Source organism: Trichomycterus rosablanca, chromosome 11, assembly GCF_030014385.1.
Source record: "Trichomycterus rosablanca isolate fTriRos1 chromosome 11, fTriRos1.hap1, whole genome shotgun sequence".
Classification (NCBI taxonomy): Eukaryota; Metazoa; Chordata; class Actinopteri; order Siluriformes; family Trichomycteridae; genus Trichomycterus; species Trichomycterus rosablanca.
Window position 1 is genome coordinate 18,034,907 of NC_085998.1, and position 109,112 is coordinate 18,144,018.

A 109,112-nucleotide genomic window follows, 5' to 3' on the forward strand; every position below is an offset into this window, starting at 1 on the left:
CAAGCCAAAGTTCACTGTGAAGACAGTAAAGCATGGTGGTACAAAATGATGATATGGGATGTTTCTCATACCATGGTGTTATGCCTATTTATCACATACGAGGGATCATGGATCAATTTAAATATATCAGAATACTTGAGGAGATCATGTTGCCCTATGTCGAAGAAGAAATGTCCTTAAAAGGGTGTTTCAACATGACAATGACCTAAAACATCTTGGTTACAGACAAACAAGACTGAGGTAATAGAGTGACCAGCCCAATCCCCTGACTTTAATCCCATAGAGAACTTGTGTTCTGATATCTGAAGCGCGTTTTTTTGAGTTTTTAAAGAAAAATGCTGGCACTGCTATTTTTTTGAACAGCCTAATATTCATTTTTCTTAACTTTCTGTAAAGAATGAACACAAACTGGCAAAATTTTGTTAATGTTTTGATTTAGAATTGAAAGTGTAGTATTTTCAGTGCATTTGCATTTATGGAAATAAAAGTTATTATAATGATTTTGTGCTTTATTCACTTTTTTAAAATCACTGCTATTTTTTTTAACACTACTGTATGTACAGTGAGCATCATGACAATCTGTGCCTAGATCTTGATAACCTTCTAGACGACATTCAGATTGCTTTCTTTGGAAATATAAGAACCTTGGAATCCTTGAAAACCATGGAAACTTTCATCTAGGTGGTGAAATAAACTTCCCCTGACACCAGAGTTGAACAGCTGAGTCTCTTGTTGTCTTTGAAGGGTGACAAAAGACCCACTTTTCATTGAGGAACATATGTTCATGGAGAAAGAACACTTCTGTGTCACCTTGAATAAGAGCCTGTGCTAAATGTAAATGTATGTGCAAAGAGCATTGAAAAGCAATATTTAAATGAATAACGAATTACCGGTATTTCTAATCAGCATTAAAAGTATTTAAATTTAAATCAGTTTAGGGCAGTGAGGGCAGCCTAGTGGTTATGGTACTGGACTAGTAATCAAAAGATCGCTGGTTCAAGCCCCACCACTGCGAGGTTGCCACTGTTGGGCCCTTGAACAAGGCCCTTAACCCTTAATTGCTTAGACAGTAAACTGTCACAGAACTGTAAGTCGCTTTGGATAAAAAAGCATCTGCTTAATGTTGAAAATGTAAATGTAAATCTCAGTGAGTGCAGAGTATTATTTAGCGAAGGGGGGCTCATACTCAGTAATAACACAATAATTCATTTATTCATTGCCACTGCGAACAGGACCAGCTACAAACAAATTCAGTGTTTAATCCTGTGCAGTCCTGCACAAGAAAGTGTGTGTGTGTGGGTGGGGAGCAACTCCATATTAATGATCATGGTTTTAGAATGGGATATTAACATTCTTATGGAGCATTTTATGTTGTGTATTGATGTGTTAAGTGTTTGTGCATTCACATTCTGAACATCAAGAGTCGCACACAGTTTTTAACATTGAAATTTTAATTTCATTTACAAGTTTACTAGAACACACACAGACAAATTAAAAAATTTAGTTTACAGTATAAATGTAAGCAGTTATTTCTAATTAAATGCAGAAAAATGTAGGATTAAAGGAATTTGTGAATTGTGAGACGAACATGAAACTAACTCTGGTCAATATTAAATAGACCAGGTGGAACTCTTCAATAGACTTGCTTACTAGTATCATCTTCAAATGCCCTTCTTTATCTGACTTTTTATCAGTCTCTTAATACACATGCGCAAACTGTTATATACAAAATATATATGTACTCTTTACTGTCCTCCTCCAGCAGCATCGAACATCTTCTTCCTGCCCTCCATACCTGACATAGCCTCCACATTTTTACGCCAGTCACCCACTTCACTGGTCAGCACCTGCACAGCACCAACACAAAGTCACAAACCAGCTGATCAGTCACAGGTATGTAACATGTATCTTCTTAGTATTCAGTGTTAGTGAAACAGTACACCCAAAAGTATGAGTTCAAGTATTTAGTCCCACCCATTTTTTTCTATTTATTTATGCATTTTCTCCCTTTCTTCCCAATTTAGCATAGCCGATTAGTCTTCCACTGCTGGGGATCACTGATTGCGTTCAAGGGGGGTATATTTGCCTGTCCACGCCACCTCTAATGTGTGTAAAGTTCTTGCGCACCCTTTCTTTTTCGCCTTGCACAGCGTTTAAAGATCCCACCCACTTACTTCAATCTTTTTTCACCCAGCAGACACGGTGGCCAATTTTGTCTGCTGCAGGCACTGCCAATTGTGCCTGCTAGATGGCGCCCAGCCGACCAGTAGCAGAGCCGACATTCGAACCAGGGTGTTCAGAGTCCTGGTGCTGGTGTGCTAGCAGATTATCCCGCTGCGCCACCTGGGCACAGTCACACCCATTTCTAATAGATCTATAAAATAAATAATTTAATTAATTTTATTTAAACCACTTTATCCAGTCAGTATGGCAGCAGATGCATTTCCACTGGAAAACACTGGGCGCACTGGGTCCAGGAATACCCTAGACAGGGCACCAACTCCACTCCCCCTTCAGACATAGACAATCATGTCTGTGTAGACGCTTGGCCAGCTGATAGCACAGCTGAGATTCAAATGTCAGTGGTGGTAGGCTAGAGTCATGGAGCGCTGCACCACCCAAGCACACAGCAGTCAACAACCTTTTTTGCACCATGGACCAGTTTCATATAAAATATAATTTCAAGGACCGTTTCATTTCAATAGGTACGTGTCAAACGTGTCAAGAGGAACAGACGAATGTTATTAAACGAGAATCCGGTACTGGTTCGTGGCCCGGTGGTTGGAGACTACTGATATAAAATAAATGATATGCTTGTAATTTATTGGCAACCGTTTAGGGAGAGTCCTGTCCTGCTCCAGTGAGGTCTATAAAGACATTTATAAGGCTGGTTTGCCCAGTTTGGTTTCGAAGGCTTGTACAGAGCCCTGACAACAACCACACTGAACTCCTCATGGATGGATTGGGATGTCTAATGCAAGCAAAGTGTTCTGACTTCAGAAATGCTTGTTTGACAAAATGGGCACAAATTCCCACAGACATGCTAAAATTTTATTTGTAAAAAGCTTTTACAGCTACAAAAAGGGGATCCATATTAATGTTCATGGCTTTGGGTGGAATAAAACATGCTTATGGTCAGGTGTTGGATATATAGCATATGCATATGTACAGTATGAGTGCACAAATACCTTCTCCTGTTTTATATCCTCTTTCTTGACTGATTTCAGGTTAGCTCGGAGATCCATTGAGCCCTTGTGTTTGGAGCCCAGCAGTGCTCTCATCATCTCATCAGCAGATACGCGCACCTTTCTCAAAGCAGGTTTCTTAAATTTCCCCCCGAGATCCTGCACCTTCAGATTTAACTCGTGAATCTGAAACATCAACACTGGTCAGGATTCCACACACTACAATCTACAGAAATCCAAAAGAAACACTGTTCTGCTTTTAACTCACTTCTTTATTGTTCTTGATCACTTTGGCTTCAAAGTCATACCTCTCCTCATCCACAACATCAATTTTGGCATGAAGCTGCCTGCAAAGTTTCTGCAAAAACATTTTTAAACTGCATTTTAATATTTAATTTTAATATAAATAATGTGTCACTTATGGAAATCACAAAGTTACGAACTGCCTTATCTAAGTAAAGGTTGCAGTGGCTGGAAATACTTGGCTTAGGGCATGATCACACCCTAAACAAGGTGCTAATCCTTCACAGGGCAACACCCACACACTTATTTATTTATTTATATACCAAGGAGCAATTTAGCACACCCAATTCACCTTGTTGTGGGGGGTCGTTGTGAAGCAGTTTACCTTTTTGAAACTCAAACAGACATGGGAGAAGCATGCAAAAAAAAAAAAAAAATTCAATAATTTATTTATTTATTTTTATGAACTGCTTTATTCTAATCAGGGTTGAAAATACTGGGAATATACCCGAACCCAGGTGTTCAGTAGCCTATGGCTAAGCAGCACCCACACTAACTACTGCTCCACTATTTAAATATTTCATTGTATAAAACAGATGGAGATAAATCTGACAGCGTATATGAACATGTGACTGTACCTTATCCAGGCTTGGGACCAGCACTGAGAGCACTGACAAGTGCACCTCTCAATGGCTAAGCTGTTTCAGCCACCCCTCCCCCTCAGACATTAGCCAATCATGTCTGTGCAAATGACCAACCAGCCGATAGAACGGCTAAGATTCAAACCCTGGTTTGCCAGATCTCAGTGGTATTAAGCTAGCAAATTCATGTCTGCTTATTTGGGGTAACTTGGTTGTTTAGGTTTCTTTTCTCTCTGCACTTTATTTGCAGGTGTTCATCTGTGCGTATTTACCTGTAACTCGTCCATTGCAAGGCCAGACATTTGTAGGGGTTGTAGCTTCTCCCCTAAATATTTCACCTTTTCCTCATCACGAGTCACTGTCTCCTGCTCCAGATCCTCCATCGCCCTCTGCAGCAGCAGGATCTAAAAAGAAGTGTTACATATATTTTAGTTATGTCAATATTTGCATATTCAAGTTTTGTGGCTACTTTATGTATGTGTTTGATCAGTTGTTATTTATTTATTTTTTGTTGTTGTAGTAATATTAGGTATACAATAAAATATGGTTGCATGAATCCTTGGGCACAATGCAGTAACCCAGCCTATCGTGGGGCCTCGGCCACCTCCCCCAGACATAGCCATGTATATTAAAGCAATAAGCCACGAGAGACCATGCGTTACTGCGATTTTATCAAGGGGAAGGATGTTTAAAACGTCTTTCCCCGTGATAAAATCATAGCAGTAACGCATGGTCTCTCGTGGCTTATTGCTTTTATAAAACGGCGGTCAACATAAAATATAATAAAATACAACAATGTTCAATTTATAAATGTTTTTATTTACAAAAACCCTTACAAAAAGCATTCTTCCGTGAAATCATGTAGTCCGTTAACAGTGTTGCTAGGCAACATGAGGGCGTACATAACATTCACTTTTTCTTTTCAGTGGCGTATTAATCTGGAATGATGTGAGGTGGTCATAGGTGTGCGTATATTGGGGATTTTACAACGACGTCGAACGTGGCTCAGCCAATCAGATTTTAGGACCGGAACTATCCGTTTTATAACTGTATGTAGACACTTGACTGGCAGCACTGCTGGGGATTCGTACCCTGGATTCCAGCAGTAATGGGTTACGGTAATTTACTGCTGCACCCACCAAGTGCCCTACATATTTTTTTGAATTTGTTTTAGCTGTTCTAGCTCCAAAAGTTGTAAAGCTAGTTGCATTTTGAGTTTTAGTTAAGTAATGCATTTGGACACAGATTAATAGATGCTATTTTATGTCTGATCCTTGAATATGAATGCATGTGCATGTGTTAGTTTTCAGTCTTAACAGATATTTTATTTTTACTTTTTTCTTAGTTAACAATAGTAAAGGTTAAAATAAATATTTTCGTTGGATTTTTAGAAAATTAGAAATGTAATTCTGAAAAGTTGTTCATCTACTCTTGGCCATGACCTAGAGAGAAACACATGAATGCTTTAGTTTTGTGTAAATTGATTTGATTTTAGTAAATGTACCAAAAAAGGTTGTTTCACTTCATACTTCTATTTTCTTTTCTTTTAGCTATTGCTGCATTTGATTTTCAAAGAGAGATACATGCCTGCACATAAGAACAACTGGATAACTGATTAGCCATTTCTGTCCATCTGATTTGGTGCTATAGATATACATTCAAACATACAGAAATACCCCCAAAAAAAGCCAAAACAATTAAAAATAAAAAGACTATACCTTTAATGAGAGTTTCCTGGAGGCTGAGATCTTAGACTTGGGCTGCAAAGATAAAATAAATAAATAAACAAACAAACTCATTAATACATAAATACAATTACACAGCTTTAGTTTATATTATAGAGTGTGAAAATACCTTGACATTTGCCCGAGGAGCAAGAGGACTGGGGGCATCCTGTACATTAAAGGTAATGATAATAGTAGTTAGTCTTTCTAAAGTTACTCTATGTCTTAAAATGTAAACAAAGAAAGCATCAATGTGAATAAAGAAATATCATTAACACTTACACTATTGTAGATGTTTTATCAGACAGCAGCCAGAGACAAAAACATGAAAAATGAAAGAAAATTAATTCATATCAATGAAACAAATGAATATAAATAATGTAATAATGTTGATTTAAAAATGACGAGAATATACAGTATGTGTGAATTACGTAAAATTAAACAGATACGATTGGACTAGTAATAGAAATAAATACTCACTCGTCAGCCATTGTGAAATCTGTAAAACAAAGACAGGATCTCAAATGAGCTACTACTCAACTAAGAGGCAATAAAGATTTGTTATCTAGGATTTATTTCTGACATACAATGGGCTGTGCACTCCTGAAGGCTATATACAAAATAGTAAGCCAAAATAACTGATGCAACATTTCATAAATACAATTTAAACAGTATAACATTAAAAAAACTGTTTATTACATGGTTCTGGTACATTTACATTTTTGGCATTTAGCAGACACTTTTATCCAAAGCGACTTACAGTATTGTGACAGTATACAGTCTGAGCAATTGAGGGTTAAGAGCCTTGCTCAAGGGCCCAACAGTGGCAACCTGGCAGTGGTGGGGCTTGAACCGGCAACCTTTCGGTTACTAGTCCAGTACCTTAACCGCTAGGCTACAACTGCCCAGGTAGTTTGGTAATACTTTTTAAAAGCCATAGTAAAATGTTACAAATAGTGCAAACTGCCTTATTATTTAGTCTATGCACAGTTAATAGTGAAGGAAGTAAGGACATAAAGAAGACAACAATACCTGAGATGCTGCTTGCAGGAAAAGACAACAGCTACTGAAACCACAGTGCCCAGAGACAATGGGTTTTATGGGTGACAGATGGCACCCAAATAATTTTAGCACACAGGAATTTGAAATTAACAGGCCAGCTGCTTTCAACGAGGGAAAAGGCAGGTGTGTGTGTGTGTACGTGTGTGTGTGTGTGTGTGGGAGATGGACTTGCCTACATTTGTTCTCTAATGACAAAAGGACAATGTAAAACAAAGCCATCCTGATTCATCTCTGAACTCTGAATACGTTTAACATAACTTTTCTGTTTACACAAACTATTTCTATCTGGTATAACCAATAAAATACAGTCTATACATGCAGTTTCTAGAAGCCAAAGACCCAAAATGGTTTGTTTGGGTTACTTAACACTTATTTAATATAGCTATATTTAAATGCTGCACACAAATCAAAACATATTAATGCCAGACAACCATAAATTATTTGAAAAACCATGACTGTAAACTCCACACCCTGTCAGCTGTAATGGGCTTTATTACAATGACAGATACTGAATATGATCCCATACTGTGATTATGTAGGATGTGATTTTTACAGGTAAATTAGGGTAAACTGAAAATAATGCAAGTGTTTTAGTGTGCAATAATTCTTTTTAATTGATTTTCATTTTCATCAACTGCTTTATCCTTAGGGCAGTGGTAGCTCAACAGTTAGGGTACTGGATTAAGAATCAGAAAGTTACGGTTTAGGTTCCACTACAGACAGGTTGCCATTGCTATGTGCTTAAGCCCCTAACTGGCAATTGCTTGAATTGTATTCAGACATGATGAAGTCGCTTTGGTTAAAAGCATCCAATAAATGCTATAAATGTAAATGGACAGGCTAGAGGCAGGTCAGGATACACCAGGAAACACTGGGAACAATGCAGGAATTTTTAGCTTTACAGTAATTTAACTATGGTATTATGAACATTACGAAATTGTAAGGTACAGATTTTTTGCTGATTTTACACACTATTTAGCAAATACAAATCAGTATGATGAGACAGCACATCCTTTTATTCCCTCATCTGCTGCCGTTTTAATACTTCTCCTTGTTACATTTTTCATGAGCACATAAAATGAGAATTGTTTATTGTTAAAATAGGATTCACAATTATGTGGTGTGCTTAAAAATGTCATGATAAAGGTCAACTGTATGGAACACTGAGGCTGTAAAATATCATTTGAAGTTACATTATAGAGATGCTGGATTGATTTACTTGCCATCCATAATTTAATAATAAAATAAATTTATTTAGCAATAAAAGAAATGTACAGTTGTAACACTGGCCCTCATTAAGCCCCTTTAAACATCTGTGAAGAGACCTGAAGATATCGGGCGGCGCGGTGGCTCAGTGGGTAGCACTGTCGCCTCACAGCAAGACGGTTCTGGGTTCGATCCCCAGGTGGAGCGGTCCGGGTCCTTTCTGTGTGGAGTTTGCATGTTCTCCCCATGTCTGCGTGGGTTTACTCCGGGTGCTCCGGTGTCCTTCCACAGTCCTAAACATGCAAGTGAGGTGAGTTGGAGATACAAAATTGTCCATGGCTGTGTGAACTGATTAGCCTTGTGTAATGAGTAACTACCGTTCCTGTCATGAATGTAACCAAAGTGTAAAACATGACATTAAAATCCTAATAAACAAATAAACCTGAAGATATCAGTTCACATATGCTTGCCATCTTATCTGATACAACTTGAAAGAACATGCTATGAAGAATAGGATAAACTGCCCAAAACCAGGTTTGCAATGCTTGTAACGACATATTCAAGAAGATTAAATCAAGTGTCTGAATATCTTTGTAAAGTTAAGTATTTAATCATTAAAAAACCCTCTAAAAACAGCTTTTGTACTTTGCTTAAGATTGATGGGTGTTTGATTAATGACACTATATACAAAACTGCCTTTGTATCAAATCTGCTTTTTTTATAAAGTGTGCAAAAAGTCAATCAATCAAAAGTTAGAATACTTTTTAAAATCCACTGTATATACACTACGTTTTCAGTTATAAAGTCATGGAGACCACCATTTGTCCGATATTAAAAGCTATGTTTGATGTGTCATTACCAGGTGGGTGTATTGTTTGAAAAGATAGCAACACTGTAATGGAATGGGTGAGGTGGGAGTATACCTCCTTGTCAGTCATTTTCTAAAAATAAATCAAATGACAGCAGAAAATATTTAACCGACTTTTTTTTGTCCAGTGGAACCCATTCAGACTCAATAAATTCTCCAGTGACAGTCTAATTCTGGTCATATGGTTTGCTGTTTCTTTCCAGTAATGCTAAATAAATTACATAAAATCATTGACCTGTCATGCTTGATGATCCTATATCTATTATAAAAATACATATTTGTTTTTTTTTTTTTTTTTCAGAAAACAAGGAAAGATACAGAGGTAGGTAAGTATAGTAGGATAAAATAACAATGTACTGTATAATACTAAGTCATTAAGGTACCTGTAACCATCAGTTTTGATCTGTGAGACTAGTGAGCCATGTTTTAGCTCAGTGGTTAAGGTACTGGGCTCGTAAACAGAAGGTTGCCGGTTCAAGCCCCGCCACCACCAAGTTGCCACTGTTGGGTCCCTGAGCAAGGCCCTCAATTGCTCATTGTGTAAGTCGCTTTGGATAAAAGCGTCTGCTAAATGCTGAAAATGTAAGTAAATGTGTTTCTATATTCAGTAAATTCCTCATTTATACAAAACCACACAGTTGATCATTGCCATAGAAATAATAACTATACACAACACACTTTCAGAAACATGTCATGACATACCAGTGTCATACTGTCACATCACTAAGCCTTAATTATGGATAGAATATTTAAAATAGAAAACACCCTTACATTTTAAACACCAAAACTGTAAATAGATTTTTTATTTAGCAACCTTTCCATGGTCACTGCTGAGGTATTTGTGCTCCTCAGACTATGTGGCATTGCACCACTGTGGCTATTCGTCACACACACACTGACAGACTGCAGGCACACACTGCCAAAACCCAGCTGGGAATGGGAATATCACTCAGGCACCACCAAGTATTTGTGTCAAGATATAAAATTTCCACCAAAGGAAGCTCATGAGCTTTAAATTGCATTTTGGAGCAAATCTTACAAGACATAAACTCTGGACATGGGTACTAGCCCACCACCTCTGAGTGTTTACACCGGCCTGCCAGGTGTCTACACAGACATGACTGCCTATGTCCCTGTCGAGGGATGGGGAGGGGTGTACAAAGCCCTGAGAATAATTGGTGCCCTGTCCAGTGTATTGCTGCCTTGTACTCAGTGTTTCCAGTGTGAGAACGGATCTGCGACCACCTTGTTCAGGATAAAGTGGTTGATGAAAATGACATAACTACAGGACATAACTTTCACACCAGTGGATATTTCAAATAAAACATTATATAACAATTAATCAAAGCATGACTTTATAGACCTTGCTTGTGGTAAGGAGCATAAGAAATAGAAATTTGGGAGGGGTGTCAACATACTTTTGCCCATATAATGTACAGTGTATCACAAAAGTGAGTACACCCCTCACATTTCTGCAAATATTTCATTATATCTTTTCATGGGACAACACTATAGACATGAAACTTGGATATAACTTAGAGTAGTCAGTGTACAACTTGTATAGCAGTGTAGATTTACTGTCTTCTGAAAATAACTCAACACACAGCCATTAATGTCTAAATAGCTGGCAACATAAGTGAGTACACCCCACAGTGAACATGTCCAAATTGTGCCCAAATGTGTCGTTGTCCCTCCCTGGTGTCATGTGTCAAGGTCCCAGGTGTAAATGGGGAGCAGGGCTGTTAAATTTGGTGTTTTGGGTACAATTCTCTCATACTGGCCACTGGATATTCAACATGGCACCTCATGGCAAAGAACTCTCTGAGTATGTGAGAAATAGAATTGTTGCTCTCCACAAAGATGGCCTGGGCTATAAGAAGATTGCTAACACCCTGAAACTGAGCTACAGCATGGTGGCCAAGGTCATACAGCGGTTTTCCAGGACAGGTTCCACTCGGAACAGGCTTCGCCAGGGTCGACCAAAGAAGTTGAGTCCACGTGTTCTGCGTCATATCCAGAGGTTGGCTTTAAAAGATAGACACATGAGTGCTGCCAGCATTGCTGCAGAGGTTGAAGACATGGGAGGTCAGCCTGTCAGTGCTCAGACCATACGCCGCACACTGCATCAACTCGGTCTGCATGGTCGTCATCCCAGAAGAAAGCTGACGCACAAGAAAGCCCGCAAACAGTTTGCTGAAGACAAGCAGTCCAAGAACATGAATTACTGGAATGCCCTGTAGTCTGACGAGACCAAGATAAACTTGTTTGGCTCAGATGGTGTCCAGCATGTGTGGCGGCGCCCTGGTGAGAAGTACCAAGACAACTGTATCTTGCCTACAGTCAAGCATGGTGGTGGTAGCATCATGGTCTTGGGCTGCATGAGTGTTGCTGGCACTGGGGAGCTGCGGTTCATTGAGGGAAACATGAATTCCAACATGTACTGTGACATTCTGAAACAGAGCATGATCCCCTCCCTTCGAAAACTGTTTTCCAACAGGATAACGACCCCAAACACAACCTCCAAGATGACAACTGCCTTGCTGAGGAAGCTGAAGGTAAAGGTGATGGACTAAACCCAATTGAGCACCTGTGGCGCATCCTCAAGTGGAAGGTGGAGGAGTTCAAGGTGTCCAATATCCACCAGCTCCGTGATGTCATCATGGAGGAGTGGAAGAGGATTCCAGTAGCAACCTGTGCAGCTCTGGTGAATTCCATGCCCAGGAGGGTTAAGGCAGTGCTGGATAATAATGGTGGTCACACAAAATATTGACACTTTGGGCACAATTTGGACATGTTCACTGTGGGGTGTACTCACTTATGTTGCCAGCCATTTAGACATTAATGGCTGTGTGTTGAGTTATTTTCAGAAGACAGTAAATCTACACTGCTATACAAGTTGTACACTGACTACTCTAACTTATATCCAAGTTTCATGTCTATAGTGTTGTCCCATGAAAAGATATAATAAAATATTTGCAGAAATGTGAGGGGTGTACTCATTTTGTGATACACTGTATATTCATACTTGCTCAAATCAGTACAAATCAGTATTAGTGACATTATTAATAATTAATTTGTTAAAATAATTGAGATATATATACAGTAGGTGTATGTCCATTTTAATTGCATCACACCAAAGATCAGCTAAATTATGTTAAGCCTAGGTTTTCTAAACATTTTTGGTGATCAGTGAGGTATATTTATATTTGTCTCTGCAAACACAAAAAAGAAAATAGTGTCATGTCAACCAGCCTTATGCAAACAATTAAGTTAGCACAAGTCAAACAAGACAGGTGTGTGTGTGTGTGTGTGTGTGTGTGTGTGTGGCAACTATCTGGGCATCTATAAATAGTGGCATAATACAATAGTAGCACTGCTGATCTTTCAAAATTGGAAAGGATTAGTCTGTAAGCCACTGCCTTTATAGTTGTAATATCTATAAGCTGCTTATTAGTGTGAACTTGTTATAACAAGGTTGTGAACTTTTAAAGAATTTTTAAGTTTAAAGTTTAATTAAACTTTCAGCTTTCAGTTAAGTATCAGAAAATTAGGCACTGGTTTAGTTCAGCTAATGATCTCAGAATAAAGATTACCCTTGTCTGGTAAAGTCTAAGTTGACCAAGATAACTTACAGAATAAACGCACCAGTGGTGGCTCCTGCCAGATCTCTTAGGGGGGCAATTGTTGTGATCATGGCCAAGGTGACTTATTCAATAGGTAATTTAACAGCTAGCAGCATTTTGTTTTTTTCTGGTCACCTCATGTAGCATTACCTCCAGTAACCACTAAACAGCAATATAAATATTTCTTCTTGAGCTATATACTGTACAATAATTGTGGACTGCTATATCCAGGAGTTCATTGTAAATATCTTCTTGAATAAAATTATTTTGGCTTTACAATGACTGAACAATCAGCTCTGGTCATCAACAGAAATCGTCATCTGTCAGTTTGCCCTCACAAATAAGTTTGAACATGGACAGAGACCAGCCTTACTAATAATTAAAAATTATTATAATTAAGTAAAGCCTTCACACATACAATAATTTAATTTAGTCTTTATCAGATAGCATTTTATTTTTGGTGCAGCAGATCCGGAATAAAGATTGGCATTGGCACTGAGGCTGATGTGCAATGAATAAAAGACTTACAATAATGACAACTAAATGGCACTTCTATTAATGACACGATTGAGTTGCTCTAAGTTGACATAGCCATGTTGACCAGATTGCTAGCTGCCCCAATTATCCATACACCAGTTTATGTATGATGCAAGCATGTAAGTGCTAGCCCTCCTGGAACCCATACAGATTGCATTGCAGTGATTAGAGTTGAAGAAAATGCCTAAATATGAGTCTATCAGAGCAATCTGGAACAGAACTTGACACTGATTGGACTATGATATTCATAGGCATAACAAACTGTCCAGAACAGTTACAGCTAGTATATCACAGTGGTAGAAAAATTCTTCCCCTTCGCCCTTTGGTGGTGCGTCAGGAACAAGCTGCCCCTAAATGTTAACATACTCAACGTAGACCTCGCTGTGTGCACTTATTGGAACAGGAAAGGGCCTTCCTCAAACTTTTGCCACAAACAGTCTAATTTATGAGCCTGTGAAGTAACACACACTTTTTTGAGTCATTATTACATTTTTTTTTTTTAAGTTCATGGAAGAGATTTGACACTAGGTGTGAGTATAGCACCTGACCAGTCAGGGTGGGCTGTAAGTGTGCTGCAAATGAATGGAAGGCAGCTGAGAACACATCAGAGGCAGAGAAAACCACAGCTGTTGGCACCCCGGATCTCCTTGAGGGGTGGAGTACAGCCAGACTAACGGTGGAGCAATGCAGCGACACAGTCATCAAGCCAATGGTGGGCTGGTTGAAACAGCAGTAGATAAGTAAATAAATACAGGGCCAGTATCACTGTTACCAATACCGATATTTTTTATGTATAAAAGCAGTTTGTTTACTTTCATGTAGGGGAGAGCAGTGTGTCATGTTTAATGAGTAGGGTATTTATTACTATAATGAACTATGTCTGAGGTTTTTGATCAGAACCAATTATATAATAACACAACATAATTCATCCCTTTCATTGCACTTTTCTGAAATTATCCCCACACAGCACTCCTCTCTCAGCCTATTCTCTCTCTCTCTCTCTCTCAATGCTACATCTGAGTTAGGTCTCTCATACCCCTTTTCCACCGACGCGGCACGGAGCCCGTTCCGGTTCCCAAACTTGATTTTGAACCGGTTCCGCGTGTTTCCACCGGAAAAAAAAGGTTCCAGATAGCGAACTAGCGGGCCAATCTGGCACCACAGAATACTTGGTTTTTCAGCCCGAACCATGACGTCCGTCAGTGGGCGTGTCGTGTTGTACAGCATAGCGCGTTAGCAACAATGCCGTCCGCTGGAGTCTCATATGAAGCTTAATGCTGCATTTTTATCTTTTAAACTTCACCTGATTAAATTTTGAGCCAGTTTGCCGCTTATATTTTCAAAGCGCCTTTAAAAAGATGAACTGTGTGATATTACGAGATAAAAGTGACCCGGACAGAACGAAAAACGCTTAACGTGAAAAATAAAGCGTGAAGCTTTTTCAACTCCCCGAGCTGCATAAACACACATGAAGTGAATCCAGGTAAACACAGATACATGTTTTATTTTAGAGTGGATTTGATGTTTATTTCACACAGATGGATGTTCGTGTTGTGGAACTTTAATGATGAAGTATCGATATTTGGATCGCTCAAGCCGAGCGCTGAGCAAATCGGCTACCGAGGGTCGCGGTGAAAGCGAAGCACAAAACTCCTCTCACGTTAATGAACTAAAGAAAACAACAACTGAGACAAACACGTCACGTCTTCTTATCACCGATAGTTAGATTGATACTTTTTACATAAAAACAAATGCTCGCACATAATCTACACACTCCGCCATGATATTACTGCTCTTAACTCTTAGTAAGTAACGCCCACCGATGATGACGCTGCTTGGTTCTCAAAAACTGGTGGAAACGCGCGTCGGTTCTCTACAGAACACCAAGGTTCAGAGAAACCTGAACAGAACCGGTTCAAGAACCATGGTTTTTTTGGTGGAAAAGGGGTATCAGTGCCCTTAGTCACATGACGGTACGACAACAAAACATGCCAGAGCAGGAGGAGTAAGTGAGCATGTAAGATGTGAGAGGAGCGTCTGTACAAACATGGTTTCTACTTTCTTATGAAATGGGAGAAACGTACCGAATGTTGCGGAGAAAAAGTAAAACTGAAGTATCGATATTTGGATCGATCTGCCCATCCCTAGTAATAAAATTAGAATAGCCGTGTGAATGTGTCAATACCTAGCCTAGCCAACTAGTTCACAGCTGAGATACCGATTAAAACCCAAATAACTCATACATCATAACTATTATTATGAAAGATATACAATAAAGACTTGTGCACCGTGTGTAGCACACTAACTATACAAACATTACAGTTGTGAGTTAATATCCAAGGTAAACAGCACCGGTACTTGTTAGCTTAGTCGCTAGTGTTAGCTCCTAAGCTAATTGCAGTGATTTCTGTTTCTATAAGCACTCTGTATTTATAACTCTTCACCATATTGCTATTGTAATACATACATTTTTGTCAGATTTCTTGTTTCTGGGTGCTTTGCTTTCTCACAACGTTTCTCACACCATTATCGTAGTTGTGTTTGCTGGGTGAATAAATGTGTAAATTTTTTATAGTGACCGAATGTATGTGTTCTTGTTAGTTTAAAATAAAAAATAGATGCTATTCTGTTTACATTTATAAGCACAAAGTCAAAAGAAAAGAGCTCTTATTCATCAAAACTAGGGCTGTCGAAGTTAACGCGATAATAACGCATTAACGCGATTTCAATTTAACGCGATTAAAAATAATAGTGCCGTTAACGCAAATTCTAGTTAATGTTGAGACTTGACTGGTAGAACTACAACGCTCGGTTACATTATGTTAAAACAAACGTTTTAATGTCGGACTTGCCACCGTTTTTCATTTGCGGTTTGTTAACATAATGTAACCGAGCGTTGTAGTGATGCACTTATAAAGAAATAAATACACGCTATATTCACAAGTTGTCGGGAGCAGAACACTTTTATTAACTTATTCTGTTAAGGTACCAAATACCGGAAAGCTGAGTCAAGCACGTTAGTCCATGCACTATGGAAGCCCCAAAGGGTCAAAACACACTCACTTCGTGTAGAAACGGCCATCAAACCATTGTCACAATACAACCACAGAAAAGTCTGTTACAATAACTACGCCTTATCCCACCTAAAGCACCGCTGATCTACAATGTTTGCTGATGGAGAAATTCTAAACTACAATCTGACATTTACTGCCTAGTATGTGAGTGAATAAAACTCCCTTACAGTTTTCTCTTGTCCCAGCAGTTTTTAACATCAGTACATTTAGCATAAAATGTGTTCACCATTTTAATTGTAACATTCACATAAAAATCCTTGTTTTCTATAACATTTACACAGATTTTTTTAAATGCGATTAATCACGATTAACTATATGAAATTCTGAGATTAATCGCGATTAAAAATTTTAATCGTTTGACAGCCGTAATCAAAACACAAACACGGAACGAGAGCCTCACTACGCATGCTCCGATTCACGAAACTGACTTACGTGTCAGGATAGTTTCGTGAATTTGCGTAACCTATGTATAATTTACTCTGTAATTTCCATAAAATTGCCCCTATTTCTGTATGTGCAAAGAAAAGTATTCAAAAAGTTACAATCTTCGGTCAGAAATGAAAGAAGAACGAAAACTATTAATTAGATCCAAGAGAAAGTTTCAGCAGGGAGATTGATACATGCTTTAGCTAGCTTTTAGTGGCATCAAGGACACAAAACAAAATCATGGACCAACATTAAATGTGGTTTGCATTATTTGTTTTTCTAATGATAATTAGGCTACATTTCATAATGCCTTTAAGTATACAAATGGACCATCGTTTCGACTAAAGAACCATTGTTTTTTAAGAGTGTGTGCAAATCAGGACAGTAATAAAGAACAGTTATGTACAATTTCAGATATATGTAATTGATAATTAATTAATACCAGTGTGCTGTTTAGCCATGTGTGTCCAAATCTCATTCTTGAAAACAACTCTTCCTCTTGCTTTCCTCTTCTCCAGCTTTCACTACTTCGAAATAATAAAAAAGTAAATGTGTCACCTCGCTGAACACATAGATCTATCTATCCATCCATCCATCCATCCATCCATCCATCCATCCATCCATCCATCCATCCATCCATCCATCCATCCATCCATCTATCTATCTATCTATCTACTCCATCCATCCATCCATCCATCCATCCATCCATCTACTGTACCTATCCAGCCATCTATCAGCAACTAGTAATGAACTATTGAATCACTAAACGACACATCGTTCATTTTAATGTATATTATAATGTTGCTTATTTACATTTAAATGAAATAATTTATTGCAATTTCATATTTGAAAATAATAATTTGTACTCGTTTTTTATATCAGTTTCGATAATAAACGTAAATGTGACCAAATGAACCGTTTTCAGAATGTTTTCTGATGTTTTGCGCCATCATGTGGATCTTTGCTGAGGTAACTTGTCCAGTTGCTAGCATGGATTAACATAAACATGAAACAATGTGGCTGCACCACAACAGTGTCTGTATAGGAGCTCAAATACTAAAGAAAATAAAGTTCAACACGTTTCCATGTTGTGTTTTGAGCACTGAAGCATATCGAGTGATTCACGAGAGGAAAAAGCAGCGTTTTACTGTCAAACTGAACAGTGAAGGTAAACACAAGAAACCGGATGGTTTTATACGAGCTGAACGTGTATTTTCTTCTAAAAGTTTTTACTTCTAAAATCATGCATTAAACGCAATATGGCTGTTTTCTTCTTTTGATAGAAACAGTTGAGAGTGCAGTGCTAAAATACTCGTACATGAATGATAAACATGTATTTATTTCCGACCGAAGTTCCACTTTTCTGGCTTTTTGTAAAATAAACAAACTACACAAAATTATTAATAACTTAAATTTATTTTCAGTTAGAGGTTTTTCATACAATCTTATACAATAATAACAAAACTACATTTTCACTGCACTTCTGTTTAAATTAAGTAAACAAAAGTATTACTGGAGAACAAATGTTTTAAACTTTGTATTTTTTTTAATTTACTGCAGTAAAGTATCCCCACACAGCTCCTCTCTCTCTCTCTCTGCTACATGTGTTTGTCTTGCGGTGCCCTTAGTCACGTGACGGTACGACAACAAAACACAGCAGATTAGGAGGAGTGAGGTGTGCATGTAAAATGTGAGAAGAGTTGCGTGTATATACAAACATGGTTTCTACTTTCTGATAAAACGGGAAAAACGGGAGTGTAGCAAAGAAAAAGTAAAGTATCGATACTATCGATATTTGGATCGATCCGCCCACCCCTAGTAATAAGGTTAGAATAGCCGTGTGAATGAGTCAATACCTAGCCTAGCCAACTAGTTTAGGGCTGCAACTAACGATTATTTTAGTAGTAGTTTTTTTTTCTTTTTCGATTAGTCGACTAGTCAACGATTATTTATGTCATACCCTCCATCTCTGCCTTAACATAACAAAATTCTGTTATGTTATTTAAGTTCCAATATCAAATTAAAATAATGACCCATGAAACATGAATATGAAACTTAAGCTTGATAGTTTAATGAAATATATTTGAAACATTAATACACAATCACAATAAAAAAATTCAATTAAATAAGAAAGCTTTGGACAGCATTAGAAACTTATGTTTCAGAAGTTATCACTCTGGAAGTCAAAAACATTTATAACGTGGTTGAGAAACATGTGAATGCTGTCTGTGAAGACCTCAGCCATCTGAGGGGTGCATGAACCTCTTCTCTTCTCATCCACACTCCATTGCTTAGTGCTATTAATAGAAAGAGCAAAAGAGAAAGCTGTATTAATTATCACAAACTGAAGGCTATGTGTCATAGTTTATTACAAATAGTGTACTGGCTATGCCAACTAAACCATAACAGGTTAAATATCTTAACTGAATTACCTGCTGAGCTAACTAGCTATCATTAAGTGGAGGAGGCTTATTATTTACAATGAATGCTCTCATTAACGAGAGCAAAAAATATGGAAGACGAGACAGGGTAACGTTAGGCTATAATGTTAAGTTATATAACGTTACTCATATAAATTACTGATTAACTATTGCACTTAATGAGTTAGCTAGCTAACAAACCTGAAAAATAGCGAACTCTTAGGAAGTTTTCCGAAAAGTACTCTAGCATTAACAAACATTAACTATGTTGGTTAAAGCACAAAGCGGTGTAAAAACTTACCTGTCCGGAATAACGCTGGTCATCACGGCTGCAGGGTGCTCGCGTTTCACCGTAGTGCTAGCGTGAAACCACAACTCTGCTTTGTAGTGTCTGCGTTCAGCTCGTTTCTTTGGGTTATTTTGGCTGAAATGCTCCTGAAATACTTTAGAAAGTTTCGGTCTCTTTATCTTTGCCTCTCTGTCTTCATAAACTCCCCGCTGCGCCATGGAAGCGATGCTGCGCCCCCTGCAGTCCCTTTAGTACGTTGCAATAATAACAACGCGTCGACAATGAAATTCCACGTCGACAAATTTTTATAGTCGACGTTATCGATTATGTTGACTAATCGTTGCAGCCCTAAACTAGTTCACCGCTGAGATACCGATTAAAACCCAAATAACTCATACACCATAACTATTATTATTATTATTATGAAAGATAAAGACTTGTGCACAGTGTGCAGTACACTAACTATAAGAAAGACATTACAGCTGTCTACTTATTAGCTTAGTCGCTAGCGTTAGCTGCTAAGCTAATTGAAGTGATTTCTGTTTCTATAAGCACTCTGTACAGTATTTATAACTCTATCATATTATTATTGTAATACATACATTTTTTATAAGTAACTGCTCTCAGTAGGGTTGTAGATAGATTCTTGTTTAAAGCAGTCCGATTTCTTGTTTCTGGGTGCTTTACTTTCTCTCAACGTTACCATCATTGCGTATCACCACCAAGCGGCTAACTCATACCACGTAGTTGTGTTTGCTGGGTGAATAAATTTGTACATTTTTAATAGTGACCGAATACATGTATCCTTGTTAATTAAAATAAAAATAGATGCTATTCTGTTTACATTTGTAAGCATAAAGTCAAAGGAAAAAAGCTCTCATTCACCAAAAAACACACGGAGTAGGAGCCTCACTACGCATGCTCCGATTCATTTGCGTAGGGTGCGGCAAGTGCGTACGATGCGTCCGTACTTTACGTACGTATAATTTACACAATTATTTCCATAAACGGACAATTTGCGATCATAAAAACATAGCGGCGTTTAGCCGAGCGTTTTTTCCTTTTTTTTTTTACAGTCGATCAAGCCCCCACGTTAAAATTCAAACTTTAAAATCCCGACCAGACTGCTAGTAAAAGGGATTTGTTCGACTTTGGCAACCCAAGTTGGTTCCTCCTACCTGTCGTTGTCGGCAGACACTGGCTGGCTGCACGGTGTTTATTTTCAACACGCTTCGTTAATCCATTACTGACATTAACGTTGCATTGTCTGACCTTCAGAAATACATACATGATCAATAGCTTGCTAGTTTTTTAGTCTGATAGAGTAGTAAAACCCTGTTAGTTATTTAAATAGGAAACATTTTTAAATCGTGTTATGGGAGGTAGAGGAGCTCAAGACAGACTGACCGAACATAAAGGCAGTTTAAAATGCTGCGGCACGTTCACAGATTTCACTAAACATTAAACTCAGGTGAGTGGCTGATTTAATTTAATTCCAAGTAAATTATGTTGATATTAAGAGTTCTGTTAGCCATGTTGCTAACTGACTAGGGCCGGATCCTAAAATAATATGTTTTGTATATGTAGTGCACTATATAGTGAGCATAGGTCACGATTTTTTTCACTAAAGCGGTGCGCCTAGGTAGAGACCATGTGACATTCAGGATTTAGCCAGTGGTATGGTATTTGCGGCTGTCAGGGGTGTGTTCCAAACAGTGTTCTGTTGTACTTAATAGGGAGTCACGTCGTATGGTTTATGAGCTAAACAGTCTGTGAAGTTCATTCCGAGGACATTTGGGACGGAGCCATTAAGCAAGGTTGACATTTCTGGAGCGCGTCACAGCTAAATGGCTTAGCCATGTAAAAAAGCTTTAGTCAATTTGCTAACGGTTGTTGTTAATATTATATTTGACGCTTTACTGTCAATAACATTATTACCTTTCATTATGTTTAGCTTGTATTCTTAGTAATGAAAGATAATGTCTAATAAGGTCGATAATAGCTGGAAGTTATCCGGCTAAGCCATTGACTTTGACAGCTAGCCAAACATGATGTGAAAACGTTGGCCTAGTGTAAAGAAATTAATCAGGTAAAATTAAAATAGACTAAAGTTTTGTAATTAAAGACTTAAAGTGTTTAAATTAACATTCATTTTTACATAAATTGAATATATTTGGTATATTCTGAATTTATTCAGTGGCGGCCCAAAGTCTGTAACATTTTAAAAGAGTAAATAAGGGTTAGAATTTCTTAGTATGTGGTATCTTCTCTATTTTGGTGTAATGTAAATACAGCATCATTTAAGCTGGCATGGACTCCACGGGTTTAGTTACATTCTGATGATCCATGTTATCCCAGCATATTTTACAATATTCCAATGATCATCTTGTGACGGTACTAAATGCTTGACTTTCAGTGTCTTCAAGTGGCCCTTTAAATGCTTTATGGGCTTTAGGTCAGGTGACTGTGGAGAAAAGGAGGCAGTCCATGGTGGTCCATGGGTTTGTTTTTTCACATGAAGAGGTCCTTGGCAGCAAAAAGCCTGAGAAACCCTGATCTACTTAACTTCCTATAATCTTAGACCTAGTACCATTTCTGATCAGTCTCAAACCACCCAAGCACCACCTATAAATCTTCATATAGCAGCAGACGTTAGATAAATTGTGTCATACATGTGATCATTTTTCTAATGCTTGCACAAGCAGTGCTTCTTGTGTCAAGATTAACATGAAATATTAAATTGACACCAAGGTTTAACTGGGTTTGCTTTGAAGTTGCTATCTTTATACATTATTGGCTCTATAATGCTGCACTCCGATTCTGAAAGTGCTGCATTTTACTAAAGCTTAGAATTTTAAATGTCTGACTTAAAACTAGGAAAAAATTGCTCCCCGTACTTTAAATTCCCATTAAAAAGTTAGGCTGCACTATGCCAGAAAACACATAATGTGCATTGCTGGTGTGAATAGGGGTGAATGTTATTTTTCTCCCAAAAAATGCCATATTTACTTTCTAAACTACGTACAATGTAATTAAAAAATAGTTATGGTGTTATGATAATTGGGGCAGAGCCATAGATGCTTGTAAGCTACTGGCTTTTCTATATAATGGATCTAAAACCAAGAAAGGCAGTAAAATTACCATGAATATAATATAATATAATTTACAGCAATTAGGAGATTACACCTACAGTGGTGACAAACAGTCCAAACAATTATTACAGGTTAATAATCTGATTACTAGTTAGGTACCAGCCTTAACCACTAAGCTATTATTGGCGCAAAATAGATTTAGGTGCTGGACTGGACAGTTTTTTTTTAATTGACCTCAATGACTAAATTACAGGCGACGTGAGACAGAGGGCATTGGAGAAAGCAATGCAATGACCCGTCTGTGCATGCAACCATTCTTGAAGCTTCATTGTTGTTAATAATTGTTGTTTATTCATTATTTTAATGATAACACCTATATGGCTATGTAGACAAAGCTTTATCCGAATATAGTGTGCGACTGGATTAATCTACCCGCCATGTGATCAGTTTTATTACCAACCTAAAAAATTTTTTATATAATATTAGAATATCTGTATTTCCTAGGTTTTAAAACAAAATCATAGTGTTTAGTGCGACTTGGGAGATTAACTACGTTAAATATAAAATACATTGCTATTTTCTATCCACTCACTCTGTCAGAGCCACCTGCTCTGACCTTATGCTCCTTTTCGCCTGTTGGTTCCAGTACGTGTTCTCATGTCCAGACTTCCACAGCAAACAGTATGTACAGTATTTTTTGACATTTCTGTTTTGTGAATTCAGGTCGTGTCTAAGTTGAAATCATGCCTGGGAAACTAAAGGCAAAGATTGTGGCGGGTCGGCATCTGCCCGTCATGGATCGTGCAAGCGACCTCACTGATGCTTTTGTGGAGGTAAGATCAGACATAATTTGCTTCTCTGCTGTCTAATGTAGGTCCCGTGGTTGTCCTGCATGTTGTATACTGGACGCACTGTTCAGCCAATTAACTAGCAAATGATGTTGGAGCTAGAAGAAGATGAAGAAGAAGATATACTTTATTTGTCATATATACATATACAGTTGTACTTTACAATGAAATTCTTTCTTTGCATATCCCAGCTTGTTTTGGGAGCTGGGGTCAGAGCTGGGGTCAGCCATTGTACGGCGCCCCTGGAGCAGACAGGGTTAAGGGCCTTGCTCAAGGACCCAACAGTGGCTGCATAGCAGAGCCTGGATTTGAACTGCCAATCTTCCGGTTGATAGCCCAAAGCCCTACCCACTAGGCTACCACTGTCCCCTAGAAGTCTATAAAAAAGTTTGTAAAAAAAAAATGGGGCAGAGAGTCTGTGCTGACATGGATTTTGGTATGCATAGTACTGTCCTAACCTACATTTGTGGATGCAGTGACGTACATCTTTATTGAAAACAAGCCCATGAGTTGATATCCTTCACAGAAGCATGCTGGTTTTCTGTGCACTTTTTCGGGTTCTGCAAATATAAAATGATGAAATACCTCAAAATATTGCATGTTTGTTATAAAAGGTTGGTTTTAATTATTTGTTAATTATTTGTTGATGCATTGTTTTTAGCAAAGTGGCAAGCTTTGCTCATAAACATTCTGGATGCTGCTTTTATTCCCAAGCTTGATTCAGTCCCAACTTTTTCGAAATGTCTTTCAGCCATCAATTTCAGATTTAAGAATATATTTACAAAACACAATGACATTAATAAGGTAAAGCATGAAATATCTTTTCTTTGTACTGTTTTGCTGAAGTACAGGTCATAGTGGATTTACACGTCATAGGTTTTTGTATTTATTTGTATTTCACTTACTGTCTTTTTACATTTGTACGAGGGTTCTTCAAAAAGTTTTCACACTTTTTAAAACTTTATTTATTTCAAAGACAAATTACAAAATTTTTTACCTTCTGATGCATTTCTCCCAGCGTTGTACCAACTTTTTAATGCCATCAGCAAAACATATTTTGCCTGAGTGCATAGCCACAGATGCACCGCTGCTTTTAGATCATCATCACATGAAAATCTTCTTCACCTCAAAGCTTCTTTGGGAATCCAAAAGGTGGAAATCAGATCTCTCTCGGTCTCTTAGACATGACCAATTACTACTCCTCCCACCCTCACCGTTTCTAACCAAAATTTAGTGCGGACACTTTTTGAAGATCCCTCATATGAGTGGTGTCAGACAGAATTCAAATATAGCTTATAGCATTTTCATTTTTACATTCAGACATCTGATTTTTACACTAATGTCATTATTTATACAGGTGAAGTTTGGAAATACAACTTTTAAAACCGATGTATGTCACAAGTCACTGAATCCTCAGTGGAATTCAGAGTGGTTTAAGTTTGAGGTAAGATGCTTCCCCCTTATGATTAATTTTGGTCAGAATTCTGTTCTTGTTTTGTAGATGTTTTGACACTGTTTTTAGCGACAAGCTCTACTGTTTTGTTTTGGACTACAAACAAAATGTGCAAAAGATTGTAATATATTTTTTTATCTGAAAAATGTCATTCGATTCTTTTTTTCCATATCATTCATTTCAATTCAAGTAATGTCTGACACAGGATTCCTTCAATCTTTTCATTATTTGCAGGTAGATGATGAGGATTTGCAGGACGAGCCATTACAGATAACTGTTCTGGATCATGACACATACAGTGCTAATGATGCAATAGGAAAGGTGTACATTGACATTGACCCGCTGCTCTGCAGTGAAGCTGCTACTGTCATCTCTGGCTGGTTCCCCATCTACGACACCATACATGGTACATGTTTGCAAACCTGTTGACTGTTGATTTGTAGGTGAATTCTGTGGCTCAGGCTGTTATAGAACTAAGCTTGAAGTCTGAGTTACTGCTTAAATAGATTGAATTAAAACCCAAATGAATAAATAATGAAATAACTAAATACTGCTTTGTATGGATAGTTTGGATAGTTTAATATAAAGATCACAGAAAGGTTTACAAAAGTACACAGTATCTAGAGATGGCTAAACAATTATTCAGTTCATTTTGAAAAAAAGTGGCTTCACTGTGTTACTTTATTATTATTATTATCATTTCTTTTCTTTCTTTTTTTTTTTTTTGCCAACAAGCTGTATTAGCACCCTGTCCAGGGTGTTTTTCTGCCCATGCCAGGTGTTTCTGTGTGTGCTGGAGTCACATCATTCTAAACAGAATAAAGCAGTCAGTAAAAAGGACAAAAATGACCTTTAAAAGTTATTTTAAACTACAAACCTAATTTCCAGAAAAGCTGGGACATATTGTAAAGTGCAATAAATAATTCTGTGTGTCTTAGGTATACGTGGTGAGATCAACGTTCTAGTTAAAGTGGACCTCTTTAATGATCTGAATCGATTCAGGCAGTCTTCTTGTGGAGTCAAGTTCTTCTGTAGTAAGTCTTCAAGCCATTCTCATAGCTGCAGTTACACTCTCTCATTCATCTGCATGTGTTTCTGTAGCTGATTTTAGATGAAATCTGTAGTAATATGTAATTTCTTCTTCTCATTACATCTCCACCTGCCAGCCACATCCATACCACGATGTTACCGTGCAGTGATGGTCCATGGTTTTGTGGAGGAACTGGTGGTCAACGAGGATCCAGAGTATCAATGGATTGACCGCATCCGAACTCCACGAGCGTCCAACGAGGCCCGGCAAAGACTCATCTCACTTATGTCGGGTACAATAACTATATTGTTAGAAAATGCCACAAAATCAAGTTTCTGTCTTGGCCATCTCTGTCCCCTGATCTACACCAAACAGAATTTTTTTTATCCTGGTGAAGAGTGCACAAGTGAGAACGTCTGACCCTGGATGATCCAGAGAGATTTGTTTTGAATGGCATGAGGCTAAATGTGTTAGCTTAGTAAGCGAAAACTGGTGTAATGCTGTAATCGTTGTCTAAGTAGCACGTCCGAATAACCTGCCTTATAAGTCGATGACTTATTAGAATCCTCTATACTTAGGCAGCTGCCTATGTAGGCAGTAGACAGCAAGGTAGCTCACTAGGTTTTCGAACAGACCCAAAGCTCTGTAATATCCAACCTTATTGGATGTTATAGGAAAAGTCTAAGTGCTGTTTTATTGGAAAAAGGAGGTTGTACAAAGTATTACTGCCGTCTGGCCTGGTCTTCAGTCCTCTGCAGCTCGCATCCTCTGCCCAAATTCATTTTAAAACAATGATTCTTACAGCGTTTCAGAAGGTTCGTGTTATTAGTTTGTTGTTTGTTTCTATTAGTAGTAAGGAAATGTTTACTGAGGAAGCAGATCCGTAAGTCTGTCTTGATAAGAGCATCTGCTAAATGCTGTAAATGCAAGCAGTAGTAAGGGGTGTGATTGATCAAGTTTAGAGAATAGATATTTGTTTCTGTCTGCAGGTGAACTCCAGAGGAAGATTGGTCTGAAGGTGCTCGAGATGGGCGGCAATGCGGTGGTTGGCTACCTGCAGTGCTTTGACCTGGAAGGAGAATCTGGCCTTGTTGTCCGTGCCATTGGCACTGCCTGCACACTTGACAAAATCAGCAACACGCACGGACTCACAGCGAACGCTTGCAACTCCTCTCCGTCCAGAGATATAAAAGAGTGAGTAATAATAAACCTGCACACTAAACACACCAGTTTCTTTTGTTCAGTTCTACTCACTCTTATCCGTAATGAACCTCAGTGGCTGCAGGTGTTTTGACCAACAGTACAGGAGCTTTACTTGATCCCAGTATTTCCAGGCAACTGTTTAAGCAGGTGAGATTAGGCTCCGCTTGTGACTGGTTTGTATGGACACCTGCAGTCTTGCCGCTGTTTCGAATAAGAGTAGATCCCTCTGCTTTAGTGCACAGACACATTACAGTGGGGCCAAAAAGTATTTAGTCAGCCACTGATTGTGCAGGTTCTCCTACTTAGAAAGATGAGAGAGGTCTGTAATTTTCATCATAGGTACACTTCAACTATGAGAGACAAAATGAGAAAAAAAAATCCAGGAAATCACATTGTAGGATTTTTAAAGAATTTATTTGTAAATTATGGTGGAAAATAAGTATTTGGTCACCCACAAACAAGCAAGATTTCTGGCTCTCACAGACCTGTAACTTCTTCTTTAAGAAGCTCTTCTGTCCTCCACTCGTTACCTGTATTAATGGCACCTGTTTGACCTCGTTATCTGTATAAAAGACACCTGTCCACAGCCTCAAACAGTCAGACTCCAAACTCAACCATGGCCAAGACCAAAGAGCTGTCGAAGGACACCAGGAAGAAAATTGTAGACCTGCACCAGGCTGGGAAGAGTGAATCTACAATAGGCAAGCAGGTTGGTGTGAATAAATCAACTGTGGGAGCAATTGTAAGAAAATGGAAGACATACAAGACCATTGATAATCTCCCTCGATCTGGGGTCCCACGCAAGATCTCATCCCGTGGGGTCAAAATGATCATGAGAACGGTGAGCAAAAATCCCAGAACTACACGGAGGGACCTGATGAATGACCTGCAGAGAGCTGGGACCAAAGTAACAAAGGCTACCATCAGTAACACACTACACCGAGAGGGACTCAAATCCTGCAGTGCCAGGCGTGTTCCCCTGCTTAAGCCAGTACATGTCCAGGCCCGTCTGAAGTTTGCCAGAGAGCATATGGATGATCCAGAAGAGGATTGGGAGAATATCATGTGGTCAGATGAAACCAAAATGGAACTTTTTGGTAAAAACTCAACTCATCGTGTTTGGAGGAAGAAGAATGCTGAGTTGCATCCCAAGAACACCATACCTACTGTGAAGCATGGGGGTGGAAACATCATGCTTTGGGGCTGTTTTTCTGCAAAGGGGACAGGATGACTGATCCGTGTTGAGGGAAGAATGAACGGGGCCATGTATCGTGAGATTTTAAGCCAAAACCTCCTTCCATCAGTGAGAGCATTAAAGATGGAACGTGGCTGGGTCTTCCAGCATGACAATGATCCCAAACACACCGCTCGGGCAACGAAGGAGTGGCTCCGTAAAAAGCATTTCAAGGTCCTGGAGTGGCCTAGCCAGTCTTCAGACCTCAACCCCATAGAAAATTTGTGGAGGGAGTTGAAAGTTCGTGTTGCCCAGCAACAGCCCCAAAACATCACTGCTCTAGAGGAGATCTGCATGGAGGAATGGGCCAAAATACCAGCTACAGTGTGTGCAAACCTGGTGAAGACTTACAGGAAACGTTTGACCTCTGTCATTGCCAACAAAGGTTATGTTACAAAGTATTGAGTTGAACTTGAACTTGTTATTGACCAAATACTTATTTTCCACCATCATTTACAAATAAATTCTTAAAAAATCCTACAATGTGATTTCCTGGATTCTTTTTCTCATTTTGTCTCTCATAGTTGAAGTGTACCTATGATGAAAATTACAGACCTCTCTCATCTTTCTAAGTAGGAGAACTTGCACAATCAGTGGCTGACTAAATACTTTTTGACCCCACTGTATTTTATCATGATCTACACTCCTGGGCAAAAAAATTATTTTATTTTCATTAACTGCTTCATCCCAGTCAGGGTTGCAGCAAATTCACTGGGCTCAAGGCAGGAATACGTTAGATTCATTGCAGGGCTTTGGCCATCTCCTAAGCTTAGGACAAAAGATATTTTTAAAAATGTAATCATTCAGACATGTTAGGTTGAGTTTTATATCAAAAACATGCGTACAGGCGCTCGAGTGGAGCAGGGGTTTAATGAACTCGTGAATTCGAATCACAGCAGAGCCACCAACCTGGCCTGGCGTCCACACAAACACAATTAGCTGTGTATAAGGGAGGGAAGGCTGGACAAGGGTCTATTTGCATTGCTGCGAAATACAAACTCTGACACTCGTCCGGGTCACATGGACCTTGGTGTGGCTCTCTGTACACGCCACGGCTCAGTGTGTGAACCCAATGGTGTCAGGCGATAGGAAGCGGCTGCAGATTAGACACATGTCAGAGGGAATGTGTGGTGATTCAGTTCTCCTTGATCAGATTGGGGGTTGTTTAAGTACCAAGCAAATGGTGGCACAGGTCTCAGAACTAAATAGTTTCTGCTGTTTTTTTGGCTACTGCTTAGTTGTTAGAACCATGTTAGATATTTTAAGTGTCCATATACTTGTGATGCTGGACTTTTTGACCACTAAACTGAGCGTACCATTTGCAACCTATACACTTCTGTTTCTGCAGATGGGTGGCACGGTGGCTAGCACTGTCAGCTCACAGCAAGAAGGTCATTGGTTTGATTCCCTGGTGGAGCAGTCTGGGTCCTTTCTGTGTGGAGTTTGCATGTTCTCCCTGTGTCTGTGTGGGTTCTTCCGGGAGCTCCAGTTTCCTCCCACAGTCCAAAGACAAAGAAAGCAAGTGAGGTGAATTGGAGATACAAAATTGTCCATGAATCTTGTGTAACAAGTAACTACCTGTCCTGTCATTAATGTAACCAAACCTGACATTAAAATCTTAATTAAATAAATAAATGTTCCTGCAGATAACGCTAACCACAGAGCCGTTATGATCTGGTTCTGTTCCTGTTTTTAACGTCCTGTCTCCCTTCCTCTAACTAAACTCTAAGCCTATTCCAGAGATGTGTGTCTATATAAGCTCTTGTAGTACTCGGAGTGAATGAAGGCATCTCAAACTCTTAACCTTGAGTGTTTTACCCATATGGGATTCAGGAAGTTCTTCCTCACCTGATCTACGTATGTCTATAGAAGGGACATCTGTGTAGTTGACTTTAGGCTGCACCTAACAGACCATTACATGGGACATCTGGTTTGGCCATTTTTTTTTGCCCAGGAGTGTATGACAGAGTAAACACTGTTTCTAGCATTGATTTATTTGAAATACATGACTGCCAATTGATTTCTATACAGCTATTCCTGTTCAAGCAGTATTGTTAATACATTCTTTTTTTTTAACAAATACATTACTGTACTCTCTTTACATAATAAATTGTTCTATCATTTGTTCATACACAGACGAAGGTAAATGCTCAAAATTCGACTTTCATAGCATGCATCCTTTCACGAATGCACTTAGTTAAGCAGGAATACCTCAGAAACATGAGGGAGCATAAATGTCCAGATGTTCTACGTGCTGTAGCTTGTTTTGATCTGTATGTGAGAGGGTTTGTCTATGAGTATGTTCTTAACAATTACATTCTCAGCACACAAACACTCCACACCCCACCTTTTCTTCTTGGCATGTATTTTTTTCTGTTCTTTTCCCCCTCTTTTTACCTCTGCTTCTCTCTCTTTATCCGCCTGCTTTTTTCCCCTGCACTTGCATGGTTGCATTAATGAGTACTGAGGAAGCATTGCCACTCTGGTGTACCGCGTTGCACTTCGTTCTGTTTGCAGTCTGCTTAGTGCAGCATTTGTCTGTGTGTGTGTGTGTATTGTTCTGTTGTTTGCATCATGCTGTCTTGTTTGTGCCCTCAGTTGCGTGCAAGTGGCCACTTTCTTGTAACGGCTTTTGGTTGTATTTATGCTATGTGTCTGTGTGTAGCAAAGTGCGTGTATTAGCTTATGTGTGATACATACCGGTGAGCCAAAATGATAGGACCACCCGCCTAATTTGCTGTCAAAAACAGCTCAGACATGCTAAACATCTAAAGGAGCCCTATGGTATCCAGCAGATCCTTTAACATCTATATATTCAGAGATTCTACTGTGTATTCCACAGTACATCCTGTTGCCATCTCTTCTCCAGGTAAACAATGCGCAAGTGCCCAGCCGTCCGCATGATCTTGGAGAACACAGGATTGTTGGACCACTTGACTTTTTTTCATTGATCTGATGTCCATAACCAAAGCCTGTGTGCCAATTCTAAGTGTGCCTTGGGTAAATTGAAACATTTTCAGCAAAGCCTTATTTGCAAAGGACTTTTATGTGAATCTCAAAAAAATACTTTAGTCAAAGGATCAAATTTGTCACAGGTATATTCTGAAATGTGAACACAAAATGTGTTAACAGGTATTGTAAAAACTGCGTCCTGGTTTTTAGGAGATAAAAAGAAATGAGTACCCAGAGAAATCACCTATGGAAACCCCTACTATGTCATTATTGCCTGTCTATCTGCAGGTACCATTGACCATCCAGCAGAAACTGCAATTGCAGCAGTATAACTATAACTGTGTTGGTGCTTGTCTGACTGATAGCAGAGCGTCAGACCTCTGCACCACACAAGCAGCCTCTCTATTTTGCATTCATAAAAACTTTTCTGTTTACTCTGCCGATTCACTCTTCTAAAATAATAATTAACTGATTTACTGGACGGGCCCTAGTACATTTGACTCCTGTGTCCCTGTGTGAGTGATTGCACATGTGTGTTTTGTTTATTCTTGTGTCTCTCCTGGAAATAAAGGCATGTATGATCATATGTTATGTGTTGTTATGTGGCATGTGTGTGTTGTACATATCTGCCTTGTCCGTCCTTGTATGTGTGTTCTGTATGAAATGTGTGTGTGTGTGTAGCTCTCCGCAGGCTGCTCTTTCCGCTCTTGGATGTCGCTCCACTCACAGCAGTCCGGTTCACAGTGCAAGCAGCCGTCTCTCTCAGGGCTTCTCTGTTTCCGTGCCAACGCTGCTCTTCGCTGGTATGAAGCACAGACACAGGAGCTCAGAGGGCCCAAGAGCCAGGCAGTGTAGGCAGGTGACCCCCCCTCGACCCCATGTCCCCTCTACAAGCTGGCCAAAGTATGCCCGCCACCCGCTCTCCATTGAACCAGATGGCTGTGACATCACCAGTCCCCCTCCATCCCCTTCAGCTTCCAAAGCAAACTATTCTGCACCTAAGGCCCACCCAACCATTCCAATGGGCCAATCAGTGGGCTTCTATTGCCACAGTTTAGCTAGTCGGATGTCTGAGTTTGCAGCAAGGTGTTTGGATTGTGCCTGTGTGGTTTGGTAGTTAGTGAGTACAGAAGATTTTTTCAGCTTGATCTACTGGAAGTTGTGCCTATCCGATTAAGCTAGTCATCTTTCTGGTCACATGATCAGAGGGTTGTGCTTTGGTGAGCTGAGTGTTGTGCTTTGGTTAGCTGAAACAAATGCTTTTTTCTCCATTTCATTGATATGTGTTGTCACGTCATTGCTTTGTATATCCTTGTTTTCTCATTTTTTCTCCCACCCGTCGTCTGTTTGTTCTTTCTGTTTAGCCTGGCTCTCTTTTCACAATGCTGTTTCCGCCCCATGGCCTTTTGCCTGTTTAAACGTGAGCACCAGCCCCTGTCTTTCCTAACACCTATAGCTTTCCCTCTTGGTTATACTCATCTATACCCATTCTTCCTACTCGTTCAAGACACGCAACGCAGACACACATGCAACAGTCCATCCATGTGGACAGGGTGTGTGATCGAGTCTGTTCCTTGCTCTGACAGGACTGGTTTCGGGGAGGAGGCCCCTGGCGTCCCAATGTGTTCAGGACCTCCTACCCCTCTGAGAGCCCAAACCTTCACGTCCTTCTCCCCCTCCAAGTCGTTCAGCCGCCAGTCCTCCTCCTCCGACACAGAGCTGAGCCTCACTCCCAAAACCGGTAAGATCATCCTTACCAAGTTTGAGCCTGATTTCTATAAAAGTGTTCAGCCACTGCTAGAGAAGATTCCTGCACTGTGTCAGTTCTCAGTAGATAATTGGGAAAATGATCTGAAAACGGTTCAGCCAGATAAAAGACTTTTTACTACGTTATAATTATAATAAAAAATTTATAGCAAACATTTACTGCATTTTTTTTTAAATGCTGTGATCACCAAGTCCCCAAATATACAAGAAGACAGGCAAAGCATATTTACCCACAATTGTAAGCATCTGGAGATGTCTAGATACTACAGGAAAGCTGTTTATGCAATAATGTTATAAAATTTAATCTTTACTGTTGTGTACCTGTGACTTTTTTTGGAGTTGTTTCCGTAAGAGGTTGTAGACACTTTATTAGGATACATGGTGTCAAGGACTCATTTAACATAAACAAACATTTATGTTAAAATCAGACTTCCTCTGCCATAAAGCCAGAATTGTTTGGTAGTTGGGTCATTCATCAGGACAGTGATCATGATCAAATTATATCAAGTATCCAAATTCACACAAAAACTGAATATATTTACTGACCCTTTTTCATCCCTCTTTGCCAAGAGTAAAGGGTAATATTTTTGCTGTATAGTTTTTTGTGGTTCGACTGTGAAACATTGCAGGTTGGGTGGGTACGGTCTTTCAAAACTGATCCATGCAGGACTCTACTCAGAGACTGACCAAGATCTACCCCTAGAGATAAATTGCAACCATTTATCATTAGGTAACCAATGCCATGATGCCCAGAGAGCTAAAGGTACCAAACTTTTTCTGTGTTTGTTTCTGTTTGGTTTGGTGTTTTGACTTTGTTTTGTCTTGTTGGTATTATAATTGTATTCTTCTATTATTAAATAATTGTTCGAATTTCTTGATTTATATTAAGCTTGTGTTTGTGTGTGTGTGTGAAAGATACAGAGAGATACAGAGAGAGGTTATTAAAGTGTAACAGGTAAATGCTAGATCATGAAATTGGGAGTGACTGTATGGATTCTAGGTCAGTTGTTTTATTTTAATGTAACACAGTTCATGACACACATTTTAATGTAGCCTCAACCTTTCAGTCATGAATCTTGTTCATAAAACACAAACTTAAATTTACACAATATGGCCAGATGTATGTGGACAGTTAAGGTGTTTCAGTGACACACATTACTAGCAGGTGTATAAGTTAAAATAAAGTCTATGCTTTCAACTTTCTGGCAGCAGTTTGGTACAAGGCCCTGTCCTGTTTCAGCATACTCTTCCATACAATGCCAGGTAACTGATAACAGACAAAAACTTTTAACCGACGATGACTAGCTTGTGCAACATAGCAAGCGTGGCAAGGATGTAGAACATAAACACCATCTGCAAAACCATTGCAGTTATTCATGGTTTAAATAATATAAATGCATTTAAAAACTTTTTCTGCTTGGATTACAATGGCAGCACTTTCTCGGAAAATGTTTGATGACTTAGCTGACCCATGCACACTGAGTGTGTAAGGATGTGTCTCAAATGAACAGTGTGAACTCTTACTGAACTTGAAGTTCAAATCATGAAAAAGGAATTAAAATGTTTTGGGCGGCATGGTGGCTCAGTGGGTAGCACTGTCGCCTCACAGCAAGAAGGTCCTGGGTTTTAGGCCGCTCAGGTGGCGCAGCAGTAAAGTACGCTAGCTCACCAGAGTTAGGGTTTCGAATACATCGTATCGAATCTCAGCTCTGCCTTTCCGACTAGGATGGGTGGCTGCTTAGACATGCAAATAAGATGAATTGGAGATACAAAATTGTCCATGACATGTGTTTGACATTAAAACTTGTGAACTGATTAACCTTGTGCAACCAGTAACTACCTGTTCTGTCATGAATGTAACTGAAGTGTTGACATTAAAATCCTAATAAATACATATTATATATTAGGGTGTAGGGATGAATCTCAAATCAACAGTGTGAACTCTTTCTCTTACTTTGCTGTTCAAATCATGTGAAATAAATTAAAATGACGTTAACCTATTGCATTAATCAAACACATTTTTTTTGTCTGTCTCAATCAATTATTTATTAACATCTTTAATTTGACCAGTTTGGTTTGGAGGAATTTCAGTAGACTGCATTAAGCTGTCCACCCAACCAAACTGAACATTGTAAATTACAAGCCAGGTATCTTAGACAACACTAGTCCCTGACCTCACATATTCCCCTTTGACTGAATGGGCACAAACTTCCACAGACACAGCCTAAAATCTTGCGCAAAGCCTTCCCAGAAGAGTGGATATATTTATGTCCAGTTTTGGAATAAGATGTCCAACAAGCTCAGGGTCAGGTGTCCATATACTTTTGGCCATATAGCATACAGTTTTTTTTCTGAAATATTGGAACACAAACATTTCATCCAATCAACTAACACATTTTTTTTTTTCCATACATTAATGTGGATTTTTTAAATTACATTTTCTGCTGAGTCAAAAAAGCATTCATACTTTAGATATGATAATGATATTATATATATTATCAGATAGATATGATAATGTAGATAATGTTTTTTAAAATCTAAATCTTAGCATGTTTTAGCATTTTCGAAACCAGTACATTAATTGTGTACAAAGTTTAAGAGTTGTAAGGTATTATTTTTTATGCATATTACCACCACATCTACCATGGCTAACAGTAGGTACAGTGTTGTTGGGTTTGAATGCCTCAACTTTTCTCCTCTAAACACTAATCTGGGTAGCCAAACATCTCAAGCTACAAAAATCTTCCCCAAAGGCTTTTTTGTTCATGTAATCAGCAACAAACAATAGTTGAGCTTTAAGTGGGCACTTGTGGAGCACATGCCACATGTCACATTTGCTTTTTTTCATAGCAAAAACAACAATTTTAAGTTTTTTTGTTTTTTTTCGACACAGTCAAGTAGTTCACTGTTCCATGTACTCATTACTTATAGACAGTTGTTTGTACAGATGAACCTGGGACCTGAAGGTGCTTAAGGTGGTACCGTTACCAGCTGTAGTCAGTCATAATCAGTAAAAGAATTAGAAGGCCATGTTAAATACTATTCTAGAACGTTACCTATAGTTGCCCTATATATATTTTTGACCCAGCAGATTTTTTAACAGACATTACGTCTATTGAGAACTGAAATTCTAAGTGTATGTGAACTTTTGACCTCAACGGAACATACCTCCTGATTGGTTCCTCAACATTTCTTTTTCATTTTGCTGTGCCTACTGATTGTTTTTGTCCTTCTCTGCCATTGTGTTGCAGTTTCATATGTTAGTTCTCATTCTCATTATCTTCATTCTTCAATCGTTCTCTTTTCTTCTTTTCCTTCTCTTCTTGCCATTTCTTTCTTTTTTCTCTCTCTCCTCTGTCTCTTTTTCCTGCTTTTGTATTTTTCCTCTCTGCTCCTTCCTACTTCTTCCTCTACTTCCTCCTGTCATTTTCTCTTTCTTTTTTTCTTGCTTCCTTTTCTCTTCTCTTTCCCCTTTCTCTTGTCTTCTCGTTTCTCCCAGTGAGAAGGATTTGTCTGTCTCCCAGTTCTCCCATCCTTCAGTCTAAATCTTCACCCTTTCCCACCATCAAAGCCCTCAGGAGTACAACTCCTCCCCCTCTCCATGTGAGCCTATCAGACACAGCCATGCTGAGAAAGAGTGTATCATTCAGTGAGGACCTGTTACTGGCAGCCTCTGGTAGGACACATTGACCCTAAATCCACAGACCGCATGCGATATGGTCAGACCTTATAAACCCTTTAAAAGGATCACATTTTTTATAGATGGAACTAACAACAATTAGTCAATGGATTTGTTGTGATGAGTGGTTTTGGTTTGTACTTTAAAAGCATTTGTTTTAATTAACGAAAGCTCACTTGCATGTTTTGTCCTCAATCTCCGCAGTTTTAAACCCTTTTAAGAAAAAAGTGGAGCTTTTTAATCGTTTTTAGACACTTTTGAAATGTGGTGCTGCATTTGAAACTGTTTTTTAAATGCATAGATTTGGTCTGTTTATGTGCATGCTTATGGTTTTGTTAAAAACTTGGCAATGCAGACCTGTCACTCCCCTTTTATTAATATTTTCCAATAGCCTCTTTTGGCTCCCATGGAGGAGGATGTGTTGGTGAGTGTGGTGAGTTTTTAGTCAGGATTCACATTCCCTTGCCCACTAACACAATGCAGTTAAGGTACCTAAAGACCTTTGATGGCTGTGGGTTTGAATGCCTAGCGGTGCTATCAGGCAGTCGGGCATCTACATACAGACATGATTGGCTATGTCTAAGGGGGGACAGCCCAGGTCCCTTGATGGATTGGCGCTGGATTGGCGCCCTATTTAGGGTGTCTTACTGCATTGTGGACAGTGATTTCAGGGAAACCAGACCCGTTGTGGCCCTAATTAAGATAAAGCAGTGGTAAAACCTGAAAATTAAATATTGGTATAAAAGTGTGGAGAATAGCAGGTTATGTCAGCCTCAAACAAAATTAACCAACCATAAAAACAATTAACAACCATGTAAAAAAGCAAGTAAGTATATACCCCCTTTAAACTTTTCCACAGTTTGCAGTGTTACCACTCTGATTGGAATTTTTTACCCAATTGCACAATATGTTGAACGATTTAAATATACAAAAACTTTCCCTGAGCAGTTTATTAGGTTCTTACATTGATATTTTGTAAGCTACACTTACCAGAAAGATGTGGAACTTTGTGGGAATACAATAACTGACTGTAGCCCATCTGTAGCACTGTACTGTTTCTCACCCCACACTCCATTTATCAGTTGAAAGGAACCCCTATAGGACCCCCACTGATCAGATGTTATCTGAGTGCTGGGCCATTCTTAGCACGGCAATATCACTAATGTTGTTATGACGTGGTACTGTATGCTGTACTTGTATAAAGGTAGCAGGTGCAACAGTGTTCATTATTTATTAATAATTTTTATAATTTTACAATATAATATAAAAATTTTGCACTTGTTGGACATTCCATACAAAAAACAAGGCCATTACTGTAAGGTTTCCACAAGGTTTTAAACTGTGTAACCAAGCATATCATATATTTTATATAATTAAGTATGTATTGCTTTATATTGGCCATATAATGTAATATCCCAGCTAGTTTCTTGTTGTAACACTACAAAACATACAAAATGTTTAAGAGGGTAAATATTATAGCAAAGTAAAGTAGTGGAAGTACCATCAGATTTTAATGTTTATTTTCAGAGAAGATTAACTACAAAACAAACTGTATCTGCATGTAACTGTGTATAATGACTCGGTTCTGGAACTGGATCTTTGCAGGTATGGGCAGTGGGGGCAGTGCTGGGAAGGAGGTGGGGCCTCTTAAAGCCCTTTTGAGACAGCAGACACAAACAGCATTAGAGCAGAGGGTATGAACATTAAAATTTATTTTCATAAGTAATACATACAGTGCATCATTTTTCGTTATTGCTTTAAGTTAATGACTTTGATTACCATTGTGTATTTTTAATCTGCCATTCATTTCGCTGGACTGTTGGACTTCAGGTTGTGTCATTGTCTTCTGAGACGTTTATTAGGACAGTGGTATGTCTAGAAAGAGCATGTTTGGATGAATGGGCAAATATTTACAGCTACCTAAAAAAAAAAAAAAAAACATACAGTACTGTGCAAGTCTTAGGCCACCACTAGCTTTGTGATTTTAGCTAGTTTTTTAATGACCATCCATATGTATTTTTGATACGAACAGAAAATCTTGCACATCTTGAACTCTTTTGGAGAGACTGTTTTGATGTTTTTTTTAAGTAATCCTCTGGTAAATTATACCAGGCTTCTTTCAGCACTTTAGATTTAGGCTTTCGTCTTTTATTTCTTTCTCTGTCCAGCTGATCCAATGCCTCTATAATATTCAGGTCTAGACTCTGTGGAGGTCAGTTCATGATTGTCAGTGTTTTATCAGCTGTTTGTCTTTTTAAATATGATTTTACTGCATTAGCAGTATGCTTGCGTTCATTATAATGCTGAAAAATATAACCGTTCCCAAACAGGCACTTTCTAGAAGTGATGGCATAACAAATTAAAACCTTTCTGTACTTTTCAGCATTCATTATACCCGTCAATTCTGACAATATCATCATTGTGTAAAAACAGTGTGAAACATTTAAATAACCCAATAAGTAAACGGACAATGTCGCCAACACGCCTGGCAGAAATGCAGCTTCTAACCAGGACAGACTCTCCACCATGTTTCACTGATGTTTGCAAGCACTTATAGACCACTGAAGTCATGTCATCATATTGTAGGCCACGCCATGTTGTTATGCCCATATTTGGTAACCCGGGTCTAAGAGAAATTTTGAATGGGAAAAATGCCTCTCTCGCATCCTGTAGTCATAAAAAATGTTCCAGAGCTGTTACGTTTTGTTTTATGGAGATTCTTCTGTCTATTATCACTGGATCCTCTGAATTACGAAGTCGTTAAAGAGTCAAAATATGAATATTGCTACATGTAAGCTAATGCTACTGCGCACTAAATTGACGTCACTAGACTGGAAGCCTTTTAAATTTTTCTTTTTTTTCTTTTATAAGCCTCTTAAATAACCACACGAAGCAGCGCGATTCACTGGTGTAACAGTGGAGTGATATTCACAAGTTTTAGTTGATATTTTTAGTAGCTAGCTACATTAAAGTAGAAAGCAAGGATGGTTGGGTGTTACGCCTTTGGTTGTACTCAACAAAAGCGGGCTGCTCTTTCAGTCAATTCGATTATTAGTGTTACGATCCTTTAAAAACCTCGTAATTCAGAGTATCCAGTGATGTACAGGAGAAAAATGTATGTAGGACAAAACGTGTAGGGTTCTGAATGTTTATTTAGCACAGGATGCGTTAGAGCCGATTTTTTGAAAACCTCATTCATTTTTCCTATAGGAAATCTGCCTTAGACCCGGGTCTCCAAATATGGGTATAACAAGGACTACAGAATGACGCACGACTTCAGTGGTCTATTCTTTCATCTCTCTTGTTGACGATTGGACCCAAAAAGTTCAAACTTGTATTTGTCATTCCATAGTACTTTTTTCCACTGATCTTCTTTCCAACCTTTGTGAGGTTTAGCATATCTTAGCCTTTTAACGCTGATCCTTTTGTGTAAAAGTGTTTTCCTGGTTGCTAGATGCTGAGCCAAGTCCTTCCTAGACCTCTTCTGGTCTCTCAAAGAAGAAACTTCTCATTGGATTTTGACAGTTTTCTTGGCCTTCCAGTCCTTTTTATTACTGTTCCCGATTCTTCACATTTTTGAATACCACATCTTGTGTATCCAGTTTGTTGCTAATTTCCCTTTGAGAGTGGCAACTGATGCAACATTATGATGTTATGTCTGTCAAAGCAAATTCTGTGATTTGGCATTTTAGATATAACAATGTGAAAAGATGGTCTTATACAAAATAACGAGCCTCCGATAAATGAAACTTATGCAATGTGTGTATAAGTTGCTTAAGTATGTCTTGCACAAACCTGGTGTTAGCAATGACATTAATTAAGGTTTCTTTCCATTCAAGTTCAACAGAGCCAGGTTTCAGCTATTGCTGACATGTAAGGGGAGGTCACACTAAATATTTGCCACTTTAGCCTATAGAAGCTGGATTATCTGGGTTTTTTTAAATGCTGCATACAAATTTCCTGTATTCTCTTTTTGTATTTTGATAAAGAGACAGAAATAATTAAATATGGTTATGCTAAAACAAATCTAATGGAGATCTAAGACTTTAGCACAGTACTGTAATATGAATACATGATGACCTGCATGTCTGTAATGTAACTGGAATGATGTGATGAAGCTATGTTATGGTCGACTTTCAAGAACTGTTTTTATTTCATCAGCTGAGAAACAAAGAACATTAGATGTTAGAGACTGAAATCTCTTCTTCACTAAAGTATTTAGACTCTTTTTTGATACAATTACAACTGCAAGTTGTTTTTTTTCTTTTTTGATATGTCTCTGTAAGCACGGCACAGCTGGATTTTGGCAGTTTGGGAAACCGAGCATCTGTGAACAGCCCTATTCATCTTCCATGATTTGCTGAGCAACTTTGTATAAAACTCATGGTTCACTTATTTGAACGTCAGTGTGGCCACTGTCAAATCTCTGTTTGTGTGTGTGTTACAGGAGTTTCCCTTTTTTACCCTGACCAGTTTCCCACCTGGCTTTTTGCTTCATGTGGGTGGAGTAGTGAGTGCACGGTCTGTCAAGCTACTGGATCGGATACACAATCCCGGTAAGAAACCTTTTAGCACAAACCATCATATCCTGACACTAAGACTAAAGCACTCCTCTAAACGGTCTCTAAACGGCCTGCTCTTTAAAACCCTGCAGGCATACATGTGCACAGAGCACTAATGTCAGTGTATCAGGAATTACTCAGTCTATACCTTTGGTGTCTGTAGTCATCAGTGCTGTGTAGTCAGCCAGTCCTACTGATGGAGGCTTAGCCAGTTTAATTAGGATGTTCTTTCTTTGGCGAGTAGTGCAGTCCATGCTGCCCATACCCCCTCCCTCCAAGTCATTTTTTAAGGGTGAAAATTCTTTTCACATGGTTTGTATTTGCATGTTTCATCTTGTAGAATGTTCTTGTTGAACTTTTTTTTGTACATTACTTCTCCCTATCCACCACATTACAGAAAATGTACAGAAAAAATATGATGCTGCAATCATATTTTGAAAGCTTTTTCACCTTTGCATCATTTCTTTTTTCCCCATTTTTGCTCCCGCTATATATTCGTCTCCAGTTCCCATTCATTACAATCTGACCACTAGCACCACCTCTAGTTGAGGAGGGCTGAGAGTATCACGCGCCCCCTTGGGCACATGCGCAGCTGCCAACCACATCTTTTTACTTGCCATCATTGTATACGAAAAGACACATTATGTTTTTCATATAATCACTAGTGCAAGCACCTGGACCAGACAGCAGAGGGCATAATTGTATACTAGCAAAGAATTCAACCTTTTTTTTTCTCCCAGGCACAGGCCAGGTTGATAGCACCACCTAGAAATCGAACTCCAGCTCGAGATCCCAGCATTACTGTGCAGTACCGCTGCATCACCCAAGCAACTTCTTTGTTATTTTACATTAATTATGGTCTGTAGTCTGGCGTCTTTCTTAACTTGGTGTATGTTCACAATGTTGTATAATGTGTATGGGGCTGTGTAGTCTTACGCACTCAGAGCGCCCATACTAACTTCTGTCCACCGTCAAAAGCACCTACAGTGGACACACAGGCTTTGCATGTGGACATCGGAGCAATTAGAAGAAGATCGACTGGTCTGAAGAATTCTATAGACTATGTGGACGGTCAGATACATTCATGTTTTACCTGCGGAAAAGCTGGCACTAGATGCACTGTAAAACAATCTATTTGGCAAATGACAAATATTAAAGGACATGCTGGTAATGTCATGGTACCAGATACCACAGAAGTATTTCATTTGTCTTGTGAAGTCCATGTTTAGTGTGTCAGAGCTGTTTTGACAACATATTTGTTTTGGTGGCCCTAATGTTTTTGGCAATATCCTTGTTAGCAATAAATGTGGGGAAACAATTGAACGTTATCATTAGCAGGGGTGTCCACATACTTTTGGTGTTAAGATATGGTGGTTTGTTTTTGTCAGCTTTATTAGCTGTGTCCTGATTGGTCAGGAAATAAAAAGGTGCCTGACACCACTCAGTATCCTTAAAAAAACTTTAAAACTTTTGAGAGCTGCTTGGAAAGCTCTGATTGCCCTGTTGCTGCTTTACATAGTATTTACATGTAAAATAGGCACTGGAGGTTGGAAAAATAGTGGCCAGTGTGAACACAGCCTTTATGCATCATGAATCATACATTTGCTGTTCTGTCATTGTTTTCATGTGTGTGTGTGTGTCTGTGTGTCAATTTTTAGGATAAATACAAGTTGATGTTGAGTAGTAGTGGTGTAGGAATGTTGAGAAGACTCCTTCAATTATGGAGTAGAGACGTGCATTGTTCACAACAGCCATGACACCTTAATATCATCATACAAGTGTGCACTCAAAGAAGGGACCATAGGACATGGAGCACTATTGGAAACAGCCCTTTTCCAAGTAAACAAATGAGCATCGGAACCCTTGTTTTCACTACAAGGTGGGACTCTCTTGTGCAGCAATAACTGCAACTAAACATTTACGGTAGATGTTAATTAGTCCTGCACATCAGCTTGGAGAGATTGTAGCTTATTCCTCAATACAAAACAGCTTTAACTCTAGGATGTTGGTGGGTTTCCTCACATGAAGTGCTTGCTTCAGGTCCTTCCTCAACCTATATGATTAAGTTTAAGACTTGCTTGGCTAACTTGGCTATTCGTAAACATTAAACTTTTTCTATTCTTTGTGAAGCGACCCAATGCTTAGGGTCATTGTTTCGCTGCATGAACCACGTTCTCTTGAGATTTAGTTCACATACATTTTATTGTTCTATTTAAAATGGCAAGCCATCTTGGTCCAGATTTGGCAAAACCTGCACCAAAATGTCAAGTAGGCTCTCCCAAAACCTTGGGAATCAATGATATAAAAACTAAGGCTGTTCTAGGAGCAAAGGGGTGGAGGTCATGTCCGGCAGAAGTATATCCTGATGAATGATTGCAATACCTTTTACACTGATCTCTGCTACTAAGTACCTACAAGTTTTTACATTTATATTAACATTTTCGGCATTTAGCAGACGCCTTTATCCAAAGTGACTTACTGTACATTACAGTTACAGTATACAGTCTGAGCAATTGAGGGATAAGGGCCTTGCTCAAGGACCCAACAGCAGCAACCTGGCAGTAGTGGGATTTGAACCAGCAACCTTCTGATTACTTGTCCAGTACCTTAACCACTAGGCTACTGCTTGCCTTTTTTAGATAATAATATTATATTAATCATTAGATTGCATTGATTGGCCCTTAACAAATGCCCTTAAGCCAGGCCCTTAAGCCTCGTAGCTTTGTGGGGGGCGTGGTTGACCCTGCTCTCTAATGCAGCTTTCAAACAAGCTGGGATAAGTTCTTGCTTTGGAGGAACAAGACCCATAGTGGCAGCATTTGATCAAACCACCACTGCTGTGTTTAACTTTTGCCAGACATAATCAGCTCCAGAAAGTTACAGTTTTAATATCTTTGTCCATAGAACATTGTTCCGAACTGTTAAAGGGTAGTCCAGGTGCTTTTTCGTATCCTTTTTGTTTAATGTTTGGTTTCTAGTTTCTTGTATTGTGAAGACATAAACGCTGATCTTAGCGGAAGGCTGGAGATGTCTGCAGCTCTTTCCCAAATCTTTAACACATTTAGTAGTTGTTTCCATTGCCAAGTGAAGCTAATCAAACAAGTCAAGTCTTGAATGTGATTGTTTCAGAAATAGACAACATTTTATTTGGTTCTCTTCAAGATCTCTTAATGCACTGATCTCTTGATGCACTGGTGTTTCCTTGTAGGTGATTCCAACTCACCAATATTCTCTCAGTGCCACCACCAGTTTTACTGATCAACAATAATGTTTTCATTTTGCCTCATTTGCGTGACACAATTTCACACCTAACCAGCATGCTATCCGGTTGATTTTAACTCATACGAATAGTGTGTACAAATAATTTTCTGTCTGCGTTCCAATCAGCATCCTGGGTGCTAAATAGTGTGTAACTACATCATCCATGGCTTGCTAATTCGACATAAGCCCATCTTAACTGCTGCCATTACATTAAGCTCCACCTTCATGAGGTGTCATTGACTTATAAAATCAACTGAGTTTGTTCCCACCCTATATTGAGAAGTCTGGTCCAGCATCTAGATTAGACTATACCCACCCAAGCCAGAATACATCCATAGAGCACATACAATATGGCCAAAAGTATTTGGATGCCTCGTCTTATATTTACATCCATTTATTTCAGCCACACCTATTGTCCCTTTCTGTTCCAGCATTACTGTACGGTTTGATGAGTTTGGTGTGGAGAAGTTCCACTTGCCTGCACAGACCTCAACCTTAGGACTTTTGGGATGAATTGAAATGGTGAATGGCCTTGACAGGGCCTGACCTCACAAGTGCACTTTTGACTGAACTCTCCCTGACAGTGTCTATATTAATGCCTGTAGTTTTGAAATGGGATTTCCCAAAAACCTAAGGTCTGATGTCCATATACTTATGGCCATATAGTGTAATTTTACTTAGCAGACAAATGAGCCATATATCTAAAAGTGTGAGTGGGTGTGTAAGAGAGTGCTAGCTGAATTAAAGGCATGGTTTAAAAAATTGAGCTGCTAATATAACATTTATTGTAGATGTGCTTATTTAGTGACATAGAGACACAGTGCTGCTGCATGCTCTCTCACTCTCTCTCTCTCTCTCTCTCTCTCTCTCTCTCTCTCTCTCTCACTTAATTCACTACTCTCCTCTTTTTACCCCCTTTTCTTCCTGTTTTCCTTCACATTCACACCCCTTATTCTTCATACCCCAGCCTCACATCTCTCCATCTTTTTCTGTCCTGTCTCTCTTTTCTGATGATAACTCTCTTGTCTGTCTTTGCAGTTCCTGTGGAGTAGTGTTGTCCAGTGTTGTGTTCTTGTTTGTAGTTTGTGTTACTGTTTTATTTCTTTTCCTCTTTTCTCTACTCTCTCTTTCTCTCCGCTTCTTTAACTGGTCTACTAATGTGGCGTTTTGACTCAGCCTTGGGTAACACCAGATCATACAAACTGCTAGACTGGAATAGTTTCACCGCAGGTACTACCTTACCCTCAGTCCTGCTTTTACACACACACAGCATTTGGCAGCTCACTTTGAAGCTCATGCATATGCGAACAAAAAATTAGACATAATAACCAAGAGCCCACATCTTAGCTTTGTGCATCTCTTTTTGTAATAAGAAATAATTCAAATATAACATTTTAAAACACACTTATATATAAACTCAAGGGTGGACAATAATTCACGAGTCCAGTCCATTATTTTCGTGTCTTCTATTCCTTTTATTTATACACCATTCCAAAGTGCTTGGGTAGTGAAGTGGTCTATTGTACTAACCCACCATCGCTGAGATGTCTAGTTTGTAAATTCTAATCTCAGCCATTGGGCCACCAGACCTGCGCACAGTTGGCTGTGTCTGAGTGAGATTGCTGCTGCAGTTGTGGCCTGAACTGGCTGGTACACATGCACACTGGATGGTGGACTCACAGACAGTAGCGTATGACTCGTCCTATGCAATACTGCTGTGACTCCCTGTCTATGGATGGTAAAAAGAAGCGGTTGCTGATAACAGTCTGCACTCTTTTTTGATCAGGATGGTGGTCTACATTGCTAGAGGAATTGTAAAAGAGGAAGTTGCAGCTTGGGAAATGGACATGGAGAGGGGAAAATGCAAAATTTTAAAAACCATAGTTATTATTATTATTATGAAGTTGTGCATCCCCCTCCCCAACCTCCACATTTTTAAAGGTTTTTTAAATAGATTTTGTTGTTGTATCACTAGGAGATCTCTAAATGTATGGATGGCAGAGTTTCATGTGAAAGAACTGATTTAGCCCACACAGTCCTGACCCCATTCAACACCTTTAGTACGACTCAGTGGCGAATTCAACCAGCCCTTGTCATTATTACTAATTTGTCCACCCCTGATGTTTTCTAATTTATGCAGATCGGCACCAAAATTCCATAATGGCAATTTTAAAAGCAATGTAATAAAAATTTCGTAGTTACAGAGCCTCGCATCTTGTCGACTTCTAACTAGTGTGTGTTGCATGAGCTGCCACATGTTGTGCTTGGAATGTGTGGTGCAGTGAAGGGAAACAAGTATTCATTCATTTTTTGTTTTTTGTTTGATAGACTTCTGGTTTATATATCCACTTTTAATTTACACACAGTGTCTTTTGACTTTGTACTTTTAAATAAAAAAGTATCAGTTTATGAGCATGAACAAAGTTATAAACAAAAGTTGCATTATTAGTATTGGTGTTGCAAAACTGTTGCTATTAATTACAGCTTGAATGTACAGTATCTTCGATAACAAATAATGAGCTTTTTGCAACATTGTGGTTCAGTTTTGACCTATTAGTTTTGGAAAATTATTTTAAGTTCCCTGATGATATGAGGTTCTCTTTAATAATTGGATTTTCAATTTCAAAATCCTTCAAAAAATTTTAATTGGATTAAAGCCAGAATATTGGCTAGGCCATGGTCTTAAAGCCAAACAGCCCCTTATGACTGGGTTTTCATGTTTAGACTTGTTGTGTTTAAACATCCAGTCGACTTTCTTGGCCAGTGAGACTCAATTCTCCTCTAATATGCCCTAAATTACTCTTCATTAATGTCTCCTGCAATATGTACTGTTTGCAGAGACACAGCTCCATATCATACTGTATGTATGGTGCTATTTTATTCACATAGTGACCTATGTTTCTCAAATATGATTGTGGCACAGTTTGCTGTTTGTTTTGTGCTGTTGTTCTTGCTGCTTTCAGGCTATTCCACAACTCTTCAAGTAACTGCAGGTTTTTCACTTACCTGCGTCATTAGTAGTCCGAGAGCACATTGTAACCCTTGCGTGGTGCTCACCTGCCAGAGGTAGAGCCAGATTGTGTAACTGACGCTTATATTTTGCTGCTTGTACTAGCCCTGCTCTGGCTGAGGAGAGCTGAGGCTGTCACTATCCCCACCCCACCCCCCTTTTTAAATGGTTTTCATTGAAGTGGTTTGTTCACTCCATAAGATCAACTTTTTGCATAAAATCTTACCTAACCAATGTTAAAAACTATGGTTTTCATACTAGGTCTAATTTGCAAGAGAACATTTTCTATTATTTGCAGCATAAACACCAAACAAAATTATTTTTTTAGGTTACATATATACATTTTAAATACAGTGACTAAATACATGTAATATATGTATTTCTGCCTATAAAGTCATACTTACTCATACTACATACAAAAATCTAAAGTACAAAGTCAATAGACAGTGTATGTGTTAATTTGAAGTAAAAGTAATTTTGTCTTGGAAGTGTATTAAGTAACAAAACGAAGGTGTTTGAATACTTGTTTTTTCCCCCTTATGGTCTGTGTGCGTATGTAAGGTGGCTGCAGCATGTTCGAGCTGGCTGTATGTACCTGCTCTTTGCTCTGGCTGGTTGTTTCTGAACCTGCTTTGGCTGTTCTTTCCTGAACCCCGTACCCAGCATTCTTATCTGCTTGATTCCATTATCACATGGCTGAAGATCCAGAATCACAGCAGAAAGGCAGGAATGTGCCTTATATTGCTTTTTATTCTGTAATTTATAATGATGATGATGATGATTAAGAAGCCTTTGGTATGTGTGACCCTGCCTTTCATGGTTATAGTTACTTTTATGTAATGTGTGCACAATATTATCAAGGAGGAATTTAGACTTTTTGTTCTACATGTGCTGATTACAGTAGTTACATTTCATGTTTTGTTTTATTGGGTGGCACAATTAGCATAATTAGTTTTTCCAATCAGTGAAACATTTATTGACAAATATAATAGTAAGCTTCTCTTATCAAATGTAAAATCCTAAGAATTTTAAGTTATTTATCATTATCTATCAATTCTTTTACTGTCTATTTGCAATAATAAATAGGCGTACTTTCTTCATTATTGTACATTTTATTGTGCTTATAATCACCTATAAAAAACTAACAGTAATAAAAAAACAGCAGCAATCAATCTTCACAGCTTTAATCATTTGATTAAATAAGGTTGAATTTTTAGAATAAACTCTCAATTGACATTTAAGCTAGAGCTTTATTTTATTAATTTCTGCAACTGTTCTTTTTCTGTGACTGAATGATATATAAATCTGTTCACACAGTAACTTGGAAAAATTTTGATGCCATTTAATATTGTGACATAACCTGTCCGCAGTCAAACAAGTTTTACACTGTCGTGGGAAAAGTTTTGTAGTCACATAAAACTTCAGTTGTTTTTCTGAGGTGTTTGTAATGTTCTTAATGTGGAAGGTTGTGTTTGGATGTTAGGTGTGACTGGACTTTCCAGAAAGTTCCACTCTCAATTTATAGGCCCACAGATAATTCTCCCAAAATACTTGTGGGTCATCAGGGTGTTTTTTGGTCAATGTGAGATAATCCTTTCAAATACCTTTTTGTTAGCAGTGTTTTCGCCTCACACCTCTCTACATTATATCATTTTGAACCAGTTCTATACTTCTGGTGTATTATCACAGGCCTTACTTGAGGTCAGCGAGGCCTGCAGGTTTCCTACATTTTTGTCTGTTGGGTTGAGTTTCTTAATAACAGTGGTAGCTCAGTGGGTAGAGAGCTCTGTGCTATCAGTTTAAAAAAAATTGGTTTGAATCCCAGCTCTGCTACGCAGCCACTGTTGGACCATTTGAACATGGTTATTAATCCTCACTGCTCCATGGGCGCTGTACAATTTCTGACCCTGCGCTCAGAACCCAGCTTCCAAACAAGCTTGGATTATGTGGTAAAAGAATTTTCGCCTCGGTGTGTATATATGACAAATAATGCCTTCTATTCCGTTCTGTTCTAATAAGTTGTCAGTGTGCTTTTTGAGGGATTGTGGTCGATGTCAGCTACTTTCTGGAAAATGTACCAGATTTCTGTTTTTCTCATTTGGTGAATGAGAATGTGAATTCCAGGAGTTTCTTATGTGGTTTCCTGAAGTTCCAATGTCCTGACTGTAACTGTTCAATGATTTCTAGGCTGATATATTTCAGTCATTTCTGCCTTGATTTTCTAGCGTTCTGCAAAATTTTAAAACATTTTAGCCGACTTTATTCTGCTGAAAAGGTTCTTTAAGGTTCTGTTTAAGTATTTATTTTGTGTTATAATAATAATATATTTATTTTTATTTATAATGATTATTTATTTTTATCTATAGAGAGTTGGTGTTGGACAGTTAGTTTTGGAAAAACTAAAGGGTGTCCTGAAAAAAAAAAAACACTTTTTCATGGCACCATACTATAAAGTTCTTAGATCTTGGGTGCAGCCAAATTCTACTGGACAGTATCCCAAAACATGTCAAAACTGGCTCAAGTTTAGCTTGCGGAATGACTTAAAGTCCTTACCTTAATGTTATTAAGGCACTCACCAGAGTTGTACCTGAAGTTTGTTCATGGCTATCATTTCCTTGAGGTTGAAAGTGCCATAGGACATTTAACCAATTATGAGTTTATTGGTAAAAATTAATTAATATTTTTATATATACATAAATAATTATGTGTTGAAGTCACTAAGTCACAGAAAATAACAGCTGCTGTATTACTAAATGCATGATGGCATGATATACATGCCCCTAATAGACCATGTAACTACATACATTACTGAATTATTTTTTGCAACTAGTCACATGACAAACCAGGACAGTGGTCAGTTAAATAAGCCTTTTTTAAACAAAAGTATAGTAATACTAATTGTCATAAATTAATAATACTGGCTTAAACTAAATTAATACTGATATTGTAACAAATACGGAATAACTTTAAACTATTAAATAACTACTAAACGTATTACATTTTACATCATTTTTCTTGCACTGTATAGAAGTCTGGTAGAACCACTCAGCTTCTCTCACTATTAAAGTGACATGCTCCAGTAGAGGAAGATACAATTTTATTACCCTTTTACCTACATCAACTTTAGCTTTAACTAAAAATCATTTTAAAATTAACTGACCAAGACATTGATTCCAACTTGGGTCTTGGCAGTGCTGGACAGTGGTTGTTAGCTCATTAGTAAACATACTGGTCTAATAATGAGAAGGTCGCCGGTTTAGGCCCTACTATCACTGTTGGCCCCCTGAGTAAGGTCCATAACCTCTTAGTTACTTGCATGTATTGAGTCACAGTTGTTGGTCACTTTCAATAAAAAGCGCCTAAATGCTGTAAAGCACATTGGACTGCTGTGCAACTCAACTACCCATTTTCGTGTAATGAATGAATTTTATCTTTATTGCCAAACCAATAAAATATATCTGTCTGTTAAATGTGTGAACAAAAGCTTCTTCTTGGTGCATTGGGTTTTAGTTCTTAAAAAGAAAAAATGGGGGAGGGGGTCTAACAAACTTCAGTTTCAGAACATAAGTTATAGAACAGTCTTTTACTTCAGCTGTCTAAACAATACTGACAAGATAGAACAAGCAGTAATAACAAACCAAATTCTTTTCATTCCTCTTGCAACTCATGCATGTCTGTTTCAAAGCATTTATACCAACTGTGTGTCCTGCTACTATAGGAATCACCACATAGACATAGCTGTTGCTCAGAGAGAGTGTATATTCTGTAAATAGCTAAAGTTTATAATAAACGTTTACTTTGTAACTATAGCCAGTATGTCCATCTTTTCTTTACATTACATCTCAACATTACAACTGTTTTATTTCAGGTTTTGCTATTTTTTTCATATGTCCTGTTAATTTGCTCCCCTGCTACTGCACCCAGAAAACATGAGGTTAAGAATTTGCAACTGCATGAATGACAAGCTAAATGAATGCTCTGATCTTATGGAAGTTTTTGTTGTTTCATGTGGTTCTGCCCATCCCTTGGTATCAAGAGGATGAGCTATCAGGTGTATGACAAGCTAATAATTACACCTGCACTATCATTATGTTCATCATCATTAGCTATATTGTTCTCCTTCATCTGTTGGATTTTCTGCAGACTTTTCAGAACCACATGATTATTTGATGATGATGAGGTACAAGTGTGTAAGGTTATGCTTGTGTGTGTTCCAGATGAGCCGGAGACGAGAGATGCTTGGTGGGAGGAGATCCGTCAAGAGATTAAATCTCACGCTAAAGCTCTGGGTTGCCATGCAGTTGTGGGCTACAGCGAATCCACCAGCATCTGGTACTACACAACATTTAATTGTCAGGTTCTGTTCAGTACTTACAAATAGATGTCTCACATAGGGTGCTAATCCAATTATTCATATGGTCATGTAACATCATACTTGGGTTTTCTGAATCTGATTAAGGTCATATTTTGATTGTTAGTAAATAAGATACTCGGATTTCTGCATGCTAGTGAGGTTTCTCTGCTTTTGTATAAGTATAATGTGATTACAGGTATCAGTTTTCTCCAAGTGTGTATGTGTGAGGGAACACATGCCAGCATGGCAGCAAGTTCTAGAAAGTTCTTAGTAGGTCGCAAATAAAGGTATAAAAAAAGTACATAGTAATAAAAAGTAAAAAAAGGACGTTACCACACTGATACACCCACACATACATTTTATCTATCTGTCTGTCTGTCTGTCTGTCTGTCTGTCTATCTATCTATCTATCTGTCTGTCTATCTATCTATCTGTCATACTGCACTAAGTTGGGTTGCCTCAGTCAACTATTTTGAAGCAGAAAAATGCAATGCACCTCATAGGTTTCACTATAAAGATAAGAAAAATAAACATTTATAAACAATACACAGACTTACCCACTAAGTCAGGCTTCTGGAAACCCCATTTCCAGAAAAGTTGGGACATTTTGTAAAATGCAATAAAAATAATTCTGTGATTTGTTAATATAAAAAAGACTTAATGTTTTGGCTGACCAACAATTGGTAATAGGTATGAGAATCATGATTGAGTGTGAAAAATGAACCTCAGTCTGATGAGCTCAGTCTTTTCTAGCAAATTTGGGTCGTGACTCACCACTTTGTGCCAAACTTTGCACAATTGTAAATAGTTTGGTTTGCTTCTATTTTAGCAAAAATTGTAAAAAGCTCCAGAAAGTCTTGGTTTCAAGGCTGGAAACCACTGTTGACCTTCAAGTCATTAGACGGTACCGTATGAGAAACTGCTACATGCTACAAATATGGCCGCATGGACTTGGGAGTTCTTCAAAAAACTGTTATTACTTAACACAGTCTACCGCTGCATCAAGAAATGTGGCCTTAAAGTCTTACTATGCAAAAATTCTGTGTAGACATGCTGCCGGGTTCCTCGGGTGTAAGCTCATCTCAGATAAATCAAAAGACAGCAGAAACGTGTGCTGTGGTCGGATGAGTCCATATTTCAGAAAAAAAAACACAGAAATTGACTTTTTCATGCCTAAGGTAAAAAGGCCATCCAGACTGTTATGACTGGCATGGGTGACTGGCATATGTGTGACTGTACCATTGATGTGAAGGTGCATATTGGGATTTTAAAGAGACATATGCTGCAGTTAAGGCAATGTATTTTTTACAGGAATTCCATGGTAATGTCAGCAAGACAATGCCAGACTTTATTCTGCATGCGCTGCAACAGTGTGGCTTCATAGACAAGGAGTATGTCCGCTTGACTGGCCTGGCTGCAGTCAAAATCTGTCTTATATTGAAAATATTGTGGCGCATCAGTGAATTAAGAAAGTTTAGTAATAATATTTAAAATATAGCATTGTTAACAGGTTTTGATGCACATGGCTGTGTGTTTGTGTATTTGCAGTGAGGAAGTGTGTATCCTGTCAGCGTCAGGCACTGCAGCAATCCTCAGCTCCCGCTTCATGCAGGATGGCGCGCTGGACACGGATCACAGGTTGTCACGGCATCACGTTCCTGTCTTTACCGCAGGGCCAGAGAAGGGCGAGGGTGAGATGGGTAGTTCAGCATCATTAGGGTAGGTTAATTACATTCCCCAATGCCTAAGGATTCCTAACCTCACTAAAACATTACTAATCCGACTGGTGTGTGTGAAGGTTTGTGGGGGACGGGATTTACAGTCACTAACACATGTAAGATCTTGAGAATTAATAGTGTATATATGTGTGTGCTTGCAAGTAAATAAAATCTATACTTCATGTTAGCTGTGTAGGTACTAAGCTGTGCTATTTGTGTAATTTTAGTGTAACTATATTCAGTCTTTAAAAGTAGCAACTAAATGTAAAGTTTTGCTTCTGAGAAAGAGCAAGTTCTCCTAGGATACTTTGCATTCTGTCATTTTAAACAGTGGCATATATTTACCGTACATGCCTGTGTGTGTTTTTAGGTTTGAAGACCTGGTTCCTCCTGCATGTGGGTTTTGTCACATCCCATACGACGAGTTAAACATGCCATTTCCCGCTCAGCTCACTTACTGCCACTGCTGTCGCCGCAATAAAGTCCCTGATGTGCTCTTTACCACTATAGATGTGCCATCTGAAGCTCATGTCACGGGCAAGGGCTGCCTCATACAGGCCAGGTACAGCCTACATACTCTTTTTTTATATAGACACACTTGGGTCAAAGGTTTACTGCCAGCCTTGTTATGCACGAAGTGCGGTCCACATTAAACAAGTAAGGTCATAGTTTGACGAGTTTAATATGCAGGATCTTTATTAGCCTGCACAGAGCCTGACCTCAACCATAGTGAAGTCCTTGGGAATGAACTGGAAGGCCTGTTGCAGGGATTTGATAATGGTTAAATTGTTATGGTCAGAGTATCTCCAAAACAGCAAGGGGAGAGACCAACAGAAGGACAGAAGGAAAACTGCAGATCATTTTAACACTTGTGATGAGGTGAATGTGTCACAACACACGGTATCAGATAAAACAGGACTTCACTAGTTGTCTTGCAGAGCCCATGTCTGGGTCAGAGCTGTTTTGACACCGTATTGGCAGGTAGTCCTAATGTTTTGGCTCATCAGTGTGCACACACATACTTTAGGGATGGTGTATGATATTGGCTTTATTGTTCATGTCTCCTCAGGCTGTGTCGGACTAAAAAGAAGGCTCAGGGGGAGGGCAATGCCACAGCCATCAGTAACATGCTGCCCTTTTTAGAGTACGAGCTGCACACCCAGCTGATGAACAAGCTGAAGCTGCGCAGCATGAATGCTCTGTTTGGTCTGCGCATTCAGATCAGTGTGGGGGAGAACATGCTGCTGGGTCTGGCTGTAAGTACTGACACTTTCGATGGCAGAACTTGCAAATTGTTTTATTGGTTTTTTTTTTGGTTTTGTGTTAATTCTGTAACAGATATGATCTCCTGTTTAGACAGATTTAGTTTTTACTGTTGTTTTTCTGGGTGCTTGGGTGGTGCAGTGTTAAATTACGCCTGCCCACTATTTCTGGGATCCAGAGTTTGAATCCCCAGCAGTGCTATCGGCCATTCAGGTGTCACATGAAGCTTATCGTGGATCTCAGTGTGCGATACCACTCTCTGTGGGAACCCAAAACTGGCAGAAAATAAGAAGCAGCCACAGATTGGATGCATCTGTAAGGGGGCGTGTGGTGATCTGGCTCTCTTTAATCAGATAAAGGGTTGTACTAGCTGCAACAAAGTCACAGTTAGGAATTGTAAAATCAAGAAAAAATAAGGATAGTTTGACAGCTCCCGTTACACTTTACATGGAACACTCGTCTCATGCCAGGACTGGAAAGTAAAAACGTCACAGTATACTGAAAAAGGTTAAATGCTTAAATGTAATCCAAAAACAATCAAAAGCAGGTCTTCCACGAATCAGAATCTGCATAAACATGGGTGGCCATGTCTACAGTTAAGTAAGCTTTACATCACCGTGAGTCTAGATGCTGCCTTGCAAAAAATAAGCTTCTTTGACTTGAGCTGCTGTTTCTATAAACACTTCCAAATATTTTTCACCCTCATCCATCACTCGCAATGCCTTAAGGATTTGTAAACTTTGCAATTGTTTCTTGATGCTTCAGAGTTCATGTGTATGTTCTTTGGTTTTGTGTGTGTTGTAGTCAGCAACAGGTGTGTATCTGACAGCTTTACCGAGTCCAGGAGGGATCCATATTGCAGGAAAGACCCCAAGTGACATCTCATACGAACAACACATTCTAAACATGCAGAAGAAAATTAACGACACCATTGCCAAAAACAAAGAACTCTATGAGATAAACCCCCCTGTAAGCACACACACACAAACACTGTTTCACACACACAATAACACTTCAAGTGACTTCAGTTGGGTACAGTTTGAATGTATGTTTTTTGCTTAATAAATAAAGCTGGATATTCATGTGTTAAAGAGATGATGAAGTGTTGTGAAGTTCTAAATAAGTCTAGTTCCACAGGGATGGTTCAGATATTAAACGGCAGTCCGGTTTGGTTTTCTGTTGCCATATCAGACGAGCACTCTTAGCTCTTTCTGGGAACTTATCCAGTGCCACCACATTTTTGGGCATCATGACAGAACAACCTTGGAAGATCTAATTGCTATAGTAGTGGCAGAAAGTATCTGTTTTCAGAGCGGACCCTGCCCATAAGTCCATGTAGTGTGCGGAATGTGCCAGTTGGTGGGGTTGGGGTGCCACACTTGCATTGCTAGCACTGGCTTTGTGTTTCCCTATTTTTTAAGTTTTTGTCCAAGAACTGAGTTGTTGCAGAGGGCCGGAGCAGTTTGTCATATTGTGACAACCAGTTCTGGCCAGACGTTTGACAGACACAGTTGGTCCTGTCTGCCGCAGCATTCTGCTATCCCTATCGCTGGCTAAGGTGTTGGCCATTTGTTACTGCACACAAGTTGGAGGGGGTGTAATACGGTCTGCAGCTAGAGTGGGATTGTGCAAGCGACATAGAAGGGGCTTTGAGGCAGCTGTGGTGAGTACCAACTGACGGCGGTGTTAGGTGGGACAAGCCAAGCCCACCAAATAGTGTTGGGTTTGGTACAGGCCAACAAAAGGGCTGTTGTGGTTCAGTTCAGGTATTTCAGTTCAGTACTAGTGGTCACAGTGCCTTTTCTAACATCCGTCCACTTTTAAACCTCCTACAATGGGCAACACAGGCAACAGCAGGAAATTGAAGAAATTGAAGATGGTCATTTAGTTTGCTGAATCCCACTCCAAACATCATGTAAATGGCCAGGTGCGTGTGTATTCTGGGGAACACATGGCACCAGGATTCACTGTAAGATGATCCCAATCGAAACATAGTTGAAGGACATGCTGGTAACAACCAGGTACCACCAGACTCGCTTTGATGTTTTGACCGTGTGTGGTCCTAATGTTGTGGTTCATCAGCGTCTGCTTATCAACTATTTTGGTGAATAAAAGTTTTGTATTATATCACTCGACCCAGCCTTTTCCAACTGGCCAGTTTTCTCTGTGTTTTGAAAAACATTTATGTAGGAACTGGTTGAGGAGGTCATTGGCTCGCCCATCCCAGAGCCTCGGCAGCGGTCTCGCCTCTTCCGCTCCCACTCGGAAAGCTCAGACGAAGTGTCAGAGTTGGACCTGTCTCATGGGAAGAAGGATGCTTTTGTTCTAGAGGTAAGATGGACAGAAATTTCATTGATTTCTAGATACTTATATGTACTAGGTTTAGGTGTGTGGAATAATTGGTAGCAATTTCTTGCTCTTTAAGATTGACGACACAGATACTTTTGAAGACATTCATTCTCTTCTTACTGATGCACCAACACCTTCAGGTATTCATTTCTTCTTTCAGTTCTTCTTCTCAGTATTTGATGTTTGAATGAATGTTGATATTTGTCTGACTTTTCTTCAGGCTTCTACAGCTGCAATACTGAAATCATGCCAGGGATTCAAAACTGGACTTCAGGTTTACAGGTACTGCTGCACTGCTAAACATATTTTATTGGTTAAGACCTAGATTGCTGATAAAGTAGTTTTTAGAGAACGTTATATGGCCAAAAGAATATGAACACCTTTTCTTTCTTTTTTTTTTTCTATAAATTTTTCCCCCTTTTTTTCCCCCAATTTTCTCCCCTAATCTAGTCGTGTCCAATTACCCTGAATGCGTCCTCTATACTGATTCGATCTTTCACCGCTGACTGAGGACGCCACTCAACTGACATACACCCCCTCCGGCACGTACAGTCAGTACAGACTGCATTTTTTACCTGCACGAGTCGAGTTCATACACCGACGGGCACTGTGTACGGAGGGCCACACCCCCATCAGCATTATTCCTCAGCCCTGTGCAGGCGCCATCAGTCAGCCAGCAGGGGCCGCAGACGCACCAGTTATGAGGACCTATGATTTTTTTTTTTACCCCTAACCCTATGAACAACAGCCAGTCATTGTTCATACTGCCGCCCAGCCTAGTCGGAAAGCTGAGATTCGATACGATGTATTCAAAACCCCAACTCTGGTGTGCTAGCGTACTTTTACCGCTGTGCCACCTGAGCGGCTATGAACACCTTTTCTAATAATTGGGTTCAGATGTTTCAGCCACACTCATTAATAATTAATAACACTTTGCCTAGATTTGCCAATCTAGTCAATCCTCTGCCTCTTTCACAACCCTCGGTCTAATCAAGGAGAGCCGGCTCACTATATAGCCCCTCCGACATATGTCCAATTTGTGGCCACTTCTTATCACTTGTCAGTGTTTCGGTTCCCACACAGAACCGTACGGTGTACAAAGAGCCACAATTTGCTTCATGTAACTTCTGGGCCAGTCCCTGAGATTGCATATCGCAGCAGTGGCAGAAATACGCCCATTCAACCTCCCCTGTGTCAAACATGATGAATTGTGTTTGTGTGGATGCCTGGCCAGTTTGGTGGCTGATATACGAATTTGCAAGGTCAAACAGTCTGGTGTGGTTTACTAGAGCTAGACTGTTGTGTCACCTGAGCACTTGATATGTATTTCTATGTATATCATTAACCTTATGTAAAATAAGTTTTAGCTAAGTGCTTTTATCTCACTTTCAATGATTTTAAAAGTCTTTTTTCCTTTATCCTGCAGATGTTCACCTCTGTGAGGGTCTTTCGCCTCAGCAATATAAATCAAACCAACCAAGGCTTGAATAAGATCTTCAACGAACTCTGTGAGAACCTGCTTAAGGTGAGACCATACAGCCTCATCTCATTTTTGCTCATACCACGATTGCAAAACTAGGGATCATGAGCTTGTTTAGATTGTAGTTTGACCCATTTTATGATGTGTGTTTCATCTGTTTGCATGTCTTCTGTGTAGAGTCTGTATTTTAAACTACGCTCCATGGTACCCTGCTGCCTCTGCCATGTAAACTTCACTGTTGCAGTTCCTGAGGATGAACTCATACAGGTAAGAACACACAGTCAGTCAGCTGAGCTTCACAGTTCCATGAGCTTAGTGGCCGTCATGCAAGAAAGAAACTCTAGATTCTAGAATCACCAGCTTAAAGCTTGAAAAACTAATTTGTTGAGAATTTTGTGGTCAAAGGAAATATGTTTGAAAAGGTGATGCAATTGAACCCAACAACACTGTACCTACTGTCAAGCATGGTGTTGTTCCAGAATTGTTTTGCTGTGTGAGACAGTATCAATATTTGATGGTTAACCTTAGCAGTTCAACAGATTTTATCACAAACATACAGTGTATCACAAAAGTGAGTACACCCCTCACATTTCTGCAAATATTTTATTATATCTTTTCATGGGACAACACTATAGAAATAAAACTTGGATATAACTTAGAGTAGTCAGTGTACAACTTGTATAGCAGTGTAGATTTACTGTCTTCTGAAAATAACTCCACACACAGCCATTAATGTCTAAATGGCTGGCAACATAAGTGAGTACACCCCACAGTGAACATGTCCAAATTGTGCCCAAAGTGTCAATAATTTGTGTGACCACCATTATTATCCAGCACTGCCTTAACCCTCCTGGGCATGGAATTCACCAGAGCTGCACAGGTTGCTACTGGAATCCTCTTCCACTCCTCCATGATGACATCACGGAGCTGGTGGATGTTAGACACCTTGAACTCCTCCACCTTCCACTTGAGGATGCGCCACAGGTGCTCAATTGGGTTTAGTCCATCACCTTTACCTTCAGCTTCCTCAGCAAGGCAGTTGTCATCTTGGAGGTTGTGTTTGGGGTCGTTATCCTGTTGGAAAACTGCCATGAGGCCCAGTTTTCGAAGGGAGGGGATCATGCTCTGTTTCAGAATGTCACAGTACATGCTGGAATTCATGCTTCCCTCAAGGAACTGCAGCTCCCCAGTGCCGGCAACACTCATGCAGCCCAAGACCATGATGCTACCACCACCATGCTTGACTGTAGGCAAGATACAGTTGTCTTGGTACTTCTCACCAGGGCACCGCCACACATGCTGGACACCATCTGAGCCAAACAAGTTTATCTTGGTCTCGTCAGACCACAGGGCATTCCAGTAATCCATGTTCTTGGACTGCTTGTTTTCAGCAAACTGTTTGCTGGCTTTCTTGTGCGTCAGCTTCCTTCTGGGATGACGACCATGCAGACCGAGTTGATGCAGTGTGCGGTGTATGGTCTGAGCACTGACAGGCTGACCTCCCACGTCTTCAACCTCTGCAGCCATGCTGGCAGCACTCATGTGTCTATTTTTTAAAGCCAACCTCTGGATATGACGCCGAACACGTGGACTCAACTTCTTTGGTCGACCCTGGCGAAGCCTGTTCCGAGTGGAACCTGTCCTGGAAAACCGCTGTATGACCTTGGCCACCATGCTGTAGCTCAGTTTCAGGGTGTTAGCAATCTTCTTATAGCCCAGGCCATCTTTGTGGAAAGCAACAATTCTATTTCTCACATACTCAGAGAGTTCTTTGCCATGAGGTGCCATGTTGAATATCCAGTGGCCAGTATGAGAGAATTGTACCCAAAACACCAAATTTAACAGCCCTGCTCCCCATTTACACCTGGAACCTTGACACATGACACCAGGGAGGGACAACGACACATTTGGGCACAATTTGGATATGTTCACTGTGGGGTGTACTCACTTATGTTGCCAGCTATTTAGACATTAATGGCTGTGTGTTGAGTTATTTTCAGAAGACAGTAAATCTACACTGCTATACAAGCTGTACACTGACTACTCTAAGTTATAAGATATAATGAAATATTTGCAGAAATGTGAGGGGTGTACTCACTTTTGTGATACACTGTACACTCATTCCTCGGTTTATGCCTGCAACATTTTCCAAAAAAATTGGGATGGGGCAGTGTAAAACTGAAGGGCTTGTGGATTGGTCAAAAACACCTTCCACAGATAAACAGCTAACAGGTGATTCTGATATAATTGTGTGAAAAGGAGCATTAACAAAAGAATCAGAATCAGACAACAGCGACCATGGACAGTTGAGCAGTTCAAGTCTTGTGTACTGCAAGAATGGGCAAAACTGCAACAATTAAGGTCTTCAATTCCCAAACGATTAAAAAATATAATTATAAGACAACACTAGAAATCTAGAAATGTTTTTTGTCTGTTAAATAAAGGTTTGAGTGAATTAACAAATTGCAAATTTCAGTTTGTCCTAATTTTTTTGGAAATGGGGTTTGTAAACAGTATAGTGTTAATGTGCCTTGACTTGACCATATTTTCCAAGCAAAAAATAAATAAATATGCAAAAGGAGACTTCTGATCTACATTGCATACGATGTATTAATACCATAAACTTATTAAACTTCGTGTTATATCAATGTTTAATACTGCAAGCTGCCTACATGACTAATGTTAGCTTATGCTTTATATAATGTCAAGGAAATCTTAAAATTATTAATTTATTTAATTTATCGTGGTCAAAGTCACTGTTGGTCCGGTTTCCTCTGAATCACTGGGCACAATGTAGTAAAACATCCCAGATGGAACACGAATCCTGCCCCCTTAGACATAGCCAATTGTCTGTATATTGACACCCTACTTTTCAATACATTTGAAATCTGGATCCCAGTGGTAGTGGGCTAGCATGATTTTAAACATTTTAATTATAGCAATACAACCCCTGGCAAAAATTATGGAATCACCACTCTTGGAAGATGTTCTGTCAATTGTTTAATTTTGTAGAAAAAAAATAAATCACAGACATGCCACAAAACTATCATTTTTCAAAATGTCAACCTTCTGGCATTAAGAAACAATAAAAAAAAGAAACAAATATAATAGTTGTGGTCAGTCACAATTGCTTTTTTTAGATCAAGTAGAGGAAAAAAATATGGAATCACTCAAATCTGAGGAAAAAATTATGGAATCACTCTGTAATTTGCAGTTTAAAAACAAAACATCTGCAGCAGATTAGATTTGCTAATTATTCTTCAGTTTAAAAAGAGTGCTCACACCCCGGAGAGCTGTTGCACAAAGCAGATTGTCATGAATCATGGTTCCAACACAAGATATGTCAGTTGAAACAAATGAGAGGATTATAAAACTCCTTCAAGAAGATAAATCATTGTGGAATGTCGCAAAAGATGTTGGTTGTTCCCAGTAAGCTGTGTTTAAAATCTGGACCAAGTACAAACAAAATGGGAAGGTTGTAAAAGGGAAGCATACTGGTAGACCAAGTAAGACATCAAAGCATCAAGATAGAAAACTTAAAGCAATATGTCTTGAAAACAGAAAATGCACAACAAAACAAATGAGAAACAAGTGGCCGGAAAGTGGAGTCAATGTCTGTGACTGAACTGTAAGAAATCACCTAAAAGAAATGGGATTTACATACAGAAAAGCCAAACAAAAGCCATCATTAACACCTAAAAAGAAAAGAACAAGGTTAAAGTAGGCTAAAGAAAAGCAATCGTGGACTGTGGGTGACTGGATAAAAGTGATCTTCAGTGATGAATCGCGAATCTGCATTGGGCAAGGTGATGATGCTGGAACTTTTGTTTGGTGTCTGTCCAATGAAATTTATGAAGATAACTGCCTAAAGAAAACATGTTAATTTCCACAGTTGTTGATGATATGGGCCTGCATGTCGGGTAAAGGCACAGGGGAGATGGTCTTCAATAAATGCCAAAGTCCACATTGAAATTTTGGACGCTTTTCTTATTCCATCAGTTGAAAGGATGTTTGGTGATGATGACTTCATTTTACAAGATGATAATGCATCTTGCCATAGGGCAAAGGACGTGAAAACTTTCCTTCAAGAAAACATATAATGTCAATGGCATGGCCTGCAAATAGTCCGGATCTCAATCCATTTGAAAATCTCTGGTGGAAATTGAAGAAAATGGTCAATGACAAGGTTCCAACCTGCAAAGCTGATCTGGCAACAGCAATAAGAGACAGTTGAAGGCAGATTGATGAAGAATACTGTTTGTCATTAGTTAACTCCATGCCTCAGAGAGTTTAAACCATTATAAAAGCCAGAGGTGGTGCAACAAAGTAATAATGGTGCAGTGTTTTCTAATGATTCCATAATTTTTTCCTCAGATTTGAGTGATTCCATATTTTTTTCCTCTACTTGATCTAAAAAAAAAGCAATTGTGACTGACCACAACTATTATATTTGTTTCTTTTTTTATTGTTTCTTAATGCCAGAGGGTTGACAGTTTGAGAAATGATAGTTTTGTGGCATGTCTGTGATTTATTTTTTTTCTACAAAATTAAACAATTGAAAGAACATCTTCCAAGAGTGGTGATTCCATAATTTTAGCCAGGGGTTGTACTATATTCAGTCAAGACTTTCATCTTTGTTGTAGCTAAAAAGCTGATGAGGTAAATACTTTCATTACTTGGCTCAGAAGAAGAACCTGTTAACTGTCATTTCTGATTCTAGCGAACAATTCTGTGTGTTCTGTTTAATAGGTGGCAGTGACAGCAGTGGCCATGACTTTTGATAATGATCAGGTGCTGGAGAACGGCAAACATAGTGGGGACAAAACACTTACCAAAGGTGTGTTTGTGTGTGTTTCTTTGACAGTTTTGTGATGCTAGTAACATTAACACAGTAAGTTTAACATTAACAGGCTGGTGTGGCGACTCTTAACCTGCGGTCTGCATTTTTGTACTTTGCGCCTGTTATGACTGTAAATTCAGGTACACAGCTTGTGAGACTTGTGAGTTAAAACAGGCACAAAGCTCAAGCCAAAATTCAAATAGGTTTTATGAATGGGTGAGATTAGTATACTTTAATGGCCTTCCTAGTCACAGGATCCAAATCCAACATATCACCAGGAATGTGGTAAAGCATGATATTTGCAACATAAATGTGCAGCTGATAAATGTAATGCAATTAGGTGATGAAAATATGTCAACATCGACATAAATTAAAAAAAAAAAATTAATAAATAAAAATAGGAATCATACCTAGTGTATGGTGTTTCTAATAAAGTGGCTAGTGGTTGTATAGTATACTGTAAAAACATTCATTTTTATTTTATGAAAAGCAACTATAAAAATTTTTGTTTTACCTAACTACACACCTTTATTTTCCCATTTTTAATTACCTACAAAAAGTACAATTAGTCTATTTGGTCAAAAGTATGAAGACACCTGACAATAAGCTTTTTGGACATTTCATTAAGTCATGGCCATTAATAAAAACCTTTCCCTACACTTTAGCAGCTATGACAGGCTGAACTCTTCTGGAAGGCTTTCCACAAGCAGGTGTCTGTGGGAATTTGTGCCTATTCATTTGAAACAGCATTTGTATGGTCAGGTACTGTTGTTAAATGAGAAGGCCTGGCTTGGAATTGACATTCCAAGTCATCCTAAACTAAACACCTGAAACACCTGAATTTATCAGGTCATTTGGTGTAAATATTAAAGTGTTGCAGTTAAGTTTGAATATTACATTATTATGGTGAATTGATTTAATGAATTCAATAATAGCATTAGTATTAAACTTGGTGTTTGCCAGTGCATTAATAATATAGAATCTTTGAATGTTGTAGTTAACCGAGGTCTAATAGTGACAGGTCTGCCCTAAATTCATGTATACCCAAGCTAATCTGACCCCTTGAACCTGCACGTCTTCCCTAGCAGTTACGGAAAATGAAGAGCAGCTTCAGTTCCCTCTAGAGCTTACCGCTGATTCCTCCTCCAACCCTCTCTCCTTTTGCAAAGGTAAACCTTCACCTGTAATCCTTTCCCTTTGGTCCCTTGTTTACACAGGCGAGCCCTGTAGTATGCTCACTAAACTGCTAGTTTTAACTATCAGATTTATCTGGCTGAACATAATGTGTAATAATTTGTTGTCTTAGGTTTGTCTGATGTTTCAGGTCCTCTACCGAGTGCTCGAGGTGAGTCCTTGTTTAGTTAAATGGCTTTTTTTTTCTGGTGGCAGGGTGTTTTTTTTTTTTTTTTTTCTGCTCCTTTTGTGTAAGACAGTTTGCAGTTCGGCAACATGCACTCCAGCATCATCCATTTTACTCTTTTTTCTGTTCTTCTGTTCTTTTTTTCTCTTCTCTCTGTATCCCTCCATTCTGTGTTTTTGTCCGTCTGTGTGTTTTCATGTGCTGGCATGCGCTTGTCCGTGGTTGTGTGTTTCTGTGTGTGTGTGCGTGTGCGATCGTGTGTGTGTGTGCCCAGCTCCCTCAGTTGATTACAGTTCCTTCACAGACAGATGCAGCTCCTGGATAGAGCACATTAGAATGAAAGCTCACACCATTAGACGTGGATCAGTTAAAACAAGTAGGAGAACACCACTCATACACATATGTACATACACACACATACACACACACACACACACACACACACACACACACTGAATTGTGCAAATCAAACCAAAGTGACTGACTGAGTGTTAATGCTGAGGCCTGCGACCTAGCACAAGCAATAATGAGCACCTTTCACATTTATCCTGGGTCTTAACCAGTGATTTACAGGGTTGTGAAAGTTGATTGGTAAATTGCTAAATGAAACTGGCATGTGTGAACGCAACAAAGTGTGGTAATACTGGCAAAGCTAACCCAATTTTAAATGTGAAAGGGGCTTTATTGTGTTAAGTGGGATTTGAGGTAGTGGTGGTGGGTTTGAATGACTTTTAAGCATGACAGCCGTTTTGAGCATGTGCTCTGTCATGAGCCTTGTGTATCATAACCAGTTACTTAAACTGCTGTAAGTCATTTTTAAGAACACTTTTACAGGACTTAAATCATTATAGCTACCAATAAATAATTAAATTTGCTTGTTCTGTTTTTGGAAATCACCAGCTAAAGGTTTTGAATTCATACATAGTAGTAGGAAAAGCATGTTTAAGCATACAAAATACATTCCCAAATCCAAAAAAGAGCATTAGAAAAAATGTAAACCACAGCAGTAGGTGCTGCATGTACCTAATTTAGTAGATGATGTAGAGGGGATTAAGGCACCACCAAAATTTTACTAACTGGAAAATCAGGCTTATATTTTGTGTTTTGCAATGGGTAGAAATCTGAAAACAATATTGCCTACAGCGCTTACAGCAGTTTTAATAAAGCACTAAATGATGTTTTGCTATAGCAACTGTTAATCTGTGACGTTTGTTGATTATGATGCAGTTATGATGTGTGGAGTGGTCCTCTGTATGCTGAAAAGGCATGTGACAATCATCAGATATATTGAACATGCACAATATTAGACACTTAAGATACATTTTAGTACTGCATGTTTTAATACCAGTATTATAACAATATTAGAAATGATAAACATCAATCAGTTATTGAGAGATGACCACGACAGATGGGGGTACTTCCAACCAAAAATATTAAGCCGACAGAGTCCTGTAATCAAACTTGTGCCGGTCCCAAACCATTCATTAAGTAAAAGTACAAGTACAAAGCCTTATTTTATTTGGACTTAATGGTTAACCATTGACTAATGCCAGTCTAATGTGACTAATGCCATACTTAAAAGCTTTTAATTATAATCTCAAAGATTATTTTAAGATTATCCTCTTCCTCTAGAATAGGATTCAAACATGTTAGAGCCACAATCTCCACCTGTAGACATATTTCTCTAATCAGATAGTACCTCACAGAGTCATAACACCTAGCTCTAATCACAGCCATGGACAAAGAAGAAAAACAGATGAAGCTGTGTCCTAGCTGCTACAAGCAACCATGAAATATGTTTGGATCACTGTCAAGTTTTACCTAAAAATAAGAACATTACCAAGACTTGGTAGCAAGACCTGTTTTCACTTGGAACACATTTTTGCACTTACCAGCCTGGGTAGTTACTCCTACCATTATTGGATCATATCTTATTTCAAAGTGCTACAAAATCAGACAAGCAAATACATATGTTTCTGAAGACAAACATGAATTATTCATTATGAAAGACATTATAAAAGACAAAGGATGCCGCTCAGGTGGTGCAGTGGTAAAATATGCTAGCACACCAGAGCTGGGATTTCAAATACATTGTATCGAACTCAGCTCTGCCATCCAGCTGGGCTGGGTGGCTATATGAACAACGTTTGGCTGCTGTTCATCCAGGGAAGGGAGCCGGATAGGGACCTCATAACTGATGCAATTACGACCTCTGCTGGCTGATTGATGCCGTCAGTTGGAGTGTGATGGCGTTTGTCAGTTCGCTCTCCATAATCGGGACGGGGGTCAGCACCAGTAGAGAGGAAGCATAACGCAGTTGGGTAAAAATTGGACGTGCTAAAAATCGGGAGTAAAAGGGAGAAAATGCATAAAAAAAGGATACAGCATATGAATAATTACAATTGACATAGCAACATTTACTATTCCTTGCCAAATTTAGTTTGCATTTTGTAAGTTTTCTGTTCCATTATTATGTTTTTATTATTAATAATTATTATCACCTAGGTCTTATTCTACTGTCATGGCCTTGGCCAGTGGATGCATAACTAATTAAATGGGTGTAAAGAATAAAAACCCCAATTAGGTTTTGTAAACCTCAATGTACACTGAAAGTTTAAATAAGAGTTCTCTGGAAATGTAGGCCATAGGTTACTAATAAAAACACTAAAAATTAAGTAATTGATAGAATTGATTGACACACTTTGCTTTATAAATTGAACTGCACACTCACTTTGCATCAAACATTTTTAATTTTTTTTTAATTTTGTTATTTATTTTTGTTGGAAGTATACCACCAGGTTAATGCTCACTGGCAGTTGTATCAACCAAACATGCATGCTAGAAGAAATGCTTACTTTTTCATATGCTTTTACCATTTGCAATGCAACACATTGCATTACTGTGTGTGCATTTGGTGCATGACAACCATCACTGCATCACTCAGCTTCCTTATCAGAAACACACATACACAAACAGATGCAACTGCACAAACTTACACACATCCACTCCCTTTGCCAGATCTGTCTTGTGTTTGTCCTGTCATATTTGTGCCCTTGTCAGATGTGGCACCTCTGAGAGCCATGTCCGATATCTACAGTACATTCCTTCCCCCTCTCTTCTTCTTTCTCCTCCTCTTCCTTTCTTTATTTTCCCTCCATCCTCAGTGTCATCTATGGAGAAAGCCAGTCCGTTGACAGAAGGACGATCTCGTTTGAGGTCGACCCGTTCCTATCCAGGTGGGTCTGTGCCTGTGGTCAAGATGACCCCACTCTCTTTTATTCCTGGAACAAAAATAATCAAGTACCTCGGCATCATCAACATGTTCTTCATCAGAGAGACCACGTCACTGCGAGAGGTAATGCCGATCTTGCATGTTACGTATTAAAACAGGACTTTTGATTATAAATACATTTAAAAATCGCTGGATCAGTGTTATTATTACACAAAAATGTAACATTTTAGAATTATTAAAATTAAGTCATTCAATTTTTTTTAACATGACACCGCTTAAGTGAATGACTTTGGAACTGATTATGGTGGTGGATTTTAATGGAATCTTTTTATTAATAATAAATCTTAGCTTTTAACAGTATTAAGAATATTTATGACTGTAGATGCATAAAGATGTAGATGCATAAAGGACCTTGAGATGTTTAGGGGTTTGATGGCAAATGAGTTCACATAAGTGTCTGTTTTAGGGATAAGCCAGCTGCATAGGGCCCGTGGAAAAAATTATGCCCTCTAATGCTCATGATGTAACTAATCTATATTATAATTCTATATTTGAAACAATAACAAACGCAAATAGTATGCATGTTTTAGTTTTTTGTGAAGGCATTAGGAGACTTTTGACACCTTAGGGTTTAACATGATTACAATTTGTAATCCTGTAATTACACATTGTATTTAGAAAAGAATTCTTTATTTATTAATGCATTTTTTTTACCTGACAGACTACTAAACAGTGTGTCTAGTACTTCAGTCTAATTATAATGAGATACACCCATCAGCCACAACAATATAACCACTGACAGGTAAAGTGCATAAGAGATTATCTCATCACAATGTCAGCAATCAATAGATATGATATATTACATAGCAAGTAAACAATTCTTGAAGTTAGGGTCTTGGAAGCAGGGAAAATGGATAAACATCAATGGATATAGATGTCTGGGTCATGGGGGGTTCCCAGCATGCAGTGGTTAGTATGTATCAAAATTGGTCCAAGGTAGGACGACCGGTGAAATGGTGACAAGGTCATGGGCGTCTAAGGCTTTAGGAGAGGCATGAATTAGGAAAGGCATGAATTAGGAAAGGCATGAATTAGGAAAGGCATTCCAGAAAGGCATTCCAGTTATCCCTGTTAAATAAAGTGACACTAGCCTATTGTAGCCGTCTATGAGCTCATGTATTAAGCATTGGGCTGAAGCTGCTCTTGTTCAGGCACTTTTAGCTTAAGAATTTACATATTTAATTAAACGACAGTTTTTTTATGTTTAGTGAAACATTGGCAGTAATGGTCATTTTTTGATGAACAAAACTATATTGCATATATCATTTTTGTTAGGAGGGTGGTGTGAGCGGGTTCCTGCATTCATTCATAGCTGAGGTGTTTGCAATGGTACGAGCCCACGTAGCTGCTCTCGGTGGAAATGCTGTCGTCTCCTACAGCATGAAGGAGTGTGTGTTTATGGAGAATCCCAACAAGAATCAGGTTAGTGTGTGTCGTCTTTTATGTGCATGTTCACTCACAGTTAGAGATGCATGGAAACACTTGCATTTTTAAAAGAGAATTCCAAAACCATTGTGAACATACAATTTTTGGTTAATTGTAGCAGTCTTGCAATCCTATTACACCCAATTAGTGTGGGGTTCAATTTAGTGCTTGCTGTTCTATTACCAAACAAAATAACAACTATCACCCAAGTATGCAACCAAACCATAATTAACTGTAAACAGTTTCGATCCAATGGGTATATGTAGTAAGAAAGTATGTCAATTTAATGTCAGAGATGTAGCTCAGTAGTTAAGGTATTGGACTAGTAATCAGACTGTAAATAGCTACATCTTTGGATAACAGCATCTGTTAAATGCCATAACTGTAAATGTAACAGAGTTCAAAACTCAACTCTCTGTCCTGGCTACATGCAAACATTTTCCTTCTGTTGCATTCAGATTTTAAAAACAAATAAAAGCCCTTTAGTTTTGTTAAACAAATAGTATTTAGTTACCAGAAAATAGTCCATAGGGCCTATTGGCTTTTTAACACACATTCTGGTTCAGAATAACACCGCATCACAGACCCCCAGGGTTCCCAGAGGCCCACTTCTCTAAAATACTGACACTGTTTTGTTTGTGTGTGTGTGTGTGTGTGTGTGTGTGTGTGTGTGTGTGTGTGTGTGTGCGTGCGTGCGTGCGTGTGTGTTTCAGGCTCAGTGCCTTATCAACGTAAGCGGAGATGCTGTGATTTTTGTTCGGGAGTCTGAACTCGAAGCAACGCCTCTGTCACAGCCACAATCAGCAAACACACAAACTCCCATCAGCACAGAGGCAACGTGAAGACATGCAAGACTTAGCTAGAAACATAGGCATACACTCCAAGCATAAATGATTTATTTATTGCCGTACTGCAGTACCAAGCCAGCAAGCAGCCTTCCAAAGATGAAAAGTAAGCTTGACCACAGAGCATGCGGTCATTTTTTTAGCTACATTAATTGACAGTGTGTACGCAGCATGCTGTTTAAAAATTGTCACTCCTTTCTGTTGATCAGTGACAGTATGGGTTGAAAGTCTCTCTGAAAGCAAAGTAGCCATATTTAACTGACATTCCAGTCATTCACATAAAGGCTGAGGCAGCTATGAGATCCAATTTTCATGTTTTGTGAGTCTGTCATTATCTGTAATGTCAGTTCTGACCTTTATGTTGATTTTTTTCACCAAAGAATAACAGCGGATACTCACATGCTTGTGCCTGCGTCCATTTCAGTGTGCCGGACACAAAATCCTGCCATCTTGTGTACTAATGTACTACTGATCAAGTTTTATTTCTGTTTTGTTCATGTTTTCTGTAAATAATCTAGTGATTCAGGTTTCATATCCGTGCATGTGTAATGCCAGCTATTTTTTTAGTACTTTGACATCTGGATGGATGGATGCCAAAAGCAAACTGCACAGAAAGACTTGAATGTACAGATTGAGGAAACAGTCGCTGATTTTATTTAACTGACAAGCTACAGTGTATATCTGTCTGCCTGCCTGACTGAGGACAAATCAAATGTTGCACAATAATTAAAGTGTCTGTTTTAACTGGATGTGGTCTGTTTCACTGTGGTTTTTGATTATTATTAAGAATTTTTAAGATTAAAGAATTTCAGCTGGATATTTCACTAGCACACCAGCGCAGAGATTCTGAACACTCAGGTTCGAATCTCGGCTCTGCTGCCGGTCAGCTGGGCGTCATCTAGCGGGCACAGTGCCTGCAGCAGACACAAATTGGCCATCGTGTCTGCTGTGTGGAGAAATGACCGGACTAACTGGGGTCTTCAAACACTGTGAAAGGACCCTGGTTAGCAGACCAAGGCGTCTGTGCAGAAAGTGGATGAGCCTCATGTGCAAATCCACCAAAGCATGGGCGTATAAGAAGGGGTCGGAGGGCACGTGAGCAACAATATACCCTTCTTGAACGCAATCGGGGATCCACAGCAGCGGAAGACAAATTGACTACGCTGAGAAAAAGTGAGAAAATGCAAAAATAAATAGAAAAAAAATTAAAGAATTTAATAATTTTTGGTCCTGTAACAAAAATCTATCACAGGTAAAAGTAGGTTTTGCAAAGTAAATCAATCTTCTTCCACTTTCTCTCACTAAGGAGTAGGAATAATATTTATTAATAAAATGCCTCTAGTGTTTTTTAAACACCAGCTATTAATTGGCACTCGTTTAGATTTTGGATTGACGTTCTGACCACCGAGTGTAAGAACACACAACTTTGTCTAAATCATTTAAATAAACTTTGTTCATAAGGTTATTGTGGGTTTTTGAAGGTATGAATATGATATTAATAGGGCTAGTGTGACTGCACCCATTACACTAAGCATTAAAGTGGATAGTGACTTTTTTGAATATTTTGTCTTTCCCTAGTCCTTTCATTTCCTTTGCCCCACTACAGTGCTTCTGCCACTTGCAGCACCCCTACACTGGCCGTGGAGAATCGCAAAGTAGCAGCCGCCCCTTTAACGTGCAGTTGCCATCTGCTTCTTTACACCAGCCAGCAGTGGATTCTCACAAAAAACCCTAACTCACCTTCTGCTGAGAGGAAATTGGTCCAAGACCAAACAGGTTATTGCAACATTATGCCAGTTGTGTTAATTTACCAAAGATGTCTTTTATCAAAAGCAACTTCCCAAGACATGATCACAAGACATTTGTTATTTAACATTGTACTGCACTTAGGTGGCACAGCAGTCTATTATGCTATCCCACCACTTCTGAGATCCGTAATCAAAATGTTCTATCGGCCAGCTGGGCATCTACACAGATGTGATTAGCTATGTCTGAGGGGGGAACGGCCGAAGTCCTGGTGTATTCCTGCTTTGCACCCAGTGCTTCTCAGGGGAACCGGACCTGCCACAACCCTGACCAGGACAAAGTGGTTGATGGAAATAAAACAAATTGACTTTTTGCACTTATATAGTTTTACAACAAGTAATAGTGTTTTTATTATTAAAAATTTGGGGCAATATTGTGTTTTTTACTAAAGAATTTAAAGCATTACATTGGTCTAGCACCTTCAGTGTTTAAAAATTAATGCTACAGTGACAAATAATTATATACAGTGGTACCTTGTAACTCAACGTCCCTTAAACTCAAAATCTTTTAAACTTGACGTTCACCTTAAACTCTACGTGATCAGCTATAAAAAAAATATATAATTTGTTCAGCGCTTGGCTGGAGCGGTGCAGTATAACGTCATCAAAGTGCGCATATGAGACAAATCTCTGTTTGTGTGGAATAGCTCAAATTCACTCTGAAAGTGTCCACATGTGTGTGTTTAGCTGGATTTTCCTTCTGTTTCACTTTTGTTATAGCTCAGGGTTCTGAGAAATTGTAAGAATCTGCTTTTTTTCAAGAGATTCTAAAATACTTATAAAGCTTAATGTGACTTAATGTATTAAAAAAATGACATAAACACTAAACCTCCCCTTATTATTACTGCTCATAAGTTCTCTCCACTCATGAAATTCCTTGCTTGTTTTAGTACAATGTCACATTAAGCTTTGTTCATCGCCACACTCCATAGAAAACAACAGCACAGTCAGCACAAAAACGGTTTTGCCGCCTTTACTGAACGGAATACGGTGTTCCAAGATCAAGCATCTCTACGATTAAGAAGCATAAGGAAACAATAAAGAAGTAAATGTAAAAATTTATTGTATTTAACTTTTTCAATTGTATTTCAGTGTTTCTTAATATTATTTCTGTCATTTTCAGTGTATTAGTGTGTATTTGTGGCAAAAACAACCTCATTATTTTACATAAGCCTAATATACTGTATATGCAGTTCCACGTGACCATGGAATGCATTAACAAATTTCACAAACAATTGACACTGATTTTCAAGGTTTTGCTGTACCAATGTTTGCAGTAACAGTCATTCTAAGAGAAATTAGGCAATAAAGGCAGATGTCACGTTTTGTCACAGATCATCATTATACCCAATGTTTTTCTTGTGCAGTTTTTAAAATATAACTGAAAAGGATTGTAAAGCTATTTTAAGGTTCTAGGACTCCAGCGAACCAAAGTGAGAGCCATGATCTCAATAGTGAAAAAAACACAGTGAACACTTCCCAGAAGTGTTATGACTACGAAATAATGAATACCAGAGAATGTACTGATGACTTATGCAGACAAAAACATTTAAGAAACTGCAGACCTGGCCTTAGGAGTGTGAGCTTTTATGTTTCCATTATCAAAAACAGACAAGGCAAAAACTCATGCAAGAGTTGACGGGTGATAACCATTTCTAACCAAAAGGAATATAAAGCCTTTTTATGTCTTAACGTAAGTGCAACACTGTGATTATGTGTTTGCTGGGTTCTCAGCACTGCTGGAGTGGACATGGGTGTGTCCACAGTGGTTTCCTTCCTTTTCTTTTTTTACTCTACTCTTTGAAAGGTCTTCTGTCTGCCACTAGATGTCGCACTGTATTTGTACTACGCATGCGCAGTTGCGTTAGCAAATTAAACCGGGGGTGTTTCTTTTCCACCCGTTTTCAGGTAAATCCGGTCTCTTGCACTATGATTGGCCAGTTTGTGGACCTGCATGTAAAATTACTGGACAATCCCAGTGATATTCCTGGGTTTGTCTCAAAACGGGTGGAGGAATTATCCATTCAAGCTACGTGTCGGCAGAAGTGTGTACACACTGACAGAGCAAAGCGGACTGAGCAGCGGTTTATAGTTGTTGCTGCAGCTCACTAATGCTGCTCTGTTTTTTTAATAATTTTTACTTTGTGAAGAACTGCTTACGTTTGCAAAAATGGGAGAAACGAGGTTACCGAGGAACATGTTTCTGTGGTGCCTGGCTGCTATTTACATGTTTGCTTTTGCGTCTTTGTATGTGCAGATTCCAGGTGAGATTTGAAGTTCATACAGCAGCGGTTTTACCTCAGTGTGAGTGGAAATCTAGCTGGATAACAAACGCATGCTGTTAAAATAACTAAATGTTAGTTAGATTATGTTCGGCCTTGTGCTGTTGTTTAATGTAGTTTTTTAAATTAGTATACTGCAGAAAAAGTCCTTCAGCTAGTAAATCCAGGTTAGCGAATTGCTAAAAAATATAATCTCGCGATACTATAACTGTTTTTATAATATACTTTAAGTGTCCCTCAAGTATCGCGATATTTACATTGTCACGTTTGTTTCAAGGGCCATGTATCAACAAACCAGTGCTCGATGGTAAAGTAATGTTTGGACCCCTTTCCAAACATGTAAGGATTTATAACACAAACCTTTTTGCAGAGATAGATTTTACTTTAAATCAGCAACTTATGAAAGAAAATGAATAATGCAGTAATTTAGAGTTAAAATGATCCTATAGTATGCCATGTCATAACTATTTACCCCTACATAATATTGCTGAGTCTGTATCACCTAAAGTTGGGTTAGACACTTCATTTGAAAACTAAGGAGCTGTCACAAAAGCTGAGAGAAAGAAGAGCTATACACTGATCAGCCATAACATTAAAACCACCTCCTTGTTTCTACGCTCACTGTTCATTTGTCATAGAAGCACTTTGTAGTTCTACAATTACTGACTGTAGTCCATCTGTTTCTCTATATACTTTTAGCCTGCTTTCACCCTGTTCTTCAATGGTCTGGACCACAACAGAGCAGGTATTATTTGGGTGGTGAATGATTCTCAGCACTGCCCTGACACTGACATGGTGGTTGTGTGTTAGTGTGTGTTATGCCAGTGGATCAGACACAGCAGTGCTGCTGGAGCTTTTAAATACCGTGTCCACTCACTGTCCACTCTATTAGACACTCCTACCTAGTTGGTCCACCTTGTAATAATAATAATAATAATACATTTTATTTATATAGCGCTTTTCAAGATACTCAAAGACGCTTTACATAAGACAAATAATCAAAACAAATACGTACATACACCATACAAATCATAGTACAAAATCAAAATAGTACATCAACATCAAGAATAATTACGATAAAAACAAAGAGAGCAGCATAAGACAGTTCATTAAAAATTAGCTAAATTATGAGAGAGAACAACAAATATAGAACAATTTCTTAAAATTAGACAGAAACAGGACAGATTTACATGCAATCAGGAAACTGAAAACTTTACAAGTTTTAGGATCTAGGACTTCACATTTCTGTCGTGATCTAAGTATAAAAACTATTAAAAAGAATAGCAAAAATAAAAGCATTTATTTCGTGTTGTTACAAGTTAAATGCCATTTTGAATAGATGAGTTTTGAGAAGTGACTTGAATTTGGACAGGTCAGGACAATCTCGTAGGTGTTTGGGGAGAGCATTCCATAAAGATGGAGCAGCTATGGAAAAGGCCCTGTCACCCCAGGTCCGGTGCTTGGTCCTAGAGGGTATGGACAGTAGGTTAGCCTCAGAAGAGCGAAGGCTACGGGAGGGAATGTGCTGATGGAGCAGGTCGGTGAGGTAGGATGGGGCCTGATTATGGAGAGCTTTGTGAGTGAATAGAAGAATTTTGAATTGAATGCGTTGAGCAACGGGAAGCCAATGAAGTTTTTGTAGAACAGGTGTAATATGATCACGGGAGCGAGTATGAGTAAGGAGGCGAGCAGCTGAATTCTGGATATACTGAAGTTTTTTAAGGATTTTGTTAGATGTACCATAAAGGATGCTATTGCAATAATCAATTCTGGATGTAATAAAAGCATGAATCAAGGTTTCGGCGGCAGAAAAGGAGAGTGATGGACGTAGACGTGCTATGTTTTTTAGATGAAAGAAAGCAGTTTTGGTGATGTGATTTACATGGCGGTCAAAAGAGAGGTTGCTATCAAAAATTACACCAAGATTTCGGATGTTAGAAGACGGAGACAAAGTGTCATTATCAATGGTAATTTGAAAATTTTTTGTGGTTTTTGCCAGGGTTGTAGGACCTACGATGATCATATCTGATTTTTCACAGTTTAATTTGAGGAAATTAGCTTTCATCCACAATTTCATTTCAGTGATGCAATTTGTCAGAGTGGAGTGAAGTTCAGTATTAATGGATTTGGAGGAGATGTAAAGCTGAATATCATCAGCATAGCAGTGGAAATGTAAACCATGCCGACGTATGATGTCACCAAGGGGGAGCATATAAAGAATAAACAAAAGGGGACCTAACACTGAGCCTTGGGGAACGCCTTGGGACAGTGGAGCAATGGCAGAACTACAATTGTTGATATTAACAAACTGTTGTCTGTTTACGAGATATGACCTTAACCACAAAAGGGCAGTACCAGTGATGTTGACAGAGGATTCAAGGCGGGACAGAAGAATGGAGTGATTAATGGTGTCAAAAGCTGCAGTAAGATCAAGGAGGACGAGAATATTAATTTGTCCAGAGTCTGAGGAAAGAAGAAGGTCATTTGTGACTTTGAGGAGGGCTGACTCAGTGCTGTGCTGGGGGCGGAAACCAGACTGAAATGATTCAAATAGATTATTGGAATTTAGGTGATCTTTGAGCTGTGAGGCAACAACACGTTCCAGTATTTTCGACAGAAATGGAAGATTGGAAATGGGCCGAAAGTTACTCATAATGTTAGAGTCAAGTCCAGGTTTTTTAAGTATGGGAGTAACAGCAGCCAATTTGAGTGATTGAGGGACTGAGCCAGAACTAAGAGAGGAATTGATTATCTCTGTGATAAGTGATGAGATAACTGGAAAACAACCCTTAACAAGTTTTGATGGAGCAGGATCCAAAACACAAGTGGAGCTTCGCATCCCTGTTAAGATCTCAGATAGGTCCAAATGAGACACAGGTGAGAACTGAGACAGAGGCTGGGTAATAAATTGAGATGAGATAGGCGGAGAAACAGAGATGACAGGGGAAACTGTCAGAAAATTGTGGATATTCTCAACTTTTGTTTGAAAAAATGAGAGGTAAGAGTTACACTTGTCAACTGTAAAGGAATTGGTAGTATTGTCAACTGGTTTGAGAAGTTTATTTATTGTGGAAAAGAGAGTCTTAGGATTTGTTGATCCAGCATGTATGAGTTCGGAATAGTAAGTGGATCGGGCTGCCGTAAGAGCGTCTTTGTAATGTTGAAGATAATCAGAATAAATCTGATAATGTACTGTTAGACCGGTTTTCTTATAAAGTCTTTCAAGCTGGCGTTTACGGGATTTCATTTGGTGAAGCTCAATTGTGTACCATGGTGCGGAATGACTAAATGAAACAAATTTGGTTCTCAAAGGAGCCAGCTCATCAAGACATGAGGCGAGTATGTCATTATAGTAATCGACAAGGTCAGATGAATTACTAGACAGTACAGGACAGACAGACATCTTTTTAACAAGAGAATCTGAGAAAGCAGAGGGAGAGATATATTGAAGATTCCTGAAGGATATTTTACGTTTAGCTCTAGTGATGGGCCTAGTGACCTCAATGTCCATGATGATTGTCAAATGATCAGAGACAGTAAGGTCATGGCTGGACGGCTGATGAACTAGGACACCAGTAGAGCAGACAAGGTCAAGAGTATGACCTTTTTTATGAGTTGGAAAATGTATATGTTGTGTGAAATTAAAACACTGTAACAATTCCAAAAATTCCCTGGCAAATTTACAGTTGTTGTCATCAATATGGATGTTAAAATCACCCATAAGCAGTACAGAGGATGAGAGGGCACTAAGCTGGGTTAAAAAATCTGAAAAATCAGAGAGAAAGGAAGCGTTTGGCTTTGGCGGACGATAAACTACAGCAGTGACCAGAGGAGTAGGCCCTGACAACTTGAAAGCCAGGTGTTCAAAAGAAAGAGCAGCAGGAAAAGACAAAGTGGTTATTTTAATATCATCCCTATAGACTGCAGCAACACCACCACCTCGCCCTTCCATACGAGGTTCATCAATATACGAGTATCCCATTGGCGTGGTCTGATTTAACGTAAAATAATCCAAGGGTTTATGCCAAGTTTCAGTGAGACAGAAAAAGTCTAGTTCACTGTCAGATATAAATTCACTAAGTACAGTACTTTTTGTGTTGAGTGAACGAACATTAAGCAATGCCATTTTCAAGTGGTATGTTGTGTAGATGTAAAGTCAGAGACGATCGCTCATCTGTTGCTGCTGTTTGAGTTGGTCATCTTCTAGACCTTCATCAGTGGTCACAGGGCACTGTTGGATGGATGTTTTTGGTTGGTGGACTATTCTTAGTACAGCAGTGACAATGAGGTGTTTAAAAACTCCAGCAGCACAGCTGTGTCTTATCATCCCATACCAGCACAACACACACTAACACACCATCACCATGTCAGTGTCACTGCAGTTCTGAGATTGATCCACCACCCAGATAATACCTACTCTGTGGTGGTCCTGGGAGAGTCCTGACCATTGAAGAACTGCATGAAAGGGGGCTAACAAAGCATGCAAAGAAACAGATGGACTACAGTCAGTAATTGCAGAACTACAAAGTTCTCCTATATGGTAAGTGGAGCTGATAAAATGGACAGTGTAGAAACAAGGAGGTGGTTTTAATGTTATGGCTGATCGGTGTATAGCACCAAAAGGGCATTGGGCATAAGATTTCCAAGACCTTGATCTTCCCAAAAGACACCATTTAGGCCTATTATCTGGATGTTTTCCTATGATAGTAAAAACTGCCTGGCTATGGGAGAAGCGAAAATTTCATTCAGTGGTATTAGCAGTCTCACCAGGACAACAAGGGAAAATTCCTGTATTACTGCAAAAGACTTACTGGATGAACTGATGAAAGCTGGGACCAATTTGTGGCAACCCTGAAAAGATCAACTGGAGTACACCAGAAGGAAATGACCATGTGATTGACATGCACAGAAATATCATTTGCAGAAATGGTTTCAAGAAGTTGTCCAACAAGACAATAAACTCGAGCTTACTTATGTCAACCAAAGTTTGGTTAAGTAATCATTTGTGAAAGATAGCAGTTGCAGCATGAAAGCCATCAAACCTCAGTGAATTGGAAGCTTGCACTGGCAGTTTGCAGAAAGTAAATAAAGTGATAAAGTAAAAAATATTAGCCCCAAATTCTTCAGTCTTAATGCACTTGAGGCAATATAACGTTGTGCAAAACTACATATTAGAACTGCTTTTGAATGGTCTTTTTAATGTCCTGACCATAACCCTCTTAAGTATATCTGGGCTGTACTGTCAAGTCAGTGCCAGAAAACTAACAAATTGTGTTTAGCTCTACTTCCAATGAAAGTGATCAGTGGTCCAATCAAAGCTGTTTAAGAAACATGGTCATGGCGGTCACGAGTGATTGACTGAGATGTGAAAAGAGATAAGGGATAAATATTGACTATGCTGTATGTATATTTTTGACTCAGAAAATACTGTCATTTTAATCACATGGTCTCAGTAAACTTGTACCCTTAACTGTATAAATATAAATAAGCTAACATTGGTTAAAACCAGTCTTTATGAAAGATGGTTTGTGGTAGGCTGTTGGAGCATTCTTTAAGTTCTTCTTTTGCTAAGCTGTAATTTAGTCTTTATCTGATGGTAGTGAGGAGCTTGATCAAGCCTGTGGTAAAGTTTTTGATCTTTTTCCATGTTGTTTTTCATCTAACTGAAACACATTGTCTGTTATTTAAAATAATATATTATAAATTGGTTACTGGTTGCATTTTTGGAGCTAAAATTTGCAAGGTCTGATCTTGGCTGATTCTGATTAGTCACTTCTTATACACACAATTTAAACTTTTTTTAAGCATATGATGTTTTCTCCTACAGACCTTGCTTTGTTTCTTCTTGTCCTTCAGGTCTGTATGGCAATGATGGCATCCTCCCGGCACGTTTTACTCTGAGGGTGGCAGGAAAGAGTCTGTTGGAGCAGCTGAGAGACACGCCTACCCTGCTGTGGTTTGGTCCACGTCTCGGCCTTGACACACAGCAGTGCATGGAGCTGCTGAGTCTAAGTGGAACTGTCATTAGCTTGGCAGCCATGGCTCTACCTGTCCTCAGAGACTGCAGAATATATTTGCTACTTTGGGTGCTTTACTTGTCCCTGTACCAGGTAACTTAACCTCCTTTATTCTAATTAGAGCTTGCAGCTGCTGTAGTAGTTCTGGTCAGAGTTGCCTAATCCAGTCCTCAGTAGGTTTCAAGAATTTATGGAAATATTTAACTATATTAAAATATTTTTATTATTATTATTAAGAGGCAGCTGTAGCCGAGCGGTTAAGGTACTGGACTAGAAAACAGAAGGTTGCTGGTTCAAGCCCCACCACTGCCAGGTTGCTGCTGTTGAGCCCTTGAGCAAGGTTCTTAATCCTCAATTGCTTAGACTGTATGCTATCCCAGTACTGTAAGTAGCTTTGGATCAAGGCATCTGGTAAATGCTGTAAATGTAAAAAAAAAAAGCAGGTTGAAACTGGGGCATCTAATCTCTAGTGTCTTACCTGCATCCTAAACAAATAATTTTTTAGTTACCTTTTCAATCAACTAATTGGTAGCGTTAAAAATGACCCCTGGGTGCTTTAATGCAGTAGCCCATCACCGCTGGGATTTGAGTTTGAATCTCAGCTCTCCAGTGACCCATTTGGGCACCTATACAGAAACAATAGGCTGAATAGAGTTTCCTCTATAATAAGAACTTATTGTTTGAGTAAAACTCACTCTGTTTTGTTTTGCAGGTGGGCCAAGTCTTCTTGTATTTCCAGTGGTGAGTACAGAGTTTACAGAACAGTTTGGTGCCAATCTGCATTATCTGTGTTAGTGCTGCTGCTGTTGTTGGGTGTTCTGGCCTTTCCAGTATTTATAGAGCCTTTAAGCAGGTGTCAGTGTTCTGTTTTCTTCTTTCATCATCCTAACCAAATCCAAAGGGTTCAGATGTTTCTGGTGGTTTTATGGGTGTTTTAATATTTTTTTAAAGAAACGATTTTCCATAATTTATTGACCAGCCTAATTGTGTTTTTAAATAGTTTGGACATGTTCACCATGTTATTTCACCTCTTTTATTGATTGTTTTGGAACTGTGGATACTAATTGTTGCAGCGTTGCAAGTGTAATGTTTGTGGATGCAAGACTGAACATAGCTCCTTAGCACAACAATTGTCTCCATCTTGCCCTGTCTTGTCTCCTCTGTCACACCAACCACCTGCATATTCTTCCCGTGCCCATAAACCTCCTCTTCGGCCTTCGGCTCCTCCTCCTGCCTGCCAGCTTCATCTTCAGCATTTTTCTCCTAATATAACTCTTATACTCAAAACACTAGAAAAATACTACTCAAAATATTAAAGACCTTTTTTAAAAAAAATACCAAATAATATTAAAGAAATTACTAGATTTTCTACTCCACATAAAACTTACATGAATAAAGACATTAATGTTAAAATATAGTTATTTTACAAGACAGCAAAGGTGTGATCATGAATAGCTACAGCCATAATGAAAGTCATTGTGAGCTATTTTGATAATCAAGTTTGTCTTTTAGTTGTTGCTGATGTTAAGAAAGTGTAAAGAGTTCCCTGTGCTATGATGTTTGCACTTCTAGACTTACCAGCCTAGACTTTTTCCACTTTCCCACTTGTAAATACTATAAATTATGTCTGTTGTCCTGCTGGGCACCATGGATATTATGGTGCTGCACTAACAACACATTCTAGCCAGAGACTTGTCACCACTGTATGACGATCATTTTCACAGCATCACACCCCAGCACACCGCAATGTGAAATAATTTTAGTACTTGCTACTTGGTCACTATTTTCTCCTCACTGTCTTTCTCATTCTCTTTATGGCAGGGATAATCTGTTGCTGGAGGTGGGCTTCCTGGCCATCCTAATAGCCCCTATGAACATGCCCTGGGGTTTGAGATCGAGCTTTCATGACAATGTGACCTTCTGGCTGGTGCGCTGGCTTCTCTTCCGGCTGATGTTCGCTTCAGGAGTGGTTAAACTAACCAGCCGCTGCCCCACCTGGTGGGGGCTCACAGGTTAGAAACAATTAACCGAACATTTCCCATGTGAGGTACTTAAACATTGGACAAAACTATTGACTGGTCATTTTACAGTGAACTTGAGACTCTGAATTGCACATGTGACCTTTATCTAACATTAGTGGTGTAATGAGGCTGGATTGACTGCTCTGCATTGCCCATGTGTTTATATCAATTTTGTTGTGTTTGATATGTAATGCCCCAGTACAATTTGCAGAAAAGAAGCACCATCTCACTTACAGCATTAAACAGACGCTTTTATCCAAAGCGACTTTCAATTATCAGTGAATACAATTTGAGCAAATGAGGGTTAAGGACCTTGCTCGGGCATGCAACAGAGACAATCTTGCAATGGTGGGGCTAGAACTGGCAACCTTATGATTACTAGCCAAGTACCTTAACCGCTGAGCTACCACTGCTGCTCATGAGCCACAACCCTTTCATTCCAAACATGGCAACCTTAATGCTTGCCAAAGCTCTGAAGAGAATGTTTTCAGTGCATTTGTTATTCCAGCTATCTTTGGGATGATTTAATGTGGATATTTGCATCAAAAAGTGTATAAATACTAAACACAAATGGGGTTGACTCATCTGAATGTGTTGTGTATTGTGAAACTGTATTTAGGTGTAATTTTTGCCTGCCTTTATTTGATTTTATGGTTTTGATTTGTGTGTGTGTGTGTGTTTGAGACAGCAGTGACTTATCACTATGAAACACAGTGCATTCCTACACCACTGGCCTGGTTTGCCCACCAGTTGCCAGTGTGGTTTCAGAAACTCAGCGTAGTTGGAACCTTCATCATAGAAATTGCTGTCTCCTTCCTCTTCTTCAGTCCTATCCGCAGACACAGGCTTACCACTTTTTACTTGCAGGTAAGTGTGTTTTGCCAGTATGTTCTGCTGTGTGTTCATTAACTGTGCAGTTTTCTCAGTTGATTCTCTCTCTCTCTTGATTAAAAAGGTGTTGCTGCAGGTGATGATTATCCTGTCTGGAAATTATAACTTCTTTAATCTGTTGACCATCACACTGTGCCTCTCTCTGCTGGATGACCATCATGTCAACTTCTGGCTCTGCAGACGCACACCACAAAAAGAGAAGAGTATGATTTACTTTTTCTTTCACTTTTTAAAGACACAGCCTATTATTCAGCAATGATAATAGCCATAGCAGCCGACATGGCATTAAGAATGAAACAAACAAACTCTCATCTATCTGTGTGCAGCAGTACGGGGTTGCTCACTGTCATATCTTTTATTAACAAACTCTCTACACATTTTCTATTGGGATGGGTCAGGACTGCAGGCAGGCCAGTCCAGTACTCATACCACCTTGTTTCTCAGCCATACCGATGTAATGTGTGCATCATGATGTTTTGCATTGTCTGTTCCTTGTTGGCTTGAAGGCAGCATATGTTGCTCTAAAATTTATACGTACTTTTTATATTAATGCTGTCATCACAGAAGTGTAAATTATCTTTACCAAGGCAACTGTCCAAATACATATATGAAAAGGCATCATTTTGCCATATCTGCATGTAAGATCTTAAAGGTTTTATTGCAGGTTTTTTAATAAATGCCTGATTGCTTTTGCTAAGATCTATAAGAAATATGTGGCCCACATGTGCAGTTTTACAGATCCATGTTTTTAATTACCATGATTTTTGCAGGAACTCTGCAGGAACTATTGGGGTGGGTGGGTATTGTAGTGGAAATGGTTGGTTATGGTGTACTTGGCTACTGGACTGTCCTCTACTTTGACCTGAAGGTGGATTGGGACAAGAAAAGTGTCTCCTCAAAAACAGGTGAATCATTTAAATGTTTTAAAGAGATTCACTGTGTTGCATGTGTCCCATAAAAACAGTGTCAATGATAAATCTATGTGTGTTTAATTTGCAGCATTTACACATTATGAGTTCAACAGCTTCCTGAAGACAGTGACGGTGCCCAGTATTTGGATAGGAGTTCTCTCTCTTACCTGGGAGATCGTTACTGCCATGTTCAGGTGAGTCAGCCCCTAAACAGGTCTGAAGCAGGTATTTTTAATGATATTCCTAATGAGGGAACTGCCAGTCAGTTCAAAAAGAAAATTTCACCATCTACTGTTCATAACCTTGTGAAAAGATTCAGGGAATCTGGTGAGATCTCAATCCATTTAGTGCAAAGCCAGAAACCACTGTTAAATGTGCATGACCTTCGAGATCTCAGACAGCGTTGCATGAGAAACTATCATGCTGCTGCAATAAATAAATCCACATGGGCTTTAAAGTACTTTAGAAAACCATTGTCACTTAACACAGTGTTTACAGCTTGCATCAAGAAATGTAACCTAAAACTCCATTGCACCTAGGTAAAATCTTACATAAACTCTATGCAGAAATGCCTCAGAGTTCTCAGCCCATGCTTAACTCAAATGGTTCAAATCTCAGTGGTCCTTCACTCAAGCACAACACAATGGCATTGTTGGTTAAAAAAGCCCAACAACACTATTGCACCTGATGTTCAACACACACACTCACATATTACCATGCACAATTGCAGTGATGAGTGATCAACCACCCAAATAATATCTGCACAATACTGGATTAGATGGTGAAAAGGGTCTTAGTGTACAGAGCAACAGATGTGCTACATTCAGTAATTGTTTACCCAAAAAGTGCATCATATGGTAGGTGTACAAGAGTTATAAACCTATAAGGCTCAACATTTTCAGAGAAGATACTGTGTGTGTATTAAATGTGTACTTTATGTGTTTTCAGGAGTGCGTGTGTAAGGGGTGTGTTCCGGCGGCTGTGGAGCACGTTGCAGTGGGGAATCTTTTCTGCAGCTGCTGTTTCTATGTTTGCCATTAGTTTGGTCAGTATCTATATTTCAGTGTGAAATGCTCATCTGTTGTATGTGATCTTTTTTTGTTGTTCCTTGATTGTTATGCCTGTCTGTTCTACACTAGATGGCTGAAAGTATGTAGAAACCCCTTGAAATGATTGATTTCATGCGTTTGTCACATCTATTGCAAAGCTTATAGAAGGTGATCACTAGGGATGTAACGATGCACCGGAAGATCGGTGCGCATGTGCCACGATTTGAATCGGTTATTCATTTAAGATGAATCGATATTCACTTTAAACAGCAGAGGGCGCTGGCGCTATATATATTTTTTTTTACACAAAAAGGGAAATGTGCAGCATTATTATGCATAGTTTGTACCAGTGGCGGCTGGTCAATACGGGGCGCAGGGGCGCCGCCCCCCTTAAAATTATTAAGATGTTAAAACAAGCAAATTATATACTGCAAAATAGTTATGAAATTAATTAGTCTGTTTATCTAATGGTCTAATTAACTGTTTGTCTAATGGTCATGATAGCATTTTTTAAATAAATAAATATTTGTATTTAATTGTTTACATCGTGTACACGTCCCATGCGCGGGGCGCCGGTCTAACGAGTGTCTATGTACGTGTACGAACTTTTGGCAAGCACGTGGTCTGAGGCTGCTCTTTAATTGGTTGTTTTAAATTTTCCAGAGGGGCGCAGCTCTCTGCGCCCCGTATCAACCCACTCTTATTAGAAGTGTGTCACTACTGGCTTATTTTTTTTAAACGCCGTGTGATTGGACAATCCCCGAGTCGACTCATTAACTGATTCATTCAGCTGCGGCTCCTCAGCTCGGTTCACGTTAAACAGTTAGTTGCAGATTGGAGCAGCATTTCTTCCAAAATGAGAGATAATTCAGTCTTGTCTTTACAAAAAAACGCTTTCACAAAGCGTTCACTTGAAGAAAAAAAGGAAAAAATGGCAAAATTCATGTTCAAATAGTGCTACTTTTAAAGGCTTTTTTTTTTTTTTATTGTTTTGTTTTTAATTTGTTGTTTTGTTTGCGCCCCCCTCAAATTTTTTAGCACCAGCCGCCACTGGTTTGTACCTACCCCGGAAATAAAGTGACATCATTATGTAGATAAATTATATATAAGCACAAATCCAGTATTTTATTTTAAATCGAAGTAATAAAAGGAAACTTGTCTTCAATTTCATTTTGTTTAAAAAAAAATCGGAAAAAATCGTATTGTGAACCCAGTATCGTGAATCGTATCGTATCGTGGGTAGAGTGTATCGTTACATCCCTAGTGATCACATACTTTTGGCCAAATAGTGCACTCAACTATTGTGTGTTAATGTGTGTTTATGCATTCATACAGGTGCCCTACACCTACATAGAGTATGATGCCAACAGTAATCTATGGCCAGGTGTGCGGAAAGCATTTGAAGTGACTGATCGTTACCAACTAGTTAATTCATATGGTCTGTTCCGGAGGATGACTGGGGTGGGGGGTAGGCCTGAGGTTATCATCGAGGGCAGTATGGACGGTAGCACATGGAAGGTTAGTATTGAGATCTAAACTTCTATTTACAAAATTGCAGATCATTCAAGGCTAGTTGATGAGTAATTCTAGATTTGTCAGTGCAGTAGCAAAATCTGGTAGTACAGAGTGGAGGTATTTGTAACACAACCATTGGCCCAGTCTCCTAATGAATATGTCAGAGGGCAGCAAATTGTAAGGGACCATGACTTTGATCACTCTTTTTTTTCCTGGGCTGACAACTAATTGACAAAATTGATTAAAGTCGACTATCAAGAATAGCTGGAAGCTAATTTCATTATCGATCCCCAGGTGGGGCGGCCCGGGTCCTTTATGTGTGGAGTTTGCATGTTCTCCCTGTGTCTGCTTGGGTTTCCTTCAGGAGCTCCGGTTTCCTTCCACAGTCCAAAAACCTTTGGTTAGGTTAATTGGAGATACAAAATTGTCCATGACTGTGTTTGACATTGGACTTGTGAACTGATGAATCTTGTGTAATGAGTAACTACCGTTTTTGTTATGAATGTAACCAAAGAGTGTAAAATATGACATTAAAATCCTAATAAATAAATACATTTTGTTAGAATTTAATATATTTTATTTATAATACACTGTGCTAAATACATTTACAAGCATTAAAATGCCTTTTTTACATCTTTTCTATCTTAATTGACAAAAATATCTTAAACTCTTACTGTTTTGCAGGAGATCGAGTTCATGTACAAACCAGGAAACATGAGTGCAGTGCCCCCAGTGGTGACTCCTCACCAGCCGAGACTGGACTGGCAGATGTGGTTTGCTGCACTTGGTTCGCAGGAGCAAAGCCCTTGGTTCAGCAGCCTCGTACACAGACTCTTGCAGGGCAAGAAAAATGGTAAGCAGCTAAAACCGGTACTGCTGGGGATTAAGCAAAGAGTTAATTTAACACTAGCATTGCATTTGTGTGACACTTGTATCTTTATCTGTGTGTGTGTGTGTGTTGTACAGTGGTAAAGTTGATTCAGACTGATGAGTCTAGATACCCCTTTCATAAAGAGCCTCCAGTGTACATCCGTGCTCAGCGCTACAAATATTGGTTCACAGAGCCCAAGGAGGATGGGTAAGCACTTACAAATAATAAATTTACCCTCAAGTTGAGGGTAAACAAATTCTACACACATTTACACACTCCAAGGTCATTTGGACAGCCTTTCAGAAAGGGTAGAGGGGTATAACAGTCACAAAAGCTGCATATTAATGATCATAGTATTGAAATGGAATATCCAATAAGCTCATAGTCAGTTGTCCAGATTAATGTGCAAACAAAATAGAGGTGGGCAGATTGAAGTAGTAAGTCAAAATGTAAACACAGAATAGGATAACAATGTTTCAACTTATATGGAGATCTACAAATTAAAAGTTCATGGTACTCAGTGATCTAATGTGCTAGTCCTCCACGAGATCCAAGTTCGAATCTATGTCTTTGGATTCAGGCCTGGAGGCCTTCAGTGTTTAATTGTAGTATTCACCTTTCTGTGCAAACTGAAACCTCAGTGCCTGCTGCCTTCCAGTCTTCTGCAGGCACTCAAGGGTTTTTGACCACCTGCCTTTTAAGAAATCTAGTGGTATTCGGTTATAGCTTCCTCATTCTGCCACGTCCAGGTAGCGTAGCCCGTGTTACTTTAACTTTGCACTCGATAGCATTTCCACTCCTGACTGAGACCATGACTTACGTGCCCCTTTTGACATGTGCAATAGCCGACTGCTTTTATTCAGATGCACAAGGTGGGTTTATATGAGGATCTGTATCGCGCATGGAGAATAACGCACCGATGTCAGTTATCCCCTGTCTCTGTACAGGTGCTATCAGTTAGCCAGCAGAGGTCATAATTGCAGCAGTTATGAAGAATTCCCTTCAGCATTTTACCCTTAAACAAGCCAAGCATTGTCTGTATAGGTGCCAAATTTGAACTTGCAAGTTTAAGATATCAGCACAGGTGTGCTAGCTACCCGAGCACCATAATATGTTTTTATAAAATGTAGTTTCAAAGAAGAACACAGTGGTCGAGCAGTGGTCTTCGTTTGAAGACATGAAATAATTTAAAAAAAAAAAAGAAAAATGGGTTAATGAAACTTGATTGCTTCAATCAAGGCTGCATAATCTAAAATCCAAACCCGGTCTGTTCATTTCACAGTTCACTAGTCACCATACTGTATTGTTCTCAGAAATGCCATGGTTTTGATTTGAAGTAAAATTAAATAGATTAGAATATTTGTGAAACTGTGAGTTAATTTGTCTCTGCCATGTCTGAGCTTCACTTTTGGCTATATCATATAAACAGTTGGTCTCATTGGTGGTGTTTTTAAAAGGCCACTAGTAAACTGAATCAAAGTTTAGTCTAATTAAACTTTTAGTGTGGAGGCAAGCAGTTAAAATCAAGCATTAAACCGGTAAATGTGTGTGGTGCACAACGCTCTGGGAGGTGCAGTGCTAAGATAAGCAGCACAAACTCACTCACAGCCAGCACAAACGTGGTTATGCTGCGTATCTACATCCAGCGTAAAGTTAATATATTCACTTGTAGATGCTGGGCTCTCAGGATTCTGTGTCCTTTTGTGTTTGTTTAGGACATTGCCCCAGAGGTGGTGGAGGAGGGTCTATGTAGAGGAATTTTACCCCCCTGTTCATATTGGTAACACTTTTTTGGAGCATATGCTTTCTCAGCATGGTCTCAACTTCAAGGTAAGAATTGTGACAGTCTACATGAATTCTATTTTCTCAGGGAAATGCGATGTGCAGTTTTACTAAAACCAAGAGGTGCATCCTTATCAACATCAGATGTTAACACACTGTAGCAGGAAAATGTTTTAGATGTACAGTTAAATATTCAACATTTCACATATTATATACACATTTACACATACGATGTATATAATCAAATAAAATATACAAGATGTCAATATTTATTGATACCTACACGCAGTTTTGATATGTTGACATTTTAAATGAATAATTCGTATAAAATGCCACTCAGGTGGCGCAGCGATAAAACACACGCTGGAACACCAGAGCTGGGATCTCGATTACATCGTTTTGTATCTCAGCTCTGCCTGCCGGCTGGGCTGAGCAGCCACATGAACAACGATTGGCCTGTTGTTCAGATAGGGGTGGGATATTAAAAGCCGGATAGGGTCTCTCTCATAACTAATGCAATTACGACATCTGCTGGCTGATTGATGGCACCTGCACAGAGAAAGGGAAAGGAGTGCTGTCAGGGTGTGTCTCTCCATACACAGTGCTGATCCGCATTGCACTCGTCAAAGTGTTGGTGACAAAATGCATGTGACTGCTGCCCACGCGTCGGAGGGGGCGTGGGTTAGCTTCGTTCTCCTCAATCAGAGCAAAGAACGGCATTGGTGGAGAGGAAGCATGAGCAATCAGGCAATTGGACTCGCTAAAAAGGGAGAAAAATTAAAAATAAATTGTTATAAAATGTCCTTTTCTCAATGTTTTAACTTTTGTGGTAATGAGGTTTGCAAATGCATGTGTCTTCCAGGATCAGCCTCGCTCTAGACAGGGTTCTGGCTCCTGGTTGCGGCGCACATTGAAAAGTGTTGGTGAGCATGTAAGGGACGTTCCTGCTCCACTCCTACTGTGGTCACTCTTCAGTTCAGCAGCTACAGTTTGCCTCATCAACTGTCTGTGCTCACGTACTCGTCCTTGCCTACAAACACACCGACACACGGCCAAAGACGTCTCACTGCAGAAACCAGATGAGGAGGGGGAGAAAGCTGACCTGAAAGAGCAAGAGGAGGAGAAAATGCAAAAACAGGTTGAGGAAGAACAGAATGAGGAGGAGAGTGAAGAAGAGGAAAACGAGGACGAGGTAGATGATGAAGAGGTGCTCTTAAAGAAGAGTGAAGAGTATGACGATGATCAAACATCAGAGGAGACCGAACATTCTAAAAACAGGAAAAGAAAATGAAACACTACTTTCACTAAGGTTTGAACTCATTTCACCAAAGAAGTTTTGACTGCTGTATAATGTGCTTCCCATTAACATCAGCACTATCTCGCCCCTTCAGTTAAAAATGCCCACATTTTCACAAGCTTAGTCTCTGCTCACACCTACACTATATGGCTGAAAGTATGTGGACAACCCTCGTAATTATTGAGTTCAGGTGTTTTAGCAACACCCATTTCTACCAAATCAATCCAATAATTTTTAACAACAGGTTTATAAATTATGTGCTTTAATCTTTGTGGCAAACATTTGGGGTACGTGCTTTAAGATAAATTTGAAGACTGACCTTGTGCCAGGATTTTTCATCCAACATTGATGCCTTCTTTCACTAAAGTTGGCTGTCTACATACTTTTGGCCATGTAATGTAGCTTACTGTATGCCATTTACAATACAGTTTCTTTAAACCAGGCTTTTCTTTATGACCTTGCTCAGTCATGCTGGAACAGGAAAGGGCCTTCCCTTAATTGTTGCTGTAAAGTTGGAAACATATAATTTCCTTAATATAATTGATGTATTACTCCTGTTGTAGCTGTAACAAATAAATTCAATAATTAGAAGAGGTGTTCCAATACTTTTGCCCTTATAGTGTAGTTCTTAACCGGAACGTGAGTGGTGCAGACATGTTTACAGGTTTGCCTTTTCTGTGTCAGAAAGCAGGTGGATTGGCTTTTCTTAAACATCTTTTCTTAAAAGTAAGAAAGTAAATGAGTAAAGATGTCCTTGGACCTGGTTACTTTGGGTGGTGCCAGACCCACTGTGAACCCAACCAGAATGAACTAGCATGTGAAAATGAATGAATGAATGAAAGAATGAGTAACGTGTGACTTTTGCATTGTTCTGTTACTTGTGACTCCTGAGGCTAAATCAAGTCCACAGCAAGCATGGTAACAAATGAGGGTCACGTACCCTTTAAAAGTGCAATTACATGTTTAAATTAAAGTATTTTTTTAAAAAGTTACATGTGTTAAAACTAGATAAAATTAAAACAATGACATGATTGTCTATCAAACACAGGAACAACGTATACACTGTATGGCTATACATCTGGACACCTCTTTCAATCATTGAGTTTGGATTGATGAAATAAATTAATTGCTTCCAACTTTCTGGCAATGATTTGGAAAAGATCTTTTTGTATACAACCTGGCTGGGTATCCAAACCAGGCTCAGTTGGCGGGGTCTAAGGGAGGGAGGTCGACTGTGCTTTATTGTCGCTGTACAGTTGGGACTTCTGCTGTCTGGTCAGGATGCCTCTCCACACGCTGTAAGCCTCTCTGTGAGACTCTTTCACTGGTCTGAGTTTTGAGTTCATGAAGCATACACAATCACACGCCACATCTTCATTTTTTTATTTGTATTATTTATCTACTGTTGAGAATTTGATGAGCTTGTGGTCTTTTTCTTCACTTTTTTAAAAGTGTTGTCTGGCTCCAGAATATCCATTTGGCATTTTTACTTCCTGCTTGATTGTTGTTGATACTGAACCAAATTTCTTAAGGCTTTTTAAAGGATTGACTATCAGCTGCATGACAATCTTTGTTGTCTGGTTTACCTTTGAATTACATTGTATTGTGCTTGTTTTGGTTTGTCTGATTTTGGTATTTTCTAATGATTTTAATGTGTCTCTTTAGTCCCCCTTTTCTTCTTGCACTTTCTTGCCCTGTCTTTATTAAAGTGTTTTCACAGAATCCATTTTGTACTGTTTGTAATAAAAGTAATATTTTAAAAAGAATATAATATGTTTTTTATTACACCTCCTTCTTAGAGTCTTTCACCCAAGCCCATTTCTAACAGGTGCTTACAGTAAAATTTATAATATTATATGAATTATTCTGTTTCCATGAGAGTATGTTTATAAAAAGATCTTTAAAATTAGAATAAAAACTTTAAACAACATTAAATAAGTTCAATTTGAAAGAGAAAAGTGTGCACAGTGTGGGGAGTATGTGCAATAAACAAATGTAAAGTTGAAGTACAAATAATTGCAAATTAAACATTTCAGGAAATCAAACTCACAGTGTGAAGTTCTGAATAGTTATAGTGTTTATTGGACTAAAAGCATAACACATACAATGGTAATTAATAGGTAAATAAAGTAACTGAGTGGTAATGATAGCAGGATAAATGTGCAGGTACAAGATCAATGCGGAGAAATTATATATGATTATCTATATATAGTTTTTATAGAAGTGATGCCCACTATGGTGGAACCAGGAAACTTAGTCTAATTGGAATTTCTGTTACCAATTACTAATGGAATGTACAGAACAGTTAAAATCATCAGAACCAAACTCTTAAGCATTGAAATATTGAGTCTACCTCTTGCATTTGTCTTCACAAGCCAGCAATGTTACTTTGCATTGGAACTTTCAAACTGGTCTCGACAGGAGATGAGGTTTTCAACTTCCATCACAGGTTTGATCCATGATGCTAAACTTTTGCTTTCTTCTCATCACATAGGTTTGTGCACAACCGAATGAAAAATCGTAGACTCAAAAATGTATCATGGCCAATAGTAAAGTCTCAAATGCTGATGATTGGATCCAAATTCCAACGTGTGGTCTAGCTAAATGCAACCAGCGCACTAAGCTTGACCAATTTACTCTAAGCATTGAGAATGGTGCACTTTGAAACTTTCTGAACAAAAAACCTCCAAGTGATATTTGTGTATCTAAAATAGGAGCTCTGGAGTGGTCTGAGGACCTCAAGAAATTATCTTAAGATCAACCAAAGTCTCCAAAAATCTCTGCAAAAGTCTAAAAGGGGATTCCCTCTGAATCACTCCTTCACCCGTTAGGTATTGCTGTAGTTTGGAACTGATTTACAACAGAAGCGAAGCGATTATAAAAGTAATTTGTAATGAAGGCTTACTTACCATAATAAAAACAAAATCTTAATACCAATATATATATATATACAGATTCACCCAGTCTTACATGAATGTTCATTTTTGATTAGCAATACAGGGTTTAAGCATGCAGTACAACCTTCTTAGATTTGTACAAATTCATTATGGATAGAGGATCATAACATAATTACAAAAAATATAGTTTACATACATTAGCTATATATGAAGAAAGTATTAAGTACAGAGATAACAATGAAAGGAATACATAGAATATGACAACAGAACAGTGTGTGAGCGTGCATGTGTGTGGGGTATGTCAGTTATTGCTGTCACGTTTAGCCATATGGCTGGTACATCCTGTTTTTGTGGAATCTGAAGCACTTAAGTCTGTGAATTGTCTCTTGTCTCTGAGGGATCTTTGAAATCTGTGAAAGTCCAGAAGTCCTCCACTTGCGATTACTGAGTAATAAGTGGCTGGATTTATCTGCCATCTTTCATTCTCCCTTTGGCTAATCCATTAAATTGGAATAAAAGGGATGTGAGTGTAGTCAAAAGGCTTGGGGCCCCCTTTTAAAGGGTCATAAAACATTTAAATGAAACAGACTGTGTGGAATCCTTGGGTGCAAATGTCAGTAAAATTAAAGAATAAAAGATTTCTGACAGTGGATCTGTGGTAAGCCATACTTGTTGCCATATAGTGTATGTTATTGTTTCCAAAGACAGTGATGTGTGTGTTCACCAGTGTAGTACTCCTGGGCAGTATTTGTCAATGAGTGACTGGTAATATGGCTTCAGCTGCTCCACATCTGGTAGATCTGTGCTTTTGGTGTACAAATCAAACTTACTGAAAGAGAACCACACATAGTATCAGCACTTTAGTTGCAGATTTGGCTGATCAGTGCAGTTTTATTACAAAGCCAAGCAATGTTTTCTTAAATGTGGGACATACTTAAACTCTTTAACCCAGGGCAGCATCATCAGATCTTTCTCATTGCAAAGATGCATGTAGTCACCGTTAGAGTGCCAGGGGTAGAACGAGTGGAAACGGATCACATACAAACCCTGATAAAGAAGGGTGAGAGATCTTTTACTAAAGTGAACTAAACAAGTCATTATTAGGAATAATAATTATATTAATATGAACACAATTAGTGTACTGTCCCTTAAAAATATTTAGCAAATTTTAAAATTATAATTTGTCTAATAATTGGTGAATTTGTTAATTGAAAGTAAAACTAAAGCATTTCAACAATGTATTAATATTAAAAAGTAAAGCAGATATTCATATCACTTGACTAACTTTAGTCTAATGCAGTTTGTTACCCAAATCCCTCAAATTTGTTTATAGCCAACTCAACTGCTGTTTAAAAAATTACAAGATCAGTTTCATATGTACTTAACAATCTCTTTTTAAGATCTATCAGTACGAGAATGTTTACATACTGAAATAAAATAAAAGTATGCACATTTTAAACAAGTCACAAATGTAATTATACAGAAACACAGAACTGTAGTAGGATAGACGAGCATCTAACAAACACCTTAAATCTCAGTATAAAAGAGTGGAGAAAATATTATGCTATAATCATAATGTCCATGCCTTGCCCCTCTCAACTTGAAAAACTAACTTTAAATAGCATTTTAAAATGGCTTAATGGCTGCTGGCATTAACTGGTCTAATGAGAGGAAAGTGGAACCTTTTGGCTTGAATTCTATGTAATATATGTGTTGTTTATTTGTCTTGGAACATTAACCAGTTAACAGCAGTTAAATATGTCTTTGTAGCACCATGTTTTGTTGATGACTTCCAGCAGGACGACAGTCTATTCAAGATCAATTAAAAAATAAATAGTGCACAATACAAAGTCATATTGTACAGAAAACTGCACGCATTTGCCAGAAAGCTTGATCTAGAATATGAGTCTAGGCATATAGAACCAAAACACACTGCCAAAGCAACACCACTTGGTCTTAAATTAAAAGAATTGACATCATTGAGTGGCCCAGTTAGTACACATCTTAACCCTATTAAATATTTCTGACAAGCCTTTAAATTGTGGCTCAATATTAAATTAATTCAATAAAGTAAGCTGAATGTTAGTAAGCAAACACTGGATTCTGACCTCTTCAGGGATGGAGCACTGGTTAAACTTCATCACTTGGTAAAGATACTCTGCAATAAAGAAACACCCAGAAAAAGTATGGAAAATTGAAGTTACACCATTCTAAAACATTCCTTAATCAGCATGTGAGGGTACCATGATTGGGGATGCAAGGAAAGAGGCATCATGGCTCACCACCACTTCATTATTGGCCGCTCAGGTGGCGCAGCAGTAAAACACGCTAGCACACCAGAGCTGGGATTTCAAACACATCGTTTTGAATCTCAGCTCTGCCATCTGGCTAGGCTGGGTGGCTACATAAACAATTGGCTGTTGTTCAAACAGGGTGGGAAAGCCGGAACAGGGTTTCTCATAACTGATGCTGGCTGATTGATGGCGCCTGCGCAGAGTCAAGGAATAATGTGGACAGGGTGTGGCTCTCCGTGCACAAGGCTGATCCACATATGAACTTGCCTTGTGCAGATGTGAAGATGCAGTCAGTACTGCAAGTGTTGGAGGGGGCGTGTGTCAGTCGTGGCACTTTTTAGTCAGCAGTGGAGGGTAGTATAATTACAGTGGCGCCGTAATGCAATCAGGGTAATTAGATACGACTAGATTAGGGAGAAAATTGGAAGAAAAATTGCAAAAAAAAAAAAAAAAAAAAAAATTTAATTATCAGTAATCAATTAAACTAAAATTTCTCAACACAGGATTGCAAATGAGTCACCACATAGTTAATGTTGTAAAAAGAATCAGGAAATTTCAGTCTCAGTAAAGCAAGCCTGGAAACTACTTTTAAATGGCTTTAAGTGACTTTCAGATGGCACTGCATTAAAAATGTCATGATACTCTAATAAACCCACTTGCAAAACTGCAACAATGAGTATTTGTTTTAAGTTTGCTGCAGGCACTAAAATTAGTACAAAATCACAGATTGTTTTTTTTATAGCATTTTACAAAATGGGTTTGTATATAATGATACACTTTTTGGGATTATTAATTAAATTCTAAAATCTATCTGTCGGATCTCATACTTACCGTCATGCCCCCAGGACATCAGTACATTGTCCAGTCCACAGTGAGGTTTATAGATCCCACACTCTGTGCTACAAAAAATGTTTGTATTTTTACACAGTTCTCTAGTTCAGGTCAATAAAATAGAACTAAAGTTAATTTTAAATGAGCTTTGCCACACAAAGAGACATAGAGAGTTCACATGGATTTTTCTATACGAAGCTTCTACCTAAAATGCCATAAAATTAGCCGTCTGAAAACTAGAAGCATAAAGCATTCTTTTTATTATCTTCAGAAAACTGCTTTATCCTGTTTTGCATTGAAAACAGTTTAAAGCCTTCTGCAGGAACACTAGATGCAAGGTTTACATCATTACACTCATTTATGCACACTTACTCCAAGGAGCAATATAAAGCAGCCAATCCACTGTTATGTATTTGGCGGTTTTAAAACGGAAATGGAAAGATGAGGCCAAACTTAAACCTGGTGTCACCCAAAGTGTTAAACAGGTACTGAAGCGAAACAAATTATGCAAATGTTGGTCAATAAAAACAAGGTGCACAAACTTCAGTGTGATATCGTTGTCATCTGAATTTTCCACAAATGTGGAGTCTCTGAAAACAATGGAGTTCTGAAAGCGGCAGCCCACAGGGTACGTGTCTCCAACCACCGCCCACTTAGACACACACAAACATAGAGCAGTGTAATAATGGATAAAATGTCTTATCAGATAAACTAGTAATGTACAAAACCCATTTCCAGAAAAGTTGGTACATTTTGTAAAGGGCAATAAAAAGAACCTGTGATTTATTAATTTCTTAAATCTGTCCGTCTGGGAATCTGCAGAGGTCTCGGTCAAAAACCACTGCTGAATGTGCATGACCTTTCGAAATCTCAGATGGCACTGCAAACAAAACTGTCAAGTGACTGTAATAAATAAAGCCACATGGGCTCTAGTGTACTTAAGAAAACCATTGTCACTTAACAAAGTCTGTAGCTGCATCAAGAAATGCAACCTGAAACTCACTACACTAAGAGGAAGCACATACATCAACTCTATGCAGAAATGCCTTAGAGTTCTCTGGGCCCAAGCTCATCTCAGATGGCCTGTTCTCAGTTCTTAAACCATTAAAAGTCTCATAATAGAAAAGGTGTTGAAACAAACTCTCCTCTGTTCCAACTCTAGCAGAGTGTGTTGCAGGCATCAATTTCTAAATGTGTTTATACTTACAAAATAAAATAAAGTTTTACTTTTATTATTTAAATAAAGTTTCAAGAGAATTACTGATTCATCTTTTTATTGCATTTTACAAAACATTCCGAGTTTTCTGGAAATGGGGTTTGTACAAGAAACCTGGCTGTCAGCTAGTTGTAAGTTACCTGTGGCTCTCCCCATAGACCCATGATCTTGCCAATGTCATGTATAAGACCAACCAGCTGGAACCAGTCTGAAGAAATAGAGAGTACATAAGGATTCTTTTTCAGCTTTTTGTTATTATTTTGAAATACACAAGATTCTATGCTATGCTATGTCCTCACCTTTATCAGGGTGTTCCCTGCGGATGCCCTCAGCAGTTTGGAAAGCATGGAATGAGTTTGCAAAGTCAACGTCAGGGTCTGATTCATCAACCAGCTGATCCAGACAGTTAATGCTTTCTATTACAGTCATAGCTGAGTGAGTACAGCCGGCCCATTCTGCATGCTGAAGGCAAAGTTCAGAGAGGGCAAATATTTAAAAATTGGCCCTGATCATCCTATTCATATCAATAGACAAGCACATTCTGCTCAAACTAATAACACACAAGATTTGTACTGATCGTATTTTTGTTGAATGTATTGATGACCATTTAGCTAACTGGTAGAACCTCATTTATTAACAATTACATGTAGCTGCTGATCCGTTTTCCAAATACAACAAATCTCTGTTCTTGTGTGACTCTGACTGTGATTCCAAAATAAACTGGCCATACACAAAATGCTTATATTGGGAGGGATATGGGTATTGTCTTGTTACTCCTCCAACTTATATCAATCCTTTGTTGAGGACCCTTTAACCTGTTATTTTCCTGTTAAATATTTTAATAGAAATTTACACATTTTAACCACTATTTAATGCAAAAGTAGTCCTAAACCATGAGTGTACCACAACTATTTTTCATAGTTGGAATGTCCAGTGCATTTTGTTAACACATCTGTCAAGAAGTTTAACTTTGTTTTATCTGTCCACAAACAGTCATCTCTATTGTTGTATATTGTGCTTCAAATAGCTATATACGTTAATAAAGGAAGACAGGTCTGTACTGCAGTACTGGAGACAGTACTGTACTACAAAGATAGAATGTACAAATTGCTTTTAAATATTATTTGATTTGCAGTACTAATATACAGTATGTTATATGTGTATATATTAGTGTTAGTGTACGTGTGTCTATTAGAGTTACTGACCTTGTGTTTGACAAAGTCCAGGGTCTGATTTTTGTGCATCAGTCTGTATGTGTTAAAAACTCTGTCAAAAAGATCTCCACTCTGTCACACACACACATGCACGAACACACACATGCACGAACACACACACACACACACACACACACACACACACACACAAGGCATTGTTAACTTAGGTAAATTTTAGTAGCTCCAATTGGACTGACTGGTTTTCTTCCACAAGTCCAAAGACAAGCAGAGTACCCAGAGAAAACCCACAGGGACACAGGGGGTACATGCAAACTTTACACAGAAAGGAACCTGGCCACCTCGCTGAGATGCGACAGTTGAACAACTTTGGGATGAATTGGTATGTTGATTGTGAGCCAGACTTTCTCATCCAAGATCAATGCCTGATATGGCTAATGTGGCCACAAAAGCAGAAAACTCCATGTTTATGCATGTGGTTTTGGAAGTGAATGATCATCAAGCTCAAGCTCAGATGAGTCCACATACTTTTGGCAATATAGTGTATTATCAGATTGCTGCACCCTTATATAATCCTTTGTATTTGCACACCCACTTCGCCACAGTGACACCTCTTTATCAGTTTATTCATACTGTTCATTATTGTTCATTCATAAACTTTTTACCTCAAAGTTTCTGAAGTCAGATTTGTCTTTGCCCTCCTGTAGCAGGTACTCAGGGCGATACACCAAAGATGGATCTGGACCCTGATGGAGAGCAGAGAAAATAGGCACTAGATGATATATAATGTATCATTAAAAAGCAGTAGCATTTTCACACCCTCTTTTATAATTTTTAGTAAGAGTGTTAGTGTGAAATTGGATAAATGATAAAATGGATATTGTTGGTGACTGGAATTGTTAATACAACATCAGTAGAGAGGAAGCGTAAAGCAGTCGGGTAATTGGATTTGACTAAATTGGGAGGTAAATTGGGGGAAAATGCATATAGAAAAGCAGTGTTTATTTGTTTGTTTATTAGGATTTTAACGTCATGTTTTACACACTTTTGATTACATTCATGACAGGAACGGTAGTTACTCATTACACAAGGTTCATCAGTTCACAAGGTTATTCACCTCACTTGCATGTCTTTGGACTGTGGGAGGAAAACAGAGCACCCGGAGGAAACCCATGCAGACACGGGGAGAACATGCAAACTCCACACAGAAAGGACCCGGACCACCCCACCTGGGGATCAAACCCAGGATCTTCTTGCTGTGAGGCGACAGTGCTACCCACTTAGCCAAAGTGCCGCCCAGTGTTTATGTAATGCTGAAAAGTACACTGATATTTTAAAGCAACATATGCTGCCTTCAAGACGTCATATTTTCCAGTGAAGTCCATTTATTTCTCAACAAGACAATGCAAAACCACATGCTGCATACATTACAAAGGCATGGCTGTAAAAGAAGATGGTACAGGTTTTTTGGAATGTGTTGCAGGCTTTAAATGCAGGCATGGATCTATAATTACATATAAAATAAAGTTGACCAGACAAAACATGTATAGGCAAAAGTTCATGAAAAACTATACCTGCAGCAATGTAGATTATACATTTGTTGGTGCTAAATGTTTTTGTCCATGTGATCAGCTACTTCAAGCATTAAAGTGCTATTGGAGCAGAGGCTTATTTCCTGCATGCCAGTCTCTAAGCCAGTGTTAATGTAAAGTTCTAGTTCAATTCATGGTAGGCCTGTTTTAAAAATTTGACTATTTGGACTATCCTTTAAAGGTTGCAGTCAAACAAGATCTATTTGTGAAATTTCACGACCGCCGAAATAGTCAGTTTCTGACATTCTTACATTTTTGGTTAGGAAAAAACAAATTCTAGTCAATTCATTAAATCATTCAAGAATTTCAGTCAATTCATTTTGTCACACAAAAAAACAGCTGCAAGAATAACTAAATAACCAAAATCCCCAAAACTGCCATGCATACTTGTCCTTTTAACTGTAAGCTTTTGACTGTAACTGTATATGTTAAACAATCACAGTAGTACAAACATAAAGGTAGACAATGTTTAGAAAAGTACTCACCATGTTAACCACTCTCATGTTGAAGCAGTGTTATCGATTGCAGTGTCAGTGCTGGATGTGATGACAGCCGTGGATGACGGTGTTTTAATGTGTCTTATGCATCTACAGTTCTATTTATGAGTGCACAGACACAGGGAGACGAAATATGGACAGGACACAGTTCGAGATGAGTAGTGACACTTTAACCCTACTCTCAAATACTCTGGAAATAAAAGTTTAGCTCACTAAGGGCTTTCAGATAACTGTGATTCACTAATTGACAGAGAAATGCTTTACTAGGCTTTGTGTGTTTGTCCTGGCTAAAGGTGCTTTGGATTTTAAGTGATGAAGAGATAAACTGAGGTCATCTCTTGCCCCTTAATCAGATTATCTTTGCAGTTCTACATTTGACTAAGTTAACTTAATGAATTAATTGCAAAAAATGTAGAAGTGTTAAGTGTTTGCTGCTAAAACCATTTGTCTCATCTGAAGTTTGTAGTTAGATTAAGTTATGCAGATTTACAACCATCCTCCTTATTGTGTGCAAGTACAAAATAAACATGTTATATTCCAGACAAGTTAATTTTTTTAAATGGCTTTTTAAAACCTTTTATGGATTAATTCATTTTAATAATGTATTTATTAAACATAAACACACATGTCTGTGTTTCTGTTAAATACTAAAATGCTGCTTTACCTTAAACTTAATGTTGTACAGTTCTTTAACAAGTAAATACATTTATCATGTAATTATTAGTGTCTGTGCAACACCCCTGGATTTGATTGGCTCTTGGTAAGGGGTGAGACAGAAGTGTCATAGTGTCTATCAGATATCAGTGTATTTAGACTGAGTAAACATTCATAGGTCAGTCTAGGAAAATGTTCATTTCCTGTCAAGCACATGCCATAACACTGAAGCTCAACATGCTGTTATTTATTAACTTTACACACATTAATGCTAGCACACACATTTTCTGCCCCGTTTATGCTTACTGACTTTTAGTTACCTTTCTCACCTGGGCTGTATCCCGAAATTGTTATTATTTTTTTACTGGAAAAAAAAACTTTACATACGCTCCTTGCAGGACTGGATGTGTTGGTACCACAACGCATCATAATCCTGCAGCCTTGACTTTGATCCTTGTCTTTGCTTACAGTCTGTGTGGAGTTTGATGTGTTCTCTCTGTCTGCATGGGTTTAATCTACGTACTAAGATTTCCACCTGCCTCCTAAAATCAACCAGTAAATGAATTGGCTACTCTAAATAGCTACAAGGTGTGAGAGCATAAAAGTATGATCCCCTGCAATGCCCTGTGATATGTTCATTGCTTCCAGAATAGGCTCTGGACCCACTGTGTCACTAGTCTGATGAAGGCAGAGACTAAGGATGTTTCCATGTTCCTGGAATTCTGCACCACACATATAAATGTTCCTCCTGCTCTGGTTTAACCATGTTTTAGGTTTGTTAATTAACTGAGGTTGATAAATTGCATAAGGTGTGTTAGAAGTGAAAATGGAGTACAAAGTACATCGCAGGGTCATTGGAGGACAAGACAGTAACGTGGTCAGCTTGGAGTAACTGATGTCAACGGACTATAGAGGGCAGTACAACCAAACTCAAATGCTGGATTATTTGGTGTTCTCATTTCATTTTCATTAACTGCTTTATTTTGGTCAAGGTCAAGGCAGGTCCTGGAAACACTAGGCGTGAGACAGCAATTTCCTGGATAGGGAGTCAATTCATCACAGGGCTTCGGCCAACACCCTCAGACATAGCCAATCATGTCTGTGTAGATGCCCAGTGTACCGATAGTGTTGATAAGATTCGAATCTGAATCTCAGCAGAGGTGGCAAAGTGTAAGAGAAAGCTGTGCCACCCGAGCACCACATTTAATTTGTATTAAAGCAATTTAACAGCAAGACAGATAGAATATACAGAGGATCTACTGCTTATTCCTTTTATCCCCTAATTCATTATTTATCTTCAAATGCTTTCATACAAGTCCTTAATAGACTGGAACAATTGCAAATTTCTGAGGAAAGGAGGAGCCCTTTACAGTCCAGAATTAACTATAAATCTTTAAGTCTTTATGTTTAAATCTGGAAATGGAAGGGTAGGAGGGCAGTTTACTTGGTCCTGGTGAAATGTAATTGAATATTGGACAAAACTGATTTGCAGACCATTTGCAAACAAAAAGTCCTGAGCCTATGTGTTCATATAAGCTTACATTGCATAATATAAGCATAGCAATGTTTTGGCCTTGCTTTTTAGGTACTGAGATTTCTCCAGATTCTATGGATTTTTTTTGATAATATTAAGCACTGTAGATGGTGAAAAATGTTAAATTATTGGCAATGCTTATTGAGGAAGGTTGTACTATTTTTAGCAAGTAGTAAACCCTGACCCTATCCTTGAATTTTTGTACATGGTCTTTAGGTTTAAACAGAGGTCAATGAGGATACACAACTTACTGCTTTCTGTATTTATTTACATTTTATATATTGTCTAATACTTTTTTTGGAATTACAGTTAGCAACGATGTGCAAGAAAAATAATCTACTGTATATTATTGATCACAGCAAAAAATAACTACATATAACAACTGCAAAGTACACACCATTTCTAAAATATTTACATTTGAACTTAACTTATTAAATAATGTTTTTCATTTACAAAGTCAAAAAGTCATCAAAAAAGGTTTAAAGTGCTTTACCCTTATTAAAGTAAGTTTGACCTATTTGTTTAGTGCACATCTAGTTTAGTGCAAGGACAGAAAACATTACACCATTCCGAGTACATTTTGTGTGGATACATACAAATATATACTTAATTAATGAAAATGATGGCAATCTGGTCCCACTGTGGTTTACAAGGTGTAACGTAAAGCCTCCATAAGGGGGCGTTCGTGTACAAGTCAATTTTTTCATGAGCCTGTTAAAATTCCATGATATAATGATTATTATTTTTAGTTTGAAAAACCCTGTCCTATGTTAGTGCTGAGTGTGTTGATATACAGTTTTTAAAAGTCCACTGTTTACATACACGCGTAAGGGCATTTCATTCATGACATTCAATGATTTCTTTACCTTTTTTTTTTCCACGACTAAATGATTGAAACACCTACTTCTATGTACAAAGAAAGTTTACAAATTTGAGTCCTTATATAAATTAACTGCAATTGTGTGTGTGGTTTTAAAATGTACATATAGCAAGGAAGATTATTAATTTAATGGAGTATAATGTCTGTTAGTTTTATGCCATGGACTTACTAATTGCTTGTTGGTAATTATGATTGACAATAGCTGGTGACTTTACTGTGCCTAGGTAAACAGCGCTTGTATGACAAGATAAAAAGTATATTAAACAGTTTTTTGCCAAGTCAGAAAAATGCTAGGAGGTTATATGTCCTGATTGTCAAATTTAATTCTTGAACCACATCAACATGTCTGCAATAAATTAGTTGCTAAAACATTGGTGACACTTTGTACTCAGTGAAAGATATGAAATTGGTCCACACATTGTGCATATGGTATAATTCACTATTTAATGCTAGACTAACCATCTACAGGGGTTGGACAAAATAACTGAAACACCTGTCATTTTAGTGTGGGAGGTTTCATGGCTAAATTGGACCAGTCTGGTGGCCAATCTTCATTAATTGCACATTGCACCAGTAAGAGCAGAGTGTGAAGGTTTAATTAGCAGGGTAAGAGCACAGTTTTGCTCAAAATATTGCAATGCACACAACATTATGGGTGACATACCAGAGTTCAAAAGAGGACAAATTGTTGTTGCACGTCTTGCTGGCGCATCTGTGACCAAGACAGCAAGTCTTTGTGATGTATCAAGAGCCACGGTATCCAGGGTAATGTCAGCATACCACCAAGAAGGACAAACCACATCCAACAGGATTAACTGTGGACGCAAGAGGAAGCTGTCTGAAAGGGATGTTCGGGTGCTAACCCGGATTGTATCCAAAAAACATAAAACCACGGCTGCCCAAATCACGGCAGAATTAAATGTGCACCTCAACTCTCCTGTTTCCACCAGAACTGTCCGTCGGGAGCTCCACAGGGTCAATATACACGGCCGGGCTGCTATAGCCAAACCTTTGGTCACTCGTGCCAATGCCAAACGTCGGTTTCAATGGTGCAAGGAGCGCAAATCTTGGGCTGTGGACAATGTGAAACATGTATTGTTCTCTGATGAGTCCACCTTTACTGTTTCCCCCACATCCGGGAGAGTTACGGTGTGGAGAAGCCCCAAAGAAGCGTACCACCCAGACTGTTGCATGTCCAGAGTGAAGCATGGGGGTGGATCAGTGATGGTTTGGGCTGCCATATCATGGCATTCCCTTGGCCCAATACTTGTGCTAGATGGGCGCGTCACTGCCAAGGACTACCGAACCATTCTGGAGGACCATGTGCATCCAATGGCGGTGCCATGTATCAGGATGACAATGCACCAATACACACAGCAAGACTGGTGAAAGATTGGTTTGATGAACATGAAAGTGAAGTTGAACATCTCCCATGGCCTGCACAGTCACCAGATCTAAATATTATTGAGCCACTTTGGGGTGTTTTGGAGAAGCGAGTCAGGAAACGTTTTCCTCCACCAGCATCACGTAGTGACCTGGCCACTATCCTGCAAGAAGAATGGCTTAAAATCCCGCTGACCACTGTGCAGGACTTGTATATGTCATTTCCAAGACGAATTGACGCTGTATTGGCCGCAAAAGGAGGCCCTACACCATACTAATAAATTATTGTGGTCTAAAACCAGGTGTTTCAGTTATTTTGTCCAACCCCTGTATAAGACAAGTGCTAAAGCCAATATTTGACTGTTTAAATGTTCTGTCCTTTATTTTCTCTCCCCTGTCTTAGTTTCATTTAGTTCCGTTTCTGGTAACATGTTTTTTTGTAAAATGAGACATTATACTGTGTGACATCTCACCAACAGTAGGAAAGAGTTTCAGATTCTTTTAATAGGTTCAGTAAAACTAGCCTTATAAAAAAAAAATACTTGAATTTGTAAAAGTTTGTATGTTCCAATCATTTAGTCACAGAAAATATCAATAATTAAAATCCCAAGATTGCCAAAGTCTACATGTCTTATACAAGTGTATGTAAACTTTTATAACCTGATGTGCTTTTTATCAGCACTGGTTAACTCAGATAAAGGTGAGTAAGAGATTTAAAGTAAGAAACTAAGATCTTCAAAACAATATGAAATTACAGTGAAGGTAGTATAAATGAAACACTAGACAAAGACAGCGTGTGTTTGAGGAAATAAAAACAACAGTTTCACACTTTGCTTTGTTTACACTGAACCTTGCCAGCTTACTGTTTCCAGTTTGGTCTTACCCATAACTGTGAGGACTTATAGGATTGACTGGAGAGGATTGTTGCCTTCTGTTCTGACCTACAATCTGGTAGAGACGATAACTCAGGTTCTGAACCTGGCAGGTGCCTAATACACACCCCACACGCATCAGCTGACCGTGTACATGATGACGAGAAGGAGCATGACGCCGACTGCGTTTCTGCCCCTTAGATTTGATAGTAAAACTGAACGTTTGATTGGGAGGTTCTTCATGCAGGAGTCCTCTCCAGACCAAATCATGATCTTGAATAACATCCTCTGCACCAACCATAGGCCCTGCAGCAGTTGCCATGGCAATACTGCCTTCTGACCCAAATTTCCAGAACTTTCTTGGAAAACTCAATCTAAGAAAGAGAAAGTACAACACAGAGGGAGGAAAGAGGGAGGAGATGATCAGTGCATAGAATCATGTTCAACCCAATACTTTGCAAATGTTCAAAATGCTTTTAAACATTAGACAAACAAGGTGAGTACTTTTTAGTACCTTTCTGTGATGGATAACATTCATATGCTTTTTCTTATTTTATGTTTTTACCACTGCTTTATACTAGTAGTGAATGGTTACACAAAGTGTCACCAATGTTTTGGCAACTAATTTATTGCAGACATGCTTTTTGTGGTTCAAGAATTACATTTGACAATCAGGACATATAACCTCCTAGCATTTATCTGACCTTGGCAAAAACTGTTTTATATACTTTATAATTATTGTTGCCATACAAGCCCTGTTTACCTGGGCACAGTAAAGTCACCAGCTATTGTCAATCATAATTACCAACAAGCAATTAGCGAGTCCATGGCATAAAACTAACAGACATTATACTCCATTAAATTAATAATCATAGTTGCAATATGTACATTCTAAAAAAAAAAACTTGCACCACCCACGATCCAGACCAACACAAATAAAAGCACATTGTGTACCCTGCCCAGGAGAGGGTTACTGGGACCTATTCCTGAAGCTAGGTTTAGGGGTAGTGTCTGACAGCGAACAGTTGGTGGCTGGGCAGCCCATGTAAACGGGCCAGGCTAGGAATACTCACAAGTCCTCATCTGGTGGCCGTACAGGTGGAGTTTATCCCAGTAACTGAGAGCGTCATCTCAGCTCGCAGGAAAAAAAAAAGACATAATATTCAGCCTTCTTGAAATTTTTGGGCAAAGTTCTGTTTTGCTGGGGGGGCTCCAATGCGCATGTTGGCAGTGACTGGAAAACCCGGAGGGGAGTGACTGGGAGGAACAGCCTGCCTGATCTGAACCCGGATGGTGAGATGTGATTCGACTTCCGTGGAAGTCATGGTTTGTTAATAATGAACACCATGTTCAAACACAAGGCTGCTTAGAAGTGTATTTGGTACCAGAACTTTGGGTCAAAGGTCAATCGACACGTGGTTGTGACCTGGTAGGCCTAAATGTATAGTGAGGGTTTGTTGAGAAAGGCTGACAGAGAAGTCTATCCAAATTGGAAAAGGATGGTATGCTCCCTCTAAGTAGTGGGTGAGAACCTACGCCAAGGGTTCAAGTATGTCAGGGCCCTGTTTACGAGTGATGGAAAGAGGAATTGTGAGATCAATTATAGATGAGGTGCAGAATCAGCAGTAATGCGGTTGCTATACCAGACCATAGTGGTGGGGGGATGCTAAGTCATAAAGCCAAGCTCTTAATATACTGGTCATTCTATGTCCCTACCCTCTCCTATGGTCATAAGCTTTGGGTAATTACCGGAAAAACATGATTGCAAATAAAACTGACCAAAATAAGTTTGCTCCGGCATGTTGCTGGGCATACTGTCCAAGATCGGGTGAGGAGCTCAGTGATATGGGAAGGGCTGGGATTGGAATCGCTGCTCCTTTGCATGGAGAGGAGCCAGTTGAGATGGTTCAAGCATCTAATGAGTATGCTTCCTGGACACCTTCCATTGGAGGTATACCTTGCACGGCCAACTGGGAGGTGGGAAAGATGATGATGATGGCTATTGTAACATATCATTCTTCTTTATTATCATAATGTTATATACTTTTTCTATAGTTTTACCTTTATTGGTATTTGTTTTTTTATATTTAATACAATAAAATAATGCTTGTAAAATACAAATGCACACACGCACACACATGCATAGAGTGGCTAAGAGTTCTTCTCTATTCATAGTTTCTTTGCTGCATAGTACCTTGCTGTACAATTTCTCGAGTCTTCTGGGATTCTGAAGGATTTTGTTTTTTGGCACAGAATTGCCCTGGAACTTTCTTTATTAGGCTGCTCATTTGTTGCTTTTTCTTCATGTCCTTTTTTAACTGAAAAGCTCCTGTAGCTTTTCTGTCTTTTGTAGATTGAGTTTTTTTTTTTTGTCCAGAGGGGATATGTGGAAGCCCCATTAAAGTTATGCAAGTTATAAATGAATTACATTTTTATTTAACTGTTCAAACAAAAGGCTTTGTTTTGATAGTTTTTTGTTTTGTATCATTTAGTGTTTTTTTTAATTAGCCAACACAGAACACTATCATTATTAA

The 109,112-nt window shown here is 38.8% G+C and overlaps 4 protein-coding genes across 8 annotated transcripts; 2 read left to right on the forward strand and 2 right to left on the reverse strand.

The window, feature by feature from the left end:
* Window positions 1–1,433: 1,433 nt before the first annotated feature.
* tnni1c (troponin I, skeletal, slow c) lies at window positions 1,434–6,284 on the reverse strand. Its single transcript, XM_063005072.1, has 7 exons — window positions 6,274–6,284; window positions 5,924–6,017; window positions 5,788–5,829; window positions 4,342–4,473; window positions 3,454–3,543; window positions 3,189–3,371; window positions 1,434–1,847 (listed from the first exon to the last, which is right to left on the reverse strand). Exons 1-7 carry the CDS (start codon window positions 6,282–6,284, stop codon window positions 1,746–1,748), a joined length of 654 nt encoding a protein of 217 aa, XP_062861142.1. The 3' UTR covers window positions 1,434–1,745.
* A 14,226-nt stretch (window positions 6,285–20,510) lies between these two features.
* c2cd5 (C2 calcium dependent domain containing 5) lies at window positions 20,511–71,064 on the forward strand. Of its 5 annotated transcripts, none has more exons than XM_063005228.1 (27): window positions 20,511–20,769; window positions 23,114–23,223; window positions 24,596–24,682; window positions 24,926–25,097; window positions 25,630–25,725; window positions 25,858–26,013; window positions 26,711–26,915; window positions 32,697–32,851; window positions 38,162–38,250; window positions 41,004–41,112; window positions 51,607–51,721; window positions 53,292–53,462; window positions 53,832–54,023; window positions 54,531–54,717; window positions 55,529–55,693; window positions 56,915–57,055; window positions 57,150–57,213; window positions 57,294–57,355; window positions 58,500–58,598; window positions 58,731–58,820; window positions 63,303–63,390; window positions 64,479–64,562; window positions 64,700–64,738; window positions 65,028–65,129; window positions 67,918–68,108; window positions 69,321–69,467; window positions 70,184–71,064. In XM_063005228.1, exons 2-27 carry the CDS (start codon window positions 23,134–23,136, stop codon window positions 70,310–70,312), a joined length of 3,225 nt encoding a protein of 1,074 aa, XP_062861298.1. In that variant the 5' UTR covers window positions 20,511–20,769; window positions 23,114–23,133; the 3' UTR covers window positions 70,313–71,064. The 5 variants fall into 5 exon arrangements, with proteins under 5 accessions (XP_062861298.1, XP_062861300.1, XP_062861301.1 ...); XM_063005230.1 differs by having other exon boundaries at window positions 64,482–64,562; XM_063005231.1 differs by having other exon boundaries at window positions 53,292–53,381.
* Window positions 71,065–74,290: 3,226 nt separating this feature from the next.
* lmf2a (lipase maturation factor 2a) lies at window positions 74,291–92,475 on the forward strand. The gene is made up of 14 exons (XM_063005234.1): window positions 74,291–74,384; window positions 80,259–80,512; window positions 81,132–81,160; window positions 82,241–82,431; window positions 83,129–83,307; window positions 83,396–83,534; window positions 84,102–84,236; window positions 84,331–84,436; window positions 85,191–85,287; window positions 86,627–86,809; window positions 87,491–87,659; window positions 87,773–87,884; window positions 89,393–89,507; window positions 90,328–92,475. Exons 1-14 carry the CDS (start codon window positions 74,291–74,293, stop codon window positions 90,748–90,750), a joined length of 2,226 nt encoding a protein of 741 aa, XP_062861304.1. The 3' UTR covers window positions 90,751–92,475.
* A 340-nt stretch (window positions 92,476–92,815) lies between these two features.
* On the reverse strand, window positions 92,816–101,620 carry miox (myo-inositol oxygenase). The gene is made up of 10 exons (XM_063005235.1): window positions 101,244–101,620; window positions 99,832–99,912; window positions 99,200–99,280; window positions 98,294–98,456; window positions 98,135–98,202; window positions 97,321–97,430; window positions 96,779–96,846; window positions 95,762–95,811; window positions 94,588–94,700; window positions 92,816–94,482 (listed from the first exon to the last, which is right to left on the reverse strand). Exons 1-10 carry the CDS (start codon window positions 101,259–101,261, stop codon window positions 94,374–94,376), a joined length of 861 nt encoding a protein of 286 aa, XP_062861305.1. The 5' UTR covers window positions 101,262–101,620; the 3' UTR covers window positions 92,816–94,373.
* Window positions 101,621–109,112: the final 7,492 nt, after the last annotated feature.

What these genes read in the sequence shown, in the direction of transcription:
- miox (XM_063005235.1), bottom strand. An exon ending in CTGACTTCAGAAACTTTGAG is followed by an intron (nt 99,281 to 99,831) that starts GTAAAAAGTTTA and finishes TGTGTGTGACAG; the next exon opens with AGTGGAGATCTTTTTGACAG. An exon ending in AGTGCTCCATCCCTGAAGAG is followed by an intron (nt 94,701 to 95,761) that starts GTCAGAATCCAG and finishes CTTCTTTATCAG; the next exon opens with GGTTTGTATGTGATCCGTTT.
- lmf2a (XM_063005234.1), top strand. Translation starts at nt 74,291, where the DNA reads ATGGGAGAAACGAGGTTACCGAGGAACATGTTTCTGTGGTGCCTGGCT. An exon ending in CACACCACAAAAAGAGAAGA is followed by an intron (nt 83,535 to 84,101) that starts GTATGATTTACT and finishes TGATTTTTGCAG; the next exon opens with GAACTCTGCAGGAACTATTG. An exon ending in TGGACGGTAGCACATGGAAG is followed by an intron (nt 86,810 to 87,490) that starts GTTAGTATTGAG and finishes ACTGTTTTGCAG; the next exon opens with GAGATCGAGTTCATGTACAA.
- tnni1c (XM_063005072.1), bottom strand. An exon ending in CCAGGAAACTCTCATTAAAG is followed by an intron (nt 4,474 to 5,787) that starts GTATAGTCTTTT and finishes ACTTCTTTTTAG; the next exon opens with ATCCTGCTGCTGCAGAGGGC. An exon ending in AGGATATAAAACAGGAGAAG is followed by an intron (nt 1,848 to 3,188) that starts GTATTTGTGCAC and finishes GGTGCTGTGCAG; the next exon opens with GTGCTGACCAGTGAAGTGGG.
- c2cd5 (XM_063005228.1), top strand. Translation starts at nt 23,134, where the DNA reads ATGCCTGGGAAACTAAAGGCAAAGATTGTGGCGGGTCGGCATCTGCCC. An exon ending in ACGTGGATCAGTTAAAACAA is followed by an intron (nt 65,130 to 67,917) that starts GTAGGAGAACAC and finishes CTCCATCCTCAG; the next exon opens with TGTCATCTATGGAGAAAGCC. An exon ending in AGAATCCCAACAAGAATCAG is followed by an intron (nt 69,468 to 70,183) that starts GTTAGTGTGTGT and finishes TGTGTGTTTCAG; the next exon opens with GCTCAGTGCCTTATCAACGT.